At 35.6% G+C, this 144,179-nt stretch overlaps 1 protein-coding gene across 8 annotated transcripts; it reads right to left on the bottom strand.

Moving 5' to 3' along the window:
• Window positions 1-4,840: 4,840 nt before the first annotated feature.
• LOC145674372 (uncharacterized) lies at window positions 4,841-109,761 on the bottom strand. Of its 8 annotated transcripts, none has more exons than XM_081744341.1 (9): window positions 109,380-109,761; window positions 71,678-71,794; window positions 69,359-69,502; window positions 56,814-57,020; window positions 51,291-51,361; window positions 29,829-29,903; window positions 24,272-24,359; window positions 21,405-21,585; window positions 4,841-8,303 (listed from the first exon to the last, which is right to left on the bottom strand). In XM_081744341.1, the coding sequence occupies exons 3-8, from the start codon at window positions 69,483-69,485 to the stop codon at window positions 21,422-21,424; spliced, it is 732 nt and encodes a 243-aa protein (XP_081600467.1). In that variant the 5' UTR covers window positions 69,486-69,502; window positions 71,678-71,794; window positions 109,380-109,761; the 3' UTR covers window positions 4,841-8,303; window positions 21,405-21,421. The 8 variants fall into 8 exon arrangements, with proteins under 8 accessions (XP_081600467.1, XP_081600468.1, XP_081600469.1 ...); XM_081744342.1 differs by having other exon boundaries at window positions 71,638-71,794; XM_081744343.1 differs by lacking the exon at window positions 109,380-109,761 and adding an exon at window positions 108,648-108,691.
• Window positions 109,762-144,179: the final 34,418 nt, after the last annotated feature.

Below are 144,179 nucleotides of genomic sequence, written 5' to 3' on the forward strand. Positions count from 1 at the left end.
AGTACCAACTTGTGGAACAAAAATTATAATCAAGCATACATTTTATGTTTAAGTTAAGAGATAAACAGAAAAATATTAAGTTAGATTATAGTAAGCATGGGTTGAGGCAACGCAAGGTCTTCGCCAACAGCTGATACGTTTTACGAATGGTTGTTGGAAAAGGAGGGAACAACCGATTTATTTTACACACCACAATCCTCTGTCGGTGCGAATTAAACAACTTACAAAGAGTGAAAAAGTGGCTTTACTGGACCGGGAATCGAACCGGGGATCTCCGGCATACCGTGCCGATGCGTTAGCCAGTACGTCACCCAGTCCGCTTCCCAGAACATCCAAACACTCTCTGACTCAGTAGAGAGCACCGACTGCATTAGTGGGAGACTCTTTGTGAGACACTTTTTCACTCTTTGCAAGTTGGTTGTTGGAATCGTTTACAATAGTGAAAATTGCTAATATCAATGCTAAAAAGATAATAAATAAAGAAGACCTCTCTTAATTGGTTATCTCCCCCAAAAGATTATTCAATTGCCGACAAAGTTACGTACTTGCATTTGAAACACTTAAAACGAGCAAACTATCCTATAAATAATATATGTTCTTAGACAAAATGTACAGCTATAAAGAATTAATGTGTATGAAAATTACTTGAAAGTTTCTGTATATGGAACGGCAATTAAAACATCCATGAATGGAGGTGGCATGTACTAGCAGTAATATTTTGAAGATGTTGGATTTGTTCTGAGAGATGAGAACAAAAGAAAGTTCATCCAGTCAGAGTGTTCATCCTAGCACAGGTTACCCAAGCATTTGATAGGAAGTTTTTTTATATTTCTTCCAAAACTAAAGAGTAGCACGCATACCGATATTGATCTTATCGCCATTGCAAAATTGATTAAATTGAATCTCTCATCGCAGTAAGAATAAGAAGCTTGGAAGAGTATTTCGTAAAGTTGTTTTCTACATATAATATGCAAAAGTAAATTTCACTTTATTTCATGTACTTCTGTATGAGCTTTTAGACTAATTCGATTAGCTATCGTGAGAGACCTTATCAAAGTATAAAACAGCTCTCCCAAGGGAGAAAAAAGTTTTAAAATTTCCATGTTGCCCACCAACCTATGGTTGAGGAGAGAGATAAAGATCGTGAGAGAGTGTAAACTTGTAAAAAATTCTTATGGATGCAAAATTGCTTGCCCTTATTATTGAGAGACCATGAACGAAATAAACGCTATCAACATATGCTCTACTAATTGACGAAAGGGAAGTAGATAATGCCGGAAACGTTATCAACTAAGCTAACCACTAGCGCGTAATCAATAGAGGCGGTAGGGTGCATCAAAGGAGAATATTAGTTAACGAAATATTTCCTTTTTAAGTAAGATATCTTATTTTCCCTAAGGAAAAGTTAGAAGGTTTATGGACATTAATCAGTTGACATAAGAGGCTGTTAAGGATAGCAAACAATACATTAAAGTAAGGATATTGTGAAAAAGTGGTGAAAAATTGTTGGTTTAGTTTTGTTCCAACATTACGTTTTAATGTTAGATAAGTTTGTACCGGAAGTCGTTAATGTTTCGCCGAGAAATGCTGAATGCGAAGAATTACAAATAGTGTCCTTGTTTGCGAAGAAATAGCCGACGTAGACGTATGCGGCAGAGAGTGTAATTTCAGAAGAACGTAGAGGTAAGCAAATACATAATTAGACAAGCTGAAATTAAATTAAAATCTATTGAGGAATGAGAACATTACATTATAATTTTTACTGGATATTCACTAAATAGTTCGAATCTTTGAAACGAGCAAGGAATGAATTAAATAAGGAAAGAAGATAACATCGTTGTAGCAAAGTAAGAGGAATTAGAAGGCGAAGATCATCTGGATTCTTTAATCTGTCCTCATTGCTAGAAGTACTTTCATACTAAATATCTATTGAAAGAACACTCAAGGAGTACATCATATGGAAATTTATTTGACTGTGGCATTTGTAGAAAACGGATTCTTACGTCAAACATACTTAACAACCCATATCGGTTTGCACAGTGAATATAAACGACTCACGTCCCAACATTGTAGGAAGAGTTTTGCTACTTCAACCAATCTTAATGTACATTTCTGCCAAAATTTTTGTCGCACGTTTTTAGGAATCACATAAATAGAAATAACTCTCTTATGATAGAAAACGTTACATGTCTTCTTGGAAATATGCAGAAAATGAAAACACATATTTCAAGTAAAACATTTCAATAAAAATTAAGACATAAGCAAGTTATAATTAAAAAAATAAATCTCCGAAACTTTCCTTGCCAAATTCTAAGATCCATTTTCGTAAACGCGAGAAACACGCATCGAAATTTACAAAAGGAAAGGGAATTTTATGCTTTCTTAGAAATACAACGTAAATCTCTCAAAATGTTAGTTACTACGCATATTGCACAGCTCTTATAATCATAGGTATTAAACATTTTGCAGGTAAACAACGACGAAGTACAAACAAGCCATAAAATATGCGAAGCGATCAGGCGTTTAGTGTTAATGATTTTTCCTTATTTACGTCTACCAAGTCAGCGAATCTTAACTTACCTTCGTAGAGTACTTGGTTAGCGAGTGCTAGCAAGATATTTTATTTTTTCCACTTCATCAGTTCAGATTCCATTTCCCCCTTCCCTTCGCAAAGAGTTCCGGCAATATACTTCGGTACTGAGATGTTTGTAGTTTTTTTCGGAAGAAAAAGCAACTGCTTTCCATCGTCTGTATTTCAAAACGAGATATGTCACTAAACAGTCCCTAGACAAGCTATGTTCGCCAACGTTGTCTTTATTCTTTTAAAATGTTTGCATTTTAGGGTGTATGGAAATCGAGTTTTCTAGCAATCCCCGATGTTCAAAGGAAAGAGAGTGAGGTCCTATATGCATATGGTGACCTTGAAGTTGTTGTTCTACTGTTTGACACAGCAGTGACCACATTTTCACGTATCTTCATTGACCGAAAGACTTTGCAGGCTGAGCCAGGCAATACTGAAAAAATCAGTTCCTTTCTGATCATAAAAGAAGGTTCCGAAAAAGATGTTTACCTTAGTCGAAAGGTTAAGGAGAAATGGACATATTTGAGCCCAAGAAATCATTGACCTCGACAAAAATAACAAAACACGTGACCTGTCATAGCGTATTTTGAATCATTCACCATCGTTCCGAATAGGATTAACTACAACAGGAAATCTCGGTTTAATACCACTGACTTCTAACCGCAATTGGCATCAAAGAAAGTGGCAATCAATGCATTTCAATAAATGCTCAGGAGCTAGTTTCCTTAACCTACAAAGCAAATAAATAAAAACAAGAAAGGAGAGGTAAAAATAAAGATTTTCCTTTGTTGTTTTGGTTTCATCCAAATGAAAAATACTTGAGGGAAAAATTGTTAACAGGAGCGGGTGGAAAACAATAGTAAAGACGTGTAGCGTGTGACTATCTCACAGCAATTACTGATGTTTGATCAATTAGAGCAGTCCAGAAGATTTGCTTGAGTTGAACGTATTTAGGTGTCGAAATAAGAACTTACTTTGCAATTGCGAGGTGTCGCGAGACGATTTACGAAAGTGGTTAAAGAGAAAAAATGATAACTGTGTTAATTTCGATGAGGAAAATGTGCAAAGGATGAAACCATTAAACAACGGAGAAAAATCTAAACATGATATTTATTCAGAGAAAGACACGAAAACGTTTTAGAAAAATGGCTAGAACGAAAGAAAGGCAGTAGTGGCGTTAACTTTGAGGAAAAAAATGTGCAAAAGCAGCAATCGTAAACCAAAGAAATATGTAAAGAAACCAGTACTTCAGAGATGTACTACCTACAGTGAGTATTTTTACACTTAATGCCTACAGTGACTATTTTTTAGAAAAGCTTGATGCTACCTATTCTTTAAAGAACGTTTTGTTATAATTCCTTAATATTATACTCTTCATTCTAGTTTATTTAAATATTTCCAAATTCTTTAGAATTAGGTCTTTAAGAAATGTTAAAATTGTCAAGAATTTTATAAAAAGAGGAAAGTTCATTTCTACTCGTTGTCATAACTGGAATGGAAAACTTACAACAATATTTGAAATGTTAATTAACATATGACTAAACTTTAATGAATCATTACTACAATATAAGATATCGAAAGACGCTTTTAGCAATAGATTCAGTATCCTAATGATAGGGTTCATCTCCTCTGTTAGCTTCTATTCAAATCGGAAACGGTTTATCCCTTGTCCGGGCAAGCTATTTTGTAATGTAGACGGCAACTGAGGAATTACCAACTCTATTAGCCTTACCAACTCGATATGTTCATTACGTTAACTTCGACTAAAGATAGAATAATTCAGAATTTTATGTCATCGAAATATTTATGGTTATTGAGAAATTAAAAAAAAAAGATCAGCTACTGGGCCTGGGAGGCCCCGGTTGCCCGGATAAGGGTTAATCATTTCTGATTTCAATGCTTACAGTCATAGTACAAAATGGTTATTACACGGAGACAAATGGTTTTCGGCAAACGATTGTGCGTCTCAAAGCAACGATTCCCGGTGCGGACACTCGATCGAAAATGTATAAAAGCTTTCTCATTCCAGCCACCCTGCGTCAGGTTTCAGTGGGTTTTCCTCATTCTCATCATGCAAATGCTGGGATCGTACCTACCATTCAGGTCCCAGGCTGCTTCCTTCCTTCCTTTTCCCGGATACTGTGATCTCCGAGGGATATCATCCCTTGTACGTGACGGGCTAACATGGCCATAGATGTTGAAAGCACAAAAATTTAATTCCTATTCTTAATCGTAAACTATCGCAAAATGTCACATCGAGATTTCAACTAATAGAAACCCTTAGTGATTCATGTATTTCCTGATTATATTTAATGATTTATTTTTTATTTATTACAGAAAGGTTTCGAAAAATTTTAAAATTGTGTTAACTTCTTTTTACGAAAGAACTGGAAGATTTTATTTTCATTGCTAGATATTCGACTTTACATACTACAAACTAAAGGTTCCCACTAACTTTTGCTGTTCCATTAAAACAATCAGAGACAAGTTGTCTACATAGTAAGTTAGTAAAACTAACGATAAATTCGAGAAATGTAACAAAGTAACTTGAATATGTACAGTAAAGATATGCACATACGTTTATAATGAGGCGTATTGCTTGTTTTGGATAAATATGCGTTTTAAATTTCCATAAGAGGCAACTCAACAAACCACACTTCTCTCAATTAGTTATTGTTATTATTAAAATATATGTTAATATTATAATTATTACACTGGTTAAATAAAAATATTGACACAATGTTGAGTTTACCCCTATTACACGCAACGTCTCACAATTTTACATTCAACAGATTCAGCTCTTCCATCAGAATGCCTGAAGCAGATAGAAATTTGTAATTTCTGGTGATTAGTTCAGAATTATTATAACCTAATAATCTACAATTTAATGCTCATGAATACTCAATAGAAGGATTTACTCGTTATCAATACTAGTAACATGATATTGAACATAATAATAACATGATAGCATACGTGTTATCGTGTAAAAAGAAACAATTTACAGGAGACATATTAATAAAATAATACTTTTAAAAAGATACAAAATCAACGTATGCTTCTTTTACATACCAAATTAATACTTTAAAATCTTACAACACTTTACTTACAACACTATTAGTCGTTTAATTCTTCTGGTCACAAGAATCTAAATTAATTAGACAATTCACTTGTATTGACACTAGTATGGTAAATATTTTTTACAGCATACTTTTAGTTCCTGGAAGAACTCAGCGAACGTCAATTTTAACTTGTCTTCTAATGTTATTGCTTAGAATACAATACACAATATTTCCTTTATTACACACACACACACACACACACACACATATATATATATATATATATATATATATATATATATATATATATATATACTTTTTATTATATTGTACCTTTTCACATGGACAATCTTATTTTTTCGAAGTTAATTAGTAATAACTAATTTTCTTATTTATTTTCTTTTTCGTTTCTAACATTTATGACCTCTGATTAAATAGTGTCATTGAAATTTTGAAATATTTGGAAGTGAATTGTTGAGTAGTTAGCAACATGACAATATTAACTAAACTTTTATCCCTGTATCAATAAACTCACAGTAAAATTTTAATTTAGGTTATACTAAGTAAAAGGATGCAACAGTAAATTGGGCAACTATAAAGGGTTTGATCTGAATTGTGCATCTTTCTCTTAAATTGTTGCAAAAATAATAATCAGATTTTATTCCATTAATCTATAGATTTCATATTGTCACTGACAATTGAGTTTTAGAAAATGTACAAAATACTTTTACAATATTGAAGTGATTATTATTAGACAATGTAACTAGTTCAATTAAAATTTTCTCTTTTTCTCTTACCCAGAATTATATATATATATCTCACTTGTGAATCAAGAAAAGTTTTTTTTTTCTTATTCTCAAAGTAAGTCACCACTACTCTACGCTACTCTTTTCAAAATTCTGTTTAAAAATTTCAGCCAATTGCAAGCTTCTCACATTAATATCAGAAACCAAAACAGTGAACACATACTTTCAGTAAACAATAATATTTAATATAATGTGATCTTGCAAGTAATCTGGGAATACACAAATGTAACAGAAAGAAATAATGAAAAGAATAAAACAAATCATTTACCGAATGCAAACTACCTACTTGTTTCCATTTTTCGTTCCTTTCAACTTCAAACAAGTCTCAAAACTTGAGAACACAGTTTCTTTGAAATTTCATTTCACTACGTAAGGAGAGTGGTTTGATCACAGACTTTCAAGCAAATGTACAGAGGAGGAAGACTGTATGGATTTTCCTTGAAGTTCTACCAAGGTGAAAAATAGAGCAGTAAGTATTTAACTTATATTAACACATTAATACATTTACACTGAACTTAATTGCAACAAGCTGTGACAAAAACATTTTAAAGAATTTGGGTATACCATCTATAATTACTAGGAACATTCTACAGAAAGTTACACGATATTGACACTGCTTTTACTTTACTAGGAGCAATATCATCTACTTCAGATCCTCACTTTCTATTACCCCAATGAAATTCTACTTTTACGTAATGTCACTAATACAATCACATCAATAAAGCTATTCATAATTTATTACATTACAGAGACAGCATAAGAATTATTGGTCGCAAAACAATCTATCAATGAGGCATCAATCTTCTTATAAAAATATTTCTGAAGTCGAATTGGAAGAAACACAGTTTCAGGAGTCTAGACTTGTTAGCAAATAACTGTGCTCTTTTGACATTGTTATGTACGGCGTACATCTAGTAGTTCTTCATGTAGAAACATTTTAGGCACTAATTCCATATTTAGTGTCCTTTATATAAAGTTTAACATCTTATAAAATTGTTGCTGATAATATTCTATCTAGTATAAAGCTCACCCAAGTCTTTGTCTATTATTAAGATAAAGATTAAACTGTCTGATGCACCTACGAGAACAGCAGAAAACATTATTACGAAGAAAAACTGTTCTACCACTAGAGATGTGCAAATAGAAAGTTGGTTTCTTGTTTCTATTAATGTCCATTTTATAATAATGCATATTTAATTTTTTTTTTTTTTTAATTGACTCCTACGGGTTTTGCGTAATCTGTATTTACGAATGGAAACATTAGCTGCATAAAATTAAGTTCAATTATTGTTGTCAGTCACATTTTTGTTGTTGAATATGATAAGTTGTTCTTCTCTTAGCAATAAGATCAAAACTAGACACAAATAAGCATCCAGTCACTGAGAACTCTCTATCCAAGGTTTAGAGCGCAAATGTTTATGTGAATAAACTACAGTAAGTTTAACGTCTCCTTTCAGCAGCGAAATTACATGGCACAATATAGTAAAGAAGATATTGAAAAAACTCTTCTTCCATCATTCAAGGACGTTTTTATCTCTCTCATTGTCTCAATTTAGCCTGACAGGGTAAAACACAAGCATCCAGTTTCCACGAACTGTCGTTACCAATTATTTATATTGTTCTTGTGTGGTGGATCGTTTCTAAATCATGCACGAAACTCAGGCTGCACTGTAACCACAGATCTGGACATCTCAAATCGAAGCACACAGAAAGTCCTTTCTTGTTGCGATGCTATCTCGGAAACTGACGCTGTAGTCCCACAGTAAACATGACAAACTAACCAGCATGACAGGTAAACATCAGGTAGCGCATGAGAAATTTCGACAGTTGCGACTGCTTACGTTGTATAATTTACTCCTATAAGGTAATAAATAGATTTATTATTGACTTTTAAAACCGCACCATTCATTTATAAACACACTGTATAAACTGAAATGGTACTTGATTGTCAAAAAGTATAGGTGAATATTACAAATAGATTCAATTCACTCAAAAATACTTCTTTCAGATGTAAAATTAGCAAAATTCACGCAAAGCATTTTTACTTACAGAATAATAAAAATTCAAAGAGTAGCCTTGTTTATGTATTTGTTATATATTTTCATCATAGTTATTAATATTAAGAAACAAAACTTCGAACAGTAATGTTAAGAAATGTTGTTTTTTCCCTTGCTGATTCATTGATAAAGTGTTCTTACGTTTCAAAGGTTGATTGGGATAAGGGCTCTGCCACAAACATGCAAGCTGACACGAGACTTTTTTTCTCTTTAATTTTTTAAGCTCTTATGGAAACATATTTATCCTCATTGTGCGTATACGTTGGTAAGCTTTGTGTGGACAGGACTTCATAGCCAAACATAGTACTATTGTGCTATGAATATAGTGGGTTAATTCACTGAATACTCGCTTAGATAATGCTCTCGTCAGAGGAAAAGTGAGATACAGTTATAAAAGAAAAACGAAACGAAATATTTAAGTTTTACGTCCCACGTTATGCCGACTACGCTAATGGAGACAGTGATGGTGAGAAACGAATGAAATTGTTTAATGAAGAAAGTGGGAGGAAACTGGAGAAACCCGAGAAAACTCATGCACACGGTGTTTGTCCATAATAAAGTTCATTCAGCGCGAGCTGGGATCTAACCAACAACTCCATGCACCATAGGTAAAGTTATAAAAGAATAGGCGTCTAAACAAATACGGAACACTACTATCAATGAGAGTTGTATAAGATTAGATTTTTATTTATATCATTCTAAGTTGAAATTTCAATCAATCTTCATCTTCATTACTGTTCGAAATCCGGACCAACCAGTATTCCCTACTAGGGTAAAGATTAATTGATCGCCAACAGAAATCCAAAATCCTCTGTATAACCCCACGTTCCATTATTCCATATACACAATTAAGAGTCCAGCGTAACCTACCAGTTAATAAGTTTTCTTCTTATTATTATTATTATTTTTAACACCTCAAAAATATAGGCTCATAATTGAACCACTGATTGGAAAAAGGGAATAAGTACATAAAAATATTTTTTTCCACTTTAAAGCTTTTCTCACCAATTGCAGTGCTACAATACAAGATTCTTCTTCTTGTCTTAGAGTTTGTCAGTTCTTTTGCTACAATTAATCAGTTATACACGTGTTGAAACAAATACAAATACGCCTCGGGAAAGTTTTTTAGCGTTTCTGAAAACTTAGGTCTGATGTACTTATTCCCTTTTGCTGGAAATAGTTGCTGCAAGGACGTGATAAATCTTTTCGGTAGACTTGACAGTCTATAGCTCCTTCACAACTTCCTTTTCATCTAAGGCTAAGTAGTTACATTTTAGACATTGAGGAAAAAGTGTGAAATTAATTAAAATCCTTCAAATTGGAGTTACGAATCTTTTTTTTTTTTTTTTTTTTTTTTTTTTAACAGCTGTTTCAATTGAGTTGTATTTGCTAGAGCTGTCGGTTAAAGGAAACAAAAGATCCTATACTCAAACACAAATCATCTCTCTAGAAGCTCTAATGGAAAACGAAACGAATCGTCGTAAACATGTTACGTTCTTGAAGAGTAAAACAGCAAAACATTGATTGCACAAACGTATAATGGTATCATTTGCTTGCAAATTTAAAACTTATACAAGTTGATGGCTTATTAGGTGAGGGGTTAGTGAACAGGATTTTTGTACTGGTGGTCCAGGGTTCGAATCTCGTCCGTTCTTCTTACGTTTTGTTTCTTTAAGCTACACTGAGTTTGTTCATTCCAACTCTTTAAGCTTGAATTAAATCTAATACCAGTTAGTGAATTAAAAGTAACTAACATTATTTTCAAATACGAGACGTTATTACATGCTTGTCACTAGCTCACAATACTCAACTTTGATATGAACTCTTTCAGCCTTCATTTAACTCATTTCTTGACGTGTTTTGTTACAAAACTCATGAATCGTGGCGAACAAAATTGCTTTACCAGATAATGGTGACTGCTTTGAAACCAAATGACAAGTATGAGAATTAAACGTATCATATCTGTAGTTTGGTGTGGAGAAGATACCAAATAGCGAACGAAAGGTTTAAGAACAACCACGTTATTAATATAAACTATGCCAAAGATTATTGACTTATATGATTAAAAAACATCGAAAGCAATTGTGAAAGAACGAAAAATACTAACTTAAAATTTTGTAACTTGAGGCAAGGAAATCTAATTTAAACATACTAAAACATACCATTTAGCGCATATAGAGTGTGGATCTGTGCTCAAGGCGCTAGCTAATAATCTGGAGGTTCTCAAGTCGGAACCATGTGTGAATATTTTGTTTAAATTTAGAATTTTTGGTGATCATTAGTCGGCGATGACACACGTTTAATTGTCTTAAAATATTTGAATATTTTGATCTTTCAATATTTGAATGATCAAATCTTCGATAATAATACTAATACTAATACTACAACAACTACTACTAATAATAATAGTTATTATTATTATTACTATTAGCAAAGTAATTCAATAACACGTTAATATCTTTAATTATTTCTCGATAACTACTCGAACTTAAGACGTCCTCGAATCTAAGTCGCACCCCGATTTCGCTGGGCTAAATTAAAGAAAAATAGTAATATGTTATGGTTTTACTATTACTAAAGCACTCTTTGATATTGGTCATTTTCGGTGATTTTATGTATCCCTTTCCATGTTGGGGGCACGGTATGACAAAAATTATCCCATGCCCGAATGTCATGTACGTTGAAAATTTGATCGAAATCTGTTGGATGGTTCAAGAGTTGTTCTATTGATTTTTATATATTAATCTCCCCTTCTCTTATCCTCTCCTATGTTCTACCGTCAAAGTGAACATTTTGCTTGTGGTGTGAAAATGGCTCACTACGAAGCTTCTGTTAAAAGCAGCGTGATTGCTTTAATTGAGCATGCGGGTATGAACTATAGCGAGGCAGGCGCGAGATATGGCGTTAACCGTGCTACAGCACGGAGGTGGTGGAGGAGATATGAGGAAACAGGAGATGTAAGACGTAAAAGAGGAAGTGGGCGACAAAGAGTTTCCTCTGCCGAAGAAGACCAGAGTGTAATTGCCCAATGCCGTGAGCACCCTTTCATGTCTGCCCGACAGTTACGAGAGGAAACCAATTTCCCAGGCGATGTTACGACTGTCCGTCGTAGACTCAAATCCTTTGGTTTGAGATCATACAGGGCAGCTGTTAAGTAGCGACTAACAGAAGACCACATGGTTCACCCTCTGGCGTTTGCACAGTTAAATATTGCACGTGTGTGGGACGAGGTCGTTTTCACAGACGAAAAAATATTTTCCAGTGCAAACTTCGGGCCGAAGCGTGTTTACCGCCCCCCTGGAAAAAGGTATGCCTCTGAATACGTTTCCCGTTCAGGTCGAATGGGACATGTAACTGTCCACTGTTGGGCATGGATATGCAAGGCTGCAAATTTCGGAGGAATCTACAGGATTCCTGGTCGCCTAAATGCCCACAAGTATGTGGAACATCTGGATGAAACGCTTCCGGAAATAAAAGCTCATGTAGGTGACGGCATATTATATTTGCAACAGGACAATAGCTCGATACATAGTTCAAATGTGGTTCAGACATGGTTGCAGAGGCAACCTGATGTCGAAATAGTTGACTGGGTTCCTCATGGAGCAGATCTGAACCCTATTGAAAATATGTGGGCCTCTGTTGCAAGAACATTGCGGGAAACCTGGTCGAACAATCCTCCACGAACATCTAATGATCTTTGGGAGCGTGTTGAAGATGCGTGGTCGATCTGTTGCACCTAACGCTATATCTCTCGCCTGGTGGATTCAATGCCACGGCGTATGGCAGCTGTAATCGAGTCCCAAGGGGACTATACACGCTATTAATACATGCTCGCCCACAACACCATCAGCCCTCTCGAGGGCTACCTAATTCGACCCACTTATTAACAAAATTTTATGAAATACATTACGCGACACCAGTGAATGTAAGTGTCTCAGTATGTTCTGCATTAGTAAAGAGGCTAACGTGCGAGACTTGGTGGCCGAGTGGTATTATGCTTGCTATGTAAACCAAAACCGCCTGTAACAGTGGTTCGAATCTAGTGGAGAAGATCCCTACTTTTTATCACCAGGGATATTTGAAATACGCCTTCTGCTATGTCCGCCTTCGTACGGTCTATTATATGACACATAATGTGGACCGCCATAAGTTTTTACTTAGTAAACAATTTATAAATATATGAACAAATACCTAGGTATATTAGAGTAACAATGCAATATAGTACTTTCGTCCGACTGACGTCGCTCTGCAAATGTTCATTGTATTACACCGGAAGATGAATTAAATAAAGACTGGAAAATTTGATATAAAAATTGATACGTAATAAGTTAAAGACAAAATATGTAATTATAATCTCATATTTGAAACTAATTTCGACTACAATTAATTCTCTACCTTTCATAAATAATCCAAACCAAACTTCGAGGTTTGGAATGCACAAACTAAGTGTAGCTAAGAGAAAAAAGTAACAAGAAGAGCAGAGATTCGAACCCACGACCACCAGCGTAAGAATTCCTTTTACTAACCCTTCATCTATCAAACCATGACGTGAACATGACTTTTGTAAGTTATAAATTTGTATCCAAGAAATACCATTAAGCGTATGTGCAACTACTGCTTTGCTCTTTTTCTCTTCAAAAGCGTAACATGTTTAGGACGATTCGTTTCGTTTTCCATTAGAGTTTCGAAAGAGATTATTTGTGTTTGAGTGTAGGATCTTTAGTTTCCTTTAACCGACACTTCTAGCAAATACAACTTAATTCACACAGCAGTTAAAAAAACTCGTACTGCCTTAGAAAGTATTCCTAAAACCACAAGCTGCATCATGCATCCTGAACAGTGACGTAACTAACGGCAGTGCGTTGAGGGAGCCCAAAGTAACACAGGGCCCACTGAAAATTCGTAATTCCACTATTTTTCCTCGATGTCTAAAATGAGACTACTTTAGCCTTACATGAAAAAGAAGCTGTGAAGGGGACTGCGAAGTCTACTGAAAAGATTTATCACGTCCTTGCAGCAACAACTTTAAGTTTTCGAACAGTAATAAAGAACAAGATTGACTGAAATTTCAACTTAGAATGAAATAACTAAAAATCTAATCTTATATAACTCTCATTGATAGTAGTGTTCTGTATTTGTTTAGACGCCTATTCTTTTATAACTTTCCCTATGGTGCATGGGGTCCTTGGTTCGATCCCAGCTCACGCCGAATGAACTTTATTATGGACAAACACCGTGTGCATGAGTGTCCTCGGGTTTCTCCCGTTTCCTCACACTTTTTTCATTAAACAATTTCATTTATTTCTCACCATTACTCTCTAAATTAGCATAGTCGGCATAATCATGGGACGTAAAAATTAGATATTTCATTTCATTTTTCTTTTATAACTGTATATCACTTTTTCTGTGGCGAGAGCAACATCTAAGCGAGTATTCAGTAAATTAAACCACTAAAACCTATATTCATTGCACAATAGTGCAGATGAAGTTTTAGCCCTTTGGCAATCTTCAGCATGGACAGCAAAAAAAGCCAATACATTGATATTGAAACAGTAGTTAACGAATTCCTCTGCGAAAAAGATCACCTGTACTGTTGTGTTTCAGATGATAATTTATAATTATACTTAGTTGGTTGAAATTTCTCCATAGTTGTGGGGGCGAGATACTGAAAAAATCCCTACCAAAAGGTGAAGGTGACATGTAAAAGTAGTCAAATACGAACGAAATTAGTGTCGAATTCATGTGCAAAGATGAAAAGTGACACTGTGGATGCTGCGTAAGTCCAAAATAAGCCTTGGTTGGCTTCGAGTTGACAATGGGAGGGTGACAGGAATAAAGAATCGAAAATATTCTATATTTGTGTCGAATGGATAGTTTTCGGGATCACTGACATAAAAGGTGATATTTCAGATGTGTATATGTCCAAGGTTGGCCATATTGAAATGGGGTCATAGGGAGAACCAGAGCGGATTGGAAAAAAGAAAAAAAAACAAATTTAGAAAAGGAGAAGTAGCTCTTCTGCAGAATTAACTTTTTTAAGAAACTAAGGCCTATCTACTTTAGGTTTTAATTTAAGTTTAAAATACAAAGATGACAAATACTTAGGATATGTTTTATTTTTAAAATAAAAATTATAAAAAGTTCCCTATTCTGGGGGATGTGATCGCCCGAACGCACTCTCCTGAATCCGCCCCTGCTATCATCTCCTCTAAAATTAGATATAATTTACAAAAAAAGTGGTGATTTCGTGGGGGCAAAAGCTCTTGATTGCAAAGGCCTGCATCCTGTGTATGTCCCTGCTGCTCTGAATTGTCAAAAGCTCCTCTTCAAAAGTAAGACATAAAATATAAATAATAAACGTGTAGCAGAATACAATATAAATAGAAAATATGTTATAATTAAGAAATAGAAAATAATTATAAAATAAAGTTGAAGGACAATTAAAAAAAAACATTAAAACTTGAAAGTAAAATATACTTTTAAAACAATTTTGCATTTATGCAGGGCTACAAACAGTGAGGAGTGCCATGTAAATTTAGTAACAAATATAATATTGGAAAATTATTTCGAATTAAACTAGCTGTGACTACATTACTTCTAAATTGAACTTGTGGAATATACAGTATGAACGTAGCTCAAATAAAATAATCAATAAGAATGGTCTTGATTGGAAGCTCGGACCATCCACGTAGGAGTAACTTACATTAACCATTCACCTAACAGACAATGACACACAGGGCTTGGCACTACTTTATCAGATGGTTCTATCAAATGTAACTTAATTAAAACAATAGTAACAAATTTTAAAGCTTTAAAAAGTGTCCTGAAGAAGAGGAAGTTCATTTTGCACATTGTAACAAAGTTACAAGAGGTTTACGTCCTATCTGAACGGCGCATCCACCGAGTCAACTTTTGGAATATCCCCTCAAGGTAGCTTTCAACGCAGCTAAGGGAAACGTATGTGAACCAGTAATAGAATTCTCCGTAGCAGAATGGATAAAGTCATGGTTCGATAACCACAAGGTTCGTGGTTCGAAACCCGTCGCCGAAATCAGATTTTTTAAAATCTTAATTCCTAGTTCTGAAGATCTTTCTCTCCTTTCGTAATCATCTGATGCTCTAAAAAGAGTTCTCCACATTAATTCGACAACTGCCTAATGTGATCCTCGCAGTTCGAAAACTTCCCTTCTTATCTTTCACAAAATCAGAATTTTCGTCATAATACGAATGCTGTCCGATAATTTTTTCCCCAATTCTAAATCTGTGTATACAAATCATCCCCCTCTGTCTTCATATTTGAATCCCTCTCTCTATCTCTCTCTCTCTCTCAATGTCACCCAGGAAGTCATATGGCTTGAGATCAAACCTTCGACTCTTGAAACCAAATGTAAGCTCTTTAGCAATGTGCTATCGTAACTCTATAGGTTTGTTGTTAAAACCAGTGTCTTTTAGACTTTATTCGGGGGGGGGGGGGAGGAAGAGATTCTCCGGCGACATAAGATTTTTACTTTTTATTAGTGTATTACTATACATTTGATCAAAAAATACGTATTTATGAAGCTCAAGAGAGGGGGAATTACACCCTCCTGTCCTGCCCAAATGACGCCCCTGAAACATTTGCTTGCACTTACTAAAAAGAAATTAAATGAACCATTGAATAAAACTCGTTTCTGTCCGTAGATATTTTAGAGCTCTTGGCAATTTCCATAGATTTCTTAGGGAGCATCTTACTAGCTTGCACTCTTTAAAGAAAGAAAGGAATGAAACTAAAGATATTTATGAAGCTCTGGGAAAATTGTGTGACTTTCCTTTAATTTAGGCTCTTAAAAATATTTCAGAACAAACGAATGGAAAAGACTGTTTTAAAGCTATAACGTTGTAAACTTGATTCCTGTTTCTTTTTCAGCTGAATGGAAAGAGTGTACTACGTCACACACACTGCTTTAGACAAGGAGAGGTGGAGGACAGGGAGGAGTTGGAATAAATACTAGAAGCAACTAATCGATTGATACATGTATTGCGGGAATGCATAAGAAAACTGGGCAAGAGTTTGTTATTCATTTGGACTTATAATTTTTGTAACAAATTTTATGCCGCGGACTGGACAAAATTGGTCGACATCTATCCCCACCAACGCCATTTTGGTTTTACTGTCCTTCGGATGTAATTTCTGTGTTTGTGGGGTTAGAGTTATCACTGATAAGTCAAAATCTTTGCATTCATATATTCTATAAAAGTAGCGTTTTAACAAATTTACGCAAGCTGTTCTGTTTATCTGGACATTTTTTTTAACTAAGTGAAAAACTTGCATTATTGCAATTCATCACAATGATTTTTATTATCACATCAAGTTCAGTTAAGATAACAAGCTAAACGTTTTCTGTTTCTATTGTTGTCTAACTGCAAAAAATGAGACATTGTTTTTATTGTGTGCATCAACACATCTACAAATACACTTCGTATCACTCACTCATTCTCACTTTCCCTCCTCCCTCTCTCTCTCATACATACATACATACATACATACATACATACATACACACACACACACACACACACCCATATATATATATATATATATATACCTATCTATCTATCTATCTATCTATCTATCTATCTATCTATATATATATATATATATAGATAAATAGATAGATAGGTATATATATATATATACAAAAAATGGTTGGCGAGATTGAAATTGGGGGGACACTCACCACGCTGCTCCTTTAGAAGAACCAAGTGTATTGAGTTATCGTAGCATTGACAGGGTCACCAAGGTAACAGACTGGGCAAATAATCTGATTTTGGCCTTAAAAATTCAATATGAAAAAGATATGCACAAAAGACCACGAGTGTAGAAAAATGTATTCGGGATAGTAGCATGTTGGAAAAGTACTTTTCTGATATGTCATGGAACTTCCGCAAAATAACACCGCTCTAATTAGGAACATGTAAACACACTGAGTAATATGTATCACACCGGAGAACACTGTGTAATTACGTGTGTTTCTAATACCACCATGTGGAATCACCATCGTTGCTGTACATGTGAGTTAAACACAAACACTGGGGAACTTTCGATTTGTTTGCTACCAAGCATAGTACTCTTCGCGTGAGCAAATGGGTTTGCCCAGACTACGAAACGGAGCAGCCTCTTTCTAAGATGGTGGTATTAGAAAGGTGAAGATCGATCACTACTATTGCTATTTTTTTTCGCTAAATCGACTCCTAAATCATAACAAAAAGTTATAAGTGTATTTTGTGGTCTATAATATATCCACGGAAAGTTACTTTATTGGCAGACAGGGGGACAAGCGTTGCAATAGTGTACGGCAGCTGTTAGCTGTCTTCAAACTGAATCTTCAGGCGATTTGTTTTTCTGTCTTAGTATCTTTAACGATCATATATCATAGGCAAGTTTACATTCTTTGGTGCAGGTTTATTTCTCGAAGGCATAACCCATATGGCTTAAATGCAATGTTTTGTGAACTAAGTTTGACTGACTGCTGTACAACTCGTTACCCACCTTTAACCAGGTGCCTGGACAAGGGGAAGGGTAGAGTTGGTTCACTTTGCTTGCATCCAATGTTTGGCTCTTGTACTCAAATGCAGGACAGGGAATAACAGTCTAGATCAGCGTTTCCCAACCGGTGTGCCGTCAATGGACCGCTGGTGTGCCGCGAGGAATCGAAACAGAATTATTAATTTTATAGCAATCAAATGGTAAAGCGTAGGGAAAAATGCATATTTGTATTTCACATTACTATGAACCTCTACTTTGAATCTACAATTTTAAGTTTCATACCGTGTTACTGTTCTGTACATTACTAATGTTGAAAAAGTATTTGTTGTCATTGTTATGACCATTATTGCTTCTTTATTGTTGCACACTATTTCGCAACTCGAAAATTTAAAATATCATTCAATCCTTTCGACAAATTACCTACATTTGTGTTTTCAAAGTAAAAGATTTGTTTGTTCGTTCGTTATTTAGTGATCTTCCTTCTTAGTAAAAGGTTGGATATAGTTTTTAAAAGGAAAGCGTATTTTTAAAAACTTGAGTCCAATATTTCATTGCAATTGTTTTCTATTTTTTAAATTAGAATGAAAAAAAAGCATAATGATTTATATCACAGGGAAAAAACAGTGATAGAGCTTTCTTCTCTGTGAGAAGGAGATCAATAATCACAGAATAAAATACCATTGTGTTTTATATTTACAAATAATATTTATAAGTGTGCCGCGAGAATCCAAGTAACACTCGTAGTGTGCCGCAAGCTGAAAAAGGTTGGGAAAGGCTGGTCTAGATTATGCGCCACTACTTTTCACAGGAGAGAAAAATCTGTCATAGACATAAATGATATGCTCTTGTACTGTACATTAAACACAAGAGCGGAGATGCGCTTCTTGAAAGATTACGGCTCTTATGTTTAATGTACAAAGGCATATTCAAGTGCATGACAGGTTCTTCTCCCCTGTGAAATGTAGTAGCTCCTAAGTTAAACTATTACCGGATAGTATACTACAGTGCGGGTTAAGTTGGGTTTGATTACAACCTATATTCGCCCCTTGTACTCAAATATAGGAAGGTTAGATTCGGTTCGTTTCCGGCATTGTTTTGCTATTGAGAATCACGAATTAGTGAACACATTACCTTGACGTTCATACACTGACGACAATGTTTAGTTTTTAGAGAATCATAAAGTCCATAAAAGGGATCGGTTTCAAATTTTGTGCAGAATTATTTAACTTACAGGTTTGTCGCTTACATTTGTTAATTAGTCATTTACTCATTAGTCTTTCCTAGAGATACCACACATTTTACCCAGAAATTTCTCAAATAGTGGTGTTACTATTCTCCATCAGTACTCTTGATCTTCACTGAACTAAATAACTTTATTCTGCTGGTTATTAGTAGGTTCCAAGGATTGGCAGTTCGAAAAATACTGATCTAATTCATGACGCTAATCTACAAGATTAAAGGAAAGCGTAAATCCATAAATAAATTTTTAGAAGTGCTTAAAAAAATAAACCTGTACAAAAATAAGTTGACTCCTTCCCTTAACCTACAAATCTTCTATCCAGAATGATAATCTCTCTCTCTGTTCCTGAAAAAGTGAACGATTCTTGGTAAACTTACTAGTAAAATAAATAAATACATACTAGTACTATGTCCTTACGTATGTGTCGTCGTAGGTTCATGGAGCAATCTCTATTTGCTGCAAGAAGTTCATGGAGGGATTCAGTTCCAACTTCAAATGCGAATAAATCCTAAACGACTTTTAAGGGAAACGTTGAAAAGCTCCACAATATCTCCACATTAAATATTACATACTTCGAATATAGTCAAGATTGGTGCCTGCCAAGTTCTTGCGTGAGAAAGTCAATTTTAAGTATTACAGGTTGTTACTTTGTAGAACGCATTTCCTTTCTATTTTACCAAGATATTTGTTAGTGAATATTTTACAACATAAATTACTTTCAGGAAACTTATGTATTCCCCGTCTCCCTCACTCACACACACACACACACAAACACACACACACATTATATATACATTTACATGCATAATAGATGATGCACCTCTGGTTGCGAAAATATTGTTGCTTTTTTACATTAGATATACAGCAGACTCTTGAATATCTGGCATAATGTGGAGGAAAAGCAGGCCGGATGGGATGGAGTTCTATGAACTCATTTCTTTGCGTAATTTCTCCTCCATAGCCACTACAACTTTCTTTCATTTATCGGCCAGTTTCAAATCTTCATTGAAGTATATAAAAAAGCATGCCCCCAGAACAACTTACGAATACAGTACAGTACAGTTATAATCAGATATATTATGATGATTTAATTTTGCAATTTAAATGGTATGGCTTTGATTTAATTGTTTGAAAATGAATAGTAAAGATACTGAATTTGAACACGCTTTGTTGCTTATTTTAGGACAAGAGCCGAAACCATATTTAGATTTGAGCATTACTATTTATTTAACCGCAGGGAGTTTGGTGCGGAAACTAAACTAAAAATATATATAATTAAATAAATAAAACAGAGTTTTTAATTAAGCACAATTTTCATCCACAGTGTAGATCGGCCAAACGCTCGGGACCAAATAATAATAATATCACTCAAATAATACTTGAAAATGATAAATACATATTATATGTGATCGAGAAATCAGAACGGATGTAACGGTAATTGCAAACATATGAGACATACTATATCATCAATAAAAGGAACCAGGAATGAACTCACATACATATAGCAGTGCCACTGAGCTCCCCCTAGGCTAAGTGGTTAGCGTATGCGCCTTTGGCATGGGAGACTCAGGTTCGATTTCCAGCGAAAACTCATGTGGTTCGGATCCCACATTGAGCCGTAGATCCACGTCTCATAGAGCCTCGCTGCTCAAAATGACGCTAAACTCAAAAATAAATCAAGTCAAAGGAGCGGCACTGACTCATAATATACGTACAACATTTAACATAAAAATTAGCAAATATAATTAAAAAAAAAAGTATGGAAAACTCAGGAAATTCAATCATTACCTCAGCTACAATATCTCTCTATTTAGCTCCCTCGCGGCTAAGGGGTTAACGTACGTGCCTTTGGCGTGGAAGACCAAGGTTCGATTTCCAGCGGGAGCTCCTGTAGCTTGGATTCCACGTTAATCAATAGGTTCACATCTTATATAGTCTCGCTGCTGAAAGGGACGCTAAACTCAAAAAGCAAATCAAGCTACAGTTATTGTCCCTAAAAATACTATGATGCAACTGGAACAGATAAACGCAAAGCATCTTCTAACAAACCCACAAAAATCAGTAATCCTAAACACCGGTCACATGGTTAGGAAGTCATTTGGAGAGGAAGAACATTTCCAATAACCCGCACTTACCAGAGACGACTCTCAGATCACTGAGTTAAAACCGAGATAAATATTATTATTAATAATACTACTAATAATAATAATACGAAGTACTCTGTATCTAGGAAAAATGCAGCCAGTTGTGCTTCCTCCATCTCTTCGTACTCCTGCACCTCAGGGTTATCTTCGTACTCCTGCACCTCAGGGTTATCTGAAAAAGTGAAACAGATAATATTACAACAATACTCTTATAAAATAACTCTTACTGCGTGGTTATGATAATCATTTTCAAAGGTATTCTGCCATTATTGGCAGATCACTTGCTGCACTGAGAAACTTCCATTCTCCATGGTCTTCCGCTAACCTCTTCGTCTTCACGTACGATCTTTCTGTTTTCATATTGTCCATCACTTGTAATCTTCTTTACCCCATCCCTCTCTTTCCTACCACTTTATCTTCTAGGACGTCCCTTATGATACAATTCCTTCTTAGCCAATGTCCCAACCAGTTTCTCTTTCTCCTCTTAATAATACCTAAAATTGTTCTTTCCTCTTCCACCATTTCTAACACACACTCATTCGTTTTCCGCTCGACCCAGCTAGTTCTCTCCACTCTTTTCTTCACCCACATTTCGAAAGCTTCCAGTCGTTTTTCATCATTTTTGTGTACTGTTCATGTTTCAGACCCAGTACAATATTCCACACTGAAGCATTTTATGAGTCTTTTTCTCAATTCTTTGTTCACGGTCTAACAAAATGTCTTTTCTTCCTCCTAAAAGTTTTTTTCGCTATTCCTATCCTGCTTTTATTTTACGTTCACACTTGATATCATCACTAATAATACTACTCATATATCGAAAACTAGTCACCCGTTCTATTTTCTCCTCTCCTACTTCTAAATTTGACACGGACCCCTTCGTTCCAATCACCATAGCTTTTGTCCCTCTAACATTTATTTTCATCCCATATTCTTCACACCCCTTGATCAAGTTTCCTAACATCTTATTGAGTTTCTCTTCAGATTCTTCAACAAACGCCACATCATCTGCAAACCCGTGGTTATGAAGTGCCTCATATTAAAATTGTTGTAGGAAGTTCGAAATAAATGTAAAAATTGGCAGAATATGAACAAGCATGCTTTGTTTATGGGTTTCTTTATGTGTCTTAGTACAATATGTTTCATATCATTATATACGAGGGTCATTCGGAAAGTAAAGAACGTTTTTGTATAAACACTTTAATAACTGATATACAAAGGCGAAATTTGTATTACATACTATGTGATACTTAAGTTACTTTTCGACATAGTCGCCGTGTAAATTTAAACACTTGTCATACCGTGGTACAAGTTTTTCTATGCCTTCGGCATACACAGTTGCCGCCAAACTGTTGAACCAATCACTAACATCTTCCTTAAGTTCATCATCATTGCCGTAGTGGCTTGCACCCAAAAAGTCTTTCAACTTTGGGAATAGGTGGAAGTCACTGGGGGCTAAGTCTGGACTATAGGGTGGATGCTCCCAAACTTCCCACTTAAACTGCTGAAGCAAGTCCCTCGTCAATGCCGCGGAGTGAGGACGGGCATTGTCGTGGAGGAGGATGACGCCGCTGGTCAGCAATCCGCGCCTTTTGTTTTGAATCGCGCGGCGAAGTCGACGTAACGTCTGACAGTAGGCAGCTGCATTTATGGTCTCACCTCTCTGCATGTAGTCAACGAGCAAAACACCCTTACGATCCCAAAAGACCGTAGCCATAACCTTTCTGGTGCTCAAAATTTGTTTGGCTTTTTTCGTCTTTTTCGGAGAATTTGAATGGTGCCATTCCATGGATTGGCGCTTTGTTTCTGGAGTGATGTGCGAAATTCACGTCTCATCTCCAGTAACAATACGATTTAAAAGTTCATCGCCATCCTTATGGTAACGGCTGAGAAAAGTCAATGCGGCTCCCATTCGCTTGGTTTTGTGTTCCTCCGATAACAGTCGAGGCACCCACCTTGCACTAATTTTTTTTGTAACCAAGTTCACCACTGACAATTTCGTACAACACAGTTCTTGAAATTTCAGGAAAGAATTCGTGCAGCCCATCAATAGTGAATCACCTATCCTCTTGAATTTTCCGCTCAATTCTTCCTTTGAGTTCGTCAGTCACAACAGAAGACCGGCCCGAGCGTTCCTCATCGTGCACATTCGTCCGTCCGTCATTAAACATAATGCACCGCTTACGAACTGATGCTTCATTCATTACATTTCCATACACCTCAGTGATTTGTCTATAAATTTCTATCGGACGCACTTTTCTTGCATTCAAAAATCTTATCACACCACGAACCTCAAACTTGGCGGGATCAGTAATTGTATCGCACATTTTTTAGTCGCACAGCGAAGCAACAATGGACCGTAGCGGATCGCAGCCAAATTTAACCAAAAAATTTGAAGAGTTAGGGATTCTTTCTTCCGACATATTTAATATAGCTTCTAATACACATATATTGATCTATCAACGATAACTGTAATCTTACAAGAAAATTATACACTTAAAAGGTCAAGATGTCCATTATCTACTATAGTGGAACAAAGACGGTGTTGGTGGGGGCAAAAGATATTTACAAATTAGGTCTGAATTTTGCATGATAGTTACAGGTCTAAAAAGTAATATTTCCCACCTTAGGCCATTCCGGATTTAAGAAATGGAATAGTAGCCCCACAAGAAAACCAATTTTATCAGAAAAACGATCTGTAGATGTAAATAGATAGATATAGGTAAGTAGATGAAGAGAGAGATGGGTAGTGTAAATCAATTTGAAGCTGAGAATAATTTAAATTATAAGAAAAGTATGAAATCGTATTTCCAGAAGCAAGGAATACATTATGCAAGTATACTTAAATTTTACAGACTTACCATTTTCGTCACTTACAACTGTTTCTGTCTGCGTAGTGGCATCTTCAGTTGCTACCCTTTTTGGGCGCCTCCTTTTGATCTCCAATGGCTGAAAAAAAGAAGCAGAAGAGAATCGTCAACTAGCTCTCGTCAAAATTTGATGATTTTGAATTGTATCATCTTTGTATTAAAAGCTACGATATTTCCGAAAAATATTATTTAATACAAACGTAGTTTTTCAACTTCCAAAATTAATTTACCACGCTCTAACATTTCTAGTAACCGATAGTAGAAGTATTATTTCAAATATCTTTAGGGACAAAGTATTTGGGCTGATATAATAACAATTATAAAAAGGACTGATTGAGAAATTGTTAGGGTTATACACATAAAAAAAAGACTAATTCAGAAATATAAGCTACGTATTTCAGTCATACTACTATTTTATATATAGCAAAACAAAATTGAATCTTGATTCGGGCAGATTGGATGAAAACATGCCTTTTACCCTTTCATAGCAACAAATGATAGTTTCCATTGTTTCACATAATTTATATACCTTAGATGCGGGCTACTTGGACCCAATTTTGCAATAAATTCGTTCTTTCGGCCTGTTTTCATCCACGAAAACTCGAAAGTTATTGTCATAATCCATATTAAGTGGAACTACAGGCTTTATTGTACATACCGAAGACAGTTTTAGTTACATATATTGAAAACAAAGCACAGGCGATTTTGTAAAAAATGGATCCAAGACTCGCGTTCGGGCTACTTGAACCCACCCCCATATTTTCCTACAGAAAACCATTGAAATCTGCTCTGAGACTAAGTAGGACGTAGCTGTTCTAAAAATTACATTTTTTTTTACTGCAAACCAGAAAGAGAACATGTTAAGAGGTACTATCAAATATAATGACTGTAATAGCTGATTACGTTTTCTTCTACAGCTGCACGAGCCCTATCTATATTAGCAGCGAATCTAGTCGTTGACTGGAGGTGCATTTTATAAAATAACTTCACCCAATCTCGACTGAGAAGATGGTCTTAGAAAGCAATGACAGTTCTTCCATGCATGGCTAAATAGGACTTCACAATAAATCTGAAATCAAGTTAATTAACGAGGAATCCGAAATCACAAACTTTATGAAGATGACTAGCGAAGGCTAATTCTTCTTCTTCAGTGAACACTTTCGGATGGCCCGGATTCTGCCTTGACCTGTTCTTTAATCTTCTTTCTATGGTGGAACGACTTATTTTGGAGTGAACTTGTGTTTCTTTTTGCGACATTTTCACCGACTGAATTGCTGGTAAACATTCTTCAAGCTGTTGCGAAAAATCAGCATATTTTCGACCTGCAGGCAATCTTTCATATTGATGTACCATTTTGTACCGGTATCCTTAAGGAAACAATGAAAAGTCCTTACTTGTGTGACACGTAAAAACAGACCTTTATTTTTCATTGATAAAGATAACAAAGGATGGGGTGGGATAAAGATAACAAAAGATGTGGTGGTACAAAATATCCATGTTTTCCAGGTCATGTGCACACACTTCATAAATAATGCAATTACGCACACGTCTTACTGTATATGAGAAAGTTTACCATGTCAGTTTCATTAACCTATATGTAACTACTTATGTGATTACTTAGCATTGGTTCCACTTCCTTGCAAATAGTGTCCACACATAAAAGTTTGGTGGTCAATAAATACACTCTTTTCGTCAACGACGTTTCTCACCAATGCTGCTCAATAGTAGCCTACTACAGAATTAGTTTCAATGTGTGTACGACTGCATTATGATCCCATCTAACGGATCTAACTCTGAACTCACTCATTATTGCATTGCATATGGGACTATAAATGAATTTTTGGTATGGGTCCAAGTAGCCCGCAATTACGGTACGTGGGAAAAAACATCACCATAATCTTCGAAGTGAATTTTGGCAAAACCCTTGACAAATGTTATACTTGTACACTGTAGAGTGTACATTTTGGATTAATTATTTAGAAACTTGACGGAAAATGAAACTATCTGTAAGAGAGAGATCTAGTTATGTAAATGAGATCTAGAGTAATAGTTTTTTTTTTTTTTTTTTTTTTTTTTTTTGAAAATGGCAGCGAAGAAATTATAAGGATCAGTCATGAACAGAAAGAAGAAATAAATAGCGACGGTGCAGTTTCAGCTTTGTCAAGAATCAGATAAAATACGAGGCGTGTCATGTGAGTAAAGATACAAACACCAATAACGGTGCACAAAAGGTTTTCCTTAAACTGAAGCACTGGTACACACCTATTTCTCAATATAACTGGTAAGATTATCCAAACATTTATCCTGTCTCGGTATGAGTTTCTGGATTACAGTGTCATAGAACTCCAGTGCCTGGCTTATAAACCATTTCGTCGCCGCCGAAGCGTTGTCCAACAAGGTGTTTCTTCAAAGAAAAAGAAAAAAGTGAAAATCACTTGGCGCAATATCCAGGCTGTACGGCGGATGATCTAGGACTACCCATCCTGTAAGCTACTCTACTGGAATTCACTGTGTGAACTCTAGCGTTGTCATGACGCAGAATAACTACACGTGACGACATGCCCGTCTTTTTGTTCTATACTGCATGTGGAAGCCATTTCAATGTCTCGCAGTATGCAGCAGTAGTAACTGTTCCTTCCAAAGCACAAATTCTTCTAGGAGAATGCCGTGTCTTACCCAGAAAATAGGATGCTATAAGCGCAGGATGAAATTGGTGTTTTGACTTTCTTAACCTTTGTGGAATGGGCATGACGGCATTGCAATGGCTGTTGCTTGGATCCAGGTACATACATGTTTTACCTTTTATGTTTGAAAATACAATAGTTTTAGTTTGTTTCCATTTCTGTTACTGAATGCCAGCATTTAGTAACAGAATAATAATATACACTAGGTGATCAAAAGTATCTGGACACCCCCAAAAACGTTTTTAATATTAGGTGCATTGTGCTGCCACCTACTGCCAGGTACTCATTATCAGCGACCTCAGTAGTCATTAGACATCGTGAGAAACCAGAATGGGGCGCTCCGCGGAACTCACGGACTTCGAACGTGTTCAGGTGATTGGGTGTCACTTGTGTCATAAGTCTGTACGCGAGATTTCCACACTCCTAAACATCCCTAGGTCCACTGTATCTGATGTGATAGTGAAGTGGAAACGTGAAGGGACACGTACAGCACAAAAGCGCAGAGGCCGACCTCGTCTGTTGACTGACAGAGACCGCCGACAGTTGAAGAGGGTCATAAAGTGTAATAGGCAGACATCTATCCAGAGCATCACACAGGAATTCCAAACTGCATCAGGATCCACTCGAAGTACTATGACAGTTAGGCATGAGGTGAGAAAACTTGGATTTCATGGTCGAGCGGCTGCTCATAAGCCACACATCACGCAGATAAATGCCAAACGACGCCTCTCTTGGTGTAAGGAGTGTATATATTGGACGATTGAACAGTGAAAAAACATTGTGTGGAGTGAAGAATCACGGTACACAATGTGGCGATCCTATGGCAGGGTGTGGGTATGGCAAATGCCCGGTGAACGTCATCTGTCAGCGTGTGTAGTGCCAACAGTAAAATTCGGAGGTGGTGGTGTTATGCTGTGCTCGTGTTTTTCTTGGAGGGGGCTTGCACCCCTTGTTGTTTTGCGTGGCATTCTCACAGCGCAGGTCTACATTGATGTTTTAAGCACCTTCTTGCTTCCCACTGTTGAAGAGCAATTCGGAAATGGCGATTGCATCTTTCAACACACCTATTCATACTGCACGGCCTGTGGCGGAGTGGTTACACGACCACACATCCCTGTAATGGACTGGCCTGCACAGAGTCCTGACTTGAATCCTATAGAACACCTTTGGGATGTAACGCCGACTTCGTGCCAGGCCTCACCAACCTACATCGATACCTCCCTTCAGTTCAGCACTAAGTGAAGAATTGGCTGTCATTCCCCATCCAGCACCTGATTGAAAGTATGCCTGCGTGATTGGAAGCTGTCATCACGACTAAGGGTGGGCCAACACCATATTGAATTCCCGCAGTACCGATGGAGGGTGCCACGAACTTGTAAGTCATTTTCAGTCAGGTGTCCGGATACTTCTGATCACATAGTGTATAATCAAGGAAGTGAAAATCATCAGAAAAAGCATATCGCATGTTAAAACTAATGTGTTTGAGTCTAATTAAAGAAAGAAAAAATATCAATGGTTTCATTCAAAAATTTGTTATAATTTGCATCAATTTTGAATCTGGTTTTCAATTCTAACTCTCCACATTCTAGTGGTGTGATAGTGGAACAAACTGTCATGGGTGGACAGGGCTAGCATAAATGATTCATTCATTTTGAAAATACTATATTTTCAAAGGTATTACACGTAGGCGAATGAAAGACATATGAAATAACTACAAACTAACAAAGTTTATACACCTTCTACAAATGTTCAATATGCGCCCCTTTGGTGACACAACACAAGTTCAGACGATACTCGAGCTCATTCCATACATTTTGTAGCATAGTCCTGTCAATTGTCTGCACTACAGCACTGATGCGTTATTTGAGCTCGACTAAGGATTGTGGTAGTGGGGTTACGTAAACAAGGTCCTTAACGTACCCCCACAGGAACTTGAAGCAGAGCGTTAAATCAGGAGATCTGGGACGCCAGGTGCTTTTCCCTTTACACAAGCCACCAGTGTCCTTGAATTGCCGATACCACCGCAAAATGCTTTATTTACATGGCGGTTCTTTTCCACACTCTCTTCTGAAAGCACGTTGCACAGCTATAACAGACGAACATCTGGCACATTTAAGCACACAAAAATCTTTTTCTTGCTTTCCGTCCATTTGAGACAGTACTAACGTCGCAGTGCCACAGTCGATCGCAAAGATAATGGACTCGTGTTACCACACATTACAAACTTGGTGGGTTTATGGCTCTTTTCACATATATATCTTTCATGTGCGTAATTGTAATATTTTTGAAAATATAGCCTTTTTAAAACGAATGAATCATTTATGCTAATCCTGTACAAAGTTGTAAAGTGTATATACGTTGTATTCAGTGAAGTGATTTGTTGATAATTGGTGTACTTTTTGTTCAGTTACAGTTATGATTATTATTTATTTATTTACTTATTGCGATACAACGTATTTTCGATTGTCGTGAGTGGTGAGATAGGTTCTTAGTTGGTCATAGCAACTTATCATATAATTTGTTTATGTTGATGGTTTTGAAGTTCAGCAACAAATGTATATGAGACGTGAAGCGACAGGTTAAGGTGAAATCCAAACTGCCGTAATGCGCTCATTTTTTGGAATTATGACTTGTGTTTTTTATAGTGTTAATTATGGACAAATATGCATGTGAGTTCTGTGATAACATTGTTCTTCATATGTTGTGGGATCGAGGATGAAAATACGAGCGGATCTCGAACCCGTATCATTGGATTCAAACATTGGTACTGTACAAGTTCGTAATATTCATTTCATTAGGAAAAATGTGTCAGACGGTTACTGTATTTCATTCACTACTACATACTACTTTCGGACACTACTTACCGGTCTTTCTTCCCTTTCGATCTCGTGCAAATCAACATCAGGATGGTATATTACTCGCTTCAATATACCTTGCTTCTGTAACATATGTAAATTAAAATAGAACAGTACAGATTACTAGCATGATAACAATCACAATACTAAACAAAAGGAAATGCTTTATACACATCGCAATAATTATAAAAACTAAGGAACATTTTTGAGATTCATGGTCCTCATAATAATTAGCTTCAATAAGTCTAAATAAAAGTGTAAAAGTTAAACAGTAAAAACATATGGGAAGGCGAAGGAATGAAACAGTGATCGAAAGCAGCTGCACGCAGGGGCGTCATTTAGGGGGGGAAGGGAGGGGCATTTGCTCCCCCCCTGAGTTTGAGATTTATATAGATTTAATCAATAGAATAGTAGTAAATGAGTGAAAAACGCGAAATTCTACTTATATCAAGGGGGTTTGCCCCTTCCCCCAAAGCAAAATCTGAAATGACGCTGCTGGCTGCACGTCACAGAAAACTATGGCAAATGAACAGCCTATTGATCACAGCAGAGTCGGTCACTTGTTATTCCTCTCTCTTTTCATACGGTGGAAGTAAGTACTAAAAAGGTCACTTCGTATCGTGTTAATTTCTCTTTGTCCAGATTGACTACACGATTTTAATTTTTGAATGTAAACAGACTTTTTAATTTCAACAGAGCACATTAGGAATATTATGTTTATTTTCACTAAGGTATGCGTAATGACACTCCAAATAAATATTGAGAATTAAGAGTTCTAGTACGCGAACTATTCTAGTACAAACGTTCAGCTATTCTGGTACAAATGTTTCTTTTAGTCTAAGATATATATACGATTTATCACACTTGCAAGTGACACTGTAAACCGACTGGATTGCTGAGAATCGGTAAAATAAGATTTGAAGTTAGAAGTTTCCAAATTGATTTTGGAAGAACTTCTGAATTATTAATTCTGTATTTCTGTAATATTTCCTTTAGGTTTGCAGAAACGTGTGGAACAAAGCAAATCCAATCCACCTCTTCGCACTGATCCTTGTTTGTTGCTGAGTGCAACGCTTATAAATCAGTTGAATTTTATACGCATTTACTCCCAGTTTGTGCAGAGAGTGCTCCAGAGCGTCTCTAGTTAGGTCTACATATTTGTAGAGGGATACATCTCCACAACGTCAAACGAAGCCAAATGAATCTGCAACTACATAGAAGTTCAGAAAAGTTTCTAGTTCAAGTCCGTTTTACAGTATAGTATATATTAAATTTTGTTACAACCGGCTGAACGGCACGTAAGTGCAGTTGTGAAAATTAGCAATTATATGTCTTAATAGTATATCAGGTTTTGAGAAGACTATATTTACAGGGTGGCCACTCTTTTGGGATTTTGAAATTCCCTGACTTTCCCCGGTTTTGCAGACCTTTTCAGAAAATTTCCAGAAAAGATCCAAAATGGGTATATTCGCATATTTTTAAGCAAAATTCGACACAAAGCTGCAAGTGTACTACAATGTAGAATTACTAAAACTAAAAAGAACACTACAGTAAGTAACTGTAGTCTAATTTTAATCTAGTTTTCTAAGATCTAATTTTAATCACTTACCTGCCAATATTTCTCCGACACTGATCCGAATCACTTTGGTAACTTTCAGTCTGAAGATTAACACTACTTACAAAAGACGATACACTGTATGTGTTTCTAAAATCCAACACGACATTCACTGAACTGTTTTTAATATCTGACATTACACTAGCTGTTCACCAAAAACCAAACTATTGAGATAAATACATTTGTTGAAGTGTTCAAGACCTCAAATGACTGATTTCCTCATCAACTGCAGACAGCTTCTCCTTAACCTCAGCCAACAAACTTCATTTTCTTTGCCTCTAGTTCAACAACTTTACCCTTAATGGTATTCCTCTTCTGCTGTTTCTTCGTTTCCTCTTTCTGGTTCTTCAGGGATTCATCATAATAAACTACATGAGCATTGAGGGCAGCATGGACCACTTTCTTTGATTTTTGAACTTTTCTATACCACCAACAGCCGAAATTCTTATCGTGCACCCTCCTTACTGCAATTAGACTCTGCTCACTTTGATTTTCAAACATTCTTTGTTGATTGAAAATCCGCTCTCTACACTGGTATTCCAATGAGGAAGAATTAGGAGAAATTTCACAAGATCAGCCATCTGCATTGATCATGCGCATAAATTTAGCATTTCCATCCACTGGTCATCTAATCTCTTATATTTTCTGTCGTAAGTCTTCATTGCTTCCAATACAAGACGATTCTGGGAAAAAGTTTTAAATTCACCTTCGATTTGATCAGCCAATGCTCCTGAAAGCCAATTTCAGGATACCATGATTTCCAAACAATTGGGACACACTGTAGTTGCCCTGTCATCCACAAATACGCTTGAACGAAATTGCTCTTGTCAGCTTGGATTTCAAAGGTGACCTCTCCATTATTTTTACTACAAATTTCTGGCATCCTGCACGACATAAGCGGAATTCAAGAATCTCTCTTTCAGACATAGAACTGACTTTTCGTAAAGCATCCTTTGATGTATAGCCAATGTTTACAAATGTAGCTTCTTTCAGGTTTTCATTGTTCTGAAAAGCAATGTTCACTAACGGCTTGCCTAACAAAGCACTATTTCATAAAACGACCAGCAATAAACAACACAACGGCATAGACAGAATTGTAAAAGAAAGTTGCTAAGGGAGCCTCTCCATCAAATTCGCGTAAAAATGGTTCAACAGTCTTTGCTAATGTTGTGAACAAGCCTAGTTTTTAACCAAGGAAAAAAAAAATGAAATGAAATCTTTGGGTTTTACGTCCCACGATTATGCCGGTTAGGCTAAAGGAGACGGTGATAATGAGTAATGAATGAAATGGTGGAATGAAGAAAGTGGGAGGAAACGGGAGAATCCCGAGGAAACCCACGCAAACGGTGTTTGTCCACCACAAAGTTCACTTGGCGGGGACTGGGATCGAACCCGAGACCCCAAACACCAGAGGTGAACGCTCTACCACTGAGCCACCGCGGCCCCTTGAACCAAGGAATTAATCATTTATGGAATTTCTTACAGTATCAAAGTTGTTACACCCTGGTACTTTCCTCTCGTCAGCAGCCCGCTGCATATATTTCATGACGAGTGGTAATATTTCGATGGCTCGGGATGCAACTTCTGCATTTTCCGTCCATCTCTGGAACATTCTGTGAATCTTATATAATCTGCTCGACGAGCTCGAATGTTTTTGAATAAATTATAAGAAGCCCTCAGATATTTTAATTTCCAACCTGTTGCTTGCATGGCAGCTTCGAAAGCACAATTCATAGTATGCAGCCACAACTTCCAATATCAAGGAGGACTGGATCAGAAGGTGAACATGCAAGATCTTTCTACAACTCACTAAGAAACCTGAAATTAATATGAGAGCCATCCGTGGGAATTTGACCCAATTTTTCAGGTCTCAACCTAAGATGCCACTCTTAAAACTTGATTTAATGTCTGTACACGTTGAATGTATGAGGAAAACTGAATTCAAACATCCTGACAGAACTTGAAATGAAATGAAATGATATGAAATTTTGAGTTTTACGTCCCACGGTTATGCCGGTTAGGCTAAAGTAGACGGTGAGTAATGAATGAAATGGTGGAATGAAGAAAGTGGGAGGAAACGGGAGAACCCCGAGAAAACCCACGCACACGGTTTTTGTCCACCACAAAGTTCACTTGGCGGGAGCAGGGTTTGAACCCGAGACCCCTAGCACCAGAGGTGAACGCTCTACCACTGAGCCACCGCGGCCCCTTGACAGAACTTGGTTTTCATTCATGTCCCAAAAGCGAATCGTGAGGTCCATTTGCTGCAGTTGTGAGACTTTGTTAAGGCTTTCATCAAATCTAATGACGTAATGTCTGCAATTTTGTAGTTCACTGAGATAACTTTTAAACAGTAGCTCAAGCCCATGAACAATGGTATCAGCTACTTCTGAAGCTGCTTACGGTCATCTCTTCACTAATACACGAAGATCCTAGATTTTCAAGGGCTAACCACTTCGATCTTTTGATAAAAACTTGAAATTAGCTGATTGACTAACGAGTTCTTAGCAGCTGCACTGTGGCTAGTGGCGGCCAGCTTGGCCATAATGCTGAGGCTAAAAGTAGTTCTGCAAATTTTTGTAAATGTTGCATACTTATTGTGCTTCACAGGAGAAAGCCACAATAAAAATTTTGAGTTCAACAGCCAGTTGTTTGAAAACGCTGACTTCTTAGATATGAGTGCGACGTAACATGCAATTTCAGTAAACTAACTAAACTAAAATAAACTAAGAAACTCGATAACTACATTTCGACACAACAAGGTTAGGTTAGGGTAGACAACAAACTACCGCCGCACATATGCGAGGAATAATTTCGCATTGGCCACCCAACCTCAATATTAACCAACGTTCACTTATACTTCAAGAATTACTAATAAGAAGTCAATTCCGGTAAGGCCTGCAAGAGGTAGGTTGATTTCGAAGCAGGTATTGCATATTTTACGCTATATTGCGTTTTTATACTAGTTCTCTTTGGCAGTACTCTCTTGCAACGCAACGCAGCAAATGCAAAATCTCATTATAATTGCTATGCCGTGTACCGAAAATTAATACGTAAAGTTTGCGTTGTGTTGACACAAAGCGGATGGGAATGTGCTCTACGAAACACATATTGACTTGCGTGATAGCAACGCAAAATTTGAAACTTCTTTGTCCCCTAAGCCCTATCTAGTTACGCCTATGCAATATTACCACCAATAATACGAAAGTCTCGAATTTGACAAAATAATTTATTAACGCCGAAGATGGAATTCTCCCTTCTACACGTTTCCTTCGTCCCAGCAATGGCGGGTCTTGAAGGAAATCATATCGATAAAAATTAATTTTTTATCGATACAAGTTAAAGGAAGAAAGCTTACCTGATGTGCTAATTCCTTTATACAGCTTTATGATGCTGTATGAAGCTTCCTACCCTTAGCTCGTAATGATAAAATTTAAACTTTTACCGACAAAATTTAAACTTTTAAAAAGCCACCACTGCGCCCAAGGCCCCGCAAATTGACGACATGAAATGGTAATATATCACTCACATATTTGTCTGTGACTGCATGCATGCATGAATTTACAGTGTCATTTCAGACGCAAACAATTTAAAATGTAACTATAATTTAATATAATACGCACGATAGAACATTACCAACACTCTTGCTTTAACCACGTGACAGTCGACTTACTTTGGTACAGCAGAAGACAGACCATGTTTGCAACCATGGTGTTGACTAGTTGAAGGTTACGCGAACAGCATCGGTTCCGCAGTCTCCGCTAGCACCGAAGTACTGATTGATTCATTATTGTTGAAAATAGGGGTCTGGGAGCGAAGCCCCCAGAAATCGAGAGGATTTTGAATGAAAACAGAGGCGCTAAATGGCTAGAAAGACAGTAAATACTTATATTTTCATCGAAGCAGAAATTTCCAGTATTTTTCGAAATTCCCTGACATTTCCCGGTGTTTGTAAATTTCTTGACTTTTCCATGTTTTCCCGGTTTTCCAGGTGGGTGGCCACCCTGATTTAATAGGTAAGATCGGATTCTGGATTTCTTTTATTTATTATCGTCTAGTTTTGTAGAAAATTTGATCAGCTAGCTGGTTTCCAATATCAGAAATTTCAGTGGATTACATTTGCAAAAAATGGAACCAGACTTGAGGGCACATTCATGAATTTTACCACTGTACTATTGTTTAGATGTTACATACTTGTTGTCTTTATCTGCTTTGATAAAGAAGAGACTGTGCTTTCCTAAGGACTTAAATTGAGTTGTTCGTCCCCTAATGTGTTCACCAGAATCTCTGGATGCTGAAATGTTACAAGGACAAATTGTTTCCTTATTTCATTTACGTCTTTCGGATAACAAATAAAATTGGTAGTTTTCTCAACATCAGCAACAACGTCAAGATTTGGCATATGAGTAAGTTGAAAACTAGATTTAAGTTCAAGCCTGACTTTTTTTTACTGGCATTATGATCTTACGTAGGTGGATCATAAAGCACTTTTTCGAAATCTGAGTACTTGGAATAGTTATCTGATCACTTTTTGGAAATAAAGTCGAATCAATCCATTCGATCAATCAAATCAAAAACACAAAACGGGCTTTGTTGTGTGTTATGGTATACTGAAGGACTAACTATTCCCAAAATATCAGATTTTTTTTATCCAGACCCATTGGAGATATTGGACAGTGAAATATGCTAAATTGGCATAATTCTCCAACTTTACGATTTGTTTAATAGGGTTTTTGGGAGAAGCTACAGGCCTGTAAATTTTTTTTAGACAAACTTATGATCCCGGACTACATGCACTCACAAATTCAGACCTCTACGTCAGTTGTTTCCTCTTCTCAAACATGTTTTCCATGTCCAAAAATGTTGCTAGTGTAGGCCCTGATTTCATCCCCTTCAAATGGTTTTAGGCAAAAATGTTAAGAGATCAAAGTTTTAGCTCTGCACGAGTTGGAGACGTCCAGCCATTTTCAATTTGTTAGGACAAATACATGCTGAGATATTAAAAAGAAAAAAAAAACCTGAAATCGAAAAAACGTAAAATGGCGGCAGCAAGGGATGTTGTAAAAAGATAATTAATTGTAGTTTTAAAGTACCCTGATATAGGATAAACATTCATGAAAAAATTAGATTTTTTTGAAAAGGTCGGGCGGCAATTTTTCTTTTTTCTCGATCACTTTGAATGGATTGACCCAGTCAAATTTTCAATTCCTTGTAACTTTGTTCCTACTCATTGCAAACTGACACTAAAGGTACTTCCCATGTTGTGTCTTCCTAATAAATAAATAAATGAATAAGTCTAAACATGGCTACTCACCTCTCTTTGAAATGGCTTGTATTCTAACCCACATTTGGAATTAAATTAAACAATTGAGATCTTTCTTTAGAGAGGAACTATTTGAATTTCCTACGCAGTTGTCAAAAATGGCGTTTGAAGAGAGGTGCATGGACAAGATTTTTTTCAACAAGATTGTACGTTGTCCCATTCGCGCTCGTATTATTATTGTTTTAGAAGCCCATAAAATTTGGTTATTGCTGCGTCTGTCATAGTGTAGCGGCCTTAATTTGTAAGAGGAGATAATAAATGTGGTGTTGTGAATTTTCGTCAGGGTCGGATTCACAACTTCCTTGAGTGAAGGGGCACAGATCTTGGAGTAGAGAGATTACATACATGATAGATCATTTGTCTTGATGCGACCCTATAGCTTTGCCACTAATACATATTGTAATATACTACGTTCTTGTGTTTATAAATAATCACACGTGCTCCTGTATGTAAACATCAACATCATGTATTTACGTTGAAGTACTACACCTCACTTGGGATTACCACAAAAAGCTTACGATGGACAACCAGCACAGCCCACAAGTCACGTGACGGCATAAGAGCAGCAGCGCCACCGCTTCCCAGAGCGCCTATATAATGGAGATGATTCAGCGAATAGGCACCAATCTTCGATTGGTCTCCCCTCCTCTAGCTTGACTGGAGGGCTAGGAGAAAACCCAATATCAAAGCCTCTAGCCTGCTGCGGGACTCTAGGCTTCCTTTTCACCTGGCTTAGCTTGCTCGGAGCTCTGTGACTCTTAACTCCTTCATTGCTTGCTGTGTACCATTGAGGCTTCCTACTCCACTCTGCTTAGCTTGCCTGGAGTTCTGTAGAGTTCCTGTCTTAAGGCTACAAGGTCTTGGGCTACCTTTCTCTACTTCGCATAAGTGAAAGTTGTATTGCAGTATTTATGCAAATACTGTTGTTATATTATAGGAAGCCCATGTTATTATTATGTTCCTCTTTTTTTATATTAACCGGTAGTGGGAATCCATTCCGGACTCTGATTTACTAAATCAAGCTATACCCACTCCTTCAAAGGGAAGAAGTTTTACACTGATTTGATTTGATTTTGAGTTTAACGCCCCCTTCGGCAGTGAGACTATATGAGACGTGAACGTACAGATTAACATCGGATCTGAACTACATGAGCCCCGCCGGGAATCCAGCCGAGGTCTCCAACACAAAAGGCACGTCCGCTAATCGCTTAGCCACGAGGGAGTTCACATTAATACACATAAAACACTGTAATTTTGTATCATGCAAATAAAGACAGGGGGATAAGGTATGACATACCCTGTAATAACACCTGCTAAACAGTGTTGCTACCTCAATATAAAGTTATATCATTATATATATATAACGTATATTAGAATGTCCCTTATTTTGGGTAATTTCGTGTTGCGATAAGCACCCCCCTCCAAATGCATTCTATGCGACCGTAAACACCCATTGGTGAAATAGCAGCTCTCTACGAGAACGTTAACCCGTGCCGACTTGACGACAAAGTCATGAAATGGCGATTCCACATTTTAATATAATTTAGAATTTCCATCCGTGATAACGGAGAAACTAAAAGAGACAGAGAAACAAAACTTTGCACGAAGAAACTAGAGGAAGGACGACATCTGGCTGTGTATTGACAAACATCATCGGATGAACACTGTTGCCAACCCAAGAGAAAGTTTTGTTTTTGTAAATTGAATGACCTTAAGTGGATATCATCATTGTAAGCAACAATGAAAATAAAGACAAATGTGATGGTAAACGCAGATCAGTGTTGCAAACTTTTCGAGAAAAAACTTGAAACACGTGATAAATTCAAACACCGTTCAGAAGGTGTGAAGTACTAACGTTTTCTACACCTTAAATAAAATAGTGACAAAAACTATTTACACTGACTAAGTCTAGAAGGGTCCACTGAACAGTGTTGCCATCAATAGAAGAGAAATTTGAGTTTGGAAAAGGTACAATGACTCGGAAAAGATTACTAGTGCTGTATGGTTTAAAACCTATAATGCAAGGCGGTAGAGCATGAGGAGTAGTACCGTGGTTATTTGAGATCGATAAGTCACACACTGACTGACATATTCGTTATCTTATTAAAGCTGGGAAGTGAGGTTTGTAAAAAGTGGCAACGCTGCACAGTGGTTTGGTATCCTAACAACCTGGTTAAAATTTGAAAACAGCGTGCAATTTGCATGGGTTTATGTACTCGTGGGCTTTTGAGGTCGCTGATAACGATGACGGCGTCAAGAGTAAAAAAACTGCCGCTGTGCAGCGTTGCCATCTTTTACAAATCACACTTCTCAATGGAAACGGAAAGTTTTCCGAAAAAACGGAAAATGTAATTTCCGGAAACCTGAAAAAGCCATCCCTAGTTTGGATATGTGAGCAGTCAGAGCACTAGAGCGTGAAAACTGACAACCGAAACGATTAGAGGGATTATATATATATACGACCAAAAGATCGGCATATGGTGTGGCCTCAAGTTGACGGCATGTTATTGGGCCGATTTTCTTCCGCAACACAGAACGTTACCGCACTAAAATTTTGGATTCTTCGTTGCCCAACTCAATGAGTGTGAGATTCAGGAGGGCTGGTTCCAGCGAAACGAGGCAACTGTAGACACAGTCCGTTCCTTACTCTAGGTACTGGAATTTTTTTTGGTGTTCGAATTATTTCCCTTAGAATCTGACCTGTTAGGTCTCCATATCTCACTCCTCGTAATTGATCTGTGCGGCTCACTGAAGGAATAGATATACCAAAAGAATCCTCACAAACTGCAGGATCTACAGACAGCCATTAACCAGCACAGCGCAGAGGTACTACCATGAGCAAAATAAATGACGCGTCTCTTTATTTTGAAGTTTTTTGAAAATATATCCGTTTTCTTTATATGTTCGAAATTTCGGAAGGTTTCCCCAGCAGGACAGGTTAATAACAAACCCGTTTTTAATATTTGTGTTAGATATTAGCTTAAAATAAAGAAATTAGAAGCAAAAAACATTAAATCGACAGAAATCTCGAGAATTACCAACTCTGCTAAAGTGGGAAATTTTCAAGAACACGAGGGAATTCTGCATTTCAACACGAAGCAGCGACATCTATGTCATTGAGAGAAATGTGGATTAAATCTACAAACTAAACTTTTAACGAATATTTCTAGTATGTCTTATTATATGCATTATCTGCAAACTCTAAATATATGAATATATGCTAAGTATTAACGTAAAGATAGAGCAAATAGTGGAAATTATCTATGGAAAAGGACGAATTGGTAGGACGATCGTAATGAAATATCGTCTTTACCGGAACAGGCTCAGTTCACGTAAAAAAACAAATAGCTCAGTTAGTTAAAACAACGAGTCTGTATGCTGAAGGTAGTGGGTTCGATCCCGTGGAAGTGCCGTTATCATTTTTATCACTACACTACGGTTATTTTTTTTTTATTTTTTTATTTGGGAAAGAATCAAATTGTAACGTATGTGTAAAACTCATGACGATACCAAAAAAAGAAAAAATGCTATTGTCGCACTTGCATTAGCGTCCCTAATTTTGTTTGCAAACAGTTTCGTAATTATTTCCCCTGTGCTCACTGCTCACCATATGCTCGCTGGCGCATAACGAATGTTTCCCAGTAAATGTTAATTCCAATTTGGAGAATTTTATAAAGTTTCACAATATTTCTCACTAGATAGTCTTCTATCTACGTGTTTGGATATTTTGATAACAGATTTCCCTATTAAATGTTTAATTACGGAAAAGTTTTACAATGTATTTGTATTGAATTGAAATTGTTTTGAATTTACTACATAAGGTAAGTAGACCGAAGGAGGAGAACTCAAGTAATTGATATTCTACGTAAAAGCAACCTATTGTAGAATGATGATGCTTCTTACCTTCAGCACATAATCTTTACGTTAGAGAGTCAGACAGAGAAAAATCCTGGTTTTTCCTCCTCTATGACCACCCATCTTAAACCTCTACATATCATTATTCGTCTCACAAAATTTCGGTGCTCCAAAAACATTCAAATAATGATAATGATAATAATAATAATAATAATAATAATAATAATAATAATAATAATAATAATAATAATAATAATAATAATAATCCTGAATATGCCATCCTTACATAATGTAGGATATCTTAGTTTCCTAGTTTAAATCTTAAATATCTTAGTTTAAAATGCTTTCTTTAGTACTTATTGGAGCAACCATGTAGGAGGGGGTACGACTTTTTATTTTGCCCCTCTCATTTCAGTAGCCTTCCAACAGAAAGTAATTTTTGATAAGCAGGACAGACAAAATGAATAAGAAATATATTTACAGCATCCTCTCCCCTTTCATGATTGGAATATCACGTAATATTTTTTATTCTACGAAAGATGGCCCTGTGCGGTTAGGGGTAGGTAACTAAAAAAATACCTAATATATAGCGCCCCTTGATTGTAATATTACCGCTTCTTTATTTGTACGAGGGAGCCCCTACACAATCAAGGATGACAAAAAGAATAGGAAGAGTGTCTATTGATTCCAGTGGTGGATCCAGCACGAATTCTTGGGGGAGGGGAGGGGAAGTGAAACATTCTTTTGATGATGTGAAGCTGTCACAAATTACCACTTAACTAAACTAAACAATAGTGGGGGGGAACCGGAACCCAGTCAGTTTAAATTGATGTAAAAGTTTAATTTTTGGCTTCATATTAAAGTTTTGGTTTCAAATGAGAATTTCAGTCCAAGTGGTCAATGATCAAATCTCGTGGGGCTCTTCAGTGTAGGCTAATACGGCCCCCTTATGAGAAAAGGCAAAATTATTAACATGTTTATAACTTTCGAATTTTTCGTCTATTTTAAAGAAATATTTTGCTTCGTATTAAAGTGTTGGTTTCAAATGACAAATTCAGTCCGAGTGGACAATGATCAAATTTCCGGCGGGGTCTTCAGTATAGGGGGCTACGGCTCGCTTATGGGAAAAGGCAAAAATATGAAAATGCTTATAACTTCCGAATTTTCCGTCTATTTTAAAGAAATTATTGGCTACATATTAAAGTCTTGGCTTCAAATGACAATTTCAGTCCGTGTGGACAATGATCAAATCTCGGAGGGCTCTTCGGTGTAGGGGTTTCGGCTTCTTTATGGGACAAGATTCACGTAATTGATATTGCAAATTTTTTTTTGTATATATAAGTGGAAACTTGCACCATTTGGTTAATTTTACCTCTTATGTTTTGCAGATTCATATTCCAAGCAATAGTTACTTCGCAGAGCTAAAAGAAGGCACTTACTAGTTTCATTAAAATGAAATGTCTTTTATGAGAGGAGCAGACGAACGAACAGGCACCCAAACGTTGGTTGAGTCGTACGGTTGAAACTCGTTAAGCTCGCTTCAATTATTATTATTATTAATAATAATAATAATAATAATAATAATAATAATAATAATAATAATAATAATAAAGCATTGCAGGGACCTTTGGTGCAGGGGGTCCGTGGCTCGATTCCACTTCGTGCCAAGTGAAATTTGAGGTGGACAAATACCGTGTGCATGGGTATGTGTTTTCTTGAGATTTTCCATTTTCCTCCCACTTTCTTCATTTCACCATTTCATTCATCATCATTCTCCCTTAGCGTAGGTGCATAATCGTCCAACGTTAAACTAGATATTGCAATTTCAATAATAATAATAATAATAATTAATTCAACTGAAAGGACTGTAATTTATGTGGACAGCAATTATCATAAATATGCAACCATTATAAAAACAATGCTTTGAGTAGAAAGATAATCCTTCCCAAGTGTTAACGAATGCGCACGAAATAAGACATGTCTCGAGAAAGAGACAAGACGCGCTTTGTGACATCCAAGATAATACGAGGCAAATGTTTTGGACACGAGATAGCTTGTAAAATGTCTCGTCTTGTCTGGAATGTCTCGAAAACAAAAGTCTAAGTTTTAAAATTATTTTTCAAGATCTATTCTCTCAGAAGTAGTTCTCTGCCTTAAAATTAATAACGACATTTGTGATTTAAGAAAAGATAAACAATGCCTAAAGTTAATAGTTAACTTTTCGAAAAGAAGCTTCATTAAGGGTGAACCTGAAAGATGTCCACAAACTTCGGGAGGTGATTCGTGACATCAAAAGGAGACAAATGGTCCTCTTGCAGTTTTCGAATTCAGCTTCGTTGTCGAGATACATGGTTGCCAACTGGTCGTGTTTGAGAAACTCACTGGGAATAAATTCAAGTCCAAGAATAAACTACTACTCATATATTTTTCAGGTCAATTGACTTATACCATGTTGTAAGGTCAAATATTTATTTATGAAGTGTGTACAAAATTCGCCAGGGTCTTTTCTGAGAAAATCGTCGAGAAAAAGTCACCTCCAAGAATAAACTACCCCTCGTAAATTTTTCTAAGAGAAATATCTGATACTGCAATATAGGGTTGTTAATTAAATATTGATTAATGAAAAATAAACAAAATTGTTAAAACCATTTTTGAGAAAATAGCGTTTCTCGATTTTCGGCTGTTGGTAACCACACTTATTTTAGGTGGTAGGAAAAAATGGAAAAGCTCCTGTAAGAATACTAAGTAAACCCTAAGTTTAAAATTTGGTGTAGATAAGTTGAACGGTATGGCCTCTAGGCGAGTGCATATAAAAGTGTGGCGAACGGACGGACCGGAAGGATGGGTGTCGAAAAGTCACATTTTCGGTATGTAGACGCCATGAAACATGTAAATCCGTTGAAATCTGAATTTGATATTATTTTCACAATCACTATATTTTCGTCTCTCTTTTGTTGCTCGAAAAAGAAAAGCCTGAGTTTACCACAAAAAGCTAGGGAGTTTCTCAAAAAATATTCAATTACAGGGCCACCGCACTAAACTTTTTCAATTCAATTTCTTAACTGTGTTAGGCCGCAGTTGTTACTGAAGTGTGTATTTGGATAATACGAATAAAATTATCGTATTATTCAAATACATCGAATGTCAGATTATCGAATAAAAAACTTCGATTGAAGAAAATCCATACTACCAAACTAACTCACACTTTGAGCACATTTTCATTAGACATATAATAGACCAATTAATGCAATCATTGTTTATGAAATATGAAAAAAATCAAATGAGTCACTTTGGGAAAGTCGTTCAAAAAGAACACCTCAGGAGTAACCTACCTCTTGTGAATTGTTTCGAACAATGAGTTAAGATATACTTTTGGTTATTAATGAAATATTTATTTGCGAAATTTGAACAAAATCGCCTGTCGTTCGAGAAAATTGTCGGGGAAAAAACCTTGACCCCAAAAATAAACTATCCGTTGTAATTGTTTTTCATAGAAATGACTTATACTAAAATATAGGGTTATTAATGAAATACTTATTTATGAATTATCAATAAAATTGTCCGAGTAATTTTTGAGAAAATCGTGAGGGAAAAATAACTCCCCGAATAAACTATCTCTTGAGGATTCTTTCAGGGTAAGCGAGTTATTCCATATTACTAGGTTTTTAATGAAATATTTATTTCTGAGTACGAACAAAATTGCTTGACTCATTTTTGAGAAAACGGTGGAGGAAAAACACCCACAAGAGTAAACTACCCCTCGCATATTTTTTCAGGACAAACGAGTTTTGCCATATTGTTCGGTTATTAACGAAATATTTATTTTTGAAATATGAATAAACTCTTTTGAGTCGTTTTTGAGAAAATCGCCCAGACAACACTCCACCAAGAATAAACTACCCCTCGCATTTTTTTTAGGACAAACGAGTTATGCCATATTGATAAGTTATTAATGAAATCTTTATTTATGAAATACTAGCAGCGTTCACCCCGCTTCGCTGCGGTCACCCCGGAACGCAATAAACTTTGTTACTTAGATAATTTTTACTTTTTCGCTTTCAAGTGATATGATAAAAACCATAGAAGATTGCAGTAAATGTTAACATTATATCGCCTGTCATTTATGTTAACCCGCCCCGCTTCGCTGCGGTCACCCCAACCCGCCCCGCTTCGCTGCGGTCATCCCGGAACGCAATAAACTTTGTTACTTAGATAATTTTTACTTTTTCGCTTTCAAGTGATTTATAGCGCCTGTCAGTTATGTTAACCCGCCGAGTCACAGGGTCATGCGGGTTGCATATAAATACGTTTATTTTTATACCTATGATGAACTAATAACAAAGGATTTGTACGTATGGACACCTGAATGGTCAATTATCTCAAGACACTGGTAATTGAAAATTAAAGTGATATGATAAAAACCATCTAGGGTCCACATCCTAACAACCCCCCAAAAATGAAAGAAATCGCTTCAGCCGTATTAGCGTGATGAGCGGACAAAGGATTTTTTTTACGTATTGACACCTGATTGGTCAATTATCTCAAGACACTGGTAATTGAAAATTAAAGTGATATGATAAAAACCATCTAGGGTCCAAATCCTAACAACCCCCCAAAAATGAAAGAAATCGGTTCAGCCGTATTAGCGTGATGAGCGGACAAAGGATTTTGTGCGTTCTCTTTTATATATATAGATGAACGAAAACATTTGAGTCCATTTTGAGAAAATCACTGAGAAAAAACTCACCCCTAAGTATAAACTACCCCTTGTAGATTTTTCTCAGATAAATGCCTTATACCACAAAATAGGGTTGCTAATTAAATATTGATTTATAAAAAAAGAAAGAAAACAAGATCGTTAGAGCCAGTTATGAGAAAATATCTTTTTTTTATTTTCATCGTACAGGAAACTACCCTTGTTTTGGGAGTAGGAGGGAAATAAAAAAAACTATAGGAAATACTATGAAAATCTTAAACTAAAATTTGGTGCAGATAAGTTGAACGGTATGGCTTCTAGGCGAGTGCACAGAAAAGTGTAGCGAACGGACGGACGAACTGATGGACACGTATCGAAAAATAACTTTTTCGGTGTTAGGGGCTATAATACGTGTAAATTCGTTGAAATCTCAAATTTGATTTTTTTTTCGAACACCATACTTTCTTCTCTCATTTGTCACTTCAAAGTAAAAGGAACTCAGAACTACAGATAAAAGACACCTACTTTTACACATAGACATTTATTGATTTAAAACTGTTTTAGTTTGTGTCATTTCACTTCCAATTGAAAGGTTTTACAATGATTAACGGCATACCAACGACGAGACGGAAGTTTTCAGGAAGTAAATGCATTCAGAAGTCTAGACTGCATTACAGCCTGTTTTTATTTCTGCAATTGTTAACAGCTGTAATTTCGTCCAAACGCTACATGAAGTAATTTTTGGTTGACGTCATTGTATTACTATTTTAGTATTGTTCTCTTCAGACTTGGTTGAAGTTTTGTCTTAACGGTTATACATTTTTTCTTTCTTATTTCATCGTTACACATAAGAACAAAATGTTATGGTGAGTGGATAGATTCGAACCTACGAACATTGAGTTTATATTCTTCCAACACTTTACCAATGGACCAAGCTTTGTCTTCACGTTAACGCCCGGTTACAGGGTTTACTACGATTTAAATAAAATGGCTGGCTGTTAGAATTCCCTGCTCACATATTTCGATAAATAATTTTCATTGCTTCGTAGATACGTAGAGCAATGTTTAGATACACATTTTAGGAGAGTGAATTTTGGTGTATATAATAATTTCATGCCAGGTAAAAGTTAGATAAGTTTTGATAAAATGTTTCATATGTAGTTCTCAATAATAAGCTTGCTGTTCAGAGTGAAGTTCCAAGATTCAGCATTGCCTAGCAGTTTTTGCTATTAATATCCCTTCTAACAATATTGGCAGGGGACAAACGTTAGGCCGTGTTGAAGCTTTTTGCTCCTAATTTAGTTATTTTACTTATTTAAGGAATATATTGAAAATTGTCAGCAGGCACGTATGCAGTAATTTATTTCGGGAGAAGTCCGACTTCAATATTAGGATAAATTATAATAAAATTTAAAAGATAATCCTTAAATTTAGGCTAAATTTACAGAGAAGTTGGGATTTCAGAGGGGAGTCCGGACCACCTGGACCCACCCCTAAATGCGTCCTTGTTTGTCAGTAACGTTTCCTCATTTTGAAACCCTCAAAAACTTCGGATATATAAAGGAAAACGAGTTATTTTCGATAAAATATCACTTCAGAAGACGCGACAGTTTTATTGCACATGGTGGTATCCCAAGCTCACAAGGGCAAGAATTCATTAATTTTGATTCTCTGTCATTGTGCTCTATCGAAAGGTTAGGTTTGTAACATATTACTCCTACGAACAAGCATGACTGGCAGATAGGAATACTGAACACAACTCCAGAGAAATGCATGCTGAACTTACGTTTATAGCTACGCTTTGGTGATTTGCCCTCAAGGTCAATCGAGTGGTAATTCAGTTCCGTCTCTGTTCTTAAGCCATGTTCGTATTACTTCGAACAGTTTTGATAATGAAAAGCATGCCTCTTAATATAACAGACTTCTTTCGCGTAAGAAATCGAAACTCAGTTGGTCAGAGCAACTAGTCTGTAAGAATTAGGTTGTTAGTTAGTTAGGAGCCCAGTACGAGTAAGGGTTTTTATTACTATTGTTTTTATCTTTTTTATGTGAGGAAAAATCAAATTGTGACATCGCGATTCAAATGTATTTGATTAGGTAGCTTTGTCTTAGCTAAACTTTAAACATCAGTAACCGTCGAAATTATTTCGCCAACTGATCACTTACTGAACATTTCAAACACGTCAAACCAGTGGCATAACATGAAGGTTAACCTCTCCTCCGCAGGCCTTAGTTATGCGTCCGTACTTTCAAGGGCGGACTAAGGGCCGGGCGACTGCCCGGGGCGCCAGAGAAAGAGGGGCACCAAAACGAGCCTCAAAAAGTAAATTTTATAATGTGCTTTCTACTGACGTTTTTGGTTTATATTCTTGTAAAGTAGTGGCAATTATATGATCTTTTTCCATTTCACTATGGAAGAAGAGAGTTTCATAGTAGTAAGGGGGCTGTATCGAAAAATTGAGAGATGGCATGTAGAATAAAGAGTGTTAAATAATAATAACAATAATAATAATAATAATAATAATTATAATAATTATAATAATTATAATAATAATAATAATAATAATAATAATAATAATAAATATGAATGTCTTTGGAGAGCCGAAATTATGTGAGACGAACAATGATATGTAGAGGTTTAAGATGGGTGGTCATAGAGGAGGAAAAACCAGGATTTTTCTCTCTCTGACTCTCTAACGTTAAGATTATGTGCTGAAGGTAAGAAGCATCATCATTCTACAATAGGTTGCTTTTACGTAGAATATCTATTACTTGAGCTCCCCTCCTTCGGGCAACTTTGCTTATGTAGTAAATTCAAAACAATTTCAATTTAAGACAAATATTTATAGAGAAAATTAAACATTTAATAGGGAAATCTGTTATCAAAATATCCAAACACGTAGATAGAAGACTATGTAGTGAGAAACCTTGTGAAACTATAAAATTCTCCAAATTAGAATTAACATTTACTGGAAAACATTCGTTATGCATCAGTGAGCACAGGGGAAATAATTACGAATCTGTTTGCAAACAAAAATTAGAGACACTAATGCAAATGCGACGATATTTTCTTTTTTTTTCTTTTTTTTTGGAATCGTCATGAGTTTTACACATATGTTACAATTTGATTCTTTCCCAAATAAAAAATAATTAAAATAACCTTAGTGATAAAAATGACAACAGTACTTCCACGGGATTCGAACCGTCTACTTTCGGTATACAAACTCGTTGCTTTACCTAACTGAGCTATTTGCTCTCTTACGTAAGCTGAACCTGTTCTACAGTAAAGACGATTTTTCATTACGATTGGGCTAACAATTCGTCTTTTTCCATAGTTAATTTCCACTATTTGCACTATCTATACGTTAATACTTAGCATAGATTCATATATTTGGAGTTCGCTGATAATGCATATAATAAGACATACTAGAAATATTTCGTTAAAATTTTCGTTTGTAGATCTAATCCACGCTCTCAATGACATAGATGTCGCTGCTTCGTGTTGAACTGCAGAATTCCCTCGCGTTCTTGAAAATTTCCCACTTTAGCAGAGTTGGTAATTCTCGAGATTTCTGTCGATTTAATGTTTTTTTGCTTCTAATTTCTTTATTTTAAGCTAATATCTAACACAAATATTAAAAACGGGTTTGTTATTAACCTGTCCTGCTGGGGAAACCTTCCGAAATTTCGAACATATAAAGAAAACGGAGATATTTTCAAAAAACTTCAAAATAAAGAGACGCGTCATTTATTTTGCTCATGGTAGTACATTCATTTCCAAAATGATTGTCGCATGTCTATAACTATGTTGTTGTAGGAATATAATTTGATAACGATTTTGCCCAGTATCTCCTATAATGTTACTATGTGTATAGTCGGCAGAGACACGTATGTGGTAAATTTCATGTCAAAAGAGCTGTAAATAAGAATAATATAACAAAAAAAAAAAAAAAAAAAACTTTTCTTGTTCATTTAGCAACATTTTGCTGTACTCATTCTAATTTTCGTATTTATAAAGTTTTTCCTATGAAATTTACCACTAATATACATTTTCCGATTATACACATAGTAACAGTATTAGAAGTACCCTGCGATATCATTATCCGATTATATTCGCACAACGAGACAGTTATAGATATACGACCATCATTTTGGACATGTGTGTACCTCTAGTAATCCTCCGGTGAAGTGTTTACAAATATGCAGCGTCGTGTCCAGACATAACTTCAGATTGCAAAACAACATTTACAACATCTCCTGTAGAGAAACCTGCACTGCGGTAAATGCGATTTGAAATTTTACTCATCTACCATTTACCCTGCACGGTTATTTTTTTTTTGGATACCCTGTAGAAAACAAGGAAGGAACCAACCATTTTTAAAATTTTAAGCAATGTAGCAACATATAACCATGTTCTTCGTATCTCGAGAACGGTTTGAGATATTGAATTGCTGTACACAGCATTATGAACTCATCGTTTAATAAGAACCATTTACGTGAATGGGTGTAATACAACGATGCCATGGAGGACATAATGTGGTATTAGCGTGGGATCGAAATCACGACCGAAGCCTGAATTCAGTGTGGTTGGTGGTTGCACAGACAGTTATGCAGTATCAACCCGAATACTATAGGGCGTTTCCCACCGCTCTGGCACACCTCTGGAGATTGTATTCTGGAGATTTCAACCAAAATTGCTATTAAGTAAAAAGATCAGAAGCGGTAAACTTTTTATGCGATTTTGAGTGTAACTACACATTCTGTGAAAAAAAAGCGATTAGTTGAGGTAAGTTAAAATTGGGGTAGAAAAAAATCAGGATTTAAAAAATATTTTGATTTTTTACTTAAAACATTTTTTAAAATTTAAATCAAATGTTTCTCCTTTTATAGTACAAGTCGCGAACTGAAGAAAAAACATTAGAAATCAGTATTAAATGTTAATTATGCAATTTAAGTGAAAGTATTGGGGTTCAATTTTGAATTAATCCCCAATCGTTAGCCTATTTCAATCCCAAGCAATGTTTTTTAAGCAATAAGAAAAAGTACAGCAACATTTATCAATATGATACTTTTTCACAAAAGTTGCTTATATTTGGCAGGGACATATTTTTAAAAAATCGGAACTAGTTTGCGGCACGAAATATGTATAAAACATAAATTTCGCCTAAAGTTATAAAAAAAAAAAGTTTCGGAGAAAGGATCGGAGCCCTCTAAATATTCCCCGTTGGACGTAGGGTTTTTAAATAGTTAACGATTTAAAAACCCTACGTTACGAAGAGAAGAAAGTAGATTGCTCCTCTGCCGTTCAAAACGGGATTTTCTCTTATCATCCTCTGCATGACACTCGTTTTCATAGTGTGCTGTATATACATTTGAGTCTCATTGTATTATGATTATTACTTTCCATAATCGAAATAACAGAACAGAAACGGGATTTTATTATTTTCACTTTCATTAATTTATTTTGGAATTTGATTTAAATCAATCCAATCCTGCTTAAAAGTCATATTGTGGGTCCAAGCCAAAAGTTTTAATGACAAGAAAATTAACAGTTCTTTTTCTTTTCTTTTCTACGCACTGTCAAAGTGTTATTGTACTGGAAATTCCACAAATGACGAAAACTATCTTATTCTAAGCCCTGCTCCTACTGTAATTCTACACCAGGACCTCGAAAACTGCAACAAATATTAGTTTTGGCGAACTTGAATTAAACGCTTTTCCCACAAGAATATTATATAACTTATATTTAATTTGTTGTTATTATACTCTGTTACTTATCTAAGCTGACGGGATGGTACCTACTAAAACAGGCCCTGGCCGATACCTTCCCAAATCCTTTCCATTGTTGTTGTTATTGTTATTTGTTATATATCCAGTATAAAAGGGCCTCAGGGCTGTATCTGGTAATTGTTAAATAAATAAAAATAAATAAAAAACCGGTTCTTAAAAAGTACTAAACATGTCATTCTTCTAGCCACTCACCTCTGTTTGCATCGCGGAGTCTACCATCTCCGCTCTCTGGTTGACTGGTACTTGGTTCACTGTCCATCTTGCTGTATAGTGGAAGTTAAAGTAGATTAACGTTTATTATTATTATTATTATTATTATTATTATTATTATGATACTACTACTACTATTAATAATAATAATAATAATATCCAGTAGTATATCACTGCAGTCATGTAACTAAAAACTCTTACGTAAAATATATAAAGATATTTTAAAAATGTCTGCATCTTACATCTTAATTTTACAATAGGCTACAATAGACATAATGAAAATAATTTCTAGTGATTTGTTACTTGCATATTTCTCTTTTTGTAAACAGGTGAAGGTAAGCAAGCTGATGTCGTTTGTTTCCAAAAGGCATCAATAGTTCCACAAATACTGAATTTCAATACACATACACAACATCATTCACATAATGTTCTTCAGAATACTAATCATGATGCCAAAATGCTCTATACAAGCCTCTACTAAATTAATGGATAAACTTTGCGAAAAAAAAAAAAAAAATAGGGGATATTTTCTCTTAATACTCTTCCTAATAAAGAAAATAAAACCAATAACCTAATAAATAAAACCAATAACAATATAATTTCGTTACACTAAAACAGGAACTGAGCAAAGGCTCCTCTGCGAAGAAAGTATAGAGGTGGAGTCCCAACAGAATTTTTGTACTGGGTTTTTGTTTAGTCGAACTTCAGCGACAGATAAATTTGTTGGCATTATTTCACTGTAGGAGGTCAGTCCTTTCAGAAATATATATATATATATATATATATATATATATATAAAAATCTGGTTGCTTCGGAGCCATTATGGTTTATGTTAAAACTAACTAAGTAACTATATGGCCTATAGAACCCGGAGGTCCAATACATCGTTCAAAAAAGCTCTCCACTGACTTTTATCCTTAGCCAACTGGATCCAGTTTCTACTTTGTATTCCTATTTCTGCGAAATCCACCTCAATATTGTCCTCCCATTTGCGCCCAGTCTTTCTAATGGTTGTTTTTCGATTGGTCTTCCAGTTAAGACTTTGAAAGCATTCCTACTTTTTTCCATCCTGGCTACATGGCCTGCCCACATGAGCCTCTTCGACCTGATGACCCTAACAATGTTTGAAATTATGTAGTTCCTCGTTATGAAGTCTCCTCCATTCCCGTTCCCCTTGGGTACGAATATTTATGGTTTATGTTACTGTGCGAAAAAGGAACGCGCGAGGACGAGCCAGCGAGCGAGACAGAAGGGTCCAAATATTTCTAGTCCCTGAATATAATTAACTGACTTCAAGAAGGAACAAATATTCGCAAATCTTTCTCTAGAGAGAGAAAAATAAAATATCTGATTTTCAAAAAAAAATATATTTACTATTTGGTATTTCCGAGGTTTCTCGTCAATCCCTTTTTAACACAAAAGAGAAAAAAATCTGTTATTAAAATGTACCGGTACGCCGTACCGTTGCGTACCGTCAAAAATAAAAATTATATATATATATATATATCGAGAGAGAGAGAGAGAGAGAGAGAGAGAGGGAGACAGAGATAGAGATAGATATTTGAAACAGAAGAAAAGAGTGGAAAAGCAGTATTTCAGGAAGGGATCACGCAAGGATGCTCATTGTCACCAATTCCGTTTAGTATCTGCATTAAAGAAATTAAAAATACCAGCGCAGCCTAGGGAAAATTGTTCACGGGCAGAAAATTCACGCTAAGAAGTGTTAACGATATCGAGCTGTTGGCAGACTGTGAGTAACACTTAGAAAGAAGTATGAATTGAATGTAACAAGTGCTTCGCAAAAGTTTCAATATGAAGATCAATAAGATCCAAACGAAAGTTGAGAAAAGAAAGCGTAAGAAAAAACAATGAGAATAATGAAGATCACAGTCGACCGGAATTGCTGGAATTCTGTTATCTAACGAGTACAATGACAAGTGATATTAGAGGCAAACAAATGAAATATAGGGAATAGCTCCAAGAAAGCATTCGAAGCAAACAGGCAAAACCCTCAACTCGAAAACACAGACACAGAATTGATGAAATATCTGATGACAGCATATGTATACAGAGCAGAGGAATCAGGCTAGCAGCTACGAGTATAAGGTCGGAAAGCAAAATACCCAGAAGACGGGCGTGAATGAAACATACCAACCAAATAATACAAGATGTAGAGAAGAAATGGCACATGGAAACAAAATGTCTGGCAGAGGATAGGAAGCTATGCCAAATCAAGCAAAAGATTGCTGATCGAGAACTCACTTTTACCGACGAGTGTAAGATAAATAAGCAATAGTACTTTGATTGTTTTCTAAAGAGCTGCACAACAGTAATGTTAACTATCCTTGTAAAATACACTTAAATATATTTACATAGAGAAGTTTTATTATTGTTACTTACTTTTAGAATTTTAAGACTAGCTCGCTAAAAAAAATCACATGTAACTTTACTAATATTTTACAAAAATAAAATTAATAATATAAAGAAAAGCAAATACTAGAGAAAAAAAGAACAAACAAAACATGAAAAAGAAAGAGAAAAATTAATAGCACACGAAAAACAGGAAAGAGAAGAAAGCTATCAAACAGAAAGAAATATAAAAGCAAATAAGAAATAAAAGAAAGAAGAAGAATGCATGGAAGTAACAGAAAATCAAAGGAAAAGAAAGCACGTAAACAGAAAATAAAAGAAAACCTAAAATAAAGAGGAAAAATATGCTAAGCTAAAAAATTAATAGCAATAAATAAAAAAAAACCAAAAGCAAAATCACAAATATGGAAACAGAACAAGAAGGAAAGAAAACACAAAATTAAGACGAAACATAAGATGTAATACAAGCATGTAGTTTCCACTGAACCAGAGACAAGGGAAAAGTAATTTTCACCTAACACTCTCGTGAGCAGTGCGAAAGATTTTCCCACTAAAGGAGACTAAATGTACTCTTACTTGTTGCAGTGCGAAGCGTTATTCCCAGTACGGCCATGAGTTTTTTTCATGACACTAAACAATTATTTTTTTTCGTCTTGAGCTTGTTCTGCATGTATTATATAAGTATGTGAATAGCAGGTTTTTTAACTTTTATTTGTAATTTGTAATATTTTTTTTTCTTTGTTCAAAATTGCATTCAAATACTTTATATTGGCAACGAATACGAAACAATATAGAAGCAACATCAAAACATCGCATTTTATCGATTGTATTTTACTATTCGTCTAAATGCAATTTTCGTTGCATTCTAAAACAACATTTTAGATGAATTGACAACTATGATATACAACTAGCGATTTGTGCTACTAAGTATATGGATCCCAAACATATGCGTGTTTTATGCACTACACATAACCTTTGAGATGTTTCATTTGTATAAAAATGGCTCATCATGCACTTTTCCCTGTTCCATCATTGTGGCTATGTATAATGAAATTATGCTATTCTAAACCATCGGCGCCGATTTGAGAATAACTTTGGTGAGTGTGTTCAGGTATGTGCCTTTCGCTGTCAGATATCCAGACAAAAGTATCCGAATCATAGAAGGGTAAGCAAACTTTCGGGATCAGGTTGCTTGGGCCCTTTATGCTGTAAACAAAACTAGACGAAACAAACGAAAACTAGAAGAAACATCATCTTACCAGAAATTGTTCATTAAAAAAACAAAAGAAACTAATTGAGAAGTAGTTGTAGCATAGAAATAAGAGAGATAACGGAACAAGAACGAAGAGGAAGAAATACTACAACTGATGAACTGTGTAAGGGATAACTGCTACTTCAACACTAAAATGTTTGATGAGAGCAATAGTTGTTTAGGGAATAGCCATCATTTACCTACGTTCTTGCACAACTGCTATAAACACGATATAAAAGATTAAAAGACTGTAATATTAAAGCAAAAGACATTTCCTCGGTCTTCGTAAATGGTGCCCCACACCAACAACTTTTCTCAAAAACAGTTGTTTCTTTTATACAATCATTTCAATAACGTATCAGATGACATACTTCTCACTTAAAATATTCTTCAAGGGGAAGGGGAGGGGTCTCCGAGTTTTATCATAGAACACACCTTGATGCAGCAGAATTCTCCATTCTATATGCTCTCTGACAATTTTCTATCTCCCTTACTGTTTGCAATTAATATGCACTGGATGTTTTATCTGTAACATTTAGTATATACATAAACATTCACTTTCATTTTCCTAAACGACATATTTTTAAAAATTGCTATTTATGTTTATGTGGGAAACAAGATACGAAAATTCGTTGAATGACGGTTCAATATCAAAATGGAATATGCAACATCAAAATTGAAAAAAAATGTTTCAATATCAAAATTGAAACCCACAATCAAACAAATAAGAGAAGATGAATGTTGACACCTGGAGTGTTACTGCACCAGAATACTGTTATAGTATCTATTTTCAAGCAGAAGAAAAATGTTCAGTACTGTGGAAACTACAGAGAATCAAATTAATGTCGAATACGATTAAGATTTCGGAAAAATCTTCGAAACACTATTAAGGGAAGAAAAATCAATAGCAGAAGAACAGCGGATTTATGTGAGGAGAAAGTGCAACGGACGCAATATTTACGCTAAGATAAATTACGGAGAAACAAAAATGATTGCATACGCTCTTTATTGATTTGACAAAGGCCTACGACAGGGTAACCACGTGGAGGAAGAAAGAAATACGTAAGGATAATTCAAGATGTGTTGTACGTAAGAAGTTGAAAGGAAAGTAGGGAGTTGTGTGAAGTCTTTGGAAGATAGAGACCTAGAAGTTAACAGAAAGAAAAGGGAATATCTCGAGCTCAACGGAGAAGGAAATGGAGAAGTAGGGTTACACGGACAACAATTAAATGAAGTAAAAATGCTGAAATGTTAAGCTCATCTGTTGCTAAGAGTGGTGATTTAGACGTAGAAATAACACACAGAATGCAAGAGGGGTGGCGAAATTGGACGAAAGTGCCCGGCGATCTGTGTGACCGCACAATCACAGTAAAGAACAAAGCCAGCAATGAAATACGGACCAGAAAACGATCAATACAGAAAAAAGAAAGTTCTGCCAAAATGAGAACGCTACGCTTGATGTATGCGATAACAAAAAGAGGTAAAATGAGGAGAGGAGTACGGGGAACAACCAACGTTAGAGATATTTCTAAGATCCAAGACTTAAGATCGCAGTGGTATGGCCATCTAAGCAGAAAAACAAACGACTTTATGATCAAGAAACTGATAGCACTGGAAATGTATGAGAAGAGAGGGAGAGAGGAAGACTACGAAGGAAATGGATAGATATGGTTAAAAATTACTTCAGGGAGGAAGATCTAGCAGGGAATGAATTTCGGGACAGTGCTTTATAGGGAAGACTTGTCAGAAACGTCACCACCACATAAACGGGAGAAAATGGAAAAATATTTCCAGTTTCAACTATTATGTGTTTGGTCGATTACTGGCCAATTTATCTTATCTATCAAACGTATTATAACAAATCCTAGCCTTCTGCTACTTACCCACATTATCATCTCTCTCGGGCAACATTTGAGTTCTATAGGACGTAGCTACATTTGTGGCTAACGAGAGACTTCTGCCGGATCCGTTATCACTCTGCCTTCTTCGTTCCCTACAACCTGTACCAAGTTCACTCTGCCTTTTTCGTTCACTGAGCTCCTCTTCGGCATCCTTTTCCAGCTCATCTAATGAGAGGAAGAAAGACTGAACTGAAATAAATTAATATCTAGTTTATGTTCTGGAAAATACAACGTAAACACTTGGGACAAAATGTGTAATTTCCTCTGAGTATGTCTTAATCGACCTCAAACATTTAAGCGCAGCGAAACGTTTAAATATGTTCCCTTGTAAGTATATAAAAAGTCTAAGAAGTCTATAAAAGAGTATCACATTACGTACCCCGTTTAATATACATAATTAGTATTTACATCATTTCATAATTAGAACGTTAGTTATTTAACACATTTCTTGATTACAATCTTACTTTATTTCGCAATAGGCACAACACACGTGCAACAGTGGAACTACGTACGTCAATACAGAGCGAACGAAGTCACAGCGATGAAGACGACCAGAGAACAGTACTCTTTGTGTGTGTGTGTGTTTGTTTGCATGGCATCCAATTTATCTGAAAAGTAGTTATGCTGTTTCGTGCGAGTGATACCTGACTCATGTTGCCATGGGGTCAATCCATTTGAAGTGATCCAGAGGTGGTTGCTCGATCATTTTTGAAAATTATGAAACCTACGCAGTCGTTTGCTTCATGTTTTAAGACTTCAAAACTGTTTACAATATGTTTATCTGAAGCGGTTTGCCAGTGGCGGCCATGTTTGTTTCGTGGCACGCGCCTACTTTCACGATTGTAAAGGTTAACAGAAACGTTCATTACGAAAACAGTACTTGGTCTAGAAGGATAAAAGCAAAATCATTTGATTGGTAATGGATCGAAGTAAAAACTAGGCCTATAGGTATTTACCTATGTTTCTCCTTTCTACGACAAACTTACAAGTAAAAGTAAACATCAATATCAGCGCAATTTCACGTTTTATAATGTTTTGTAAATAGGAAGAAGTGGTATACACAGTTTGATTTACTTTGTGATATCAAGAGATATCAGTAGTTTTATCAGAAAAATATTGATTGTGATATACTTACCCTTATGTTTTTATGATTATGTTAAAATCCTAGTTTTATCGAAAAACCCGAAGTTTGGGTTCAAATAACTCGGATGGGGCTACTGATAAAATTCTCAAATTAGCATAGGATGTAGTGTTGCTGTATATGTTTATGGTAAATAAAAGATATTGTTGTGTATTTTACTACTACAAATGTTACATCCTCTCAAAAATGAAACATATTCCGTTGAAGGGCTACCGTTAAAAGATTTTGAAAGCATTCCTACCTTTTTTTATCCTGGCAACCTGACCTGCCCACATGAGCCTCTTCGACCTGATGACCCTAACAATGCTTGAAATTATGTAGTTCCTCGTTATGAAGTCTCCTCCATTCTCGTTCCTCTTGGGTACGAATATTTATCGTTTATGTTACAGTGCGAAAAAGGAACGCGCGAGGACGAGCCAGCGAGCGAGACAGAAGGGTCCAAATATTTCTAGTCCCTGAATATAATTAACTGACTTCAAGAAGGAACAAATATTCGCAAATCTTTCTCTAGAGAGAGAAAAATAAAATATCTGATTTTCAATAAAAATATATTTACTATTTAGTATTTCCGAGGTTTCTCGTCAATCCCTTTCTAACACAAAAGAAAAAAAAAATTCTATTATTAAAATGTACCGGTACGCCGTACCGTTGCGTACCGCCAAAAATAAAAATTATATATATATATACACTGTATATAGATAGATAGATAGATATTTGAAACAGAAGGAAAGAGTGGAAAAGCAGTAATTCAGGAAGGGATCATGCAAGGATGCTCATTGTCACCAATTCCGTTTAGTCTCTGCATTAAAGAAGCAATTAAAGAAATTAAAAATACCAGCACAGCCTAGGGAAAATTGTTCACGGGCAGAAAATTCACGCTAAGAAGTGTTAACGATATCGAGCTGTTGGCAGACTGTGAGCAACACTTAGAAAGAAGTATTAATTGAATGTAACAAGTGCTTCGCAAAAGTTTCAATATGAAAATCAACAAGATCCAAACGTAAGTTGAGAAAAGAAAGCGAAAGAAAAAACAATGAGAATAATGAAAATCACAGTCAATAGGAATTGCAGGAATTCTGTTATCTAACGAGTACAATGACAAGTGATAATAGAGGCAAACAAATGAAATATAGGGAATAGCTCCAAGAAAGCATTCGGAGCAAACAGGCAAAACACTCAACTCGAAAACACAGACACAGAATTGATGAAATATCTGATGACAGCATATGTATACAGAGCAGAGGAATCAGGCTAGCAGCTACGAGTATAAGGTCGGAAAGCAAAATACCCAGAAGACGGGCGTGAATGAAACATACCAACCAAATAATACAAGATGTAGAGAAGAAATGGCACATGGAAACAAAATGTCTGGCAGAGGATAGGAAGCTATGCCAAATCAAGCAAAAGATTGCTGATCGAGAACTCACTTTTACCGACGAGTGTAAGATAAATAAGCAATAGTACTTTGATTGTTTTCTAAAGAGCTGCACAACAGTAATATTAACAATCCTTGTAAAATACACTTAAATATATTTCCATAGGGAAGTTTTATTATTGTTACTTACTTTTAGAATTTTAAGACTAGCTCGCTAAAAAAAAATGACATGTAACTTTACTAATATTTTACAAAAATAAAATTAATAATATAAAGAAAAACAAATACTAGAGAAAAAAGAACAAACAAAACATGAAAAAGAAAGAGAAAAAGTTAATAGCACACGAAAAACAGGAAAGAGAAGAAAGCTAACTATCAAACAGAAAGAAAAATAAAAGCAAATAAGAAATAAAAGAAAGAAGAAGAATGCATAAAAGTAACAGAAAATCAAAGGAAAAGAAAGCACATAAACAGAAAATAAAAGAAAACCTAAAATAAAGAGGAAAAATATGCTAAGCTAAAAAATTAATAGCAATAAATAAAAAAAAACCAAAAGCAAAATCACAAATATGGAAACAGAACAAGAAGGAAAGAAAACACAAAATTAAGACGAAACATAAGATGTAATACAAGCATGTAGTTTCCACTGAACCAGAGACAAGGGAAAAGTAATTTTCACCTAACACTCTCGTGAGCAGTGCGAAAGATTTTCCCACTAAAGGAGACTAAATGTACTCTTACTTGTTGCAGTGCGAAGCGTTATTCCCAGTACGGCCATGAGTTTTTTTCATGACACTAAACAATTATTTTTTTTCGTCTTGAGCTTGTTCTGCATGTATTATATAAGTATGTGAATAGCAGGTTTTTTAACTTTTATTTGTAATTTGTAATATTTTTTTTTTCTTTGTTCAAAATTGCATTCAAATACTTTATATTGGCAACGAATACGAAACAATATAGAAGCAACATCAAAACATCGCATTTTATCGATTGTATTTTACTATTCATCTAAATGCAATTTTCGTTGCATTCTAAAACAACATTTTAGATGAATTGACAACTATGATATACAACTAGCGATTTGTGCTACTAAGTATATGGATCCCAAACATATGCGTGTTTTATGCACTACACATAACCTTTGAGATGTTTCATTTGTATAAAAATGGCTCATCATGCACTTTTCCCTGTTCCATCATTGTGGCTATGTATAATGAAATTATGCTATTCTAAACCATCGGCGCCGATTTGAGAATAACTTTGGTGAGTGTGTTCAGGTATGTGCCTTTCGCTGTCAGATATCCAGACAAAAGTATCCGAAACATAGAAGGGTAAGCAAACTTTCGGGATCAGGTTGCTTGGGCCCTTTATGCTGTAAACAAAACTAGACGAAACAAACGAAAACTAGAAGAAACATCATCTTACCAGAAATTGTTCATTAAAAAAACAAAAGAAACTAATTGAGAAGTAGTTGTAGCATAGAAATAAGAGAGATAACGGAACATGAACGAAGAGGAAGAAATACTACAACTGATGAACTGTGTAAGGGATAACTGCTACTTCAACACTAAAATGTTTGATGAGAACATGACAAACTTACAAGTAAAAGTAAACATCAATATCAGCGCAATTTCACGTTTCATATTTTAAGTAGGAAGAAGCGGTATACACAGTTTTACTTTGTGATATCAATAGATATCAGTAGTTTTACCAGAAAAAATATTGATTTTGATATACTTACCCTTTTTATGATTGTGTTAAAATCCCGGTTTTTATCGAAAAAAATGAAGTTTGGGCTCAAATAAGTCTGATGGGGCTATTGATAAAAATCTCAAATCAGCATACAATGTAGTGCTGTTGTATATGTTTGTGGCAAATAAAAGATATTGTTGTGTATTTTACTACTACAAAAGTTATAACCTCTCAAAAATGAAACATATTCCGTTGAAGGGCTCCCGTTTTGGCGCACTGAATAAGTAGGGGTTACGTTTTTTCAAAACACGTATCAAAGTTCAGTTGCAATAAATTATACTTGCCCCATACAATTACGTACAAAAGCGGATAATAGCTGATAGGGCAGAGATGAACACAGTTCTTAAGAGCAAAGTGGAGTTTTTGAATCGTTAGCGGAGAAACTGGAAAACTCAGTTTCTCAAGAAGAAAACAGTAGAACTTACTGCAGAAGAATGTTTGGTGTTAGCACATTTTGCAGAAAATTATTCATTCGTATTTCAGAATGAGATACAGAGTTTTCACTGGATACAATATCCAAGCAACAGTTTACCCTTTCGTGTTCTATTTTAAGGAAAATGATAAATTGGAACACAAAACTGTTTGTTTCTTAACTGATCACTTAAAGAACGATACAACGACATTTTGTTGCTTTCAAAAGATTTTCACAGCGTATATTGAAGGAGTACATCCAAACATTAAAAAGAAGAAAAAAAAAACTTATTTTACTGATGGAGCTTCGATTCAATATAAAAACGCTGAATGGCACGTTTTCGGAGAAAATATTTTCTGGTGAAATCAGATGAAATAGCTGTGACCTCCGAAACTCCACAAAAACGTTTTGACCGCTGTACTAGATTTGTTGGTTCTAGAAGGTGCCACAAATATGTTTTTACCTCAGAAGGCACTGTAAGATGTTACGTTATTTCAAAGGACTACGACGACCACCCTGTGTTACGTATTCTACCACTTGCATCAAATTATTTTGTTAAAATCAAACATGATGGATGGATATCTTGCTAACATGTAGTTATATTTTCTGTTTTTACAACAATATATTTTTTTCTTTTCAAGATAGTTTCTTTTTATTGCAATCTCAGTTGTGCTAAGCGCTTCGGGTACGGTACTCTCTCTCATATAGTAATAGGTTATTACTATTGTTTAATCTCTGTATATTTAAGTGCTGGGAATAGGAAAATACACAAATAGATCATTATTGTTTCAATATTGAAACAATACACAACATATAGGACAAGTACAACACATAAACGTGCTCTAAAGACAAGGAAATTTCTACACAGCCCTTCTTTAGTTTTCCAAAACGATATCACAGCAATTGAGTATATTTCATTTTTGAGAGGCTATAACTTTTGTAGTAGTAAAATACACAATAAGGTATTTTGTTTGCTATAAACATATACAACAGTACTACATCCTGTGCTAATTTGAGATTTTTATTACTAGCCCCATCAGAGTTATTTGAATCCAAGCTTCGGGTATTTCGATAAAACCAGGATTTTAACATAATCATAACAACATAAGGTTAAGTATATCGCAATTAATACTTTTTCTGGTACATACTTCTGACATATCTCTTGACATCACAAACTAAATCAAACTGTGTGTATCATTCCTTCCTACTTACAAAACATTACAAAACCTAAAATTGCACCGATATTGATGTTTACTTTTACTTCTATCTTTCTCATAGAAAGGAGAAACATAGGTTGTCCTTTCGTTTGATCTGTATTCCCCAGTTAGTGAACGCTCACTCACTGCAAACACTGACTGAGGAATATAGACCAAACGAAAGAACAACAGTTTCCTGCATGAGTTGACAGATAAAACAAGAATAAACAGAATTGAATATCATTGATATAGTAAGCAGCAAGAGAAATGAGCACTGACGGATTTTTCGCCAAGTGTGCATTTTGCCCTTTCTTGCATTCTGCTGATAGCGGCATTCTTCACCGCTGTGGGTGTGATAAGACAGTGAGTCACAACTAGACGAAACAAGCGAGCTTGAGAGCCTTGACTGGACTAACCATTCATCCTACTTTATTTTGCTTCACAACAACGGGTTTCCAGTTCAATTTTGTGAACAAAACACCTCCTAGAATATGACGTAATTTCTTAATACTTTGATCCCCTTCTGCTCAAAAACACAAAACGCGCTGTTGTGTGTGTTATGGTATACTAAAGGAGTGACTTTCCCAAAGTTTCAGATTTTCTTTTTTTCATCCAGGCACACTGGAGAGATTGAACAGTGATTGGACACCGAATTGGCATAATTTCCCAACTTTACGATTTTTTTCAGGCCTTTGGAAGCAGCTACGGGACTGCAAATTTTTGTGTATAAATTTATGACCCCACACTATATGCACACAAATTCAGATCTCTACGTCAGTTTTTTCCTCTTAACAAACATATCTTCAATATCCAAAAATGTTGCTACTGTAGGCCCTGATTTCACTTCTTTCAAGTGGTTTTAAGCAAAAAGTTAAAGAGATCAAAGATTTAGCTCTGCACAAGTTGGAGACGCCCGGCAATTTTCAATTTGCTAGGACAAATACGTGCCAAGATATTCAAAACAACGTAAATGCATGAAATCGAGAAAACGCAAAATGGCGGTAGCCGCTGCGTCGCTACAAGATGTTTTAAAAATCAAATGATCGTGGTTTTAAGGTACTCTTATATCGACTCAACATTTCTGAACAAATTAGATTTTATTGAAAAGGTCGACCGGCAATTTTTCTTATTTCGCGATCACTTAGCATGGAGGGTCAATCCAAATTAAACCCACCAATGATGATTGCTGACAAAATTTAGTTTTTGATTATTCTTTTTACCTAAGTTTGCACCAGACTCTGGGAGTTGAAAATGGGTATTCATTTACTTTTTAGCCATGCAGGTTTTGTCGTAGCGGCCATTTTGTATAGGCACATGAGCGTATTTTGAACTTTTCAGAGGATTCCGTTAAACGCTGTAACGTTTTAGGTTTTAAAGGTAATGAGCTCAAACCAAAACCATATGAAAGATAATGGAATGGACAACATTCTGTGTTCTGTGGACATTGAGACGTACTTTAGAACGTCGGAGAAAAAAAGCTCTGAACATTGATGTTGGAAACCTAAAATTGTCCGTTTTAGAATGTAAATTTTGAAACGAAATAAATGAGACTCACCTTCCCAAATTTGCACAAAATAGACGATAGTTGTGCAGTAACAAGTTGGTAAAATTGCATCACTGAGACTCGAGTAGTTTCTGAGTTATAAGGTTTTTCTTCACTGGGACTTAATATCATGAAACGCCATTGGAGTGAATATAAACTTTATAGCAAAAGTCAAAATAACACGATAGTAATATTAAATGGGTAAAGTATGCATAAATTATAAATCATATCTTGTACAAAAAACGAAAGTTGTCTGTTGTTTCTTTTCTGCCTACAGCGCTGATGTTAAGACATGAGTGAGGTAAATAGTTGACTAATTTATGTACAGAGTTTGGCACTGATAATTAAAAGTACGACCTGTAGGAGTTGTGAACTCTGTGGGTGTGAGTTTCCGGTGAACCTTAGTGATTCGCATACACACTTTGTCATTCGTACATAGTTTAAAACAGGTTCTTGGGCCATGGGGATGAAAAAAGTGAACAAAATGATCGTTATTTTCCTGACTGACGTCTTAAATTCCCCCAATCCATCATTTCTGTCACAAATACAGGCTACGGTATCATTAAATGCAAATGACAACATGCTATGTTCTGGAAGTACTGAAATCAGTAAATTCATCTTATTGTGAGTATTCATAACATCTGATTTGTGTTTTCGTCAGAGGTACAAATCTATGGTATGATCTGGTATTAATAATGTTTTTACAAGTAGCAAGTCTCCAATTTCTTGCTGTTTGACTGCACTTCTTCTGATTAAACGTAGATAAATTGGGGTAAAAGTGGATGTTAATGGATGGGAGTACGGTAGGTAGCGGCATGACGTCACGCCGTTCCCCTTGTCTATTTTTGCCCATGGTATTTTTTTTTAGAAACTGGGGGACGCCGTACATAATTTTTCGAGGTCACTTTTACCCCTGCCTGAGATACTATATTAACACAAAACCTGCACATCTATTCAGTTTTCAAAATCGCGAATTTCACACCCTGCAACAACTTATAACTCAGAAGCTAATCAAGTCTCAATGATGGAATTTTACTCACTTGTTACTGCACAACTATAGTCTATTTGTTTTTGCAAATTTGGGATTTTTCACTTCTGTCCTCCCTGAGATATTTGATGGTGAAAATACACAATTTCGAAAATTTCCAAAAAAAATTAAATATACGGTTCTGAGATCTGAAACTTGTTTGGGACGTGTTTTGCTATCTATTCTCTATGTAGACAAAGAATTGATAGTCTTATTTATTTCGTTTCAAAATGTACATTTCCAAATGGCCATTTCTAAGTTTCCAAGCTCTTCAGAGCTCTTTTTTTCGACGTTCTAAAGTACATCTCAATGTGCACAGAACAAAGAATGTTGTCCATTCCATTATCTTTCACATGGTCTTGGTTTGAACTCATTATCTTTAAAACCTAAAACGTTACAGCGTTTAACGGAATCATCTGAAGAGAGCAAAATACGCTCACGCGCCTATACAAAATGGCTGCCACAAACAAACCTGCGCGGCTAAAAAATAAATGAATACCCGTTTTCAACTCCCTAAATGTGGTACACTCCGCATCAAAAAAATTGCGACAGCTAACGCCCTGCAGTTAGGTCACCCAATATACACCTTCTTATCCCATAATCGTGTCAGGTAAAGAGACCCCTTCTCTCTCCTCCTTTCTTCTCTTCTATACTAAAATTACCTAACAACATAAGCGCAATTCTTATTTCAAACTACACATGTATTAGTTTCGATAAAATGAAATAACAAAACAGAGACGAAACAAGATTCATAGGTTGATGTAAGGAGAAACTGATACACAATGAAAAATTGAAACCAATGGATGTTTATTAAACAGAGATTGATAAATGAGGCAGAGAGAGAGAAGAGGAGAGAAGAAGAAAACGAAAAGGGAGAACAGATAACACTGAGGAATTCAAACGTAGTAAGAAAAGAACCTAACATTATAAAGTTCCGTTTCCAGAAATCCAACAGTAATATAGAAATAACGTTTGTTTTTACATATTTTTTCAGAACTATTCGAATATATAGAGGATGCCTTAAACGTTCATTATGTCACTTTCATAATGGATAGCATATTCAATTTTAAGTAGAACTGTAGATCTCCGAGACACATCTGGGATGTCAAAAGTTTAACACACATGCTTTGTTTCCGCGTGGTTCGATTGCAAATTCGGTAGTGTTCATTAGACGTACTGTTCCAAAATACATTCTAATATACCCAGTAGCTAGCGTTGGTCATATTCTCCATTTCAGACTACTAATGCAAACTGAACAAAAAAAGAAACAAAAAGAAAGGAGAAAAAAGAAACAAAAATAAAAGAGAAAGAAAAAAAAGAGAAAAATGACGAGTTCTACTTTACTGTTAAATTTCTATCAGAAATACCCTATATTAAAAGTCCAAACTGTATCGTAACGAAAAGTTACAAATGTTGGAAAGGAAAAGTTTATATTCCTCATAGATGTAGCATGTTTCAAATGTCAACGTAAAAAAGACACATTTAATTATAGAATTGGAACAAATTTTGTGTAGAATTAGTATAAATAAAATTTTGTTTTGAAATAACCAAAGAGTTACCATTTTCTAGTCTTTTCCGAAGATTTATCTGTTCCGAACATCCAGCATTGATTTAATCTCTTCCGGATATAACGTAATTTGCACAGATAGAAATGAACACGCTCAGAGTTCAAATGGATCAAGGTGCCATTCGGATGATATTGGTTAGTTTACAGACCATCACTGGGTCGAGGATTTAAATCCGTAGTGATCCGGTAATTCGACTGAGACTCGGTAACCCAGAGGATAAAAATCGAATTTTACTTATTCCCTTGCGTTTAAACAGTACTTTTTGTCAGAGATGACCAGGACTGGAGATGTTATCCCCAGAGCACGAAAAACACGACGCCGAAGTTAACATTTAATTAGATTCCCCAGACCAGATATATCAGGCTCTTGCTCCGTTTTAACTTTGTAACATGAAGTGCGTGTGTGTGAGAGAGGGAGAGAGAGGGAGAAGTGAAAGGTGCAAAGACAGGATAGAGAAATGTCAAGACAGAGAGAAAGGGGGACGAATATAAATATGGAACATACTTATCATTACAGTGTATGATATAGAACACACACACTGTTTATTTGAATTATCGCCAGTGATGCCTTGTAAGTTCTCCATCAGAAGATAAATCTCTGCAGCCATTATTTTATGCGAAAAAATCATACTACGTTATGGGGAATTGAACCTAGATTTTCCACTTGGAAGTCTGGCTCGTTATCACTAAACCACCGATTGCTTTAGCCAAACTTCGTTTAACAAATAGTGTAGTGTTTGTTTCTGAGAACGACAACACGAAAAGTGTATACTGCAGATCAATGATGTCTTCGGAATGTCCTGGTAATTCCCTTGTCCTTTCCCAACCGACATTCGTAAATCGTCTCAATCATGATACAGGTGTTTGTTTCTATATTCTTATGTATTGCTTGTCCAGTATGATAAGTCGATTCTTCACAATCACTTTGTAAAAAGTTTAACTTTGGCATGAACAGGATTTGAAACTATTATTTATAAAGCCATTACGTTATTCCTACTATCATGCCATCTGAAATTACAAGCCAAATATTACTTACTTTAGCTCTGATCTTTGGAACGAACCAAAGTACACAACGAAATTGACTTATTCGACGGCCTAGAGAGAAATTATTGCCCACTGATAAAGGAAAAACATACAATCCAGGAAAAATTACAGAACTAAAACATATTTTGCAGTAATTTCGTCGTGCAAGTTCAAAAGTACGTGCATAATAATAATAATAATAATAATAATAATAATAATAATAATAATAATAATAATAATAATAATAATAATAGTTCACATTCACAGTATAGCAGTCTATTACTACTGATTACATATTTGAGGTTTACGTCACAGGGTTATGCCGCCTACGCTAAAGGAGACGGTGATGATGAAATAATGAATGAAATGGTGGAATGAGGAAAGTGGGAGAACCTTGAGAAAACGCACGCATACGGTGCTTGTCACCACAAAGTTAACTTGGCGCGAGCTAAGATCTAACCAGGGACCCCAAGCACAAGAGGCACAAGAAATGAAATGAAATCTTTAAGTTTTACGTCCCACGGTTATGCCGGTGAGGCTAAAGGAGACGGTGATAATGAGAGATGAATGAAAATGGTAGAATGAAGAAAGTGGGAGGAAACGGGAGAACCCCGAGAAAACCCACGAGCACGGTGTTTGTCCACCACAAAGTTCACTTGGCGGGGGCTGGGATCGAACCCGGGACCCCAAGCACCAGAGGTGAACGCTCTACCACTGAGCCACCGCGCCCCCCAAGAGGCACAAGAGGTGAACGTTCTACCACTGAGCCACCGCGGCCCCCAATACAATTGATTAAAGTACTGTATATGTATTTCTCAATCTCATCGCGGGGAGGAGGGGGGGGCAATTGTCTCTTCTTGGTCTTTTTTAATTATAACTTGCTTATTTCATAATTTTTTATTGATTTTTTTTTTTTTTTTTGGAAATATGTGTTTTCTTCTTCTGTATATTTCCAAGAAAACATGTGACATTTTGGTCATAAGAAAGATAATTATTCTCATTTATGTAGTTTCTAAAGACATGCGACAGAAATTCTGGACAGAAGTGTACATATTCTTTTCCCTTTGCCACTGAGGAAGGAGTAAATGTTCGTTCCGAAACGTTTGAAGAATATTTATGCTTTCCAAGGGAGGATTCATTGGTAAGTAGACAATTGTTTGTTAATTATAAAGTAAAATGTTTAACAATTAGAGTTTTTAATCAAGCACTATTAAGTCTTCTGTGTAGAGTAGGCCGATCGCTCAGAGTAAGTAATTTATATTAAATAAAGAGACACATAGTGAAGCCCACGTTACTCAGTTGAAGTATTGTAATATCAAGTTAAAACAGTTAAGAAAAATTAGAACTACGATACTATAAGTAAAAAAGAGTTTTTTGCGTGCACTAATATGTTTGATTCAAGGGCACAGAAAGTTTTTTTTTCTTCTAATCTTTTGTTTTGAGGAATATGGTTTCACACTACATACACGGTAAGAAGGAAATGAGACTTACTTATTAGATTTATATACGGTGCAGTCACAACTCGTGGATCAGGCCCGAACTCAAATCCCTGAAAGCCAAGAACAAAGTTTTCTTGACCCTCACTGCCTCTGAATGCCTTGTTGGAATCTTCAGTCATTGCTGTTAACTATCACACTGTAACGATATAACAGTCAATAAATTTCTTTGTCCATATTCTATGAATAGAGAGAGAGAGAGAGAGAGAGAGAGAGAGAGAGAGAGAGAGAGAGAGAGAGAGAGAGAGAGAGAGAGAGAGAAAAAAGAATTCTAAACATTCATTTAACACTCGGGAACAGACTTCTTTACTTGAATCAGTAAAAGAGTATTATTTAACATTTTTCAGATTTTGTCACAGTGACTGAGTAATTTAAAAATTCCGCGGCACACACATACATTATATATTTTTTCTTTCATATTTAATGTCACTGTATTTTTGATCATAAAGAAACATAACTCACATAACTGCTACTGTGTGATATGATAAACATGATAATGTGAAAACACAACATTTGAATACATAAATATACATAGTATTCAATATATAAGTAGTACACGTATAACTAGTTGAGAATGTCTGAAGAGCATTGCTAGAATGAACTTAAAAAGCATGGAGACATGGAGCGGGAAGGATAACTGTCATTGTTCCTACATGTAAAATAAATCTTCTCATCCGCACCTTCTCTTTCTCGCAAAAATACGCAAAATATCTCTTTATAACTTACGGTTCCCGAGATATGGTTCTTTAAATCTACCGAAATCAGAACTTTTTTGGCCAGTATCTTGAGAACGTTATGAGTGACGCGAAAAATGCCACCACTTTCTCAGATATTTTTTGATGCTGTATCGAAAAGAGGGCTCAAAACTGAAAAAGTCGCAAATAACAGACAGACAGACACACACACACACAGACATAGATAATTATGTAACGAACTTTATAAGTTCGTTGGAAATACACATACTATAGATAGATCTTCCCTGGCCCATGTTTATTCACAACACATATTTGCTTTTCTAATTGCTTTGGATTTGTCAACGTCCAGCTTATCTACTTACTTGTAACGGAAATCTAAAGCCTCTCTGTACTAGAAAATATGGGATGCCTCATACTTTTGCGTCTCGTAACTGCGCAATATCTTTAATGCATAGGGTAATAAAGTTACAAGTTTAATGAATAACTTCCGTGAGCACACTCTAGATCAGCGTTTCCCAACCGGTGTGCCGCGGCACACTGGTGTGCCGTGAATGGGCCGCTGGTGTGCCGCGAGGAAATCGAAACAAAATTATTAATTCTATAGAAATCAAATTGCAAAACGTAGGGGAAGATGTATATTTGTATTGCACATTACTATGAACCTCTATTATGAACCTACAATTTTAAGTTTCATACCGTGTTACTTTTCTGTACATTTCTAATGTTGAAAAAAGTATTTGTTATTGTTATGACCATTATTGCTTCTTTATTGTTGCAGACTATTTTGTAACTTGAAAATTTAAAATATCATTCAATCCTTTCGACAAATTACCTACATTTGTGTTTTGAAAGTAAAAGAGATTTGTTTGTTCGTTCGTTATTTAGTGATCTTTCTTCGTAGTAAAAGATTGAATACAGTTTTCGAAAAAGAAAGTGTATTTTTAAAAAACCTGAGTCCAATATTTCATTGCAATTGTTTTCTGTTTTTAAATTAGGATGAAAAATAAGCATAGTGATTTACCACGGGGAAAAGCCAGTGATCGAACTTTCTTCTCTGTGCGAAGATGATCAGTAATCAAAGAAAAAAATACCAGTGTGTTTTATATTTACAAATAATAATATCTATAAGTGTGCCGTGAGAATACAAGTTAATCCGTAGTGTGCCGCAAGTTGAAAAAGGTTGGGAATCGCTGCTCTAGATAAAAGACACGAACTTTACGAAAAAAAAAAGCAATAACTTATTACTAATAATTTGTACTCTTCCTCTCATTACTATCCTCTAATAACTTATTACTACTAATATTTGTACAAATTTACACATGAAATATTCTTCGAACAATATTGAATCAGTTATTCTAAGAAAATAATAAACTGAAGCTACTATTATATTTTAATAAAAAGAGGAATCAACGGATAGAAAATTTTATTTTTACATAATAAATTCTCTATAGCTTCGAATTCAATAATATACAAAGAGTGAAAAGTCCATGACTGGACCGGACTCGAAATGTAATATTCATGATGCTGTAGTGGTATTAGTTTTCAAAACTGACAGACAAGTGGTAGCTTGTTTGCTTACGTGTTACATGTGCATTTCATAGGTGCAAACTTCGGCATACCGTGTTCATGTTCAATCCGCTTTGCAGAGTAGCCACACACTCTTTCACTCCTAAAGTCGGTGCTCTTCGCTCAGGCCACGTGGCTTGTACAGACCTTGTTATAGAAACCTAGACGGCCTGTAAAAAAAAAAAAAAAAAAAAAAAAAAGTCCAAAAGATTAACCTAGATTCTTATGAATTTCCCTTATGTCTGGCTCATTTTCCCTGGATTTTTGTCGCAAACAGAAGTGGAAATTGAACGATAATATTACTACACGAATAATATAATCTTGTTTCCTGTACGTGTAGATCAAAAATATATCCCGTACAGGAAATTACGGTAATTTTAAGTTACAAATTTAATATTTGGTTTATATTTTTAATCTAGAACTATTAACCCAAGGAACACCAAGGTATTTTTGGGTTACATGAAACACGAACGGGGTAAGGGTTCTGAGGCCCACACCTTAAAGGTCATTGTTTCTCACGGGAACTAATTTATCTTGTCTGATATGAACTTGGGATATCTAAGACATTATCTAGTTTTATTCTCTATTATTACTAGGTCTCTAAGTACAGTGTAGCCAACTATATATGTGTAACTGATTAAGTTACCATTTTTTATTTATGTGAGTAACTATGACCTATTTATTTTATTTTTTTGTATCGAACAACTCTCATACAGATCAACAGCAACTTAGTACAGTGTAGTATGTGTGAAAAGGCGGCTTCCAATCACATTTCGGTGGCGGTACAGTAGAGTAAGGTGGAATGGGGAAGAGTGTGGTTTACTTCAGTATTCTAATGAATTCAGGGTTAACCTTTTATAATTTCCATCCCGGTTATCCTTGGAATGGCGGAATTCTTTTAAATTTTGTTTCCGCGAAATGATAGTGACACTATGAGGGACCTTAATTGGGCACTATAGGGGAAGTCACCAAAGAAGCAATGTTTCTAACTCAACATAAAGTTACAATTTTTCTATTAGCACAACGTCGGGTTTCTGCACCTATGGAATGCACATGTAACACGTAAGCAATCAAGCTACCACTTGTCTGTCAGTTTTGAAAACTAATACCACTACAGCATCATGAATATTACGAGGTATTCACTGCAACAAACGTATCACTGCTTCCAAATGTTTCATTTGCTTTATCAAACAAAATGTTCAAAACACTGTCTTCTGTATCAAAATCTGACAGGTTTATTTCAACTTCGCTATCTTCGAGCTCACTACTTTCTATGTCAGATTCAGTTAAGAGTTCTTTAAGTTCTTTCTCAATTGAACTTTGGCGAGGAGCACGATTTCTCATTGTTCCAATGCTGCTGCAGATTCACACATACAATTACAGAATAACAAACTGACAATTCATATAAAATATGTCTCTTCAGTCAGTGTTGCAGGCTGCTGCTCGTAAATTCTACGATTTAAAATACTTGATAACACCAGAGTTGCAGCAGCATAATTCTTTCGCATCACTATTGAAACTTGATTCTCTCTCTCTCTCTCTTTATATATATATATATATATATATATATATATATATATATATATATATATATATATATGTGTGTGTGTGTGTGTGTGTGTGTGTGATTATAATATAAAGTGACATACTTAGGTGTTAACAGGTTTGAAGAAATAAACTAATAGAAAATAAAATATTTAGGTGCCAAGGAAATAATCAGAAAAAATATATATACTAAATATTTACAATGTGTTGTTTGCAACACTGCATCAGAGTAAGAGTTCAAAGTGCCGCTGCATGTTGTAATACCAAAACTGGTTGAAAATAAAATAAATAGCCAAAACATAGGAATATAACAGTTAGAGTTGCAGTGAATAGCCCCTTAGTACTACCAAGAGGGGGGGGGAGGCTCAGAGGCGCATAACGCTTTCTTTATTTATAATTAGAAACAACCAAATACTAAAAACTAAGCAAGTACGTTTTATGATGAATAGTGTCAAGGCTGACTATATATATCTGTATATATATTGTTTTTATCCAATTAGGAATGTAACAAAAACAATTTGTAGGCCTCCCACCCCCCCTCCCTTGGTGTTCCTAGAGTTTAAAAGACCGACACAGTAGAGTGGAGGTAGTATCATAACTACAAATAGACTATCATGATGATTAACCGTCTGTTTTACGCGATTTATTTCTTGTTTCGCTGCCAATTCGAGTTTCCCGAAAGCATGACCTTGCCTATTTAGCTTCATTGAAGCCACACAAAGGAGGAATCTATGAAAAATCTATGGAAATCGGCACGATAAAAGCAAGAATAATTAAAAAGTTTCTGTTCTCTCTTGATATCATGTGATTCATCCTATTAAGGGGCGTACTAAGTAATTTATTTCGGAGAGATCGAAAGCCTAACGTTCTTTCATGAATTCTTCAATTTTCTTTTCCTCTCATAAAGTAATTATAAATATTGCTTCCAGAATCTGAGTACTTCTATTTAAGCATAGACTTGCATATATATAAGTAAATAAAGAAAAATAGAAGCCGATTTTGACAAACTGCATGCTTTACTCACACTCTATCTACTTGAACTACCAATACGATATTATTCACCGAAAAAGAAAAAAAAAAGAGAGAGAGGCCAGTGCTAAAATGCATGGAGATAAAGGAAGTGATAAACCGTATGTCGAAGGTTGGAACCCACTCTAAGGATTATGATGTCTTTCCCTGGAATGAAGAAAAAAGATACTCATGGTTGGTTCTAAAGATTTACAAAGGTCAGAAAAGAAAACATTTCATAATGATGCAATTTACTACAACAAAAACAGATTCCCGGCGGGAGCTCATGTGGTTCGGATTCCACGTTAATCAGTAGGTCCACGTCTCATATAGCCTCGCTGCTGAAAGGGACGCTAAACTAAAAAAAAATCAAATCAACAAAAACAGATGCCAAAAGAATCGTCTACCTCAGAGCAAACTGGTTAGAAATCTCTCTCGGTTTAAATGTTGAGGCAACCAAAACCATACAACGCGTGAAAGGAAGTCGATTTTGTTGTTAACGAATGAAAAACATGGTAAATCAAAATGTTCGCACAACTATGGAAAGAAGCTTTTTTCTTTCATTCTAATTTTAAACTTTACAATTCTATTTTCAACATGAAGTTACTTTTTTTTTTCTAACATTCTCTGCTCTGAAAATGTATTATGAGATCTGCAAATGAGTGGGAACTGTAATTAAATAAAATCATGTGGTTCTATAAAAATAATGGAAAAGAATAAACTTTTAAATGAATGAGATATACTATAGTTTAACATTTTAAATTATTAAATACATATACCTATTATTGTTTAGGATTTTGACTTATACACGAAGGGATACATAATACGTGTAAATACTATGTAGAAGGTTCGCTCTCGAAATATAATCGTGAGACGTTAATAATAATATGATCTCAGTCACGCCTTCCCACTGGTACAGCAGCTTGGGCGCGCGTCTTTGCTGCACGAGGTTTTGAGTTTAATTCCCGGCACGACAGCTTTGAAATATGAAGCATTACGGTGGTTTGGATTCCAGTTAAATCTGTAGGTCTACATCTCACATACCCTTGGTGCTAGAAACAGACACTAACATTTACACATACAACTAACCAACCAAAACGAGCTAAGCCGAATATCTACATCGGCTCACATTGGTACACACGCCATTATTTTAAACATCTTGGAAAAGTGGATTTGAGTGAACAGTTGGATCTCACCTCGTTAACGAGAGATATTATGTTTGAATGCCACGACCAGCCATTGTGATGTCTAATGTCCCATCTTCTGTCTCAGTTTGAAACTGAATCAGATATAATCAGCTTAAAGTTTACCTTTGCCTTTCAGCACTAAGGCTCCTGCAGATGGGACCTACTGATCAAATATTAATCAATAATTCTGATTAGTATTGCTTGTGAAAGGTTAACTGAAGACTGTGGAGAACTGAAGCTTTTCATTACGGCAAGGACCTATCAATAATGGCAAAATACCTATGATGAAGGTGAGTAGGTGAAGATTTCTCCATTTTTTTTCTATTCTACTAGTTGAATTTCTTGCTCCTGTGGTGTAAATTTCTTTATTTATTGAAGTTCAGCATCCCTTTTCACTATCAAGGCTATACAAAACGTCGACATGCAGTTTAAGGTGGAACTCGAACTACCGTTTCAACAAAATATTCAATGTGTTTCTACCGGGAAGCAATCAAGAGATTACTATACAAAAGTTCAGGTTAAGATCAGAACGGAAGTGACGACAGTTAGCAGGGTTGCCAGTACGTCACGTAGAAAATCTTGTTTATTCTAGTGTGTGAGCGTATATATTTCTGTACAGTAGTATGATTTTACATTAGTTCCTCAGAACATCCATTTAGGTTTTCTTTTTCAATTTCGTCACAATGATCTTTAGATGTGTCAAATTATGAGTAAATATTTGAAAGAAGAATAAACAAAACAACTGCAACGGTAGTTTTCTTTGTACCAAGTATTAATGAAGCAGTGTCACTTTAAGCTTTGAACGATATCAGTGATTATAAGAAATAAGCATTATTTTATATCTGGGATTATGCTTTGTTGACATATGTACAACTTATTTACCATTATTCCTTATATTTAATTTACGTAGAAGCGGATCTGCAGTTTTCTCAACTCTATGTCATGACATTTGCCAAAATGCCATGCGACTCCGAAGGAACTTGATTCACATACATCTACTATAGAAACAGAGATAATCTCTGCACCAATTTCACATTAAATTCTGAGACAATATACGAGTTATTACGTTGAAAGGGATTCTTCAAGGGGTAACTGAAAAATAACTATCACACAGAAGGACTGGTGATGTGATTTGCACTCGACCTTTCATTTTGTCCCAGATTAAATGGAATCAGGAGGGGGGGCTCAGTGGTAGAGCGTTCACCTCCGGTGCTTGGGGTCCCTGGTTCGATCCCAGCTCGCGCGTGTGGACTTTGTGGTGGACAAACACTGTTAGTTTTCTCGGGGTTCTCCCGGTTCCTCCCACTTTCTTCATTCCACCATTTCACTCATTTCTTATAATCACCGTCTCCTTTAGCCTAACCGACATAAGAGTGGGACGTAAAACTCAAACATTTCATTTCATTTAAATGGAATCGGTTTGAATTACAACCAAATTCCTTAGCCATGAGATAGCAGATCAAGAAAAGTTTCCTTCTTCCCAAATATATCAACCTGAAGTGTGAACTGAAAAAAAAAAAAAAAAAAAAAGATGTGAGAGTTTCAACCTTATGGATTTTATTATTATTATTATTAATATCATGGAGCTCCTATAGCATTGGTTGCTGGGCAATTAAGATCGTGCTACACAAATACTTCTGACAAATGTATAGTAAATAATATGGGAACGTTTCAGCTGTAAATGGACTTCATATGGCACTATGGACGCAGATATGTTTTCAACATTGGTGGGACGGGCAAGGGCGTTCGCATAATCTACTTAAAAAAAGAAAAAGCAGTGGTTAAGATATTTATAAAGTTGAAAAACAATGTAGTGGAGGATCAGAGGAACAGGACTGTCTTCAACATTTGCATCCTAAATAACATACAAATACATATGCATTTTTTTCTGGTATATATTTCACAAACGAAAGAGAAAGCAGCCTCCTCCCCCAGTACTAGACAACGCTAAGTACAAGTTCTTCAAAGATATTAGTGCATGCATATTAGGTTTACAATTTTCACATTTCAAGGAATAAAGTTAGCAAAGCCCCCTGAAACAAAACCGTAAATATCCCACTGTCCTAGTAAGGCAATCTCTGATGAATCCCAGCACACCCTTTTAGCCAAATTCTAAGAAGAATGGTCATGCACTGGCAACCGTTCATTGACCGAGGGGTAGGCCCTTGTAGGGGTGGGTGTCAGTGTTGTCGGATTTCCCGTGTTGTTGTGTGTGATATATGGCTTTTGAACATGCATTCACGCAATCTTTGCGGAAATCCGACAACAATGACCGGAGACGTTGCCACGGGTTGTCAATTCACTTTGACATTTTGGTGTCTTTGTAGGCGAGCGGTGGTGTGCCAAGTGTTTTATCTATTTGTATATTTGCGGTGGTGTTTAACATATTGTTTTCTTGTGTTGTGTTGTGTTTAATTGTTATTCCTGATTTTCAATTTGCGAATAAATCGCAATGGCTTTAAATTCTCCTCAGTGCTACAAACAGCAGCGGAAACAAGGTAAACCTCTCACTGCAGGAGAGAAAAGAATCTTGTTAAATGTGTATACATACTTTCGTAATCAGGGGAAAAAGGGGGGCATGGAAACTGTTAGAGAGACTTTGAGAAAAACATCTGAAGCAACTCTCATTTCTCCCTCCACTATTATGAACGTGAAGTGGGAATTTTTGAGTAATAATGGTCAAGTGTCCACTCCCAGGAAGAAGAGACCGAATGATAGGAAAGTGACTCGGCTACAGAAATATGATACCTTTACACAAGCAGCAATACGGCGCAAAATTCATAACATGTATAGAAAAAAACGAACTCCCTACTTTAGCGAAAATTCAGCGCGTTATAAATAAAGATAGTGACCTACCGAAGTTTTCTATTTCTACTCTTCGAAGATTCATCATTGATATGGGGTTTAAATTTATAAAACGTGGCCGCAAATCGTTGTTGATTGATAGAGAAGACATAATAGCATGGAGGCATAGGTATCTGAGACAAATAAGAAATTATAGAGCTGACGGCAGAACTATTTTTTATACAGATGAATCGTGGGCGAATGCCGGAATAACCAAATCAAAAGCTTGGAAAGACACATAAATTAAAACGGCAGAACAAGCGTGGAAGGAGGGGCTAACTCCAGGTCTCAAACCGCCGTCGGGGAAGGGTCATCATAATGCATCCAATGTCCGAAAATGGCCTAATTTCTGGCGCTGCCAAATTGTTCCACGGTAAAAAAATCAGGTGACTACCACGGCGAATTGGATGCTGCTGCGTACGAAAAGTATTTCAAAGAAACCTTATTGCCTAATTTGCCCCCAATTCAGTTATTGTAATGGATAATGCACCAACGCATTCCGTGAAAGTTGAAAAAGTTCCTACAAAATAATGTTCAAAAAAAGTAGGGCCTAATCGTCCAGTGGTTAGAAAGTGATCCGACCTGGAACAAATTTGAAGTAATTGAAGAATTGAATAGGACATTGCAAAACATAGAGGTACCGTATAAAATTGACATTTTAGCAAAGGAAGCTGGTCACGAAGTGCTACGGCTGCCCCCTTATCATTGCAAACTTTCCGCCGTAGAGATGGTTTGGAGCAAAATTAAAGAATACGTAGCAAAATCAAAATCGTACTAGTCTAAGTGTTATAGAGACATTACTTAGGGAGGGCATGGAAAAGGTTACAGCTGCAGACTGCAGAAATTATGTAAAACACGTAAAAAATGTTGAAAAGGAAATATGGGAAGCAGACGGTCTTATCGAAATAATACACGACAAGATATTAATAAATCTCGAGAGTGACACGTCAACTAGTTCTGAAGAGGAGGATGATTGTGACATTTGGGAGGGAGCAATTGATAATGCAGTGGAAGACGAAGGAATGGAAGACGAAGAGGACCTCAGAGTTAGTATTCTACAAGACTGACCTTACATGGTAAGTTTTTCGACGAAGTTATTTATCTCATTTCATTTCCATAAATTTGCTTTACTTTCTCACAGAATGCAATTAAATTATGAAATTCATAGTTCACGTTAGATAACTTACTATGAAACTAATGTTACAGTGTGAACATAATTAATATTATTTGACCTTATATATATTTAATTTAATCTCTGAAAACAAAACAGTGTAACTATTTTATTCCCTTCCTATTTTAACTGCCTGTTCAGTGCGTGACATTGAAACTCCGTGGTCTGAAGCAGACGACACCATTCTCTCGCGTTAAGCAGCGGCAACGCTGCACTTCGCTTCCCCTCACTTCCGCTTTGTTCCGAACTAAAGGTGAATTTTTGTATAGCATTAGCTATCAGACCTGCAAGGAGGCTGCTCCGTATTTCAATACATGATAAACCGGGCTGGGCTGGGCCCACTTGAGTAAACCGTGATGTTGTCTGTATTAGAGTAATTGGAGGAAATGATCGATTTTACATCACATCAGTTTCTCTATAAATGTAAAATGTACGACTGGTCCGAGAATCGAACCCTTTCTTTGGCCTACCGTGCATGACTGAAATGAAATTTAATTGAATGTTGTACAAAGAGCTTGACGATGTAAGCTGTGATTTCGAACAAATCAATCAATTGGAACATTGTTGGCTATTGTACAGTCAAAGGTGTTCCCTTTAACCTATAATATTCATAAGATGATTAAAATGGTACGAGGAAAAAATGTTCATTTGGCTCCTGGAAATGGAAGAGGGAATAATACTTCTTGCACCATTTAGGTCAATCGCGCCGAAATATGATTGCACTCAATACAAATATAGGACGTGCAGATCAAAATATGATTAAAAATCTTAAAATATATAGATAGAGACTATCACTTCACAAAGGACTTTATGGAACTTATTTATACAAGGAGCATAACGAGAAGGAAATAAATAATACACCTTCCCTTTTATTCGAGAATAATATCGGTGGTCTCTGAACTTCTTCAGCACCAAATCCGGTTGTAGTGCTTGATAGGGATGTAGCGATACCACTTTTTCACCGATACCCGATACTGATACCGATACTTTTGGACACATTTCTTACATATTGTCAGGAATTTTCAGAATAATGAAATGATCAACACTGTAATAGATTACATTAGATATAAGGCCAAAATTTGACATAGAAAGACGAAAAGCAGAATTTCTTATTAGGTTCCACACAAAAAATAAATTTCCACGAAATTTAATCATGCTCACGTAAAATGAACTAAAAAACAGCAAACACTTATATAGTGCAAACTTAATTCTAAGAGTCAGTGATTGATATTTAGAGTGATAATGTGCTTTGATAGTTACATTGTATTTACTAGTCTCTATTACATACATATAATGCAAACGGATACTACCATCATGAATTTTTGTTTACAAAATTATGCGTGTTGAACCAGGTGTAGCTGTGTATACCATAAAAAAAAATAAGAGGGCTATTCAAGCGAAGTCGAAAACGATAAAAACTTTTATTAACTTTAGAACTCATGGTTTTTAGCCAGTAAGTAGGAGAGAATAATGACAAAGTGAGCGTTTTGTGGGTTTCTTCCATAGCATTTTCTTCTGAATCGAAACCTCTATCTCGTTTAGGATTCAAATTATGGGTCTGCTATCCTGGCCATGGGCGCCCGAAGGAGGAGGGCACGGTGGGATCACCCCTGGCTCACGAAGATATATATATATATACGTAGTATAGCACGTATATTAAATGCCACATGTAATATTGCAACCATGGAATGGGCCCCACGTAGAAAATTTTCTTCGGTCGCCCCTGATCCTAACTGAGGACCTTTGTCTTTTCTTCACCACTATTTTGGCATCGTGGGACTAAAAGTATCAGCTGAGTACGACTAATGGAAATCAAAGGCGTACACATGCATAAAGAAATCGATTGCACAATTGATAACAATTTAGATCAACTTTAAGTCTAAAAGAAACCGATGAAACATAGTTTCAATGTTAGTACTAAGCAAATTGAAAATAGTTCAAAAAATGTATCGGTAAATATCAGTGTCCATTTGCCGATGCCAATACCGATATTCCCAAAGGTAGCCGATATCACCGATACCGATATATCGGTACATCCCTAGTGCTTGATATTTTTGTATTTGTTCTGGAAAATTATATACAGGATAATCCAGATAAATAATTAAAAAACATATATATTACTGTTCTTTTCGTTCTCATCTAGGAAGATCCTATTAAAAATGTCACTTTGTTCTCCTCTGTAAATCCTTTCACAGTGATGGAAAATCATAGCTTTCTCTCTTAACTACTTACTAGGGATGGGCAAAACAGGTTTTTATAAAAACCGGAAACGGGTGTCTAGAAAAATCGAAACCGCAAAAACCGACATTTCGGTTTTCCAAAAACCGGTTCGGGTCTCACCGAAACCGGTTTCGGTTAACAACGAAACACCATTGTGGTCAGAAATAGAACAAATTTTGGAAAAAACGGAACCGGTTTTGGAGAAAAACTGTTTTTGTGCCCACCAATACTACTTACTGTGAAATTTTATCTGCGCTGAAAATGACTACGTTTTACACTGAAAATGTTTAAAGCACGTAAAAGCACTTACTTTGCATTACGAATTTACCTTTTACTAGATATAGCAATTACACCAAACCATTTGTTATGCTAAGTAATTTACTTAACGAGTTAAGGAGTTAGAGTAGAAACATATGGTCACATCTGGACACAGCAAATAATTTCTCTGAACTGTTACATCTTCTAAAAGTTAAATTCGTAACGCAAAGGAAGTCGCTTTTAGATGTTAAAAAAAACTTAAGGCAAAAAAAAATGAAGTGAAATCTTTAAATTTTACGTCCCACGGTTATGCCGGTTAGGCTAAAGGAGACAGTGATGATGAGAGATTAGTGAAATGTTAGAATGAACAAAGTGGGAGGAAACGGGAGAACCCCGAGAAAACCCACGAGCACGGTGTTTGTCCACCACAAAGTCTACACGGCGCGAGCTGGGATCGAACCAGGGACCCCAAGCACCGGAGGTAAACGCTCTACCACTGAGCCACCGCGCCTCCCTTAAGACAAAAACACTGCTATTGAAACTATAAACAAAAAGGGGCACCCACGTTTTGTCATCACATTGTTAAGAAGGCTTGCAAAAATCACAATAGAAATCATTCACATTAACACAAAACGTTTCCAACAGTGATGAATTGGGGGAGTAAAAAGTGAGACCAGTCCAAACAATACTATCATCTTATGATTTCCAAGGTAACAACTTCCAACAATGTTTATTATTATTATTATTATTAAAAAAGTACTACAACCAGATCTGGTGCTAACCAAGATCACAGGGCGGACTGATATTAGCGAAAACCAAATAAAATTCATTACGGTCTAGGTCTATTCTTTATTTATGTGAAATGTGTTCTACACCGTTTATCCGTAATCAAGCTGGAAACTTACAAGAAAGAAAAAATAAATTGAAATGTTTTAGTCTTGTTTTGTATGTTGAATGAGACGGATGGTGTATAACTTTACAAAGCCCACTCCAATATTCATATGCAGACACGAAAAATAGCATCACTTTCAAGCATGAGAACAATTAGTGGTAATTCATCGTCACTAACGCGCCTGTTCCCTACGGATACACTCTCGTGTAGGTTCTTCTGCTTCGATCTACCCTGCCACGAATTAGATGAAATATCAACTTGTAGTGTAGCTAAAGTTGGTGAGGTTTTTCGTACAATTCTACCGAGATTAAAAATACAACAATGCCAAAAAAAAAAAAAAAAAAAAAAAAAAAAAAAAAAAATCGCCAATCAGTCCTACTCAGGGTTGGTAAAAACCATGGTTTTTATTAAAAAAAACAAAAAAAAACGGTTTTTTTGGTTTAAACCAGGTTTTTATGGTTTAAATGATTTGCTCTATATATTCATATCATATATGGACAGAAATAAGTTTGTTTCGCCTTGATGTTATTATGCAACAACCGGGTTATGCTGGAAGGGGTCACATAAGCTTAAAGCGGAATAAAAACCGCTTCGAGTTACATCCGAGAGAAATTGTCCTCCATTTGAACTTGGAACCAGGACTAATTGGCCACAAATGCGATACGTCTGCTGACTCACTCACGAAGGAATTCTGATAAAAAAAAAAAAAAAAAAAAACGTTGTACTGATCTTTACATGCTTCTTAATATAACTGTCAAGAGTCATTTCAGAAGGACAAAAAGATAAACAATTGCACAAGTGAAACCATTACACAGAATTACATATGAACAATTTCAAAGTACGACGGAGTACAGAAGAATTAATTTAGTTCGAGTTAGTTAACAACGACTTTTATTGGTCCAAATTAAAGAAATACACCGACTTAATCTGCATATCAATAAGAAAAGTGAATAAAGATACGAATTATTTGAGTCCACTTTGGCTCAAACTCATTTATACATAAATAGATATTAAAGATACTTATTTCACTAAATGCCTCTCGTGGGGTCTGTATGACACCCCCCCCAAACACACACAAAAAGTACGGCATTTTCGATGTATTTTATCAATAGTAAACATTGAAACGAAACAATATTTAGAATTTTTCTTCGATTGTAATTACATAACAATAATAACAACTACAAAAAAAAAAAAAAAAAAAATCACAAAATAAACATTTATAAACTTGTAAAAAAAAAGTTGCTTTTGTAGTATAATCTTTTTGAGTAATGAATGGGGAATTTAGGTCTGAATATAATACGAATAATATACGGGAGTGAAACGTGATAACCCACAAATGTGTGTTCATCAAGATTTTACAAACACTTACACTTTTACGAACTTTTTTTTTTTTGGTTTAAACCAGTTGGTTTTTTTGAAAAAAACAGCTGGTTTAAACCAGCCAACCCTGGTCCTACTTTTCATTTCTGCGTACGGATACCAACTGGAGTGTGTAAATGTAAACCTTGGATGAGTAAGATATTTTAATTTATAAAAGCAACTATCAAAATGAATAGGAATTATATATCTGGGCATTACCGGCAGCTACGGCCTTTCTAGTACACCACGTATGAGATATCACGTCCCTTGGTGATCACATTACCCAGGGAAGGATGAAAGGAAATCCGAAGGTTGTAAGCAGAGTGGAAAATTTAGGTTATAGCGTTAGCAAATAGTTTTACTAGTGTCGACCATGTCCATGATATTTTTTGGTAAGTACACATAAACAGTATGTACACAAGCTTGAAATAATTATTCAAAAATAAAAACACTTTCACACTACAGACTAAGAGTCCGGTAAAATTCGGCAAATGTAGGGTTCACAAAGGAAAAGTAATATTGAAAAAAAAATATTTAAGCGCCAATTATACATAGGCTGTCTATTTCAACATCAAGGCTCTCTGAGACGTGGACCTACACCTTAACGCGAATCACGTGAGCTCCCCCAAGGAATCAAACCAGGGTCTTCATAGGAGCTAAATATACCAGTATGCAATCAATGTTAAGAAATGAGCATCATTACCATGCAAGTGAACGTAAGTAATAGTAAATAATGGGAACATCGAAAAAATATAATAAAAAGAAAAGAAAATGTATAAAGCCGAGTAATTAAAATGAAGATAATCACGAGATAGTTTCTGACTTTTGTACTGGCATGAAAAGGACAAGGGTCCCTCTGAATGTTGCAGGCTTTCCAATGCTAACGGGGAAAAAAAAATATATAGGAAATCACGACGGTTTCGTGAAGCTCTGAAAAAGGAACATTTCAATTATTCCCTGGAACATTTGTGCATTTGGAACCCTTTGAAAGAACAAGGAACAAAGAAACTCATATAATAATTTGTCTACCTATTGGAATGAACATTTCAATGATCCAATCGGTAGAAATAATAATAAAAACGCATGGAAAGTACACCAATTGTTATATGAACATACATTCTTCTCTAAATATCACTTAATAGATAATCATCTCGTTGCAAAATTTTATACGAGTTTCTTAGTGTTTTCGTACGTAGTTCACCAGTAGTAAGCAACGACCATAAGGAAAGTGTAATAAGTATTGATACACCTAAATAAATTATTTATAAGTCTTTAAAATCACTACTCCATAGAACTTTTTAGTGAATATGACGAAACTAGTTTACTTTTTGTCCCATTTTGCAGGTGTATGAATACTTTTTGCACTAACTGTATATTGTTTGAAGTAATTATCTTTAAACAATTAGCAGGAAAGGACGAAACACAGAAGCGTCTCCATTCAACTACCTTACTGTGGAGACAAAAGGGCCTCCAATCGCCCACACCTTTTTCTTTATGTTATTTACACATGTGGAAGTAGCAATGCCACAAAAATATAGGAGGTTTCGTTAAAATGTAGGAAATATAGGATTATACGAAGAGATGCAAATATATAGGAAAAATAGAAAATATAGAAGCATTGGAAAGCCTGATGTTGACTTGTATTTACAGTGACTGCAATGGCACTGGGCCCTGCTCGTCGGCGCTCTAGTCAGTACTAATAGCTCTCTGTTTTCAGTTGCATATCTCAAGGAGCAATGCACCTTGGGTAAGAGTCCAAGTGAAGAGCTTAAGTGTTTCTAACTATCCCCGAAAATTCAGTGTGTGTGTCAAATTGGATTACGCAGAATTTACAATTGTTTTAAAAAAAGAAGAAGAAAACGCCGTGTAAAGAGCAATAAAATAAAAGAATCAAAGTTGGGATGAAAGTTTTTAAAATAAATGAAGAAAAGCCCTGTCCAGTCATGTATTTTCAGTCTATTGACCACTGAATTCGCACTCAGAGCAACTGTCAGACGAGCTTGAAATATATACATATATTTCGCTCCACTCACCACACTATATATAAAGTAATCGACTTATAATCATAAAGGAAACCTGCTCAAAGCAAATTTTTGTAGTGACACACAACTGATGATCCTATAGAGCTTCATATATATATATATTATTCTCTTGCTTAGTAGATGTCCGAAAAATTGGAAGCACGAAACAGGAAATAGATTAAGAAATTTCCCTCTCATCAGAAACTACTTTACCCATGCAAGAAAATTACTTAAAAAGTATCTTCGAATGTTGTTGATCATGCGAAGAAACCTAGTAATCAAAATTGTATATCTGAGTTTATATAATCCGTAGCAAACTCATTCTTGTTCATGAATATTATTATTGTGCAGAACATTCAACACGAACTTTTAGCTGTGGTAGAGCTATTTAAGACCTAGGACTGGAAACGTTTTACTCAAAACACGCACTTTGATCAGAACACATTTTTTAAAACTTTCATTTAGCTTCATCCCTACTAATAAGAAACCGGTTTCCTTGCCTCATTTAGCCCATTTATACATGTTTTAAATTTTATTTCAACGAACATTCGTTACTGAATTCTCTATGTTTACGTGTCTATCAGTCTATTATTTGCGTTTCTTCTTCTTCTTTTATTTGTTTCTTTTTTCAATTTTGAGCCCTCGATTCGATAGAGTTTCAAAAATTATCTGAGAAAGTGATGGAATTTTTTGCGTCACTCGTACTATTCTCTAGATATCGGCCAAAAAATGGCCGATCTTCGGAGATTTAAGAATTCATATCTCGGGAACCATAAGTTATAGAGAGATGATATTGGTGTTGATCAATATCTAAGAAGATGGTGAATATTTGGTACCAAATAGTAACGGGTAGCCACCAGTTAATGTCGGTACCAAAATGTTTACCTCCTCTTAGGTATTGATTAATATCAATATCATCTCTCTATGACTTACCGCTCCCGATGTATTGGCCAAACAATAGTTTCGATTACGGGAGCTTTAAGGAGCCTTATCTCGGAAACCGAAAGTCCTAAGGATATTATATTGGTGATGATCAATACCTAAGACGATGGTGAACATTTTGGAACTAAATAGTAACCGGTAGCCACTGGCAAAAAAGTTCGAATTTCATGAGATTTAAGGAGCCATATTTCGGGAACCGTAAGTCATAAAGAGACGATATTTATCGAATTTTTGCAAGAAACAGAAGGTGCGGATAAAATAATTTAGCTTTATATGTTGGAACAATCACAGTTGTTCTTCCCTCTCCATTTTTTTTTAAATTCGTTCTGGCAAGGCTCTTGAAGCATTCTCAACTGGCTATATATAACACGTGATTTATTTCGATTTGTGTATTACGAAATTTAAGAGTAACGCGTTGATGATACTAACAAATCACGAACACTAGGAAGTGACTGAGAAAGCATATCCAACGAATTATGAATTTATTGTACACAAATCAAAAGACATCACGTGTTACATTTTCTAAAATAGATGAGGCATTTACTTTCATTAACTGTCCGTCTCCTTTAGCCTAAAGGTCATAAGCATCAAACATTAAATTAGAAAAGAAAAAGATTAACCTTGAACTGTAATTACCGTGTTTGTTAATTTTCTATGATTGCTTGTCATCATCACCTGAAATCAACTTGCTAATAAGCTTGTATTCGTTTCTTTCTTTGTTGTGTGGGTGTGTCTGTGTATATATATATATATATATATATGTTTGTGTGTGTGTGTGTGTGTGTGTGCGCGCGCTGTGTGTATGTGGAAGAGAGAGAGAGAGAGAGAGAGAGATGGAATTATTATAAATACTTTTAATTGTTAAATACGTTGTATTATAGTTATTCATTTACATTTACTTTCTATGCGATACAAATATATCATACTCAAATAACCTTTGAACAAGTAGGAATTTTTAAATGAAAACCGCCCACTTGATTTTCTTACTATCTACAATATAACATTTTTGTTAAATTATATGTCACTAGTAGTAGAAAATGGATCGATCTGGGCCAGTGTTGAACAACTCACAAGCCCCTGGGAAAATGACCACCTTACACCGTGAGCCCACGGTCTTTTACGACCTCCATTTTAGGGGTGAATTTATTCCCTTTTATGAGCACTTTTTAGGGGGTGTATTCGTTCTCTTTTACGAGCACATTTTAGGGGGTGAACTCATTCCCTTTTATGAGCATATTTTCCAACCCCTATGAACAAACAGCAGAACATCAGACTACGTAACATAACGAACATACAGAAGAGCAAATTGAACTCGTTCTCTTTTATGACCTTCATTTTAAGGGGTGACCTCGTTCTCTTTTACGACCTCCATTTTAGAGGGTGTACCCGTTCCCTTTATGAGCACTTTTTCAACCCTTATTTTAACATAGGAGATAACACATAAGATTACGAACACATAGAAGAGAAGATAACACATAACACTACGTAACACACAGCAGAACAGATAACACATAGAGTACGTAACATAACAAGGGTGTATTCATTCTCTTTTATGAACATATTTTTCAACCCCTATTTTAACATAGGAGATAACACATAAGATTACGAACACATAGAAGAGAAGATAACACATAACACTACGTAACACACAGCACAACAGATAACACATAAGAGTACGTAACATAACAAGGGTGTATTCATTCCCTTTTATGAGCATATTTTTCAACCCCTATTTTAACATAGAAGATAACACATAAGATTACGAACACATAGAAGAGAAGATAACACATAACACTATTTTAACACAGCAGATAACATATAAGATTACGAACACATAACATAGCAAGGGTGTACTCGTTCCCTTTTATGAGCAATATTTTCCAACCCCTATTCTGAACATAGCAGATAACACATAGAAGAGCAGATAACACATAGCACTATTTTAACATAGTAGGTAACATAAGATTACGAACACATATAAGAGCAGAAGACTACATAACATAGCAGGCCTCCATTTTAGGGGTGAACTCGTTCTCTTTTATGAGCATATTTTTCAACCCCTATTTTAACATAACAGAAATGACATAAGAATACTTAACTCATTCCAACCCTTATTTTAACATAACGAGCAAAGATTACAATCGAACACCCACAGTCTACAGATAATCATTTTAGAGGGTGTATTCATTCATTCTCTTTGATGACCATTTTTTCCACCCCTAATGAAATTACATAGGAGAGCAGATAATACATAAGATTCGTTCTCTTTTACGACCTCCATTTTAGAGGGTGAACTCGTTCCCTTTTATGATTACTTTTTCAACCCCTATTTGACCATTTTAACATAGCAGAAATGACATAAGCATGTCCTCAAACTACTGACCATCGTGAACAAAGGTCAAACTCGAAAACGAAACAACATATCGAGGTGCTGTTTCCACATTTAGCAATTGGTCATCAAAAAAGTACTGACCATCAAGGTCAAAGGTCAAAACTCGAAAACGGAGCCACATACTCAGGTGCTGTTTCCACATTGAGTAATAGGTCATAAGGTACCACAAGTTCCAAAATAGTGGCCATCGAGGTCAAAGGTCAACATACTTAAAACCTAATTACTCGAAAATGGATCCACATATTGAGGTGGTGTTTCCACATTGAGTAATAGGTCATCAGGTACCACAAGTTCCAAAATAGTGGTCATCGAGGTCAAAGGTCAAAATACTTAAAACCCAATAACTCGAAAACGAAGCAACGTATTGAGGTGCTGTTTCCAAATCTAGTAATAGGTCATCAAGTAGTGCAAGTTCCAAAATAGTGACCATCGAGGTCAAAGGTCAAAATACTTAAAACCTAATAACTCAGAAACGGATCCACATATTGAGGTACTGTTTCCAAATCTAGTAACTGGTCATCATCTACTACAAGTTCCAAAAATAATGACCATCGAGGTCAAAGGTCAAAGTACTTAAAACCTAATTACTCGGAAATGGATCCACGTATTGAGGTGCTGTTTCCAAATCTGGTAATTGGTCATCAGGTACTACAAGTTTCAAAATAATGATCATCGAGGTCAAAGGTCAACATACTTAAAACCTAATAACACGAAAACTGAGCCACATATTGAGATGCTGTTTCCACATTTAGTAATCGACCACCAACTACTACAAGTTCCAAAATAATGATCATCGAGGTCAAAGGTCAACATACTTAAAAACTAATGACTCGAAAACTGAGCCAAATATTGAGGTGGTGTTTCCACATTTAGTAATAGTTCATCAATCACTGCAAGTTCCAAAATAATGACCATCGAGAGCTTGTAAACGGAGCAACGGATAAATTTTGTACAAAGCAGTAAAAGTGAAGGAGGAATAAATTTGAGTGGCCTATTGAATTTTGTACCAACGAGAAATGTCATTTTTTCTAGACCATGTTCTAATACTTAAACAAACGAAGGGGTGAATTTCAGTGACCTATTCAATTTTGCACCAACGAGAAATAATTGCGTATTTGAAACAAACAATCGGATAAATTTAACCGGCTCAGAAGTTCAATACTATTTTGTACTCTTGAGTGAGCTTTCCAATTTTGTAGCAAGAAGGACCATTTTTTTTAAACTAACTCAGAATTTCATTTCATTTTTGTAATACTCAAATTTGGATGAAGTGTTTAGTTTTGTACGAACCAGAAAAATTTGATTGGATTATTTCATTAGGTACCAACTGGAAAAAGTGAAGGGCCATTATTCAAATAAACGAAGCAATAGAGTATTTAATTTTTGTACCAAGTAGAAAAAAAGAAGTGAAGTATGAATAAAATTTAGATGGACTATTTTCTTTTGTATCAATCAGAAAAAAAAAACGAAGAGCCATTTTAACAAGTTCATTATTTCGATGTACTACGTTTTATACCAACGAGAAAAAATGAACTAGCTGAATATTTAAATATACGAAAGAACAAATTTAAGTGACCTATTCAATTTTGTACCAATGAGAAATGGCTCTGCAAAAGGCGAAGAAGGACTATTTTATATAATTTTACTACTCAAATAAACAATGGAGTATTTAGTTTTGTACCATTTTGGAGTATTCAAATAAACAAAGTAATGCATTTGAGTGAGCTATTTAATTTGAAAAACCGAAGTTGAGTATATTATACCATTTTGTACTACTCAAATAAACGAAAGAAAAAACGAAAAAAGACCAATTTAACTAGCAGCTCAGAATTTATATACGTTTTGTTTAGGTGTCCTATTTTTGTACCAGCGTAAAATGCCTTTTTAACCAGCTCAGTAGTATTCAAATAAAAAAAAAAAAAAACCGAAGAAGGATCATTTTAACTAGCTCAGAATTTCTGTACTTTTGTGCCATTCAAACAAATGAAAAAACTAAATTTGAATGGAGTATTATTTTTTGTGCCAAGCAGAAAAAGGAAAGAATTTGTACTGACAAGAAAAGGCAAAGAAGTTACCTTTGTACTAGCCCAATGAACGAAAGAGCAAATTTGGGTGTTCTACTTTTTTTATACCAAACAAAGAAGAACCATTTTGTACTACTCAAATAAACTAAAGAAAAAGCAAAAAAGACCTTTTTAACTAGCGCAGAATTTATGTAAGAATAATTTCGATGTTCTACTTTTTATACGAACGAGAAAAAATGAACTAGCTGAATATACGAAAGAATAAATTTAAGTGATCTATTCCATTTTGTACCAAGGAGAAATGCCATTTTTATCTAGCTTAGAATTTCTAGTGCATGTTGTATTATTTTAAACAAAACGAAGGGCTAAATTTGAGAAAGCGAACATGAACCATTTTACTCAAATTTGGATGGAGTATTTAGCTTTGTATGAACCAGAAAAAAAAGTAAAGAAGAACCGTTTTAACTAACTCAGATCTTTATACCATTTTGTACTATTTTTTGTACCAATCAGAAGAAAATCAAAGAAGGGTCATTTTAACTAGCCAAGCAAAAAAAAGGAAAGAATTAACACTTTGTACTAACCAGAAAAGGAGAAGGAGGATCAGCATTCTATACTTTTCGTGCCATTTATTAGGGTGTCCTATTTCTTTTTTTACCAACAAGAACCATTTTTAACTGACTTAGAATTTTATACCTTTTTGAAAAATTTGTATCAAATCGAAAAAAGCAAGGAAATATTTGTGTTTTTGGTCTACCAAATTTCTTGGCCATGTTGTACTATTTAAACAAACAAAGGAATAAATTTGTGTGACCTATTCACTTTTATAGCAAGCAGAAAAAGGAAAGAATAAATTTGAGTGGCTTAAGCAAAGAAGGTCAATAGTAACTAACGTACTAACCAGAAAAATCGAAGAAGGTCCAATTTAGCTAACTCAGAATTTTATACCATTTTGTACTAATCAAATAAACGAAGGAATAAATTTTTGTGACCTATTCAGTTTTGAAAACAAGCAGGAAAAGAAAAGAATTAACATTTTGTACTAATCAAATAAACCAAGGAATAAATTTAGATTGCCTATTTAGTTTTGTACCAACCACGAAAAAAAGCGAAGAAGTTCCATTTTAACTAGCTCAATATTTCTGTACCATATTAACTAACTCAAAGAAACGAAAGAATAAATTTTGAGTGGCTTAAGCAAAGAAGGTCAATTTGTACCTTTTGTGCTATTAAAACTGAGTGACCTATTCAATTTTCTACCAAGTAGAAAAAATTTTGTTTGCAATTAAAAAAAAACGGAGAAGGTCTATTTTATGTACATTTTGTACTACTCAAATAAACAAAGAAATACCATATTCTGCTACTCAAACAAACGACGGAATAAGCTCAGAATTTCTATACCTTTTTGTGTTATTCAAATAAACGAAGGAATAAATTTGTGTGACCTATTCACTTTTATACCAACCATGAAGGTCCATTATACCATTTTGTAATACTCTATTTCATTTTTGTAACAATCAGAAGAAAACAGCTCAGAATTTTATACCTTTGTGGTGTTACATTTTGTATATTTTTATGTCATCCAGAGAACAATTTAAATTGACTCTCCTTGACAATTCAGTTGCCAGAGTCCAATGTTTGTAATATTACAGTACTACAAATTGATCCAGTTAACAGTTCAAGTTGTTCTATTCTTACGCAATCAAATGCATATGCTACAGTGGGCTCAGTTTTCATTTACAGAATTAAATAATTGTTTATCTTTCTCTAAAAGCAATTCTACTATTTTGTTGATATAATAATCACACTCTGTAATGTATTCATATACCAGATTAAATTTTTTCTCCAAAGTATAAGTGTTCTTAATATTACAACCTTTAAAATGCTTCTCTCATTTCACGTTTAATCAAGATCGTTCACACCTTTTGCAATAATTCGTAATCATTCTGCAGCAAACAGTTGTGATCTTTTTCATTCTCATTATGTTTAGAACATGCTTCACATAATAATACTGAATTTGGTGTATACTCATTAAATAATTGTATAACACATGTATCACTAATACTTTGACTAGTACACTCGCACTCATTACTTCCAGTTCAAAACAGGTAATATTTGAAACACTGTCATCATCACTTTCCGGGAGTATTTCATCATTATATTTATTATAGCGTCTAAAATAATACACTTCTTCTATTTCTTGTGTTGGATATATGATTCTGATTTTATCACGTAATTCATCTGGCAAATCGGGGTCAGACGGGTGAATTAACAGTATAGGTTTTTCGTTTTCACGCTGAATTTCTTTTTCTCTAGGTGAAACATAAGCCATTTCCATGCTAGTCATTTTTTTACTCTTCCGCAAAAACAAATCAAAGGCAATATAACATCATGATGTATGTTCTATTATTTCCAAATATACTCCATAATCTTATATTCCATTATAATAAAATACATAAATGCAAAAATATATATTTGTCTTTTTGACTTAGACGAGGAAGGAAAGTCTAAAAATAATTGAATCGTCGAGCAATAGGCAGTATACTAGCAATACAAATATTAAATATCTGCAGCACTCTTTATAGATGGTATGAAACATGGAACTTTGAAAACTTTTCTTACTTTGATATGATCTCTTCTTCTGCTGTGATCAAAAATGGTCATGCATGATGTTACGCAAATTACTATGGAGTCTGTTCTACACAATTATAACGCAATTCTGGTTTGTTAAATCTCACGTTCAAATATTTTATGAACCTTACTTAGTGACGGGAGAGTCAATTTAAATTGTTCTCTGGATGACATAAAAATATACAAAATGTAACACCACAAAGGTATAAAATTCTGAGCTGTTTTCTTCTGATTGTTACAAAAATGAAATAGAGTATTACAAAATGGTATAATGGACCTTCATGGTTGGTATAAAAGTGAATAGGTCACACAAATTTATTCCTTCGTTTATTTGAATAACACAAAAAGGTATAGAAATTCTGAGCTTATTCCGTCGTTTGTTTGAGTAGCAGAATATGGTATTTCTTTGTTTATTTGAGTAGTACAAAATGTACATAAAATAGACCTTCTCCGTTTTTTTTAATTGCAAACAAAATTTTTTCTACTTGGTAGAAAATTGAATAGGTCACTCAGTTTTAATAGCACAAAAGGTACAAATTGACCTTCTTTGCTTAAGCCACTCAAAATTTATTCTTTCGTTTCTTTGAGTTAGTTAATATGGTACAGAAATATTGAGCTAGTTAAAATGGAACCTCTTCGCTTTTTTTCGTGGTTGGTACAAAACTAAATAGGCAATCTAAATTTATTCCTTGGTTTATTTGATTAGTACAAAATGTTAATTCTTTTCTTTTCCTGCTTGTTTTCAAAACTGAATAGGTCACAAAAATTTATTCCTTCGTTTATTTGATTAGTACAAAATGGTATAAAATTCTGAGTTAGCTAAATTGGACCTTCATCGATTTTTCTGGTTAGTACGTTAGTTACTATTGACCTTCTTTGCTTAAGCCACTCAAATTTATTCTTTCCTTTTTCTGCTTGCTATAAAAGTGAATAGGTCACACAAATTTATTCCTTTGTTTGTTTAAATAGTACAACATGGCCAAGAAATTTGGTAGACCAAAAACACAAATATTTCCTTGCTTTTTTCGATTTGATACAAATTTTTCAAAAAGGTATAAAATTCTAAGTCAGTTAAAAATGGTTCTTGTTGGTAAAAAAAGAAATAGGACACCCTAATAAATGGCACGAAAAGTATAGAATGCTGATCCTTCTCCTTTTCTGGTTAGTACAAAGTGTTAATTCTTTCCTTTTTTTTGCTTGGCTAGTTAAAATGACCCTTCTTTGATTTTCTTCTGATTGGTACAAAAAATAGTACAAAATGGTATAAAGATCTGAGTTAGTTAAAACGGTTCTTCTTTACTTTTTTTTCTGGTTCATACAAATCTAAATACTCCATCCAAATTTGAGTAAAATGGTTCATGTTCGCTTTCTCAAATTTAGCCCTTCGTTTTGTTTAAAATAATTCAACATGCACTAGAAATTCTAAGCTAGATAAAAATGGCATTTCTCCTTGGTACAAAATGGAATAGATCACTTAAATTTATTCTTTCGTATATTCAGCTAGTTCATTTTTTCTCGTTCGTATAAAAAGTAGAACATCGAAATTATTCTTACATAAATTCTGCGCTAGTTAAAAAGGTCTTTTTTGCTTTTTCTTTCGTTTATTTGAGTAGTACAAAATGGTTCTTCTTTGTTTGGTATAAAAAAAGTAGAACACCCAAATTTGCTCTTTCGTTCATTGGGCTAGTACAAAGGTACCTTCTTCGATTTTTCTGGTTAGTACGAAAAACAGGTCACTCAAATTTATCCCATCGTTTGTTTAAATAGTACAAAAAGGTACAGAAATTCTCAGTTAGTTAAAATGGGTCTTCTTCGGTTTTTTCTGGTTAGTACAATTTTGTTCTTTCGTTAAAATACTCAGCTACAAAATTAAATAGCTCACTCATATTTATGCCTTCGTTTATTAGACTAGTTTAAAACGATATAAAATGATCCTTTTTTTGCTTATTCCTTTGTTTGTTGAAATAATACAAAATGGTATAAAATACTCAACTTCGGTTTTTCAAATTAAATAGCTCACTCAAATGCATTACTTTGTTTATTTGAATACTCCAAAATGGTACAAAACTAAATACTCCATTGTTTATTTGAGTAGTAAATTTATATAAAATAGTCCTGTAACAATCACTCCACGGAGCAATTATTATTCTATACATTTTCTTATAATAAATGTTTGGGAAAGCCAAAATATTTTTTTTTACGAGTTAAACATCCCTTCTCTTAATCTTCGAAAACCGTTTGCCAGCGAGTTCCAGAAAATACGGTTAATTGTATTCTACTCCTTCTTGGTTGAACCGACCACCCACGTCACTGAGAAAGGCCAGAAACGTTCCTTCGCACTTTGGCTACGAAGAAAGCACACCACTCCAGTTAAAAAAAAAAAAAAAAAAAAAAAAGAAAGAAGCAGAAAAGTGGACAGTGGTCTCCAGAACTAACTGTCATCTAGTTGAAACAACGCCACCCTTCCAACGGACTTTTTGGAAGGGGGACATAAGCCACCAATACAACGACGAGTTTGCACTTTTAAAATAAAAGAAGAAAATTGAAAAAGAAACACCCGGGTGAAGTCAGTCAGTTCGAACTCCGCGGCACTAGAGGACTAACAAGTGATAACGAAACTACACACACATACACGCATTTTTTTTAATTGTAGTTAAGTGAAGTGCACACGCAATATGCATTGCTAAACAACTTCAAAGTGGTGCTTTGTTCGAGATTCATCCGGGTGTCGATATCACTCACACATATACAAACTCTACACATATGTATATATATATATTCTGCTAGCGATCTTTTTTAATTCTTGTAAACGAGCAAGGAAATTAACGTGGTAGTGGCTCATTTTCTATTTTGTGTCCACATGTTTAATGTAAGTGAGATCAACTGTATATCAACTCAACTCAATTAAAACGAGATTCTCAGTGATGTGGGTTGGAAATTTAAGAGGAACGAAATGCAACCAGGATATTAATACCGGCAAAAGACCAGAGACAATGAGGAGACCCTTGTTTCGGGATCCGAGATGTAATGGTGAAGCACAGTTTCCTAAGAAAGAAGTGGGACTACTAGAGGAAACAGCCCTCATCATATTCATGGAACATCAAAAGCATGTAAGATTTATGAAGATACTCGAGGTAAGACGTTTCCATTTCCTTATATTAAACAAACAATTAAGCGTGCGAGGGACATCTCTGAGTCATTCGCCCACTGTTATTACTATTGATTCCACCACCTTTTTGCGGCAATTCCACACCAAATCATGTGTTTGCGGAATGACCTCCAAGTTAATTATTCTAGAAATCAATGAACATTAGTTCCCAGGACGTGAATTAAGTATTCAATATTTTTTTAAAGTGCAAAAACTATAAACTTGCTTATATCATTCAGATTTTCAAAGACTGTGATTTTTTTTATCTAACTGATTTATTCTATAAATGGACATTAATTTCCACGGATCATGTAATTGTATTGTTTCATTATTATTTTTTTTATATCAAATTAAAAACTATTATTTTCATCAGAGTTTTGAAGAGTGTTATGTCTAATCCAGTCAATTTATTACGAATATTCTTGTATTTTTTTTATTATTTTTTTATTTGTATACTTTTGTCCAATATGTATATGTTTATTTCCTGTGCGTATCGACAACATATTTAAGCAATTTGATATTCAGTGATGTTAATTAAATTATATGTATATGTGTTTATGCTTAACGAGACAGATTTCTATCGATTCAAACTTCAAATCTCTTCTTTCACATGACTAGTCATTACAAAATTAAACACCATTCTAATTTTTCCTACTATCCCTTAAAGTCTCTTCTCATAGATAGCCAAGGCCGAGGCAAAATAACCATTATTATTTATTCTAATAAATCAACTGGTTGTTCAACTCATTTTAAAAAAATAATTTATATAGAGTTGACTACTTTGTATGTAAAAGAAATTTATATTTTTGGTTTTAACAAAAGAAATCGAGACCAAAAGCAATTCTAGACAAAAGCATAAAAATGTGATATTTCAGTTTAAAAACAACAAGAGTATATTTTCAAAGTATCACTAAAATTATACACCTTGTGTGTTTTCATTATTTATTTAAATGTTGTAAACTACTTGTGGCTTATTAGAACATCATTCTAAATAATTATTATTACTGCATTGGAAAGGAGGAAAGGGGGCTTGAATCAGCTTTTAATATTTAACAAGATTAAATCCTTTCACGGTCATAATATTTTTTTTAAATCCAAAATTAATTATTACCAGATTCATATCTGTTGTAATACTAGAAGCGGTTCAGTATTCCTTTTCGTTCCTTTTTAGTGCTTTGTTGTTATAACTTCGATTTGGATTATTAAATTTAAAGTTTGTTAAATTTCAAATTTATATATATATATATAAAAGTGAGATTTGTTAAATTCGCTTTCAAAATTGCCTTTTTCTAAAATTAAATTTTAACATTAAATTTGGCTGTTAACCAAAAAGGGTGTCTATTCATTTATGTATGTCAATAATTCACCCATTTCATTTCATGACTGAAAATTAGAGAACATTATCTATATCTGCATTACAGGTCGGTAATCAGAGTGATCTTCGGAAATTCAAAATTTCTTTCAGTACATTTATTACAGTATTATTATTATTATTATTATTATTATTATTATTATTATTATTAGTGCGTATTCTTATCAGAGACGAGAGCGTTTAGCTCTACGCTCGTGATAAGGCATTTCCGAAACTCACTCTGATCACCGCCTTATTGATTGCATTTCAGCTATGCAGCATGTGTTGTATAAAAGAAGATTTGGAACAAAGCATTTTCTTACACTTGTACTTGTAACATTTTTTTTTAATCCTCTCTCAAGACGTTCCTTTCTCTAAAGCCCTGGAATCCGTTGGAGAAGGGTGGGTCTTAGAGTGAGGTAGAAGACGATATATTTTTTTTTTCTTTTTTTTGGCGCACCGAGAGAACGAAATCTCGCCTCCGTACCATTTTTTTTTTGGCTGAACCGAGGTTCGACTCCAGACGGACTCAAACCCCGGTAAGGCTGAGTGTGATATTTTACAGTCCTTCTTCGCCTTTTGCTGAGCCATTTCTCATTGGTACAAAATTGAATAGGTCACTTAAATTTGTTCTTTCGTATATTTAAATATTCAGCTAGTTCATTTTTTCTCGTTGGTATAAAACGTAGAACATCGAAATTATGAACTTGTTAAAATGGCTCTTAGTTTTTTTTTTCTGATTGATACAAAAGAAAATAGTCCATCTAAATTTTATTCATACTTCACTTCTTTTTTTCTACTTGGTACAAAAATTAAATACTCTATTGCTTCGTTTATTTGAATAATGGCCCTTCACTTTTTCCAGTTGGTACCTAATGAAATAATCCAATCAAATTTTTCTGGTTCGTACAAAACTAAACACTTCATCCAAATTTGAGTATTACAAAAATGAAATGAAATTCTGAGTTAGTTTTAAAAAAAATGGTCCTTCTTGCTACAAAATTGGAAAGCTCACTCAAGAGTACAAAATAGTATTGAACTTCTGAGCCGGTTAAATTTATCCGATTGTTTGTTTCAAATACGCAATTATTTCTCGTTGGTGCAAAATTGAATAGGTCACTCAAATTTACCCCTTTGTTTGTTTAAGTATTAGAACATGGTCTAGAAAAAATGACATTTCTCGTTGGTACAAAATTCAATAGGCCACTCAAATTTATTCCTCCTTCACTTTTTCTGCTTTGTACAAAATTTATCCGTTGCTCCGTTTACAAGCTCTCGATGGTCATTATTTTGGAACTTGCAGTGATTGATGAACTATTACTAAATATGGAAACACCACCTCAATATTTGGCTCAGTTTTCGAGTCATTAGTTTTTAAGTATGTTGACCTTTGACCTCGATGATCATTATTTTGGAACTTGTAGTAGTTGGTGGTCGATTACTAAATGTGGAAACAGCATCTCAATATGTGGCTCAGTTTTCGTGTTATTAGGTTTTAAGTATGTTGACCTTTGACCTCGATGACCACTAATTTTGGGACATGTAGTAGTTGATGACCAATTACTAAATGTGGAAACAGCACCTCAATACGTTGCTTCGTTTTCAAGTTATGAAGTTTTAAGTATGTTGACCTTTGACCTCGGTGGACATTATTTTGGGACATGTGGTACCTGATGACCAGTTACTAGATTTGGAAACAGCACCTCAATATATGGCTCAGTTGTCGAGTTATTAGGTTTTAAGTATGTTGACCTTTGACCTCGATGATCATTATCTTTGAAACTTACAGTGGTTGATGAACAATTACTAAATGTGGAAACAGCACCTCAATATGTTGCTTCGTTTTCGAGATATTAGGTTTTAAGTATTTTGACCTTTGACCTCGATGATCATTATTTTGGAACTTGTAGTAGTTGATAACCAGTTACTAGATTTGGAAACAGCACCTCAATATGTGTCTCAGTTGTCGAGTAATTAGGTTTTAAGTATGTTGACCTTTGACCTCGATGACCACTATTTTGGAACTTGCACTAGTTGATGACCTATTACTAGATTTGGAAACAGCACCTCAATACGTTGCTTCGTTTTTGAGTTATTGGGTTTTAAGTATTTTGACCTTTGACCTCGATGACCACTATTTTGGAACTTGTGGTACCTGATGACCTATTACTCAATGTGGAAACACCACCTCAATATGTGGATCCATTTTCGAGTAATTAGGTTTTAAGTATGTTGACCTTTGACCTCGATGGCCACTATTTTGGAACTTGTGGTACCTGATGACCTATTACTCAATGTGGAAACAGCACCTGAGTATGTGGCTCCGTTTTCGAGTTTTGACCTTTGACCTTGATGGTCAGTACTTTTTTGATGACCAATTGCTAAATGTGGAAACAGCACCTCGATATGTTGTTTCGTTTTCGAGTTTGACCTTTGTTCACGATGGTCAGTAGTTTGAGGACATGCTTATGTCATTTCTGCTATGTTAAAATGGTCAAATAGGGGTTGAAAAAGTAATCATAAAAGGGAACGAGTTCACCCTCTAAAATGGAGGTCGTAAAAGAGAACGAATCTTATGTATTATCTGCTCTCCTATGTAATTTCATTAGGGGTGGAAAAAATGGTCATCAAAGAGAATGAATGAATACACCCTCTAAAATGATTATCTGTAGACCGTGGGTGTTCGATTGTAATCTTTGCTCGTTATGTTAAAATAAGGGTTGGAATGAGTTAAGTATTCTTATGTCATTTCTGTTATGTTAAAATAGGGGTTGAAAAATATGCTCATAAAAGAGAACGAGTTCACCCCTAAAATGGAGGCCTGCTATGTTATGTAGTCTTCTGCTCTTATGTGTGTTCGTAATCTTATGTTACCTACTATGTTAAAATAGTGCTATGTGTTATCTGCTCTTCTATGTGTTATCTGCTATGTTCAGAATAGGGGTTGGAAAATATGCTCATAAAAGGGAATGAATACACCCTTGTTATGTTACGTACTCTTATGTATTATCTGTTGTGCTGTGTGTTACGTAGTGTTATGTGTTATCTTCTCTTCTATGTGTTCGTAATATTATGTGTTATCTCCTATGTTAAAATAGGGGTTGAAAAATATGTTCATAAAAGAGAATGAATACACCCTTGTTATGTTACGTACTCTATGTGTTATCTGTTGTGCTGTGTGTTACGTAGTGTTATGTGTTATCTTCTCTTCTATGTGTTCGTAATCTTATGTGTTATCTCCTATGTTAAAATAGGGGTTGCAAAATATGCTCATAAAAGAGAACGAGTACACCCTTGTTATGTTACGTACTCTTATGTGTTATCTGTTGTGCTGTGTGTTACGTAGTGTTATGTGTTATCTTCTCTTCTATGTGTTCGTAATCTTATGTGTTATCTCCTATGTTAAAATAGGGGTTGAAAAATATGTTCATAAAAGAGAATGAATACACCCTTGTTATGTTACGTACTCTTATGTGTTATCTGTTCTGCTGTGTGTTACGTAGTGTTATGTGTTATCTTCTTTTCTATGTGTTCGTAATCTTATGTGTTATCTCCTATGTTAAAATAAGGGTTGAAAAAGTGCTCATAAAAGGGAACGAGTATACCCTCTAAAATGGAGGTCGTAAAAGAGAACGAGGTCACCCCTTAAAATGTGCTCATAAAAGAGAACGAGTTCAATTTGCTCTTCTGTATGTTCGTTATGTTACGTAGTCTGATGTTCTGCTGTTTGTTCATAGGGGTTGGAAAATATGCTCATAAAAGGGAATGAGTTCACCCCCTAAAATGTGACGTAAAAGAGAACGAATACACCCCTTAAAAGTGGTCATAAAAGGGAACGAATTCACCCCTAAAATGGAGGTCGTAAAAGACCGTGGGCTCACGGTGCACGGTGGTCATTTTCCCAGGGGCTTGTGAGTTGTTCAACACTGGCCCAGATCGATCCATTTTCTACTACTGTCACTCACTGGCGCAAATCCCGGCGTATGAGGGGGACATGTCCCTTCCAATCTTGGAACTGGGGGAATGCCATCCCAATAATCCGATTTGAAATGTGTTCTTTTTTTTGGCGGGGGGGGGGACACAAATGTGTCCTTTTTGTCAGTATATTATTAGTACAACTAAAGCGATCACATTGAAAGTTATTTTTATGAGATTTTGAACTTTCTTTGGGCGAATTCTATGCTTTCATGTTAAGGTAGTCCCCAACATTCAACGTAAGACCTTTATAAAGTTCTGAATGCACTGAATGAGTGAATTTAAAAAACTCAGCTTGAGATAATTATAGAACAAATTAATGTGTGGATTATGCTTATAGCCTATTTGAAGTAAAATAAGCAATTTTGCATTTTAGAAAATACTTTTCGTGAATAGTGTGCTTCCTGACTCGGCGCTGCCGAGGGACGTTGTCCTTCATACGTTGACAGGTTTTAAGATCATATGTGCCGGTACTAAGAGTAAATATGTAAATACATTAGTAAAACTATTAGTATTATTTCTTATCTTTCACGGTAACAAAAGTATTCAGTAAAATTTGGTTTTCCAACAACAGTTCAGTTCAGTCATTTGTTACTACCCTTCAAATAAGCATTCTGCAGAATAAACACCAGCAATAGCGTAAAAGTTCTTGTCAAATTTAAGAAGCTTAATGCTCCGAGCTCCCAAGACTACGTAACGCTTACTATTTTAAGTGCTGAACTCAAACTTCAGTATTAATGGAAGTTTCGATGTGCAATAAAGCAAGCTGCATTTTCAACGAAAACCCGTCGTGAAAGAAGTGTTCGGGAAATTGCCGCAATTGAACCCACAAGGCATCGGAAGTGAATACTTCAACAATAAAACTATTTATTTTACGCTGGAAGATATTTAATTTCATTTATGACATTTTGAAACATTTACTTTAATAAAATATGAATTATAGGCCTATCTTTGTTAATTGTTTTAAATTAATTTTCAGGAAAGAACCGTCTTGCAACAAATGCTCGGCAAATTCCCGTAATTGAACCCACAAAGCATCGAAAGTGAACTTTAACAATAAAATCATTTATTTTACGTTGAAAAATATTTATTTCATATAAGACATTTTGATGAATTATGTCTTAAATTAATATAGCTATTTGGTATTCATATTTGACGAACGTCACAGGCTCCTGGGATGACTCGATCTACATTTGTTTGTTTGTGTGCCTGTGTGGTGGTGTTCAACTTTTGGACTTTTAAATTTCAGGATACAAGCTAGAGACACTCTAAATCCTCTGTATAGATTTTTTCGGCATACCAACGTAAAATGACAAAATGGCGCCCTTTCTTTCTTTCTTCCTTTTTAAATAGCGGATATCCACGCTACAAAGGGTAGTTTTCGGTCTTTCCAGTTAAAAGTTTCAAACTAGAAGCACGAGAGATTAAATTAGCTGTATATATTTTGGCGGCATAAAGTTTTAAAATGGCGGCCATTATTGAAAATAGCGGTTATCCATGCTACAGGGTGCAATTTTCGGACTTTTTAAATTGAAATTTTGTGGGTAGAAGCACAAGACATTCAAAATTTGCTGTATAGATTTTTCGGCCATCCAATATAAAATTTCAAAATGGCGGCCATTTTTTTTTTAAACAGCAGTGAATAGAAAATTGTTGCAAGTTGTGACAATGATAATCTTGAAATGCAAATCATGTTTTAACCCCAAAGACATTGATATATTTCGAAAAAACCCAAAAAACCCACATGGGCCCAGGTGGGTTGGGTTTTTCAAAAATACCCGGGTTTTTTCAAAACCTGAGTGGACCTGAACCTAAAAACTCAACCTGCACAATTAATGTGACAAGCGTGATATTTACACGCAGGGCAATTTGTATATAATGATTATCTTTATGTACCGCCATCTGTAGAGGAGCAAGGCACAGTATACGAAGCTAGAATGTTCTCGAGATTTTCTTCTTTTTGTAAAATTAAACTGAACCTATAATTATTTCATGACGGCAGACACCCTATTTATTGCGCCGAAACTGTAACATAAAACGAAAGCGGACACTTTAGCATTACAAATTTCCGCCAACACTTTTTGTACATATCCTTCCAGACGGTTCTGAAGTTGTGGTCTGCACATGAAGCTTACAACAGTTATACTTTGTATTCTATAAGGAAAGAGAACGGTAATTTTTAACTAAATTTCCGAAATAGGGAACTTGTAAGAGCAAATAGGTCAAAGATTAGTCAAGAAGGGAAACTTGTATATACGAAAATGAATGACCCACCCCGGCCTATGCGCACTTCACCCGGTAGACATCAGTGGTGGGCGCAAAATCGGATTTTCGGTATTTAGGAAAACCGAAACTTGTTTTTGAGAATTTTCAAAAAAGTATTTCAACGACTCTGGTTTCGGTTATCTTCAAAACCGGTTCCAGGTTTTTTCCTAAATTGGTTCTAGGCTTGTGTATAGCGCGCTCCCTCCAGTTCTTTGTCACCGGAACTGAAGGAGTCACCACTACTACTACTACTACTACTTATATCGAGAACAGACCCCAACCAACCCCTGCGGGGCATCTAACCCGTTCCTACTACTACTATTGCTACTAACTACCACTACTACTACTACTATCGCTACTACTACTACTACTACTACTACTACTTATACTAAAACTTCCTTACCTCAAGATCTACATCTTAAATCTTTATAACATGCAATTCCGATTCATTATGAACTAATATAAATCGTTAGAATCACTATGATTCGTTAAAAATCACTGGGGGGAGCGGGCTATACTCAATCCTGGTGCTATTTCTGACCAGAATTGTTTTTCGTTGTCCTTTTGATGAAAGATGAAACCGGTTTTGGAGAAAACCGAAATGTCGGTTTTCCTAGAAACTGGTTTCCGTTTTTTTATATATAAAAACCGGTTTTGCCCATTCCTAGTAGACATATTGTTTGGAACCGAAAAGGCGAGTATTAGATCCTTGCACTTAGGCTGGAAAAGGAAATGACGAATTCACTTCACTCATCCATTACATGATAGGACACATATTCTTTAGCTGTAGGGAAAATATAGCACGCAACAGCATACCTAAGCTAATGGTGTCCACTTTACAATCACCAATTAATGAGAAAAACCTCTTGGTTTATTTTCCCACGAGCACACAGTCACTACATGTTCTAAAAGTTTGACATTTATCTCATGTAACACAGCATGACAACATTAACAAAAAATATATAAGTTTCGTATCCACCAGCTGAAAGTTATATGCACAATTTAAGTATGAAACAAGCATTGATACATTATTTAAACATTTCACTTATCTACTATATAATACATACCTTAACACTACATAAATAGACAAGTGGTACCACAACTATGCAATACAGCAAAGCAACGTTCAATTTCAGTGTCATACGCAAAATTTGATCAAGAGGGGTGGATGCAGGGGCGTCATTTCAGACTTCGACTAAGGGGGCAAGAGCACCACTGACATAAGACTACCACGTTTTGTACTAGAATATTAGTAGACAATCGATTAAAGTATCTATATTCCTCAAGCTATTGGGGGATGGGGAAATTGCCCCCTCCTGTCCCCCCTAAATGACCCTCCTGTGTGGATACAATTCTTCAATCTCAATATCATTTTATGATACATCTTCCTTTTGTACGTAACTTGTTAATATTATGAATTTATTATTCTACTAGTTGAATATACCCATGCTTCCCACGGGGGCTATATTTTTAAGTCAACGCCTGTGGGAGTATCACCATTGATCTCAGCGACCGCGAAAACTATGAATGTGATACTAATATCGGTCATTTTGGGCTATTTTTTACATGTCTCGGTATCTCCCTTCCCCGCTGACTCCCGGCCCGCATACAATTATAATTAAATTTGCAAGTCATCGCTAATGGAAGTGTCACCATTGATTTCAGCAACCGCGAAAACTATGGATTTGACACTAATATCGGTCATTTTGGTTTACTTTTGTGTGTCTCGGTATCTCCCCCCCCCCTCCGGTGACCCCGGCCCGGAGCCGAATAGCGTGAATTTGGAAGTTAATGCGATCGGAGTTTCACCATTGATTTCAGCGACCGCGAAAACTATGAATTCGATACTAATATCGGTCATTTTCTACTACTTTTATGTGTCCCGGTAAACGCCCCATGAGACCCCCCTGGTTCGAATTTTGACAAAAACGTTTAACTCTGGTTTGGAGCCTGGACCAAGATATTCGTGACTAAAATTTGGTAATTCTCGGTCAATTTGTCTGGTTTCCAATCCGGTTCCGATAAACGCCCCCCGTGGTTCGAAATTTGAAAAAAGGGCTTCGTCTTGATCTGGGGCCTGGGCCAAGGTAACCCTGACCAAAATTTGGTAACTCTCGGACCACTCGTCTGATCTCCAGGCCGCACTCAGACAGACAGACAAACACACAAACAAACTCTTTATTTTATTTATATTAGAAGATAGGTTGCTTTCAAGTGGGTTAGGGGGACAAACTCTCTTGCATACATTACTACGGACACAAATAAGAAGTAAGTGGCGTGATGGTTCTAGAAATAACTTTTAAAAAAATGCCTCACTAATTCTCTCTTTACGCTTCATCAAATTACATGTTTTGAGATATATGGAAATAAACCATTCGCACAGGTATGGTTGAGGGTTTCCACAAGAGATGACTGCAACGGACTTTACAATCGTTTCAGTAATTATTTCATATTTCTGCAAAATATTTTAATAGACAATATGACAACACTACATTTGACCCAGGTAAAGTTCACAGGGGCCACCAAAAATAACTGCTGGAAATTTGAATTATTTCACTCTTTAGCCCTACATATTTCTGCTAAATATTTACACTGTCCGACATGACTTTGATACAAGTAGGGTTCAGGGGCAGGGGGACATAATAGACGTCAAAAAATCCTAGACGGATGTACGGACTGTGTGATACCAACCACGTACAGATTTCAACTAGCTCAATTTGGTACTTATTTTAAAGTTTGACCCGTTATTGGCGCCCCTTTCTAGGAGCATTATTTCTATTGTACGAGTGAAATGAATTTATAGTTTACTTTGAGATGCAATATTGGCAGTAAAGACTAGAGAAATTTCTTGAATAATTTTCTGTACGGAATATGCAGCGTGATGTTATCATCAGTATCACCAACTCCAATGATAAGCCACTATATCAGCGCTAGTTATAAGTAGCTAGCGTTTTGCAATTATGTACAGCGATAGAATAATTATGTCGCGGGGAGGGGGTTGCAGTTTTACTATACGGATCCACAGATTGTAAAATGTACGGAAAAATTTGGGGAAGTCTTTAATTTGCCCATTTTAAGTCGAGAACAGAACCCAACGAACCCCTGCGGGGCTTCTAACCCGTTCTTACTCCCACTGCTACCCCTACACTAGGGTGACCAAATCGTCAACTAGAAAAAACGGGACAGCTTTTTATTTTTGGATAGGCTTCTCCCCTAAATATATATATTTTTGCCTCTCCGTTCTCTTGTCTTTCTCTGTATCTCTCATAAAAAAAGGGCAAATTTACACTTTTTCATTTTAAAACCTATTGAAAAGGTTGTGGAATTAATTAAGTAACAAGTAACTATGCGTATCAGCAACTAACAAAAAACGAAATTTTGAAAATATGGTTATAGTTAAGGAGCCGCACTTCCCATTTAGGGAAGGACGAGAAACGCCATACTTTCATTGACTATCTAGGATGTTAAAAAGTAGGTAATAGACTGAGTTCTTGCCCTTGTACTTAGGGTGTTTAGGTAGTGCAACAGTAAGATGTATCCTCGTGCACGGGAGATGAGAAGTAGCTGTTCTTAACTATTACCGAAAATATTACTAAAAATATAAGAAACATTCATCAATATCTGTCACCGGCAGAATTTACGACGAACTACTCTCAGCATCAGATTCCAACTTCCTTTATTTGTTTTTTCTTACTTTTCAACATTATTTTACTTACAACTAGTTTCCTTTTTACTTTCACTTTTATAGTTCTATGCTTTTGTTCCCCTTTCGTAAATGACAGTATGTTACCTGTTACTCAAATCACGGAAACCTCTGCCTCAGTCTTCCACCGCCCGAAACACAGTTTGTTTTTCATAAGACTTTGCGCCCTTTGCACTGTCGTCTGCGGAGTGGGGAGGCCTAGGAGGGAAAACAGTGCAGCCACCACATCAAATATCGCAAACGTCGTAACGACGTTGCTCAGTACTTAGACATATTTCAATATAATCACATAGCTTAGGAAATAATATAGATTAGGAAATTTTAGATTGGAAAGTTTTTTTGTACCCAATGTACATAAATACGGGACATTTTGGCGTCCCGGGAAATTTTATCGGGATACCGGGAATGGTAGTGAAAAAACGGGACAATCCCGTTTTTACGGGACAGTTGGTCACCCTACCCTTCACCTACTCCTATTACTACTTATACTCAGGGGCGTCATTTAGGGGGGGCAGGAGGGGGAAATTGCCCCCCCAAATAGTTTGAGGAGTACATATACTTTAATCGATTGTCTACTAATATAATACTACAAAACGTGAAAATCTTATGTCGGAAGTGCTCTTGCCCCCCCCCAAAGCGAAGTCTGAAATGACGCCCCTGCTTATACTATAGATCCGTATAGTAAAACTGCACGGGGGGTGGTTCAGAAATTTGAGAGCCCCTAAAGAAAATTTGTCGGACACCATTAAATCTATTGGTGACCATTTATAAACTACAGTAAGAAAATATCACAAACACTAAAACTATTATAAAACTTACTTCCGTCTTCATAACGTAAAAGGTTTCGAACTGCTTATTAAAATATTTTCATTCTGTTGTATGCAAGTATATGTTTCGCCTGCGTATATTAATATTTTCTTTCTCGTTTTATAATTATGATGTTTTACCAAGAAAGAAGACATTGTACAGCCACAGTCAATCACAGTAACACCGAAACTAAATTCCATTTTACTCGAATGTATTACTGTTTTTGTAATCCTCATACAGTGATTAATAACACATAAATATTGTATACGTTCCTAATGGCATATTGCTTCTACAAGAGATTAACACACTAATTAATACGTAACACTCAATTATAAACAACATCCACTACATTCATAATTCCGATACCGCTGCTTATTTTTTACCAACAGATGGCAGGGTAATTCGTTGCTTAGCTGAAAAACTAGCTGCGTTGGTTAAACACCGGGAAAGAATTTGCAGAAACAGCAAAAGTATTTCAAATAATAAGGAATATTTCATAAACTATGTATCCCTTTTGAATTTCAGATTATAATGTTAGTTACAATGAGATAATAGAATTCTCTTAGTATTAAACATGTCTAAATGCTCTTTAAATACAGTCAAATAAAATTTCGTAATTTTTTCATACTGTAAGTATTGATATTGTTGAAGTAAGTATATATTTCTTTTCTCACGATTAAAAAAAATCACTATAATAGCGTATAGCTACACGGAATTACTTTGCGTTGATTTCTAGCCACACAGGTTACACTAGTCTAAGAAAGTGCATGGAATTTCGAGAACTTCCAATGTTAATTTGCTGATGGTTTGGTTTCATGTCTTCAAAACAACTAAACGAAATAATTAGCCTTATTCGGTATCAGTTTTCGCAAAATTTAGGGAATGGGAAACAACGTAAACTAGCAAAAAGCAATTATAACTGCTGTACCTACTATCACAAACTAAAACGGAAATTTTACGTTGCGTTGTTACATGGTCGTCTCTGGCATGGAAAAATTGAGGGGGGTGACTAGATGAAGGAAAGATTGCAGATTCCAACTAATGAGTTGAGTTTAATATCCCTTTCAGCAGCGAGGCTATATGAGACGCGGATCTACTGATTAATATGGAATTCGAACCACATGAGCTCCCGCCAGGAACCGAACCCGGATCTCCCACGCCAAAGGCGCGTACGCTAACCGCTTAGCCATGAAAGAACTAGCAAATCCCAGCTAAATTTACGTCAATATTTTGAGGTTAATGGAAAGCTACTTGAATTAGGAGCTAACGAGATATGGCTTCAACTTTTACCAATACAATTAATATTTTTTCTTTTCATCAGTGGCATTTCACTTGCTATATATTTACAAGTTTTTCTGTAGTATGATCTTTCGTCTTAATACAGGAATGGGAACTTCGCCTTGATGTAGGAATCATGCCATTAATAGGCTATTATCCATTAGTTTAATATTTCTCTATCTTCCTCGTTTCCCTTCCATCATATCGTTTATTGTGTGTCCTTTCAATCAGCTAAGTTCCTCAAATCTCATCAACATGGGCATTTTCGAGAAGTCAAAAATAAAATGAAATTGCTCAGTTTAACGTCCCACGAATACTGTATGCTCTTTAGGCTAAGGGAGATGATGATTAAAGCAAGTGAATGCTGATAAAAGAATTAGTGGAATGAGAAAGTGGAAGGAAACGGGAGTGTCCCGAGAAGGTCCACAGACTCTATGTTGTTCACCACAAACATATTTGTCCGAAAAAAAACAGGATCTCACTCAAAAGAGGTGAGTTCTCTACCATTGAAGCTCCGTGGCCCCGTCAAGTACAATAGTTTTGTCTTTTTCATTGTGTCCGTGTTTACTGTTATTTAACCTTTTGTCACGACCCTTTCTCTTGGATAATAATCACTGTTCGAAGTGGGAAAAAAACGGAGGCGGTATGTTTTATTACGATGTTGACTCGACATATTGTCTATGTAAATGTTGTAATACATTGATGGTATGTTGCCTAAAAGACTGCATTTCTATTCACATGATGACTCAAAACCGTGGAGGAACTTTTCGTAGTTACGGGTGAGGCATAGAGAGGCTTTGCTCCACTCTCAACTTTCTGCGAATAATAGGAAAATATCTTTTTATGTTGTATTGTAGAGAATTATACACGAAAGTGTTCTAAAATAGATTTTTTTTATATTAACAATTTTTAAACAATTTCCGACTGGTAAACTCCCTGACTCCCCACCCAACTGAGGTATTCTACATCCCCGGAAGATTTTTATCCAACTATTAGAAAGACGCAAAAATATGTTTTAATGAAAGTATGTAAGCTATATCAATTTAATATTCTTGACATACCATATAATAACCGAGCACTTAAGCATTTTTTTTCTTTCATTGCATAAACTATATTTTTGTCGTAAATGCTGAACTCGGGTAGACACAAAAGAAGTTTGGGCGAACTCATGACAATACTTTCCGATTTCAGTTTAAAAGAGTCGCCTCAATATACTGCTTTTTGTTTGGATTGGGCCCATGATTGATTTCTTTTTGCCATGGTTACCATTATCTGCAACGAAGACAACCAACACGAGTTCCTGGTAGAAGCAAGGGATGCACTTTGCAGATACCTCATTTTTAAAACGAAAGATACGTAAAATGTAACAAAAATGTTGATGTTGCCAAGTTAGAAATCATTTCTACATAAGAAATAAAATCTTTGACATGCAAAGCAATTCGTCAATTACTGTGTATAAAAATGGATTTATTAAAGGTATATTAGCGTCCACTTTCCAGTCACGGTATGTCTTGGTCACTGAAAAACCAGCGACGGTATGTCTTTATCAATTAGAAACCAGAGGAGGTATGGCATACCACAGCATACCCTCTCACTTCGATCACTGATAATAATACTACTCAATAATTGAAAATTAACCAGTAGATAGTACTCGCCAGGAATTCTGATCTTTGATTGGTTGAAATTAAGTAGTAGGCGTGAGAAGTATGGAGAAGTTTGTGCCCATATGGCCCCTGTCTCAGGGTCCAAGGTCCCCAGGATCAATGAGATAAGGGTACCTAGGTCCACCCCTCTATATTTTGGCAGGGGTATTTTGGTCTATCCTCTAAATTTTGACAAGGTTACTTGGGACTACCTCCTTAAATTTCGAAAATTCCCAAACCAAAAAATTTTATATGGTAGTATAGAACAAAAATATGTATCTCTGTAAGTTTTGGGGGTCCATCTAGTTCCATTTTATGGGTAAAAAATTACCAAAAATGTAAATTTCAGGAGTGTTTGACCTAATTTTTCTTCTTTGATGCGGTCTTATTACCTTATATGGTTATATGTGTGTCTACAGGGGTCTATTCCCTTTTATAAGGTATGGTACTTTGGTGCTTCTCTCTTGAAATTTGGGACAGTACATTGACCCACCCCTTTAGTTTGGGAACTGTCAAGAAACGAGAATTAATAAATATTCTCTAGGAACCTAATATATAACCTCATAAATTTGGGTGGTCCGTCTCGTTCCCTTTCATGGTTAAAAATACCAAAAATTAGTATGAACACGTGTTTGCTAAGAGGCCGGTTATTGACTTAATTTATTTCCTTTGATGAGGGTTCTATTGCCTTATATGATTATACGCATGTGTACAGGGTTCACTTTCTTTCATAGGGCATGGATACAAATGAAGCTCCCCTTTTAAATTTTGGGAGGAGTACTTAGGACCACCCTGTAAATTTGGAAATTATCAAAAATAAATAAATAAATAAATAAATAAATAAAATTGGTTAAATGTTCATTAGGACCCAGATATACATTTCTGTACATTTTATTGGTACTGATTATCCCCTCCTTTAGGTAAAAAAAAAAATGCCAAAAACTTGCTATAAACTTGAGCATTACGCGGTACTACGTGTTATGTTCTTGACCATCAAAGTTTGGGTTTTTTTACTAGTGCTGTTGAATTTTTGTGACATTTGCGGTTTTCGGTTTTTGAGAAAACCGGTTTTCTGAAAACCGAAAACCGCAAATGCGGTTTTCAAAACCGAAACCGCAAAAGCGGTTTTCAAAACCGACATTTCGGTTTTATGAAATTTCACTTTTTTTCAAAAACCGGTTTTCGGTTTTTTCAAAAACCAATTTCGACAGTACTAGTTTTTACCTCTCTTTTGACAAGACCTTTTCATATTATATGGCTATATGTGTAAAGATTGGAATCCTAGAAATAGGTAGGTTGATGTCCTCCAAATCTTGGGAAAGGTATGTAGGACCACTCCTTAAATTTCGGAATTGTCAAAACACAAAATTTGATAATTGTTCTCTAGGATTCAGTGTAAATTTGGGTGTTTTTTCTTATTTCTTTTGTGGTTAAAAGGATAGTCGAACATTAGTATTGTCACGTGGTCGGTTATTGACCACATTTTTCTTTTTTAGATGAACGCTTATGACGATTTGATATTATACAGGTATCCATTCTATTTTCATAGGATGAGCTCCTTCGTGGCTAAGCTGTTACGCTTAGCGGTACGCGCCTCTGGCGTGGGAGACCCGGGTTCGATTCCAGGCGGGAGCTCATATGATTCGGATTCCTCGTTAATCAGTAGGTCCACGTCTCATACAGCCTCGCTGGTGGACGGGACGTTAAGCACTTAATCAACTCAATCAATAGGACACGCTTCATTCTTAATATTTGGGAAGTGTTCACCCAGCCACAAAAGTATCTCCCCCCTAAGTGCTCTAATTCCATTGCTTGGGGTCCAGGTCTTTTGCAGTTGTGAGAACGCCTAGACAGATGCAACCCAACTTACACGTAACTTTTTTCGGCACTAACAGTAGTTGGTAGCCCTGATCCAGGTGTTTATGCGAGTAAAATTGTAAAGTAGGTGACTAACGAAACAGTTCTTCATTATAAGATCAATCTCTCTGGTTCAGAGCGTGTTGTCCAATGAACATCATATGTTAATCTCAATATTGCTGTGTATGTACTGTATTTTTTTCATTATATACTGTATTGTCAAAGAAATAAAAACACTGATCACATATGAATCAGAAAATGATTGAAAGTAACTGGAAATATCAAATCTAGAACAACTGCTGGAAATAACTTTGTAAATGATTGCCTCCATTGAGAGACCTCCAATTCTCCTCATTCCAACATCTTCTTTCGGGAGGAGAGAAGATCTTGCTTATCACATTAACTAGGGATGATTCCATACCGGGACCAAGTGCCTGGCGAAAACCTATATATCGTCTGAAAGCTCGTGTCATGAGAAGTACGAAACCGTTATCAAATCGCGGGTAAACCCACAACTTGACCCTATAAGGGGCAGATTTGTTGGTGTTTGTGACTCTATGTATGGTATATTCGAAAGAATAGAAATGAATGTTAAGATGTGTCACGCGTAAGCGCCTGAGCCCATCATGTTCTTTTTTGGTTCATTGCTAGAACGTGATTTGGGCAAGGGTTTGATAATATCACTTTGCACCCTGACGTGTCCACTTGGTCAGTGTTGCCAACGAACTGTAAATACAATGTGGAAGTTGGTTTCTGTACCACTGGATGTATATCCATGAAACGTGACATAAACATCGTTAGTCATTGAAGAAAATATACTGTGGACATATTCCTCTCCCAAGTACCCCGATTTGTCAGTGTTGACAACCAATTGTAAAAATGAGAAGTTCTAACAGGTTCCGTACGATGAGACGTACGGCGCATCATATATCCATATATGCTTACCATGCGCTTTATAATAATTGCTGAAAGCTTGTTTATTATATTGAGCGCTTAGAGCACAGGGCAATGAACCCATTAAGTTGTGAGAAAAATAGACATAAAATTTGTAATGTAAGCTTCTGTATGTTGGTCTACGTACCTTGATTTGGAAGTTTTAAATTACATCCGCTTTTAAACTGAGAAGTATCGATAATTCAACAAGGAAATAATTAGATCATGATAATTTAATTGAAATTCATCGTAAGTTTGCCCATGACAAACACTTTACCATTTTATATCGTAAAGGTCAGATCCATCATTGGCGTAACAGAGTGGTGTTTGAGGGATTGACCGTAGAAATTCAAACTCGGATTAGTTAGAATTTGTCAACCTGGTTTTATTACAAGTATAAACTCTTTAGTCAGTAGAAAAGAGGACGTGGATCATGTGTCAGAGTTGATGACGATGTGTTTTGGTGTGTCAGTGGTTCATTGTGGGTGATAGGTCGGAGTGGGTCATGGTGGGTAGTGGGTTAGAGAGGGCCAAGTTGGGTGGTGGATCATGGGTCAGAGTGGGTCGCGGTGGGTGGTGGGTCAAGTTTTCATCTCTGATCAAATCTGTAAAACCAAACCAAACAATGAGCAATACTACTACACAAAACGCTCAACATCTTAGCTATTAATGACAAACTATTGCATGATCCGAATAACTCTAGTATATTCAAAAACCATCATTTGTCATATTTTACCGAAATACGTCATGACTTTTCTGACAACCTGATATTTGAAATGTTGTTAATACGCAAAGTTCATTGATCTCATCACTTATTCACTTATTCTCTTATGATCATCTCAACCTTTAGGTACTTACCGTAGATATAGAAAAGTGAAGTGTAGTATCTAGGCTTGATGTAGCGTGCAAGTAAACCAATGAAAAGCAACAGGATAATATTTCCCTTCAACCCCCTGAAATGGAATGTGTTGATTATTCAACAAGAAGACTTGAAATCCAATCAGAAAATTTATAAGATATAAAGTATGTAGCCAAGTCTCGACTTTGCAATAATAATAATAATAATAATAATAATAATAATAATAATAATAATAATAATAATAATAATAATAATAATAATAAAGAAATAACAAAATTACAAAATCAATTACGTAAACAATACCTTCCAATTAAGAAATGATTGCCACGACGACGGGCCGTAACTTGTGGGGGCAGGGGGCCACTGCCCCCACCCCCAGGGAAGCTCCCCGCCGTTCAAGGGGTTCCCATTTTAAGACAAAATTGTCACTCCATATACGGTACGAAAATGAAATTATAAGTGAAGCATCAAACAGGTTCACTACATTACATAATCAGAACTGCATACTAAAGGTAAATAAAACAATAATGAGTCGTGGGCCCATTTTCGTAAAAGAATGTCTACTATTAGGGGCACTAGAAATAATATATATTCGTATATTGTCAGATTTGTCAATATTGTCCCCTTAATTAATTTGTCGTGTTAGGAACGGGCCCAGAGGCGTAACTAACGACCCTCCAGACCTTGGTGTGCGGGAGATTCCCAAAATTTCAGATATCATCTGATCTTATTGGGCGATACAAATAGGACATCAAGAGTCATGACCTATATACAGAGCCGTAGCTAGAGATTTCGGCGCCCGGGGCGAAAAAGAATTCGTCGCCCCTCTACACTCACCTTACAAAGCTTTTTTAATTTTTTTTACAAGTAAGAGAAGCAGCTTTTGTTGTTATGCTAAATTTTTATCAAGCTTCTTGGACAGACCATTTCAACAGCCAAAAGCGATCATTATGTATCCTTTTAGAAATAAGAGCTGGTTTCATGATGCTTATTTTGTACTTTCTGTTTAACTTGACAAAACTACTTTTGGTTGTATACAAATCCATTTGCAGAACAGTTATGGAACGAGCATGGAGCCAATTCTCCTACGCCAGGGAAACCGTGTTAGACATTTAGCTGGTGGACACGGGTAGTGGCGTTGGAAATATCCTGTTTCCCTGAGCATAACAGCAATGTCAGAAATCGAGTCCAGGCCTGGAGGTCTCAGAAATGGCCAGGTTTTGGGCTCGGGTATCTTTTATTCAAATGTTAAACACGGAGTTCTTGGACGCGGGTAATGGCGTTGGAAAGATCTCTGTCCCCTTAGCAACATCTGTTATATCAGAAATGGAATCAGGCACTCAAGGCCCCAGAAATGGGTTCCTGAAGCTTTTGCCTTGGGTCCCTTCTATTCCCTATTAAACATGAAGTTGTTGGACGGAGTTAATAGCATTCGAAAGGTCTTGGTCCCTTGAGCATAGTGGTGATATCAGAAATCTAATCCGGAACCCGAATACATAAAGATAGGTCCTGAAATTTTGGGCTCGCGTTCATTCTATTCGACTAAAAAACCGTGGGATCCTTTGGCGCGGGTGGTGCCGATGGAAAGGTCTGGATTTCATTAGCACATTGGTGATGTCAGAAATGGAACCCGAAGCCCGAAAAATGACGTTCCGAAATTTTGGATTCGGGTCCATTCTATTTGCCTATTAAACGTGGAGTTGTTGGACGAGAATGGATCTGGATCTTCTGAGTAGGAAAGGTTTGGATCTTCTGAGCATTGCGGTGATGTCAGAAACCGGGCATCGGGCCCTGAAGCCTCAGAAATGGGGTCCCGAAGTCTTTGGCTCGGGTTCCTTTTATTTGCCTATTAAACATGGAATTGTAGGTTGAAAGTGGTGGCGTTGGAAGTCTTTGTCCCTTGAACACAACGTTGATGAGAAATTGGTTCCGGTCCCCAATTTTTTAATTTATGTCGTAAACCTTTTGTCTAATTTGATCTCAATATCTGATTGTGCAAGATAAAAGCATGTTAATAGCTGAATTGATGGGTTTATCTCTCGCAATCAACTATTGAGATTGAGCCATTGCAAAAGTTTACAACACAACCCAAACTTCGGAACCCGTACCTAATTTCTGACATCACCGGAGTGCTTAAGGGGCCAAGACCTGCCAATGCCACCACCAGCCTCCGAAAACACATTGTTTAATAGCCGAATGTAAGAAACCCGAAAGCAATATTTCGGTACCTCATTTCCGGGACCTTGAATCCAGGGCCCAATTTCTGACATTACCACTGACAGATTATCCGAACCTTTCCAACGCCATCACCCTCATACAACAATTCATGTTTAATAGGCGTATAGAAGGGGCTCATGCCCAAAACATCGGGACCCCATTTCTGGGACCTTATGGTGGGGGCCCGGTTCCTGACCACCACTGTACTTAGGGGAACCGGATCTTTCCAACGTCACCATCTGCATGCAACAACCCCATGCTTAAATGAGAAATAGAGTGGACTCGAGCCCAACATTTCGGAACCTCATTTCTGGGGCTCCGAGGCCAGGGCCCAATTTCTGACATTACCGCTTTCGTTAATCGACCCCGACCTTTCAAACGCCAACACCCTACTACAACACCATGTTAAATAGGCAAATAAAAGAGACGCGAACCCCCAAACTTTTGGGACCTCATTTCTGGAGCCTCAGGTCCTGGAGCTTTCCAACACCACAATCTGTATCCAATAACTCCATGCTTAAAAGAAAAATAGAATGAAGCCAAGCTCAAAATTTCGGGACACCATTTTTGGTCCTTTGAGACAAGGGCCTAATTTCTGACATTACCACTGTGCTCAGACGACCCGGACTTCAACTTAAACCACCCATGTTTAATAGGCGTATAAAAAGAGCCCGTGCCCAAAACTTCGGGATCCCATTTTTCTGGAGCCTCATAGCTGGAGCCCGGTTCCTGATATCACCACTGTGCTCAGGAGACCCGGACTTTTCCAACGCCACCATCTGCATTTACTAACTCCATATATAACACGGCTTTCCTATTGTAGGAGGATTTTAATGGAATTTTCTTCAGGCTTTTTACAACTAATTACAACGTTTCAAACTATCCATAAGAAATAAAATTTTAATACATTAGAAACTATGTTCTTTTAAAATGTTCAAAATGGGTGGCAGCATTGATTTCCAGTAATAATTGTAAACTTTCGTAATTTTATTCTCTATTTGAATAGTATTTTAATTTCGAATCTTTTACAGTAAAAAATATTTTTGTGAAATGTAACGGAATACATACGGATATATAATGTGTGTATATTTTGTATGTATGTAGATAGGTAAAAATATCACACAACTAGATACATACGCAGAAAAAATACCATAGAGAAATGATTCCAATAAAAACATTGGAAGCAGTTCGTATGTCAATTGAATTTTTAAAAATCACTGGTAGTGATCAGTCTTTGGAAAAGACAAAATCGTTGGTTAAGTTCTGACCTCCTAAGCCCCTATTTTATAACTTCTTCAAGTTCGAAAATATTATTATTCTTGTTTACTTTCATTTTTAATATTCTCGCGCAAACAACAGCTTGTATGTTCTCTTCACTCCTCTACTTTTCATACCTTCATTCTCACCATCGCGATTAACCCGATTGGGTAGAAAGGCGTGATTAACTGAGCAAATTCATCAACATCAAAACACATTTCAGATTCTGACCGTTTGATTTTGAAAATGCTTCTGCGTAATCTATAAGACATCTCTGCACCTTGATATCACATCGTCATTAACAAATCATATATAACAATTTTCTTTAATAAGTGAAAAACTTGTGACTGTTATTGAAACGTTTGAGTTGCGAGCGAAGCGAGCAAGAAAATTTTTAATAAATCCATTTCTTTGCTAACCGACAATATTGATTTAATAGGGCGCCAGAACTTTTATGGGGCGCCGCGTCGTTTATTCATTTTCAACACTTTTCCTTTCTTCTTGCTCGTTCGGCGCCCCCTTGTTACCAGCGCCCGGGGCGAGCGCCCCGCTGGCCCCCTGTAGCTACGGCTCTGCCTATATATAGCGGAAATTAAGGCAAGCTGCTGTTGGCCCTCGTGGCCGAGTGTTCCTGTTCACCGGTAGACGTGAAGGAGTGCAGACGTTTGCTCCTGCTCGTTGTGACTACCGAGTAGCCAGTTAAATGCTGCTAGCTAAGTGCTATTTCAAGTGACTCTTATTAGTGCTATCTTGCTATAGTGAACAGCTTTGATACTTGTAGAGTATCTAGTAATTGTTTGAAAAGTTTTTTTGTTGTTGTTGTTTGATTTGGTGCGCATCATGTTTCATGGTTTACGGCAGAACACAGTGAAACTTGCATTCTATAAAAGTACACGACATATACTCCCAACTGCTTTGGATATCCATGTTTGCCTGGATGAACAGGTCAGGTACGTGTGAATTTGGATCAGATTGATGGTATTCAATTAAACAGTGAGGAATATTGCGTGTTCTTAAAATTTAGTTCTCCAGAAAGTTTGAACAATTTCTCCACAATACACCTAGTGAGCTTCCCTTTTTGCATCAAGATGGTTCCCGGAGCCTTGTTTTAGTTCAAAATGCTTCAGATACTCTTACACGTGTGCGTATCACAGATCTTTCCCTTGAACTAGATGTTAGTTTTCTCAATTCTGCCCTCAGTAATTACGGAAGTGTGAAAAAGATAGAAAATGAGCAGTGGTCCCACAAGTACCGCTTTTCTGTGTTTAATGGCGTACGTATAGCGTCTATGGAACTCAAGAAGCATATTCCTTCGAAATTACTCATCAAAGGTTATCCAACAAGTGTTATATACTCTGGACAACCCCCAACTTGCTTCTCGTGCTACCAGGTCGATCACACGATTAATTCCTGTCCCCGACGCCTACAGAGCTCCAAACATTTGAGTACAGTTCCTCTGACGCTCAATATGTTCCAGTTATCTGGAAAAATTCTTCCTAAAACTCTTCGTTACTCAGCCGATCAGAGCTTTCAACCTGGTAACAGTACATTAACAACGGCCTTATCTGACTCATTACCCAGTGCCCACAGTGGTCCATCGCTACAGGACCTCAATGAGTTTCCAGTGTTGACTGTGTCTACTGCCATGGATCGACCCACGATTACCGGGATACAGGATTCAATAACTAGTGCGTCCCCCGAAGATATACGAGATCCGCCCATGGTGCCTGATGTCAATGACCAGTGTTCGTTAATAAGTTTGTCGGCAATAGAGGAGGCTTCCAACACGAGTACTTCTCAGATACCGCCCACTAAAGTACTTCACGACATTCCGCCTCCATTATCTGAATCAGTAGATGCGAAAAACAGCAAGACTGTGAGAACGGTTTATATAAGTGAAAAAGCAGGTAAGATTGCCTTGTCAACACACAAGAAAATCAAAACAAACACAGATAAAGGGAAGGCTGTCGTGACACGTGACCCACGTGAGCCTTTTGTTGGTGCTTCGATTACATCATCGCAACCTAGCTTCTCGAGCATCTTTGACGATTCACTACAAACAGACAGTGTAAAGAATCAACCTGAATAGTGTTTTTTTCTTTTTTCTGTTTGTCAGGTCTCATCATGCAGTTTGTTCATTTTGCAGCTCTAATAACTTTATTTACTTTCTATCAGCTGTGTATGTCTTACCCAATTGTCACTGTTCGCAAAGTGGGTACTTTAAATTTAAATGGTATAACTAGTCCTATTAAACAACGCTTGTTACAAAACTTTATATGATTACATGACTTTGATACACTCAATTTGCAAGAACTCAAAATTGCCGATTTAAGTTTCATAGATCGGTATAATTGTTTTGTTAATCTTGGATGTAGTGGTAGAGGTACTGCAATATTAGTGAAGAAAGGAATCCATGTGCAACACCTTACTCATTTACCGTCTGGCAATGGGCTCAGCCTTGTATGCGATAACATTCTATATGTAAATGTGTATTGCCTGTCCGGCTTTCTACACAAAACGGACCGTGAAAAATTTTTTAATGCTGATATCGTGTCTCTGTTTTCTATTCCGCATGCGAGTATTATTCTTGCTGGAGATTTCAATTCCATTTTGTTTTGTGACGATTCTACTGGATCTTTTAATAAATGCTTAGCGTTAGAAAGACTGGTCCACGGATTCCGATTAGTTGACACCTGGCGGTCCAAACGAACTGATATCATTTATACGCATGTCACTCCATCAGTGAAGTCGAGAATAGACAGGATCTATACCTCCTTCGATCTCGTACCTCGTGTTTGTGACATTGGTTTTCTTATGGCTCCGTTTAGTGATCATAGTACTCTGTCTATGTTGCTCAAATTCCCTCCCCATCTCCTTGGTTTGAACCCAACGTTCGGTCCCTCTAACTGGAAACTTAATCCACAGCTTCTGAAATCTGATGATATTAAAGAACTGTTTCGAGAGAAATGGGATTACTGGTGTCGACAACAGAGATATTTCGGCAGTTTAAATTTGTGGTGAGTTCAATACGCTAAGCATAAAATTTAATCCTTTTTCCAATGGATGCTTTCTGAATACCGTCAGAACAGCAAAAATACCATTGACTACCTTTATAAAGTGCTACATGAGTTGTGGCAACAGCCTCCCTCTGCAAACACGTATATGCATATTAATAAAATAAGAGCAAAATTAATTCGATTAGAAAACGACTATTTACAGACTATCACTAAATCATTCGATTCCAAGTTATTGTTGTCCAATGAACGAGTTACATTTTTCCACATCATGCGGCAACTTAATAGAAGGCGAACTCATTTTATGGAACATCTTGTATTAGAAAATGGTCAAGTTGTAACTGTATTACCCGATATTATGTCTAATTTAACACAACACTATGAACAACTGTTTGAATCGCATCCAGTTGCTATTCAGGCATGGGCCACTTTCTTTTCCAATATATCTTGTAAATTAACAAAGGCTGACAATGCACCATTGTTAGCCCCGATTACTAAACAAGAGATTTATGATGTGTTAAATACTACCAAGCATTGTAGCAGTCCTGGAAAGGATGGAATCATATTTCTCTTCTATAAACAGTATTGGGATGTGGTAGGAGATACTTTCACTGTTGTACTTAATGATATGTTTCAATCTGGCAATGTTATGCAAAATGATGGTATCATTATTTTAGTTCCAAATAAAGGAGCCCAAGCTCATATTTCTAATTTTCGACCCATTACGCTGTTAAATGCTGATGTAAAATTATTGTCTAAGGTATATAAAGTACGCATGGAAAAAGTTCTCGAGAAACTTTTAAGTGGTAAGCAGAAAGCGCTATCAAAAGAACGTAATATTTACTATACCCTGTGTAGCCTACGAGACATCATGGGATATTTTCAAGTGCAACAGCTCCCTGCCTGTGTCATTTCTATAGATTTCAAACATGCTTTTGATTTTGTCGAGCATAACTATCTTTACGCTGTATTACAAGCATTTGGTTTTGATTCACGCTTTATTGATAATATTAAAAAAATTATATCACAATGCAAAATCCCAGCTCCATATCAATGGTTATATTAGCTCACCCATATCTATCAAGAGAGGTATCCGCCAAGGATGTCCATTATCAATGTTGTTACTTGGCTTAGTTCTTGAACCTTTATTGCAAAGTTTGTCCTGTTTTCCAGTCTCACATTTACATGATTTTGAAAATATTGTTTGTTTTGCTTTCGCTGATGATGTCTCAATCAGTTGTCCCACTGTTGCTCAAGTCAACTATGTGCACAAGTGCTTAAATAGCTATTGTAATGTTAGTGGAGAAAGTAGTAATGCCAATAAAACGAAGAGTTTAACCTTTAATAATTGGGCTACTGTCAATAAAGGGTTAACTATCTGTCACTCAAAAATTGTTACGAAACTAAAAATTTTAGGCGTTAATTTTACGAGTAATCTTGGTCCAGACTCTGAGACAGTCTGGACGCCAATAATCAATAAAATGAGGACAGTTGTTCTCCAAAATCGTCATCGACAGCTGAATTTAATCCAGAGAGTATGGTATGTAAATACTTATATATGTTCTCAATTATGGTATACAGCACAAGTATGGCCACTTCTGGACATCTTTGCCAAAAAAGTGCAATTGATCATTAGCTGGTTTATTTGGTGGGACTTTTTCTTCAGAGTTCCACAGGTAGTAATGGTGTTACCAGTAGACAATGGTGGCCTTGCTTTAATCAATGTACGACTCAAGTTTATAATATTAGTTTTATTACGTAGCTATATATTGTATCATTTGGACCATAGTCATACACAACAATGGCTACAATGCTGGATGCCCACCTTACCTGCTCCCAATCCACCTAATGTTCCTTTCCTTCAACAAGCACCCTTATATGTATCTAAATTCGTCCTAGCCTAGAGTTATCTATCTAAACATGATGAGATCACAGAAATCTGTTCTCGTGGTCTTTATCTGTATTTTTTAAAACTGACCTCTACTACAACTACGATACGAGTACAGCAGAACCATAATAGTTGTAAATGGAATCGCATATGGTTTAATATTCATACAAACTTTCTTCCGACTTGTGTACGTAGTTTATGGTATAGTGTTATGCATGATATTCATGCTAGGAATCAACGGTTGTTCGACATCCATGCCTACCACATAATGCGTGTTCCCACTGTGGCCACCCCGACACCATTCTCCACAGATACACCTCTTGCCAGCTAGTAATGTCTGTGTGGTTAAAACTATGTGCTCTCCGTACCATCGTATGTTGGACATCTCCACACCATTTTATACCTGATATTACCTTACCCGATTATCATTGGTACCCTCCAACCCGCAATAATGCTGTTACTTGGCTAATAGGACACACCTTATACTATATTGATTCCAGTCGCAGTCACATAAGTGTCACGGATTATCATGAATTCTTAAAACGCACCAGGTGTAAAACTTTTGGTATGGTACCTTTCCACAAGAATTTCGCAAACTTTCTGACTGCCTCATTATAACATGATATGACTAGTGTAATATCTGTAAGATCATATTTGTAGTACCTCTAAATTTCTATATAATACTGTCTCTATTTTACAAGTTCTTGTCTATTTTGATAAGCTCAAAAAATGTAATATGATGATGCGATTTGTATTGTTCTTAAAGCACTGTTTATGTGCCAACATTCTACTTGTATTTGCCGTCTATGTCTTATGTCTAAACGACCAATTTCTTTCCGGTCTGTAAGTGAAATTGGGAAATAAAGATGTTACAAAAAAGTGTTCTAGGGCAACGTTCTAGTAATGAAAATACTTTTTGGCATGGGTTCAAACCTTGCTCAAGGATTTTTTAAACTTTCATAACACTTTTTTCATTAAAATAAGCTTGCAGTTTTACTATACGAATCCATAGTAATAATAATAATAATAATAATAATAATAATAATAATAATAATAATAATAATAATAATAATAATAATAATAATAATAATAATAATAATGATAATAATAAGTAGAAGTAGTAGTGGTAGTGGTAGTAGCATCATTGATAATAATTATATTGTTTATGTAGGATACTTGAAGAAGGTACTTGAAACTACACACAGCATTTGGCTCGATTTTCTTCGTTTTGTTCTACTCGAATCGAAACTCGAGTCAAATTCGAGTCAGGTTGGAGGAAAGTTTTGGAGTTGAGTTCTCGAGTCGAGCTCAAAGATGTCTTTTTTGAGTCGAGTCGAGTTTGAGTGAAAACTCGCTCGAATTCGCTCGTGCCCATCCCTACAATTCTTTTTTACCTTATGGTTTCCAAAGAAGAAAAGTTGATAGAAATTATTTTCACATTCTTTGAATTATGTCAACACGTCTAGAAATAGTGCGTACTATGCCTATCTAACATAACTACTAGTTTATTTTGTTGTTTTTATCTGAGGAGTTGATGGCAAAATGTTAGAGCAGAGAACTACCATTACAGTCCCCCGGGTTCGAATCCCGGTGTGGCATTTATTATTTTTTCTTGATTGGAAGGTATTGTTTACGTAATTGATATTGTAATTCTGTTATTCCTTTATTATTATTATTATTGCAAAGTCGAAACTTGGCTACATATTTTATATTTTATGAATTTTCTGATTGAATTTCACGTGTTTTTGTTGAATAAACAACACACTACACAGGCGAAATGCCAACAACAAAAAAATACGTCATCCGTATCAACTTCATTCGTAATATTCACAACTGCAAATTTTGATCGAACTTACAACGCTAGTCACGGGAATGATCCTATTTAAAAAGTCAACTCACCTTTCTACTTAGAAAGAGGGCAAAACAAAATGTATTACTGTTATCAGCTAACAAATCTTTATGTTCCCTTTCTTGTTGTCATAAAATGATAATTCTATCTGTAAATCCATAAACGTAATAATATTATTGCGTTCATGTGTAAATCTAAGAAACATCTGACATACTCTATATTTTTTCTGTTCCTATGAACACCTTCGACTAAGTTACTTTTTCTTTCCTTTTGGTAATAATAATAATAATAATAATAATAATAATAATAATAATAATAATAATAATAATAATAATATAATAAAGGAATAACATAATTACAACAGGAATTACATGAACATTATCTTCCCATTCAGAAAAATTAATAACTGCTACGACGGGATTTGAACCCAGGTAGCTGCAATGAGAGTTTCCTGCTTTTACATTTTTTAAAACAAATCGTCCCAACCGGAGTATTGTTCACCACTGGCACCTCATGTCCTTTCGACGTATTCCAAACACTACAGGAACACAAACACAGAAATACTGAGGACAATTAAAATTCCGACCTTGCTCTTCAGAGGAATTCGAATCCCTAATGGATTGCGCCTGATGATCAGCAGCGTCATCATCATGTGGCCTCAATTTGCCATAAATTCCTCATATGAACATAAGAAAATAAACTAGTAGTTATGGAACATAAACATAGAACTGTCTACTTCTACACGTGTTGATACAATTTAAAGAATGTGAAAATAATTTTGTCGTCTTTTCTTTTTTGGAAATTAGAAGTTGTGGTAAAGACGAAATGTAAATAAATCGATACAATCCCTGCAACCGATGACCAACGCCTTAACTTAGAATTTTTTCTGCGGGTGCAAGCATTAATAAGCTTATTTGGGTCCCCTAGGAAAAGTTGTTCTTCTAATTCTTGGGCTCCCTCTTTACAATTTTCTCTTAATCTTCATGGGGGCCCCAGAGCCTGTGAGCCCTCTCGCACGGGAAGGTCTGCGGTTCCATTAATTACTATCTGGACCCATTCCGTACATGACAAAATATTTAAGGAGACAATATTGATAAATCTCAAAGCCATACAAATAAATATTATTTCTAGAGCCGCTAATAGTAGGCATTTTTTACTGAAATCGGTCCGCGACTCATTTTTGTTCAACTTACTTTTTGTGTGCTGTTTTGTTTGTCATGTGGCGACCCTATTTGATGCTTCATTTCTTATTTCATGTTCCTATCGTATATGGAGTAAGAAACTTTTGTCTGAAAATGGGGCCCCTCGAACGGCGGAAACTTCTCTGGGGGGCAGGTGCCCCCTGCCCCCCATAAGGTATGGCTCTGCCGATGGTGTAGAGTCAACTTGAAGAACGTTTCGTGACATTTTCCTGATTGAGCAACGTCTATATAATTTGTTTTTGAGTTAAACAAGGAAATCTCGAGTAAGTCATTAAGACACAGAATTTGCTTATAATTTCTTGTTTATATTTTTATTTATATTTTGTTTATATTTGTTTGTTTCTCTTATATTTGAGTATCTTGTTTATATTTTACCATGAGACGACTTTAACTAGGTATTAATTTGGGTGAAAGTTTAAAATGCGCGGTGGGTGAGCGGTTAGCGCATTGAAGTTCTATTTGGTGGACCCGGGTTCGAATCCCGGCGAGGCTGGAACTTTTTCAAGTGTTTCTGTTTCAATTTCAATTTCAATGCGTACTCAGTGTGACATGCAAGATCTTCTCTCCTTCAACAAGAGAAAGATGTTGGAATGAGGAGAATTGGTGAAGGTCTCTCAATGGAGGCAATCATTTACAAAGTTATTTCCAGTAGTTGTTCTAGATTTGATATTTTCAGCTACTTTCAAGTATTTTCTGATTCATATGTGATGAGTGTTTTTATTTGTTTGATTATACAGTATATAATGAAAAATACACTACATACCTAACAATATTGAAATTAACATATAATGTTCATTGGACAATCCACTCTGAACCAGAGAGATTGATCTCAGAATGGAAATATGTTTCGTGCGTCATCTACTGACAATTTTATTTCCATACAGACTGGACCCAGTGCTACCAACTGCTGTCAGTGCCGGGAAAAGCTACGTGTAAATTGGGTTGCATCTGTCTAGGCGTTGTCACAACTGCAAATTACCTGGACCCCAAGTAATGGAATTAGAGCACGTAGGGAGGAAGATACTTTTGTGGCTGTGTGTACATAGGCCCACCCCTTAAATTTGATATTTTCAGAAAACAAAATTTGATAAAGGTTATCTGTGACTCACGTAAATTTGTATGTTTCTGGTTATCCCCCTTCTACTATAAACAATTATCAAATTTGGAGGTTATGGACCTCATGTTTCTTAGATGAGACTTTATTGCAACCTATGACTATATGGTTAAGTACAGTATAAATTACACTGTTCAACAAATTTTGATCGAATGTATGTAAATTCTTTGAAATTGCGATTTTTACATTTATTTAAGCATAATATGAAAGGAAATGATAATAGAAGAAATTTCTTAGCTCAGGTTGTGAAAAAAAACGCCCTTGAACAACAGTAGTTGTATATATACAAATGTATTAATATTTATAGAACATTTAAGCAAAATCCTTGTAAAAACCTACATTTCACTTTTTTTTATCTATTTCACTGTGATGTGATAAGCTGGGGAGTTAAGAAGTGCCCTAACCTATAGCTTTCTATACCCTTGTACTTCCTTTTTCAAAATTGCGCAAATACCAGTTTCACAGCGATACAGAAAATAAAGTAACCGTGGTCAAGTTAAACATTAACAATTCCGTAATAAAAATCAGTATTAACATCAAAACATGAAAAATATGTTCAAGTTCCTTTTTGTGCAAGAACTACACTACAATGTAGACAAAAGTTTCAAGTGATCCCTTGTACAGGATTATGTTTATTTTATTTTGAGCGTCTTGGCTTGGCTTGCCTTTTGTAGGTTACATCTGTAGCCTCCCTTGCAATAGTCCAACAGTAGTCGGCCAATATGTTAGAACTCCACTTTCCCTCATATCTCTTCTCCATGGCTGCAATATCTTAATGGTAACGCTCACCATGTTCGTCATTTACTGCTCCACAATCTTCGGGAAAGAAGTATAGATGTGAATGAAGAAAGTGGAGTTTCAGAGACATATTGCAACCAAGATTTTCGTAGCACAATAACAACTTTGCTACCAGTTGTTTGTAAGAATCACCATTGATGAAAGAAGATGACAATTTACCCGGATCTGATTGGATTGTTACTGACGTTAGGGATTTTATAAACGAAATAAAAACAAAATCTTCTATAATATTAGCAGAAGGATCGGTTGCCTTAGGATTTTTAAACGTTGGTTATATTTAAGAGAAAATAAATTCATTCGGGAAATCTATCTCCAGTTCCACGCGATAAGCGTGAAATTTTGAAAAGGTAATTAAAGAATTAGCTGAACAGGGTGTCCTAAAGGAAGTGGATCATTGTAATTACAGAAGTACTCTCTTTATAGTAAAGAATAGAGATGGTTCCTTTCGTTTCGTCGCAAATTATATTACACTTAATTCTATATTGGCAGATTACGTATATACGATACCTAACAGGAAGGAGTGTTTAGGGAACGTCACGCGGTATCAATTCTTTTCAAAAATGAACTTTCGAAAGCCTATTTTGCAGTTAGAGGTCGCTGAGGAGAGTAGAGATCTTACTACGATCGTAACACCTGTTGGATCTTTCCATTATTGTAAATTGCCAGCAGGAATTAAGATCGGATTAAGCGTTCTAGCAAGCTGTATGAGGAATGTTCTTGGTGATTTAGAGCATCAAGGGGAATTTATTCCTATTTTGATGAGGTAGTGCTAGCACATCAAACAAAGGAAGAACATATGAAGATGATAAGGATTGTGGTTGATGGTTTACGTCCAGCTGGATTAACAATTTCACCAACAAAATATTTCTTTTTAAGAAGAACTTAATGTATCTTGGGTTTATTGTTGATGGGAAGGAAGTTAGAATGGATCCGAACAGAATTGATGCCATAATTAATTTGCCACCTCCTAAAACTAGAAGAGGAGTTCAGAAAATATTTGGATTAACGCAATTTTATGCTCGTTTTATTCCAGGCTTTCAAGAATGAATAGGACCTATATCAGAATTAAGATAAGTTAAAAAACCTTTTGTTTCGTTGAAACTACAACAAGATGCATTTGATAATTTAAAAAAGATCATTTATGGAAAGCGTGGTATTAAAAAATCCTGATTTAATAAAAAGTTCATAATTCATATCGATTGTTCGACTCGAGGAATTGGGGGAGTCATTTCACAATACAATGAAGATAATGAATTGAAATCTGTGGGGTTACTCTCTAAAAGACTCTCAGAAGCTGATAGACATAGGTGAATCTATAAATTAGAATTTATAAGTTTGGTTAGAACAAATCTGAGATTCAAACATTACCTTTTCCGTGAATTTGATATTTATACAGACAACAGAGCGTTACCTTGGATAACTAACAATCCTAAGAGGCTACTGAAATATGGGTCTATAGTTGAGCAATTGTCCCAGTTTCCTTTTAAAATACATCATATTCGAACTAAGGAGAATTTCATTGCAGATGTTGTTTCTAGGATGTGTGACCCTTATAACTTCGAGATGAAAAAGATTATTGGGTTACATCTTCTTGATAATTATATTTCTTGTATTAATACATGGATTCTACCTTATTTCAAGGAACCTCTTCAGAATTACGAACGTAAGGATCCGCAATTATATCGGATTATAGATAATTATGAAGCTGGTAGGATATGAGTTCCACAATGTGTTTTTATTAAATTGAACTAGAGCAGCTAGGTTTCCACTGAAGATTGTTATTCCAAAGGTATTAAGGTCATACATATTGTAATATTTCCATCAACAGAAACTGACAGAAGACATTCTAAGATGCAAAGGACTCTCCGGAAAATACTGAAAAGGTTTTCGTGGGACCAAGTCATAGACGATGTAAAAGCTTATGTAAGATCTTGTAAAATATGCCAGAAGTCAAAACCATCAAATACTACGAAAATGGGACATTTAGATTCTGTGGTTGAAACCAGGGTTAATGTAAATTGGATGGTCCCCTTTCCCCTTTATAGGTCCCCTTTCTAAATCTAATTTTTATTCCTTTTTATTAATTGTTGTAGATAATAGCTCAATGTTTGTTATGATTGAAAAATTAAGGAAGATAAGCTCAAAGACAATTTGTGATCGCCTTTATTCCATTTTTATCAGGTGTGTGTTCATTGAATCCATATCAACAGATAATGCCTCTGTTTTTATCTCCGAGATATTTGAAAGGTTTTGTTTTAGTTTGGGCATCAGACATATTGAGTCCTTATGACCCGGAGGCTAACTTATCGGAACGTTTCATTAAGATTTAAAGGTCTGTATGAAGTTATATTTTACTGAATCTCGGGATAAATTGAGCTCATAGGTAGAAGATATCCATTTCAGCATGAATCTCTGCGAACATGAAGGACTAAAAGCAGTTCCATCTGAAACATTTTTGGTCGTTCTCTTTTGAGTCCTTTAGAAGCAATATGGAATAATCTGAAGCTGATATTGATGGAGAAAATCAAAAGGATGTCTGAACTAATGTTATGGAAAATATGAGAAAGAGTTGAGACAAACGTAGGATTTTGTTTGAAAAAAACGCGAAGAGAGGTAAATTTAGATTTAGGAAATCAAGTTCTGAATAAGAATCATGTCAAATCGGCTTTGAAGGATAAGTTTGCCAAAAGTTTGTCTTATATCTGGATTTCCTACTGCTAACGCATTGCTTGTTGAGGATATTAACGATGAAAATATAAAACGAAGGGTTTACTTCTCAGACGAATAAAAGTTTATCCTCAGAAGAAATCAGTAAAATATAGTTGGAAAAGGTAACGACGTTAAGTAAATTCACAAGTTATGAAAGAGCTATAAATATCAATTATAACGGAAATATTAATGTAAAATGGAATAAGGAATAAAGGAATATTTTGAGATACAAGATGTAAGGTAAATTGAATGTTATTCCTGATAAATAGAAGCGGTAATCTGTTATTGAAATGTTTTCTGAACATATAAATTAGAAATTGTAAACATGTATATATGATCCTATTTTTAAATGTATATTATATTGCTTTTTTATACCTCCACAGAGGCTGGTCCTTAGTAAGATGAGTGTTATAATTATGTGTCCTTCTCGGATTTGGTATGTTTTTGCACATTAATTCATGCTGGATCCAAACGAAGGTGTTCATCATTGACTACTTGTTCTATTGTTTGGGTGTTTCCAGCAAGAATTGGTACCAAAGAAGAAATCCAGGAGAAATTTTGAAGTCGACATTCAACGTTGAAATTTTTGAAAACTTCAAATTGATGTTTAAACAAGAAGATAGTATGATAGACTTGTCATCGAAATACAGTAAATTTAAAATTGATTGTGACAGTGGACTTTCCAGGTTTGGAAATTTGTGAGATGTTTACAAATTAAATATAAAGTGTTGATTAGTGAAAATAAAAATCAATAAATAGAGACTTTTAAAATATTGATAAAATTACATTTTTATATTCATATATGAAGTTTATTATGTTTATTGAGGTTTGTTATTAGTTACAAAATTTTGATATATATATATATATATATATATATATATATATATATATATATATATATATATATATATATAACAAATATTTTTTGCTAGGAGTTAGGTTGTGATATGTCACAAAATTAGTCTTTAAAAAGCAAAGATAAAAATTTTGCGATGAGAAGTTCCGTAAATCTTTGTGAATCAAGTTGTCAGTTACAAATATATCGCTTTTTGGATAACAGACAGCAGTCTTTCCGTTGCATATTGTGTCCTTTGAGATCACCCCCTCCCTTTTGTCTTGGTATTAAGATTGCTTCGGACACTTTATTCTGGGCTTAAAGTTTGAGGCATGGGAACAGCTGCTTTAACAGGGGGGAGAAGAGTGTTCCTTGTGTCATCGAAACTTGAAGAGTTGTACTACTCCGTGGGATGGATTCTTGGCTGAAATTTAACCAAGAAAAAAATGGAGCTATCGAATAGCGCTATGCTAAGAACTCCTATGCGATTAATAAATTACTTTAAATTGCTATATTTGAAATTGAATTTCTTTTTAATCTTTTGAAGTTAAATTAGTCACTTACCGCCTTATGCAGAGTCGTTTTGACGTTATGATTAGCATAATACTAAAAGCCTGACTACTGCAGGAAACATACGTTAGTCGAACCCCTTAGTATGGCACTAATCACACATCAAAAGGACTCTGCATAAGGCCCTTAGCATTTAATACTATTTAACTAAAAATAGTAGCTTCTCTAAACGGTTTTGTAAATTAATATAAATTAATTTAATCACTTCAACTTCTTAATTTTGAATGTTTTTTTTCGTTTTGCATTACTCGTATGAGAAATTTGATTAGGGAAAACGGAAGTTATAGTTTGTATTTAACAAATTAATCGATGCATGTTAAAAGTTGAAATATCCTGTTGGGTTTAGTGTGCTTTTAAAGTTTTCATAAAACGGGGACGTTAATCGCCAAAGAGTTAAAGGATAAAACAGGGACGTTAATCATTTCGGATTTTCTGTTAACAGTTTTGAAGCAAAAGGTTAAAGTAAACGTCACTAAGATAGGAATTTAAAACTGACATAAAAGAGGGACCTTAAGTTACACTTAATATTTTACATTAAAGTGGTTATTAATCGTTTATTGTAGTTTCAAGTAATTGCTTTAGTTAAATAGAATTTAAAACTACACGAACGTAAAGTATAAAGTTTGCTAATCAATTTAAAGTTAAAATAAGGGAAAACGTAATCTCGGTATATTGTTGCATTAATTTCTTACAAGGAATGTGTGTTGTGAGTATAGTCTGTCAAGTAGTCCTATATTGTCTTCAGATAAATGAAGTAAGTGTCCTTGGAGAATTGGTAAGTACTCTATATTCAATTCTTAATACTTGAATTGTATTTTATGTACACTGTACTAGTGTCAGGGAGTGTGAACTTAAAATTCTAAAAGGAGAAATTAATACTAAAGTTAAGTCGATCTTATTCAATTAAATTCTTTTTTCAAAGAATAAAAATAATAATAATTCCTTGCCTTTTTACATTTGACTTCTCGTGGATTACAAATTTGTCATAGCGTTAAATTTTGTACCTTACAAATTGATCTTTTTTTGTTTGACGGAACTTCTCTTAAAGGAGTGTATATCATTCATGAAAGAAAATATAAACGAAGTTTACCTCTTCTCCTACGTATTTGTTAATCAATTTGTTGAAATTAAATTCCTGGAAAAATTATTTTTTTTTCTAGTTTTCATTTCAAATGCTTACAGTTATCTATATTCAGAACAAAAATATTTTGTGCAATGCACATTTAGTGAGAGTGGAGTATGAAAGAGCAGTATGGTATATTATGTAAAAATTTTTTCAGCAAATTCTTAGTGTGGTTTGTAAAATCTTGAGACTTTAAATTATTTAAGATTTATGAAAAATTTCGGTTTTTCTCAACACAAGTTGCGAGAGAAATAAATTCTCTAACTTGTGCGTTGATATTTTTCTTCAACTTTTAAAATTACATTAATAGAACAGCTGAGTCCTCATATGTGTGACAGTGTGTATTACACTCGTAAGCAAACTAAAGACGAATCAATTGCTGCGTAATCGTGGTTCAGTGGTCAAGGCGATTGACCAGTAATCTGAAGGTAGTCGAAACGATTCTTATCCACGAACGACCAGTCCTTTTTTTACTTTAGAAATTTTGTTTGCGATTGATCGTCGATGACACTCGTTTTATTATCTTCAGATATTTGAATACTCGAATGTTTCAATACTTGAGGTATGAAATCTTTGGGAATAATAAGATTAACAATAATAATATTAATAAACTAATAATAGTTATTATCATCTCATAGAAGTTTAAAAGTTAGGAGCTTATTATAATCGTTCAGGACATAATATTACAACCAGAAATGTAATATTCGGCAAGAATATTTCGGTTGCTCACGAGAAGAGGAATTTCTCATCCCGTTTCTGAAACAAAACGAACAAAATTGAGACGAGAGTTAACATTTTGCATTCAAGACGGGGCTAGGCTAACTCAAATTATCGTCTCGCTTTGGAGATGGAAATCGAGACGAGACGAAAATATCGTAAGCATTTCTCGTTTTTTCTCGATTGTCGAAATAGTGTATCAATTTTTTAAGTAGCAATTGCTTTGTAGACTTAATCTTATACACCATTTTGTTACATTGTGTTTCGGAGCTCATTGAATTTATTATGGTCTGTATAGGTACTTTTGTAGCAAAGTTTTTATAATTACTTCTGCTTATCCTAAAAGATGGTTTATTGTATGCCTTACTGTTCTGTGATATTCAGTTAATTTATCACAGTTATTTTCCTCAAAATGTACAGGAGAATACTTCCTACATGAAACTTCAGTGGAAAGCTTTCGTTTAAAATTTTGGTAGTTGTAGAGGTGTGTCCTGGAGGTCCAGACATCCTCCCGAAATCCCGATTTCTATGTAAGTTTTGCCTAATTTTAGGGCATCTTTAAAAGTTTTAATACCAGTATTATTATTATTATTATTATTATTATTATTATTATTATTATTATTATTATTATTATTATTATTATTATTATTACTGAAAATTTAAGACCTCAATATTACATACTATAGCAATATACATAAACATACTGAAGTTATAGGAAAAGAAAAAGAAAGGTTTAGAGATCCTTTCGAGGGATTAGTGTCCGAAAGGAAACGAGAGGGGAGAAAGAAGGTGTCAGGCCCCGAACAATATTAATATCAAAACTTCGGATGCCTAAACAGAAAGTAAGAAGGATTTGTCTTCTTCACGATACATAGTAACACGCTTTCTTTGGATAAAAGACTTTGGATTATGTATGCGTTATATTGATATTTTAACAAAATATACATACCAATATAAAAAGGAATAGTTCCTATTTACAAATTTTGGTTTAACGGATATATGAGACGAAAATATTTCTAGGAGTAGGAGTAATAGTGAAAGACGTTCGGAATAATTGCTCGGAAAGAATATCGTTTCAGACACATTTATGTCCCATACTAGGCCCTATGCATGGCCCTTAGGAGCGGTATTCATGAATTGTTTGCTAAACACTTTACATTTTCACACAGTACGAATCAAGGTTGTAGACAGACATGTCATTTTGCTAGTATTTCTCCTGTGAAAAAAACCGTCTCACTCTAACTTGTAAGATCGAAAGAAATTGAGTATTTTTCATTTTATTACACATCAGAACTATGAATATTGTAGTTGATAAAAACAACTTACCGCAGCGAGAATCGAAACCCGGACCCCTGAATTACGAAACGAATGCTCACGCCACTACGCTGAGGCTGCTCTGTTAACTAAGAATCAAAAAACACTAGTGTATGTAGCAAATTGCACACGTTTGCGATAAAGACGAAACACACTGATTTCGGTCATGATTAAATGCTATAGTCGAGAAACTTCAAATTTAAGTTAAAAACAAAAATATACATATAACGCCTCCGATCACATTCTTTTCTGATTTACCGAAAGTATCTCCGTAACTTGTCTTTATTAAACTTAGTAATACTCGTTTTACAGATGTGGGGCGCGGTGGCTCAGTGATAGAGTGTTCATCTCCGGTGCTTAGGGTCCCTGTTTCCATCTCAGCTCGCTCCGTGTGGACTTGTGTTCGACAAACACCGTGCCCGTAGGTTTCCTCGGGGTTCTCCTGTTTCCTTCCACTTTCTTCATTCCGCCATTTCACTCATCTCTCATCATCACCGTCTCCTTTAGCCTAACCGACATAAACGTAGGACGTAAAACTGCAAGATTTCATTTCATTTTATTTTTCCGTTTTACAGTTATTTCCAGTAACTTTGAACGACAGGGACACGAACACAGATACATCGAGGACTTACAATTTCAAAGGATCTCCCACCGAAAATTGAACACGGCACCGCGAGCACTGAACTATCTGAGGCAGTGATGGCGTTGGTCAATGAAAACTTGACCCATCATAACCCGCCATCACCCTCCACCAAATTTGACCCACTCTGAGCCACACCCTCCTGACCCACTCGGACCTATCACCCACCAAGACCCACTCGGACCCACCACCAACAAGGACCCACTCGGACATACCAACCACCGACTAACTCCGACGTACCACCTACTAAACTCATCGTTATCAACTCTGACACACGATACACAGCCTCTTCTGTACTGGCTAAAGAGTTTATACTTGTAATAAAACCAGGTTGTAAAATTCTAACTAATCGGAGTTTGAATTTTTACGGTGACTTTCTCAAGCACCGATTTGTTACAATAATGGTGGGTCTGACCTTTATGATTTAAAATGGGAAAGCGTTTGCCATGAGCCAAGTTTCGATGAATTTCAATTAAATTATCATGGTATAATTATTTCCTTGTTGAATTATCAATAGTTTTCAGTGGAAAAACGCATGAAATTTTTAAGTCCCAAATCAACGTAAGTAGACCACCGTACAGTCCAAACTTTAAATTTCAGTGTAATTAAGTTTACATTACAAATTTTACGTCTATTTCTCTCACAACTTTAATGTGATTGCTCTGTGCCCTAAGATCTCCATATAATAAACATAACTTTCAGCAATTATTATAGTAGAAAGAGTATGGTTTCTGTTTCTCAATTTGTTTGTGAATTAGTTTCTCAGCTAATATTGATCGTTTTCGTTTATTTTTACAAATCAGCCAACTGCCAATTTTGCATATATAGATAGTGCCGCCTCCTTTTAAAGAACAAGTTTTTTTTTTTTTAAATGATATGAGACGTTCTGTTCATTTTCAAAAAGGGTTAATATTCTGAATTTCAGCTCCGTAAGTTTAACGGTTTGTGAGATACTCATTTTGTTTCTGGCAAAAATTCGGATCCAAACTACCCCCTTCAGATATTATAATGAAAGTGATATGATAATATCCCAGTTCGAATTAAGGCCTAACTATATACCAAAAGTCATTTCATTTGACTTTGCAATTTGGCCGTGATGATCATTCACACAATGTTACATCCATTTTTATATAATAATTTATATATTATAGTGATTCAAAAATGTATTGTTTCCAGTAGTTAGTTCCTCTAAAAGCTTATAGGCTGTGTGTCTTGAAAGCCAAGTAGTAGTATAAATCCTATTGCTATTACAAATTTCAAATTTCAATATCCAAAAAGGTGAAGTTCTTTTTTCACTTGGAGATACTCATCTCAGGTAAGTAAACAGACACAAATGAAAAAGGAAGAGTAACGGAGGCCTTGAACGTAAAACATGGACAAATTCACCAGTGTTCAGAAGCATATTTTTAAAGGACGCTCGACTCTAGCAATAGGAGCTAAATACGCGGTTCTGATTAGTTGAAGTTATCCGTTTCTTTCCACGTACCATAAATATAGCAGAAATGAACCACCTACTACTGTTGCTCTAGGTGGCTGAGCGGGCTAGCACACCTTGTCAGTAATTATAATTACTTTTGGCGTGGGTTCAAATCCGGCTCAGAGAAACTCAAACTCAAAAGATTTGACGATATCTTAGACCATTCAGAGGAATCTGCCCCGTAATGGACGATCCACGATAAATTTTACTTACTGTTGTATGTGCAGTTAGTATACCGCCGTAGTTGATGGTACTAGGGAGCAAGGGCGCCGATGAGGGGGCAAGGTGGGCGCTTGCCCCCCGCTTTAGAGGAAATTGTGCTTCGGAAGATCGAAAACCCAATAGATTTCTTTAGAATAGTTACCGTAAAATTTGAGACTACCTTTGAAATGTCGCTTATACTTGTCCCCCCTTGGAAACCACAACATGGGCGCCCTTGCTGGAGAGATGTTAGGTACCTTTAGTGTCCTTATGAGGAGGGAGTTCAGGCCAAGGTGCAGTTTATCAGTAAGAGGAGATGGATTACAATATGATGTTTAATACGAATTTTGATATGAAATTATTTAAATGAAGGTGGATTTGAATGTAATGTGAGTTAAATTGCTAACATGAGTAAGGCTCTAGGATATGCACACATCGCCCCTCGCTCTCATTTGTTTAGATGAGATAAGTCGTAACATAGTTGGTGTACCGGAAGGTGTGCTTATTTGATTAGCTGCAAAATAGAGCTTGTTAGTTGAGCTATTCGTTTACATTGAAGAGGTTTCTCTGCAATTCAGATTATTTTGATTTAAGGATATACTTATTATTGTTGTTATTTATATTAGTAGTAGGTGAATCAACTTGAATTGGTGTTACTGTATAAGGTATAGAATTAATTTTTTACTATTATAGTTAATTAGTACGATAAGGAAATATTAAAATAAATGAAAATTGTTTTGGGGAAAGAAAACATGGGATGTGGTACCTTTTCTATCAGGGGATATTAAATGATATAATTATATAATTATTTCCCGAAATAGAAAGTGGTAAAATGATATGATATTATAAGTGATATATTATTTACTAATTTTGTTTTAGTGGTGAAGTGCCTTTCGGTTTGTATTATATCTGGTTGTACAAGAACTGAATATAATTCAGCTGCGATTAGGTCACACTATATTCTCTTTTTTCTCCTTGTGTCTCAATATGTAAATTTTCACAAATATTATTCAAATCAAGAACTCCAGTTATATTTACAACCTAAGGGAAAATACGCTTAGTATGGATAGGTTCTCCAACTCGTTTGAGTGTTATCTAATTTTGCATTTTTAATATTTACAAATAAATTACTCCATACCAATATTTAGCAGTTTCAAAAGTCATTTAATGAATAATGAAATCGGACACGTTCTTCTTTCGAAGTAATATTACGTATCAATCAGTGGCCCCGGAACCTAAGAGCTCAGGCCCTGTTAAACACCCAAAATTCTCATTAGAGGCTGGGTTCTTCCCTTGAATGATCCATTCATACTTTAATTGATTTGCAGGTAGGACTAGTGTGAATAGTTTCAAACATTCAGCGCAAGGCTTTGTGCTTACTTAAAAGAATAACCTAATACATATACCACATAATCTATCCGTATATTATTTGATACGTACATAGACATAGTCAGTTGAAGTAAATTGACTTGTTTATAATCCCTGATTTGAGTTAATTGTAAGATTATTTAAGTCCCCTGACTGTTATCTTCTCATCGGCGCCTCTGGTGTCTGTATATTTTTTCTGGTATTGTGCTGTTTACCGTGAGTACAACTATCCAAAGACTCCCTTTTGCCGTTTCGTCAACCAGCATTTCTCCTCACTTCTGCACAAAAACACTCTTTACGATTTGTTCTTTTAACAGGTGGGGCAACTTCATGCTGCTGTTCTAGCTACTCTACCTGCCGTAGTTAATCTTGGAGCAGGCGTTAGTTGGGTTTCCCATCTCGCGGACTTTTTACATCAAGAATTTCTATGGCCCACTCTACACCATGTCGCCATTTTTGTATGAGGGATTTTCTAGAGGAATTTTGTGGGATATTCCCTCCAAAAAGTAGTTTATAAGATTTTTTGTGTCTCAACTTGCTATTTGTATATAGTGATACAGAAACAGGAACTGCACTAAAACATAAATTTATGTCTACTTAATAAATAATGTTAATTTCATGCGAATCGCATTATTCTGTCTAGAGATATAAACTATTGTGTCTATTTATAGGTAATAAAGAATAAACTATGCAAGACTTTTACCAAACACAAATCCTAACGTTGACGCATTATTGTCGGCATATAGATGGATACTCAAATACAAGCACAAATACACGCATGCTTTCTGTGGAAAATAAGTCACTTTTTAATATTTTGATCTGGCAGTAATGCATAAAAAAATTGATGACTCACGTAGCCTGATGACTGTTAGTAGCGTTGAGTGACGGTCCAAGCTGGACGTGTTTTAGATGTAGCCGCGTGTAAGTTCAAGTGTTTGTGCATTGTGGAGTTCAAATAGATTGTGTTGTGTGGTGATGCACAGAGTTGGGTTACTTTTGTGCTTCTTGATTGATGGAGTGTAGATTCGTGTGTGTATGTGTGTATGATACCTTACAGGATACAAGATGCCGAGGAAGTGTGTAAATCACCCGGACAATTTCTGTTTTGTATGTGGGGAGCTGACATTTAAATCGCAACGTCGATGTTTTATTCCACTTGTGAGGAAGTGTTATCAGTTACAGTATATTTTTGTTGCTTTGTAGGAGACCAAGATAAGAATTGGGCTCCTCACTACATTTGTTGTACTTGCGTGAAACGTCTGACTGGGTGGGCAAATGGTGAGCAAAACATGAACTTCGCAGTACCGATGATCTGGAGGAACCAAAAGATCATTCTTCAGACTGCTACTTTTGTATGATACAGATAAAAGGAATAACCAGTAAATCTAAGCACACGGTACAGTACCCTAATTTGCCATCAGCAATTAGGCCAGTTCCACACAGTGCAGAATTACCTGTACTAGTATCTCCTGCTCATCTTACGGTAAATGAGGATTACGTAGTTGAGGCAACCACTGAAGTTCTAAATGAAGAAGATGATCCTACTTATGTAGGAAGCACATCTACATTGGATCCCCATCTGATAACTCAGGGTGAGCTAAATGACCTCGTACGTAATTTAAAACTTTCCAAGATACAGGCAGAACTTCTTGCTCCTAGACTTAAAGTCTGGAATCTGCTCCATCGTGACACTAAAGTGTGTATTTTTCAAAACTGTCATACAGAGTTACAAAACTACTATTCTCAACAAAAACAATTTAGTGTATTGTAATAATGTCTATACTGTGATGGATACACTCGGACATGGACATATAAGTATAGAGTAGAGATTGTTTATTGACTCTTCCAAAACTAGTTTGAAGGCTGTCGTTTTGCACAATGGCAACAAATTTCCTTCAGTGCCTTTGGCTTATGCAACTAATATGAAGGAAACCTATGAAAACATCAAAATAGTGTTAGAAAGAATTCAATATGAGAAATACAAGTAGACCGTTTCCTGTGATTTAAAAGTTATTTTTTGTTAATGGGTTTGCAGCTTGGTTATACGAAATATTGTTGTTTCCTCTTCGAATGGGACAGCAGGAACAAAGCGGGACATTATATCAAGAAGGAATGGCCAAAGCGTGTATTAACTCCTGGACAGAAGAATGTTGTTTATTCCTCACTGGTGAGCCCTGATAAGATAATTCTACCTCCTCTTCACATAAAGTTGGGGCTCTTCAAAAACTTTGTTAAGGCAATGGAGAAAAGTAATGCAGAATTTTGTTACCTCAACGAAAATTTTCCTCGGGTTAGTGACGCTAAAATCAAGGAAGATATTTTCGTAGGCCCCCAAATAAGATGTTTGATTCATGACCAAAAATTTGGGGATCTCTTAACTCCGGTTGAGAAAGCAGCTTGGTGTTCATTTAAATGCTTAAGAGAGATTTTTTTAGGAAACCAGAAAGCCCCAAATTACCGTGCAATTGTGAGTGATTTCCTGCAATCATTCAAAGAAATGGGTTGCAACATGTCACTTAAAGTTCACTTTCTAGACTCCCACCTGGATTTCTTTCCTGAAAACCTTGGTGCTGTTACTGATGAGCATGTGGAACGTTTCCATCAGGACATTTCCTCCACGGAGAAGAGAGACCAGGGACAGTGGAGTTCACAAATGCTAGCTGATTACTGTTGGACACTCAAAAGAGATGTTCCAGAAGGCAAGCACAGAACATTTTAGTTAAGGTAAGTAAGTGTTCATTTATTATGAAGACACCACACACTTCTTTTGTATTATTTATTAAGTAGACATAAAATTATGTTTTAATGTAGTTCCTGTTTCTGTATCGCTATATACAAATAGCATGCTAAGACAAAAAAAAAAATCTTATCTGCACTAATGAATATGGTAAAATGAACAGTACACATAGCATATTTTTATATAAATATGTTTATTTCTCTACAAACAATAATGTGATTCTTATGAAACTTAGAGGGCTTACTAAGTATAAATCAAGCTAACACAGAATATAATTTGTGTGTTTATATACCTAAGGGTACCCGAGCTACAGGTATGAAAATAGTAAAAAAAAAATTGAGGGGAAATTTCCAAAAATCCCTCTGTCACGGGAAAACTGAGGTTGATGGAGAAAAACTGATTGCAGATTTAAATTCTACGTGGAAAGTTCTATTAGAATCAGGTATTTTCTTCCGTGTGCCAGAGAAAAAGTATATTTTTTTGTCAATTAGTGTTATTCATTCAGCATTCTACCTTTGTATTACAAACAGCTTTCCCTCTGGCCGAGAACATGAGGGAAATAAGAGGAAGACGCTAGTACGATGAATTGTCCGTAATAGTTCGGATGGATAATAGACGGGTGTTCATTTTTGGCACAGAGGGGACAGTAATTGTAATTTGAAAAAAATCATTGTATCGTAAATAATGAAGAAATAATAGAAAATAAATTAATTTCGTTTTATTCAAAATTTATGTTTAGAATTGCAAAGAAATTTCAAAATTTGAAATACTCATTAAACCCATAAGAAATGTGGTTTCTAAATATTTGTAAGAGTTATACTACATGTTATATCTACAATGTGTCCCTGAAATATTGTACATATTACAAATTTATCACTATATAATACTTTCGTTCATTTCTCTCTGTATTGTGATACGAATAAATGTATCTCAAGGAATATTCACAGTTTGCAATCCTTTTACGAATAAAATAACATTTCCTGCTTCATTAACCCTCACACTACCTAGGTATTTTTTGTAACATTGACTACCAAAGGGGGGTACTTTGTGCTCGCCTATAAAAGATCAAATTTATCTCGCAGAAGAAACTAACTATAAACTCTCACAAAAATCTACAGTGACTAAAGTGAACAGTACACAGGATGAGAGGAACTAACAACTATTTATTATGATGCCATCTAGGAGTGGCAATTCTAAATGACAGTCACATCT

This window comes from Thermobia domestica, chromosome 17, assembly GCF_964235325.1.
Source record: "Thermobia domestica chromosome 17, izTheDome1.hap1.1, whole genome shotgun sequence".
Taxonomy (NCBI): domain Eukaryota; kingdom Metazoa; phylum Arthropoda; class Insecta; order Zygentoma; family Lepismatidae; genus Thermobia; species Thermobia domestica.

Excerpts from the sequence above, each read along its gene's own strand:
- LOC145674372 (XM_081744341.1), bottom strand. The coding sequence starts at position 69,485 with ATGACTGAAGATTCCAACAAGGCATTCAGAGGCAGTGAGGGTCAAGAA. Across the intron at positions 51,362-56,813 it reads CGAGAGAGATGATAATGTGG|CAAGATGGACAGTGAACCAA; the intron begins GTAAGTAGCAGA and ends TCCACTATACAG. Across the intron at positions 29,904-51,290 it reads ACTCCGCGATGCAAACAGAG|AAGCAAGGTATATTGAAGCG; the intron begins GTGAGTGGCTAG and ends CATATGTTACAG.